This window comes from Sciurus vulgaris, assembly GCF_902686455.1.
Source record: "Sciurus vulgaris genome assembly, chromosome: 11".
In the NCBI taxonomy this organism is placed as follows: domain Eukaryota; kingdom Metazoa; phylum Chordata; class Mammalia; order Rodentia; family Sciuridae; genus Sciurus; species Sciurus vulgaris.
In genome coordinates, this window is record NC_136472.1 from 83043562 (window position 1) to 83151887 (window position 108326).

At 37.5% G+C, this 108326-nt stretch overlaps 1 protein-coding gene across 1 annotated transcript; it reads left to right on the forward strand.

The window, feature by feature from the left end:
* Nucleotides 1–39223: 39223 nt before the first annotated feature.
* CCDC83 (coiled-coil domain containing 83) lies at nucleotides 39224–100297 on the forward strand (the record flags this gene model as incomplete). The annotated part of the gene is made up of 10 exons (XM_079105616.1): nucleotides 39224–39318; nucleotides 45251–45335; nucleotides 70957–71119; nucleotides 74335–74502; nucleotides 79092–79183; nucleotides 81785–81853; nucleotides 90099–90220; nucleotides 94179–94258; nucleotides 94823–95022; nucleotides 97471–100297. The coding sequence occupies 10 exons, from the start codon at nucleotides 39224–39226 to the stop codon at nucleotides 97630–97632; spliced, it is 1236 nt and encodes a 411-aa protein (XP_078961742.1). The 3' UTR covers nucleotides 97633–100297.
* Nucleotides 100298–108326: the final 8029 nt, after the last annotated feature.

Genomic DNA, 108326 nt, shown 5'->3' on the forward strand with positions numbered 1-108326 from the left:
AAGCATCAAACTGCCTAGACATACAGAGCCCTGCCTAGTGTGAGCACCTGACTTGGAAGATAGTTAATACCCAAGGAAAGACCCCAGGCCCACCCCACTGGAGCAGCATCAGCATTACCTGGGAACTTGTTATAAAAGCATTTATAAGCTCTACCACAGATGTCCTAAAGGAGAAAATCTGGGATGAGGCCTATCAGGGCTTCTCTAAAGCTTCCAGGTAATTCACATACATACTAGAGTTTGAGAACCATTGAACTAGAGAAGACATTAGTGAGTTGACAGGTATACAGGAGTAGCTGAGCCAGGTTGGAAAAAGAAGAATTTTAGAAAGAGGAAGAACAGGGTCAACTGGAGGTTAGGTCACTGACAGGGGAAGGAACAAGCTCTGACTGAGAGACACAGGTTTGTGTGGGACAGAGAAGGAGGGTGTTAGGAAGCAAAAGAATCTGAATGACTAAATGTGTTGAAATCAGATTATAAAATGTCTGCAAAGTTGAGCAATGGTACAGGTAAAAACAAGTCCCAGCCTCCACTTGCTGGCCACCCTAATTCATTCACATACTCAGTTAACAAGCATTTGACCCTCCACTAAAACATAAGCTTCATTTAAGCAAAAATATTGTCTTTTCCTCATTTTAAGGCTTAAAAGTCAGATAAATTTCTGGCACATAGTACACACTGTGTATTTAGTAGATGTAATGAATAACTAATGAAAATTTGGGAGAAGCCTTGAGTCCTAGCATATGTTCTGAGTTGTGACAACCTTAAGGAAAGTATCAAACACATATTGCCTGCCAATATTCAACAATAAAATTAGAGATTTGAGTAGGTTAGCTGCTATTAGCTTGTATAGTCTTCAAACACTTCCTACATTAAGATAATTAAAAATTTTCCAAGATAAGAAGTAGTATGTGAACTTGAGAGAAGGTAAAATTAAACTTTATTTTTTAGAACATCAAAAATGTACTCATTTTTTGATTTTTTTTGTTCTTTTTAGATATATGTGACAGTAGAGTCTATTTTGACATATTATACATACATGGAGTATAACTTATTCTAATTAGGACCCTATTCTTGTGGTTGTAGATGATGTGGGGTTACACTGGTGGTGTATTCATTCCCTTGGGTATTAACTGTCTTCCAAGTCAGGTGCTCACACTAGGCAGGGCTCTGTATGTCTAGGCAGTTTGATGCTTATGTACTTCTCAGAATCATGTTTCTAAGGATAGGAAAGTTATATTAATTAATTCTACTATCTTTCTTTCTTTTTTTTTTTGGTGGTGCTGGGGATTTGAACCCAGGGCCTTATGCTTGCAAGACAAGCACGCTACCAACTGAGCTATACCCCCAGCCCTCTAGTATCTTTCTTATTCCCATTCCCGTCTCACTTTCCTTTCCTTTGTCTAATCCAATGAGCTTCTATTGTTCTCCTCCCTATCCTACTTTTTTGTGGTTTAGTATCCACATATCAGAGAGAATATCTGGCCTTTGTTTTGGGGACTGGCTTATTTTACTTAGCATAATATTGCCCAGTTCTATCCATTTACCAGCAAATGCCATAATTTCATTCTTCTTTGTGGCTGAGTAATATCTCATTATGTATATATGCCACATTTTCTTTTATCCATTCATCTGTTGAAGGGCATCTAGGCTAGTTCCATAGATGGGCTATTGTGAGTTGAGCTGCTATGAACATTGATATGACTACATTACTATAGTACGCTGATTTTAAGTCCTTTGGGTATAGACAGAGGAATGGAATAACTGGATCAAATGGTGGTTCTATTCCAAGTTTTCTAAGGAATCTCCATACTGCTTTCCAGAGTGGTTGTACCAATTTGTAATCCCACCATCAATGTATGAGTGAACCTTTTTCCCCACATTCTCGCCAACATTTATTGTTACTTGTATTCTTGATAATTGCCACTCTGACTAGAGTGAGAGGGAATCTCAGTGTAGTTTTAACTTACATTTCTCTAATTGCTAAAGATGTTGAACCAAAAATGTATTTTTTTCTTTTTTGTTTCCTTAATTTTAGTTAAATTTTTTATATTTTTATTTTCAATTTTTTTAAACTATGGTCAATATTGCAATGCTATTAAATTGCCACTGGATTAAAAAATTACAACAAAAAAATGCCTGGAAATTCCCAAAATTGTAGAGTCAACCTGTTAGGTAAAAATTAGAGCTTGACCACAAAATGTTGTAGACTGGAGTGGAGTTCCAGAAAGAAAATATTGATGAAAGCTTTGAGATTTTACATTGGGTTACTTTTCAGGACACTAATTCAAATAACACTCAAAAGCTTTCAAGATGCATGTAAACTCTAAGTAAGCCCCAAATCATCTAGGATGGTGTGGTTCATCAGGATGAAGTTCCATCAGCCACCTTCATGTTCAGAGTAAACAAACAACAGTTCTGAGACTTGCAGAGAAACCATGAGAAACCCTGAGGGGGCCTCTAACTTTGAATTAAAGGAAACCACATGCCACCACACTGCTAACCAAGAACATGTTTATATTTTGTTTGAGCGGGGGTCCGTGCAGAAGGAGTCTTACATAGCTATTGCTTATGATGTGGCTAAAACAACCTAATAGTGTCATTCCTCCAGTGGCCTCTGAGGAGGATATACTGGTAATTAGTAATGCAGATGGAGGTGGGAAAGAGGATTGGAGAGAATGGATCAGAGTACCCAGCTGACACTCAGCTAGAAGGTCTGAAGATTCATGGCAAACTTGGGCTTGTGTTGAGCAGACATTACTATCTGTTGAGTATGTGGAAGAGAGAAAGACACTCAAGTAGCAGGTGTCACTCAAAGTGAATGACAAACATAGGGGATTGCCTAAAGTCTGATTTATGGTTATCTTCCTTAAGACATCAGACTGTGAGAGAAAATGTCAGTTGAGCATGGGGAATGATTTACAGAATTCAACTGAAGATTTCCCACCTGAAGTCATATTGTTGCAGGGAGTACTAAGAGAAGTCAAAGCCATGTCTCCATGCCCACAGACAGAGCGGTTGTGATCTATGAACATTCTCCAGTACAGATGACTCCTTGAGAATTTATTCCACCTTTTCTGCTCACACAAGAGCCCTGGCAGAGACTGGCACAGCTAAGTTGAAGTCTGGGACAAGTAGCATCAGGAGCTCTACTAGTGGCCACATCCAACCCTAGGATGATACCTGGACCATTAGCATTACTGCCCTGGATTAAGAGACTGGAGAACAAATGCCGCATAAATTAACGATACTTCCTTCTTCATTCACTATACCTAATACATGACTTGCTAACTTTTTATGAACTCAGACTTATGCTGAGTATGCAACCTCAAAGAACCATGAGGATAAGTTTCAGAGGAAAGAGAACCTTCATCTGACTAGTTCCTAGAAGCTATTTTGCAACATGGAGCAATGTTTTCTGTTTTCAGGCAATTGGACCCCAACTAGGGCAGGGGTAGGTGGGGAGGGACTTGAAAGAGGTAGGTCCTTGACCTGCAGCAAAGTTGGCGAGGTTTGCATCAGGGCTCAGCCTATGACAGAAACCAGAGTGTTAAGCAAGGAAACTGAGGTAGAAACCCAGCTGTATGGATTTTGGCAACACAAAAAGATCCAGGAAAATGTGTATAGTATATCCTAGAAAGCATGAAGGCCCAGAGCCAGAGAGATGTGAATTGCATTCCAGGCTGTCATTTCCTATTAGCATAATCTTGGGCAAATGTCTTAACTATTTCCCCATGTATGAAATGGAAATAACAATAATCCTATAAGTAAGAATTAAGCAATGTAAAGTATAGACACTATTTGTTCTATTAACTTGTAAGCTCCTTAAAAACAAATAGTGGATCTTAGCAACAGAGCAATTGCCAGAGAGTGTGTTTAACGAATATTTACTAATAAATGAAAAGCAATTTATTCCAGACCCTACCCCCAGGTGAGTTTGAGGTTTCTAGTCTTTACACATTCTTTTTCTTATTCCTCAAAGTACAGTTCATCAACATCCCCTGAGAACTTCTTAGAAATGCAGGATCTGAGGCCTCACCTTATTCACTTTAGCCATATTTCCAGGTGATCCATTTCAAGTCAAACTGTGAGAAGCACTACTTATATCAGGATTGACAAGAGGAAATGAAGGCCTGAGTCTCCTGCTAAAGGGCAGCTAATGGCTTCAGCAGGGACAGATGGGGAAGTCAGGAGATGTCAAGTAGCATCCAACCTGATTCCTTAAACTATGGCCACTATCTGTGGGAACTGAGACAGATGGTCAGGCTGCTCTGTTGTATGAGGGGAGCTATAACCTCAGTCTGCCTGGACAGGACCAGTGCGCAGATTCCATGCATGAGTGAGCAAGGTTGAGTTTCAGAGCAGCAGCCTGGGCTTAAGGCACTGTCCAGAGGTTGAAGAGGCAAGAAGTCAAGTGCGAGGGGGTAGGTGAGAGAGAAGCTAAAACAGGTTGTGCCAGTCTAGAGAATCAGAGCCTACAGAACAAGAGGTAGAGGGCAGCTGAGGAAGGGAGGAGTTGCTGATAGTTCTCCCAGGATTTACTGAGCCTCTTCTGGGAAAGAGTGAGTTCTTACTTCCTGAGTGCTTACTCCTCTTGCCCACTCCTTTCAGTGTGAAAGTGGATGTGTTTTCTAGCCATGTGTCCATGATTGAGAAAGCCTCAGCATTGTGCACATGCGCTCCTCATGAAGGCAGGTATGAGGCTTACTGGAAGGCTCCTCTCTCCTGCTGACATGAAAAGACAATAGTGAAAGTGGGAAAGTGGCCAGTATTTTTTAAGTTCTGTGAGAAACAGGACAGAAAATACTAGGAACTTGACTCACATCTTCACCATGAATGTTTTCCATCAGGAATGGGCTGCTCCTCAGGAGACAGTAAGCCCAGGGCCTCAGTAACCCAGAGAGCACTGCCTCAGGAGAGCAGTATGGAATCCTATAATCCAAGGATGGCAGAGTTGGAGGGACCTGTGGCTTTCATTTTTTAATGTTTTAATGTTTTAAATCCATAAAACCCTGTCTTCCAATACCATCTTGCTCAGATCTCTAACGCTAGAAATGGACAAAGTTTGTCTTACTAAGGCAGAGGTTGAAGCCCAGAGCCATTTCCTTCCGTTTCCTATTCCCCAAGACCCTCTGGGATCCCTTGATAGAGCCCCCAGCTTCCATGGAGCAGTTTGAGGAGCCCTGCTCTGCACTGGTCCCATCTTTATACATAAGTCAAAGGAGGAAATGCTGACAAGGTCTTCCAAACCTGTTCCCCCCACCCCCACCTGATTACTCGTGACTCACACTATGCTACTGGGGACCTTCTTCAATTATCAGAACATGCCACACGCTGTCTTCTGGGCCATTCTATCACTCTGCTCGAAACACTCTGCTCCTCTCCATGTCTCTTTGTCTTTCCACCCCAACTCCATGCCTCTTTGTCTTTCCAACTCCCGCCTGCCTGACTCCTCCATGTCCTGTGGATCTCAGCAGAGGCCTGCTTTGTCCACTGTGCTCTACACAGGGCTGGGTAAATAGTAAGTTCTGTGTGTCTATCTCATTTTTGAATGAGTAGAGCATGCTTCTAGAAAGCTTTCTCCACAGCTGCCTAACCAATTCCAAGGTTCAGGATCATTGATAGCCCCTCCACTCAAATATGGGGTGGTCATGAGCAAATCTTTGTCAAGTCTGTGATGATTTCTCCTTGGAAAGTTCTAACTGAAACACACTGTGTTGGACTGAAGAGCCAGGGAATGGTAAGAAAGTATTTAGGAAATGCAAAGTGACATTCACATAGGAAGTGTTGTAGGTCTAGGTAATGGCTGCCTTCAAAGTGGCCACTGAGCGTTATTGGCAGATACCTGTTTCTTAGGATGAAAGTGTTCAAACGTTGCCCTGGCCTTCTGGATCCTGAGAGTTTGGAAATAAATAGGTCTTAAATTTGACTACTTCTAACTCCAATAACCACACTGGACATTCCCAGTAGATAGTCTTCTGAAAGTTCCATAAGAATTACTCATGACTTCCCTGATGACAAATGCAGACATAAAATATGTTGTTTGGTATTTCTCAGGTACCTCTGTGATGGATGAATGAATTTCTTCCAAAAGCCCCATCTGACAGGAAAAGTTAAGTAAATATGAAATAATGTTAAACTACTATTTTTCTGAATATGCAACCAATTAAAAAGGCTAAATCAACATATTCCAAAATTGGCTCTCCATATTTGTATGTGGGCAGTAAATTGTTTTTAAAAAACTAATTATATCTTTAGATAGTATTACCCAAACATTTTTATAAGCTTTATAGAATGATTCAACCAGTTCACTTAAGTCTCTGCTTAAGTATCATTTTATTTAGAGTGACTCATCTTAGTAAGCAAGTTTTTAATTGAAAAGGAAAATTATATTTGCATCAATCTAAGATAAGAGAGAGACTACAGACCATTTAACTATCTACCTTCTCTATCTCTCCCTATCTTTGGCACCAACTACAAAGGAAAACTACCTGGAAGGATAATTTCTCCCACAATAATACCTTTCAATTAAAAGGAGCCATTTATGAAGTATGTTCACATACATGATTTCATTCAATCCTCTCAACAGTCCTTTAAGATGGGTATGACATGAATCAGAGTCAATGTGATTTTATAAATGAGGTTGCTGTGGCCATGGAGGCCACAGGATTTGTTTATGATTGCCTTGCTAGTAGGGATACAGCTAAGGTTTGTGGTCCCAGGTCTACTTTAGCATCACATCATCATCAAGTAAACCATGGGTAAGTCTGCCAGATGTCTTAGAGCATATTGCAGAGGAACCGTGGTCTTCTAGTGTCATACTTCTTAAGATCCTTAAGATCCACGGTGGTACGTGGGAAGTCACTACAGAGAAGGTAAAAAGACAGAGTATTAGGCTACGATCTCCAACTAAGAGCTCTATTTTTATATGTTTCACATGTCTGCTGGTTTTCAAGTAGAATTTCTTTGAAAGAAAGCATTCCACTGCTTTAAAAAAAAATGTCTGAAACACCAGTATATTAGTCCAAACTTCTCATTTTATAGATCAGGCTGGGGTAAGGCCCAAGAATTTTCTTTCCGAACTAATTTCAGGTGATGCTGATGTTTCTAGACTGGAAGCCACACTTTCAAAACCAGTTGTCTACAGGATACCAAACAACTACAATGAATTGACCAGCCAATTGTATATTTCATCAGTTTAGTTCATTCCTGGATAATAATGGTGAAGGGAAATCCCTTCTTCAGAATTTATAAACCCCATTGTTTGGTCCACATCACTACACATTCATCACCCAGCACTGACATTCAATCACATCAAAGATCCTAAACTCTCCATGTAGCATGTGATGCTGATGACCTGGACATGTCCTCCTCCAACCTTTGAGTTTATCTGTGGCTGCAGTGAGCAGTTCCCACAGAAACTGCTAGCTTTCCCTTCAATGACTGGCATCTCTTGTGTTTCTGTCTGGGACTTTCTTTAGCCCACAAAAGCTTTCTCAGGCCACAGTGTTAAGGGGCAAAAGTAACACCCCCATTTCTCAAGGGCATCTTTCAAACCATAAAGATAGGAAACTAAGGATAAATATTCTAGTACCCTTACCCACAGTCTACAGTGGAGCAAGTTTGAGGTTTATTCCAATGACCCCTCAGAGTGTCCCTAGTGAGACGAACCCATTTCCCACAGCAGTAACGTACTCATCAACACACCTTTTATTGGCATTTCTCCTTTACCGTCCACTTCCTTCACTTCCTCCACTTCCTCATTTGTGCTTCCTGGGATCACTTCCTAAATAAATGACCTGTATTCCAAGTTCTTATCTCAGGTCAGTTTTTAGAAAAACAAACAAAAATTAGGACACCTATCTGAATCCCCAAACTCAGGGAAGCAGCGCTTGCTCAACTTACAGTTCTATTCCCTTGAGTTTTATTCACAGATCTTGAACTGGCTAACCCAAGTTAGGTGTACCTGTTGGTACATACAGATTGTTGCTTCCTCAGCAGTAGCAGAAATACAGTCTGTTGAATCATGCAAGGTTTATGATTCATCCATTGTATACTTCAGCAGTCACACTTCAGAAAGAGGCCCAGATTCACCAGTAAAAAGATCTACAAAGGATACCAGCTTAAAAAACGAAAATCTGTCGTTCTGCATATTATTCAGGGCACCACTATAAAAAGCATATATCAGTTTTGAAATACAGATAAGTTCCTTTTTTACTGTCAAAGCAAGATTAACCTTCAGCAAATATTTACATTTGAGGAGTGGAGTTTCAGCAGTGAGGGCATCAACCTTTGTCAAACTGCAAGGCAAATCTCCAAGAAAAAGGAAATGAGAAACCAATAGTCCCCAAACAGAAGCCAAGTAATGGAAATAGAATCTTTCATTTTAAAAATTATTAAATGAATAAAATGCTATCCAAAATACCAGAATTAAGTTATATATTCCATCACACTCATTGTTGGTGGCTGTTTTTTTTTTTTTTTAAACAGTTTAAAAAATAACAAAATTTGAAGAGTTGGAGAGTATGTTCAACACCCTGGTTGTGGTAATGGTATAACAAGTGTGTGCATACGTTCAAATCCCCAAAGATGTACACATCAAAAGTTTGCGATTTTTTAATGAATTACACATCATAAAAAAAAAAGGGGGGGGGGACTTCTGTAATAAACCCCATATGTTTAAAGCATGGTTCCAGTACCACTTTAAGTCCTGTGTCCTTCTACAGACTCTAGAGAGCAACTTTCTCTATTCAAATCATCTCTCTACTCTAATTTTCTACCTTTCAAATTTTTTTTCTGAAATTTCCAATTTGCTGATGTCTCCTTTCCAATTCTCTGTCTTTGTGAATTTACACTCCATCCCCAAAACACACATATATATTTTTTGAGGTTTCAGCAGGGAGAAGAGATAAACTTTGCCGTGTTCAACTGCAAGTCTCATAGTGCTATATTTGTATGTATATATGGCACTATGGGGTATATAAAATTGTAATGATGATAACAATATCATGGGAATTATGGTAGATATTCCTAAATGTATTCTTCTACGATTTCTCCCAAGGTCCTCAGGGATCCTATTATAAATAGGCCTCTTACATCCCCAAGTTCTCAAGGTAGATATGCACTGTGGTCGTTGACAATACAAGAAAGAGATTAGTTGTATGAGAAGTAAAAGAAAAATAATTAGTAATTTTAAAAAAGAAAACATTTCTGGCTAATAGCTATGAGCTTAAATTATATATTATATTTAATATAAACTTAGTTATACATAGTATATCTTATGCCTCCAAAGTGATAAAGCAACTTTAGATCTTTCTGGAAGTATGCATGTGTATTATGTACACATATACATATATATATGTATATATATACACACACATATGAACATAAACATGCATATATATGTACACATATATACATATATTTAGATGATATAGACACATAGACATACATTCTTTTTTTTTTTTTTTTTTTTTGCGGTGCTGGTGATTGAACCCAGGGCCTTGTGCTTAATTAGGCAAGCACTCTACCAACTGAGCTATATCCCCAGCCCCAACATACATTCTTCCTAGCATTTTTTTTTTTAACTCTTAGAAGTGACTCCTTCTCCACCCATTCCATGGTTTCACCATTACAAAAACTGCTTATATGTTTGGTGCCAACATTTTGTTCCTTTCTGTAATCATCCCCAAATATGGCTAGGAAATTCAAAATTTCCTCATGTAGTCACTATGCATTTTTTTTTCTAACTTTCCATGTATAGAATCAGGCTCCAAATTCAGTCATCATTATATCCCATATTTATTTGCAATGCTCCTGTTACAGACAAAATTGTACCGCCCCCCCCAAATTCATATGTTGGAACTCTAACCCCCAAAGTGACTATATTTGAAGATAGGGCCTTTTGGGCATCCCTCTCTCCCTGTGTAAATAGAAGAAAGGTCATGTGAGGACACAATGAGAAGGCAGTCGTCTGGAAGCCAGGAAGAGGGCCCTCACCTAGCACCAACCCTGACAGGACCCTGAACTGTAACTCCCAGCTACAGAACTGTGAAGAAAAGCTTCTGTTGTTTAAGTCACCAAATTTGTGGGTGTTTTGTTGTGGCAAACTAATTAGTTTCCCCATTTTCCTTACTACATTCTCTTTAAGTCAAAATGGTGAAGCAGGGAAACCATATGGACGACTTATTCCTGATCATTGCTGAAAACAAAATTAAACCCTCATTACTGCAGGGCAAGGGCCTCTGGCTAGAGAGGTGATGGTTCCATGCCTAATGTCTACTGTGGAGGAATACACATTATAATGACTAGACCTCCCTCAGAAGGAAGCCTCTCACCACTGAAAAGAGCAGATAAAGAATGGGCAAATGATGATGGAACATATTTGCTTTACTTTCTGTTAGTCCATAATAGTTGCCCTTCTGAAACTGGTCTTTTCTAAACCAGGGTTTTTCTATCTAAGCAATATTGAAATTTAGATCAGAGGTTGCACGGTGGGAAATTTAGCAGCATCCCTTGCTTTATCTGTCAAATACTAGTAGTACCTGCCTCTTCCCAGTTTAAAATGTCTCCAGACATTGCTAAATGAGCCCAGGGGAACAAAGGTACCCAGGTCGAGAGCCACTGTTTTAAAACTTTAGAGGTTCTGGACTATGGTTACTGAAACTTGTCAATCTACAAAAACTGTCTGTGGCAAAAATAAATAAGGATGAAAAGTGATGTATTTTCCCCTCAACTACAGAATTGGGACAGGTTTGTGAAAAGTGGAAAATCTGGTAATGCCAGGAGAAAGATATTATTGTAGGGGAGATAGAATGTATCCATATTTTGCATTACACAAAGCTATTTTCTCTGGAGAGATATAGATTAGATAGATATAAAGATATCTCCACACATATAATAATCATGAGTTTTGACATAGGTATATTCCCATGAAACCAACACCACAAGGAAGATACAGAACACATGAAAGAAAACTTTCTTAACTTATAGTTTTAAGGGAAGCAGGTTTATTCGTTTCAAAGAAGGCCATGTGATATATACAGAGTACATTCATACATTATCCCATGAACATACAAAAAAAATGCTTTAAACAACTGTGTGATTTCTTGATTATTTTCAGGGGGACCTCTAAGATTGCTTAATACTTTTCTTACAAACACCTCATTAATGTTTAAGGATAACCTCAAAGATAGATAAGAAAGCGCTTGTAAGGGGGTTAAAAACCTAAAGTACGTTTGCATATTTTACTATGATTAACTCACTGAGGTGACTCCTCTGTCCCTAACTAGTATAGTGACACACTGTCTAATGTGTCACATAGTTACAAAGTTTGTCAACCACATTGTCTCAGGCCTCCTCCCTCCCACCTTACATCCCAGTCTCAAGTCTCTCTCCAATCCATTACTGCTTCATTAATTTTTCTGAAGTCCTGCTTTAGCACGATGGGAATCCTTCCACAGCTCTTCATTGCCCACAGGATAAAGTCTAAGCTGTGTGTCACCACTCTTGTGTGTTCCACCTGTTCCCTTCATGCAGATAAGCAGAGAGGAGCCATCTCTAGAGATTCTCGAGTGACCTGTTTGTTGTCACGTGGGACGGGATAGGCATGTTTCATTCTCTCTAACCCAGGCACCATGTGTGAAGTGGTCCAGGTCTAGGGGGAAAAAGGTATTAGGAATGTTTTTACTGCAAAGGGATAAAATTTTAATACTAAGCCTTATTTAGAAAGCCTAGCAAGATCCTTAATTGGCTATTAAGAAATGTCAGTAATTTATGTGACATCAGATGTCACAATATCTTAGAGATTTTATTATACATGGTTAATTCATTTGTTAGATACACAGCATGACATGACGGGGTTATTTTCTTGAAAGGACAGTCATTTATTCATATATACAAATATTCCCTAAATAATTCTTCAGCACCTTTTACATGTTAGGCCCTGTGCTAGGCACAGGTGGTATAATGGTGAAGCAGAGAGACCCTGTCTATACCTTACAGAGCTAACAGAATACCTGAAAAGTGATAATGAATGAGTCCTTTCAAGGAAAAGTAGAGCTAAAAAAGTGAGGTAAAATGATTTCTGAGAGCTGTAGTGACTCCCTAAGGCCGGAGTTCCTTCTCAAATCTCCTCAGCATTCAGAAGGGAAACAAAGGGCTTCTACCAATATCTCTAGATGACAGTTCTGGGGGAGGACTTCACTGGCTCACAGTGGGCAGAGGCATGGTCTTTTCCTGCAAGCTCTAAGTTGTAGGTAATCAATGCTCTTAGAAGCAGTCCTCAACCAATGACAAATGAGGCCTAACAACAAGCCTCCTCACCCTCTGTGGGACAATTCTGAGGGTGCTCCTTGCTATTAAGTCCCAGGTGCCCATCTCTCAGTAACTTGTTTATTAACACATCCTGATGTGACTTTTTTCTTTCTCATTTTCCAATTTTCCTCAGGGCTTTCTGAAACCACCTTCCAAATAAACTACTTGCGCTCAAACCCCAATCTCAGGGTATGCTTTTGGGAGACCCAATCAACACATAACTGACCTAGACCTGTGGGGGGGCCTGGATCTTTTTTTTTTTTTTTTTTTTTTTTGAGAAAAAGGAAAAAGTTTTATTGCTTTGCTAGCAAAGGAGAAACAAGGGACTTCTGTCGCACAGTCTGTGATTCTGCCCATCGGCAGGAATAGGCGGCTTTTAAAGAGGTAATTCAGAGAAATAAGATTAGGGAGGAAAAGATCAGTGGGGAGAAGGTTAGGGAAAAGAAGATCAGGTTGGAGAAGGTCAGAGAGGAGAAGGTCAGAGAAAAGGAGTTCAGGGAGGAGAAGGTCAGGGAGGAGAAGGTTGGGAAAAAGAAAAAAAACATGTAAGTTTTAAGGCAACAAGGGATACAGTCAAAGCCCCCTGTTACGTTTCCCCTCTGTCAATTTCTAGCTTCCATTACTATGGAGAGTGGGCTACGACATCTCCAAGCTACTTCCTGTTGGAAAGGGGCAATGAAGCGGATCTTTAGAATGGTAGTTTTTTACTTGTTGTTGCCATTCTCTCTTCTGGGTTTTTGTTGCATAGTTGCAAAGGGTAGAACAGCAACAGAGTCAGTAAACGGAAAGACACACACAAGGGCAGTGATGAACAGGGTAGTCAGAATGAGGTGGAGAAGACCTAGTAAAAGAGACCTAATTTCTCTTGGTATCCAAGAGAAGAGGCTAGAGAACCAGTCAGTTAGGCCTATTCCCATCCCATCCAAAAGGGATGTGTGGTGGTCAAGGGTCTGTTGTAGCCAGGTTGCTTGTTGCCTGATCTTTTCAATACTGGTCTCTACCTGTGAGGAGGTGTTAATATGAAGAAGATGTATTAGCTATTGCACAAACTCCCGCTTGCTCAGCTAACAGATAGTCTAATTCTATGCAGTTATCTAGGGCTACCTTGGCCAAGGAGTCCAGAGAAGTCTCTAAATTTGAGAAGGACAAGGCTGTCTCATTGGCCAAAGTGATCAAAGTTTTTGATAGATTTCGGAGGACCCATAGTACACCCCAATTCCCCACAAGAGTAATAAAGTGTAACCAAAAAAGTATTCATTGCCATCAAGAATTCCTCCAAGAGGTCTTGGGCCATTCAAGTAAAAAGCTTTAGGGCGCTTGCCCAGTGAGCTGATTTCTTTAAGAAATTAATTGAAAATGGTGTCACTAAATTTCCTAAAAAACACTGGGTGGGAGTTGTGAAGTTTTTGGGGCATTCGGCAGCTCAAGGATAGTTATTAATTTTGTAGACAAACACATGTCCTGCAGGGGCACAGAAAACCACTGTTTCTTTAAAGAAATGCAGTAGGTCCTCAGTGAGGAAATAATCCCCAACTTTAAATCCTGTGCATTCCGTCCAAGAATGGCCTGGGAGAGAGTAATCAGTTACTGCTGTAATTTTCTCTGTGGGAAATTGTACAATATTTTGTACACACCAAGGTAGTAGTTTTTGTTCCAGAGGGCATCTCATTTTGAGATATTCTGGAATTTGTATTCCTCTATAGACCAGAAAAGTGGTGTTAGATGCAACAAAAGGAAGAGCGAGACAGGGAACATTGAAGACCGTCTCAGCTGGATAATGCATTACTTGAACACCATACATAATGGTGCAGACTCTGAGGTCCCATGTTGATGTCCAGTCTCCATCCGAGATCTGAGTGAAATTTGTAATTGGACGCACAAAGAAGTCACCATGGTCCATAGAAGATTGGGCTCTTAGAAGGCAGATCCAGCAATCAACTGAGTCAAGGTAGCCAAGATCTCGGCTTTCTAACCAAACTCTCCTTCCAGCCTATTTTCCTGTGACCATAACATATCCAGCTACTCGCTGGCCATTGTCCATGAAGTTGCTTCCATTTGTGAAAAGGTCCAAGTCCAGCTCTGTAATAGGCTGATCAGACAAGTCTAATCTGTTTTCCCATTATCACCAATCGGATGGGTTTGGGTCCTTTTTCTGGTTAGGAAGCAAAAGCTGGAGCTGAAGTGCATTTTCAGGAGTTACTTGCAGATGAAGCTGTTGCTTTTTGTGTGTGAATGTTATCTGTGCATTTAATTTACATAACAAATCTCATCCCAGGGGAGGGATTGGGTAATCTGGCATAAACTGTGCCTTAATTTTTTTTTTCTCTCAGTTTACATTCAAGAGGCTGGAGCAATAGATGATGCTCAGCATAGCCTGTCCCTCCAACTACTGCCAGCATGTTAGTGCGTAAGGAGGTCAATTTAGAATTTACAATAGAATAACTGGCACCAGTGCTCACCAGGAAGTCAATCAGTTGGGTTCCCACTTCAATTTTACCCAGGGCTCCTCTGGGGCTATGGGTATAGAAGCCTCCAGCAAGGAGGCCTGGAGCCCTGGGTTTGGACTTGGCATCTGAGCCTTGGATTCAGAAACCATTTCTTTTTCAGGGGAGTTGTCTGGTCCTAGGAACCTTTGCTTCCCTGGACAGTCCTTTTTTCAGTGTCCTTCCTCCTTACAGTCAGCAAGCTGGTTTTGCTTTAAAGGATAGTGCTAATTCCTGTCCCTTCCTTTGGATTTTCTTAAGGCTCCCTTTACAGGGGTTACCAGTAAAACACGTGCTGATTTTTGTTTTTGTTCCCCTCAGGAATTGTATACCTTAAAGACAATATCAACCAGCTTTGAGGGGTTCATACCAATTGCCCCTTTTACCTGCTAAAGTTTCCCCCTTATGTCTGGGGCACTTTGCCCATTTAAGGTTTCAGGGGCTTCTGTATCTGCATCTGTGATTTTCCTATATGCCTGATAAATTCCCACTAAAAATTCCAACAGGTCCTCATTGATCTTTTGCTGTAATTCCTAAATCTTATTTAAACTTTTCTGTTTGGGTCCCACCAAAAGACATTTCTGATAATGATTAATCATTGTGCTGTCTGCTGCCACATTTGGGTCCCATTTGGGATCCCTCATAGGGATTGCTTCTGCTGGTGCAGGGATGTGATTAGGGTCCTCAGCAGGGAGATTCTGGAACTTCTTCCCTTGCCCTATCACTAGTCGGTGCTCATCAGCCATGCATAACACGTTAAGCAGAGTCTGTATGTCTGCCCAGGTGGGGTGGTGAGTGGCAAAAAGAGTAGTAAATAACTCAGCCATTTTTCTGTGAGTCTTCTTGATAGATTGGGTTTGAATTTTTCCAGTTTATCAAGTCAGACATTGATAAGGGACTGTAAATCCAGTAATTTCTCACTGGTTGGTGCTCCTGTGCATTTATGTTGATGGGGTATTATTGCCTTAGGGTACTCCCCGGCCAAAAGGAGTGCCCTGTCAGGCTTTAGATGGGGAGGCTATCCCTGACCCCAAGTCATAGCCCTGTGATGCCAACAGCAAGAACCCCTCTTTGTCCATCTTCCCTTCATGTGGATGGTTCCCTATGGGATTAAGAGAGAGAGTGGGAGCCAGAGGTGGTGCCAGACCAGCTGGTTGGTCAGGCACCAGGTTAGAATGAGGATTGAAGGGGTTTGTTATATTTAAGTTTATCAAATCCTCCTCAGCTTTCTCTACCAACTCTGCTATCCTCACACACTAGAGGTTGTGCCTTTTTTCTACACCATCAGCTCAGTCCCTGGATGTTCAGACTCCTTATTATGTAGCAACATAAAAACTTGCCCATATGTGCTTTCTTCCCATTTTCCTGACCTCTGGCAGAACAGCTCCAACTGCAAGATCGTATGGTAATTCAGAGTACCAGACAGTGGCCATCTTTCTTCCCTTCCAGAACACATATCAGCTGGCCAGACTTTGTAAAACACCATCTTTTTCTTAGTCATAGGTTTATAGCTATACATGGCCCAGTCAGCCAGGATCTTTCCCAAGGGACCATTGGTTAAAATTGACACAGTGTTGCCCAAGTCTTAAAGAGACCAGTAACAGATACAAACAACAACACAGACAGAGAGAATTCCCAAACCCAAGGCCAACAAAGAGACAAAAACCTAGAACAGATCAAAAGGGAGTAAATATCCTAGGTTCTCGAGTCCTGCCTAACCGTGACTCCTACACCACTGGTGCCACAGATGTCCCCAGAAAGAGGGACCAGATGTTCCCACAAAGAGGAACTAGATGTGTGGAATCAAGGGTCTCGGGGTGCATACCAAGGGACTTAACAAATGACCAAGGATGGCACAACTTTCCTGAATTCAGTTTTCTTTTTCTGAAAATAAAGCAACTGATGGAGAAACTTGTGCAGTTCAGGGAGAGAAGATGAGAACTCCCTGAAGCAAAAAAAAAAAAAAAAAAAAAAAAAATCTTCAGCAGCTGCTGGGATGGTCCCTCGGCCCCTCCCTTTACTCACAGGAACAGCTCCCCCAGTTTGGTCTGAGGCAAACTCACAGTGTCTCCCAATTTCTCCAGCAGTTGGTTTTCAACAAACTCACCAGCTACCTTGTATCCTCAGCATAGAAGTGGGGGTCACTTGGAGAGCCACATCTGCAGCTGGAACAGGGGCTGCTCTCAGGTCCCTTCATGGTTGCCAAATTTGTTGCCGAAAGCTCAGTCCTCATCCTTGACGCCGATCCAATAACAAAGACAAAGTTTTGAGAAAAAGGAGAAAGTTTTATTGCTTTGCTAGCAAAGGAGAAATACAGGGGACTCCTGTCCCAGAGCCTGTGATTCTGGGGCCTGGATCTTGAAGGCCACTATTGGCCATACCAGGATGGGTTAGAAGCCATGTGAGATCTTAAGCAAGGGAGTGAGTCTCTGGCAATATAGACAGTCAAACTCATAGTAGCTACTCAACAAAAATGTCTGGCTAAAAAATAATGAATGGGTTTAACATACAAAATCTTTAGGTAGACTGACAAAATTTGAAGATTGATGAGATCTGTAGGTTAGTTTAGAATGACTCTAAAACTTCAGGCTTAAATATCTAAATGAATGTTGGTGCCATTTACTATCAAACACAGTCTTGAGGAGGAAAGAAAAATTGGAGCGGGTAGGAGATAATGAGTTTGGGGCATGATGTGCCTGTGAGACATCTAATCGATACTGTTAGTCAGCTAGCTTTTTGATGCTGTGACCAAATGCCTGAGAAAATAAACTCAAGGAAGGGAAGATTTATTTTGGTTCATAGTTTCAGAGGTTTCAGTCCATGGTTGGCTGGCTCTATTACTTTGGGCCTGGCGTAAGGCAGAACATTTTGGCAGAAGGGCACAGGGGAGGAAAGCTGCTCATCTCACAGCAGCAGGGAAGCAGAAAAAGAGAGGGAGGGAGGGACCCAGGAAAAGGTATACTACTTCAGGGCATACCTCCCAAACTTACCTCCTCTCACTGGCCTCACCTACCTTCTACAGTTTCTATCATCTGCCAATGATGCCATCAAAATATTGATGCATCAATAGATTAATTCACTGATGAGGCCACAACCCTAATTATCCAATCACTTCCCCAAGAGTTCCACCTCTGAACACACCTTCAAGGCATATGAACCTTTGAGGAACATTCCAGATCCAGACTATAACATCGATGCTGAATAGGAAGCTAGATGTGCAAGTTTGAACCTGGGTCAGAGGTATATATTTGAGTTCCACCAAATATGGATGCTAACAGGGTAGAACAAGCCCTCTCAAGGCACTTTGGTAATATGACTGTGGAGAGATCCACATTCTTCTACTCTCTGGGATTCTCATATAATAATTTAGAAGAGGTTCCAGAGAAATCTAACATTTTTTGAAAGTCTACTCTGTGCCAGCTCTGACAGGTGTGCAATGTTAAGTCATTTTACAGAGGAGAAAATTGAGGTACAGAAAGGCAAAGTAACTTGTCCAAGGTCACACAACTAGGAGGCAGCTTCAGAAAAATCCACACAGACCGCAAATTTCATGTTCTTTTTTTAAAAAGATGCATTAACAACATGTGGTTCTGTAAACACTCTTGGTCTTGCCAGATCCCACAATGGCAGTTCCCATACTGCGGTTCATACTACGGTTAGTAGAAGAATCTACAATTTCAGCGTCCAAAGATTGTTGTTTGCAATGCCCTGGTCAGCTGCTCCTTGCTTTACATGAACAGCTCTCCTGCCAAGTGGTCCCTCTACTGGTGACCTTACTGTGTATAGCCCTTGCTGAAGTCTCAGTTTGTCTCTGCAGACTTCCTTTTCCTGGACATTACATAAAATGAAAAAAATATAATGTGGCCTTCTGGCAGTTGTTTTCTTAACTAGTGTGACATGTAAAAGATAAAATATGTACTCGAAACCATGTGAAATGTGTAGGGAATAGTATCCAAACTCATTATTCCCCTAAAAATGCAGTGCACAGTCAAGTGCAGTGCTGCATGCTGTAATACCAGTTACTGGAGGCACTTAGGCAGAAGGAATGCAAGTTCAAGGCCATCCTGGGCACCTTAGTAAGACTCTTTTGGAAATCAAAATAGAAAGGGCTGGGGATGTGGTTCAGTGGTAGAGTACCTGCCTCACATATACAAAGCCCTGGTTTTAATCCCTAACACTGGAAAATAAATAGATCAAAATTAAAGTGCAGTGTACTACTTTGGGTTTGCTAATATTGGTGGATATTCCTGAACATGTCCCATGTCCTTTTGTTTCCTTCTGCAAAAACAAATGTAGTTCTTAAAAGATGGAAGTTAGAATTTATACTGCCTCATTTTCCATATGTGAGGTGGTATTTATTATTCCATACATTCTAATTCTTTTAATAGGTTTGTTGATGTTGTGGTGATGATAGGGTTTCATAGACTACATTTCAGTGTGGGGGTGGGTATCCTACCTGAGTCATAGAGGGAGCCAGAGATTAGGCAAGCTGACAACGTGACCCAGAGAGATGAGGTCATTCCTTTTGTTGGTCACTTTTATCTGAGACATGCTTCTTGGACCAGAAACTGGACCCAAGTGAGAGGCCCTTAGGCAAAAGAAAGATTGAAACTGTGGTCAGTGGAGTTCATCCTGGAACCTGACCCAGTCCTGACCCTTTCCACCCGCCTCCACAATAGCCAAAGTAAACTTCTGTCATAGTAATAAGCCTGTCATCCTTAGCATACCTCAGAGGACCCGATGTGACCTGTCCCTGCCTGCCTCTTCTACCCTGTTTTGTTCCTCTCCTATCTGAGGGCCCTATAACACAACCATGATAAATTTCCTTAGCTCCATTAGGACCTTATCATTTTCATTCTTACTTCTAGGCCTTCATAATATTCTAGGCCCTCTGTTCCATCCCCTCTTCACAACACCAAGGTGACTAATTTTTGCTCATCAAGTCTCAATTCAGACCTTGCTTTTCTGAGGCATTTCAAGTGGTAAGCAAAGTAAATATTGTATATATTATGTGATAAAGCACATTTTCAAAAGAGAGAGAGAAAGAAAGAAAAAGAAAAAAAAAGAAAAGAAAATTCAGACTTTGTTTTCTCTAAGAATTTTTCCTTGACCCTTAAGACTGCGTGAGGTTTTCTGTGGCATGCTACTTCATGCCCCCATTGGGAGTTCTCCATGTTGTCAATGGCTATTAATTTGATTGCTCCTGTTTCCACCTAGACTGAAAACTCCTTCAGGCATACATAGAATCGATCCAACATCTGACTCATGAGATACACCATGCTGGAACCCCCTGGTCAATCTGCTCCCAAATTCCTCATTGACAACAATGGTGAGTTAATAAATTATTGTGGTCTTAAATCACTAAATTTTGGAGTAATTTGTTATGCAGCAATAAGTAACAGATACACTACCAAAACTGTTTTAAACTAACACTTTGTTATATTTTATAGATCCCACAGATTAGTAACTGATGCTCTCTTGCTCCTCATGACATGAACCGAGATCAATTCAGCAACACTTAGCTGATGCCTGGGCTGGTGGGAAGATCCAATATGACTTCACTCATGTATCTGGCATTCTCTGGGCTAGAAGATGGACTCAGCTAGAACAGCTGACTACAGTGCCTATTTTTGACCTCTTCAGCATAGTTGCCCAATAGTAATTGGACTTTTTATATGGTAGCCCACTGCATCCAAAACAAGAATCCCAAAAGAGCCAGGAGGAGTTGGCATGACTTTTTATGATCTAGCCTCAGAAAGAACATGAGTCATTTCCACCATACTCTGTTAGTTGAAGCAGTCATAACACATTGCTGGTGGGAATGCAAATTGGTGCAACCATTATGGAAAGCAGTGTATACATTCCTCAGAAAAACTTGGAATGGAACCACCATTTGACCCAGTTATTCCACTCCTCGGTTTATACCCAAAGGGCTTAAAATCAGCATACTACAATGGCACAGCCACATCAATGTTTATAGGAGCTCAACTCACAATATCTAAACTATGGAACCAACCTAGGTGTCCATCAATGAGTAAAAAAAATGTGACATATGATGGAATATTGCTCAGCTTTAAAGAAGAATGAAATTACGGCATTTGCTGGTAAACAGATGGTGTTGGAGAATATCATGCTAAGTGAAATAAGCCAAACCCAAAAAACCAAAGGCTGAATGTTTTCTCTGATATGTGGATGCTAATTCACAATGTGGGGGAACTAGAGAAGAACAGAGTTACTTCATATTAGGTAGAGGGGAGTGAAGGGAGGGAAAGAGGTATGGGGGTAGGAAGGATAGTGGAGTGAAACAGACATTATTACCTCATGTACATATATGACTGCATGACCAATGTGATCCTACAACATGTATAATCAGAAAAATGAGAAATTATACTCCATTTATGTATGATTTATCAAAATGTATAAATGGATTCTACTGTCATGTACAACTAATTATAACAAATAAAATAATTAAAAAGTATATGATGGAGAAACAATAGCCTTTTAAGCAAATCAGAACAAATTTTAATTTTTTTTTTAAAAAAAGATCAACAGGATTCAAAAAGAGGGAGCAGTGACTCTATCTCTTAATGGGAGGGTATCAAAAAATGTGAAGCTATTTTGGAAAAATTAAAGTTATAGAGTTATAATAAAATGTTCCAATTTAAAATATACAGTTCAGTAAGTTTTAACAAATACAAACACTATAGTTATCACCATCACAAGCAAAATATAGAGCATTGCCTTTCTCCCCAAAAGTTCTCTCCTGCCCTCTTTCAGTCAATCCCCTCACCCACCTCTCTGAAGTAGGCAACCACTGATCTGCTTTTAGACTTTTCGGGAATTTCATGTGATGCAGCATGTAGTTTTTCACACTTGGCTTCTTCACGTAGCTCAATTCTTTTGATTCATTTGATTCATTTACATTATTACCAATATTAATAGTTTATTCCTTTTTATTGCTAATGGTATTCTTTTGTATTGATATTTGACATTTTGTTTATGCAGTTACCTGATGATAGATATGGGTTGTTTCCAGATTTAGATCATGAATAAAGCTTCTATAAACATTCATTTTCAATTCTCCTGAATGAATGAATACCTAGAAGTGAGGTTAAAGTAGGAAGAGACTACCAAATTATTTTCCAAAAGTTATATTATTTTACTCTTTCACCAGTGATATGTGAAAGTTCCAGTTATCCACATCCTTTGTCAATGTAGGATATTGTCAGTCAATTTAAGATCAGTCATCCTAATTGGTGTGTATGGGTATCTCATGGTTTCTATTTATATTTCCCTGATGACTAATAATGTTGAATATCTTTTCATATGCTAATTGGTCAAGGATATGTTTTCTTTTGTGACATATCTGTCCACATATCTAATGACATATTTTGGCATTAGTAGTAAGGATTATTATTATTATTGTTATTATTATTATAATTATTATTGAGCTTTAGGAGTTGTTTATAAATTCTAGATACTGATTTCTTGTCAGCTGCATGTATTGCAAGTATTTTTTTCCAGACTCTGGCTTTTTCATATTCTTTTTTTTTTTTTATTAAAATCTTTTTTATTTTTGCAGACCACATTTTGATTCATTGTACACAAATGGGGTACAACTTTTCATTTCTATGGTTATACACAATATAGATTCACACCACTCATGTAATCATAAATATATATAGGGTAATACTGTCTGTTTCATTCTACTATCTTTCTGTCCCCCACTCCCTCCCACCCATTTTTCTTTACACCATCCAAAGTTCCTTCATTCTTCTCTTCCCCCAGCCACCGCCCCTTGTTATATATCATCATGCACTTATCAGATAAAATATTCAGCCTTTGGTTTTTTTGGGCTTGGCCTATTTCACTTAGCATGATATTTTCCAGCTTCATCTATTTACCAGCAAATGTCATAATTTTATTCTTCTTTATGGCCAAGTAATATTCCATTGTGTATGTGTACCAGTTTCTTTATCCATTCATCAGTTGAAGGGCATCTAGGTTGGTTCCACAATCTAGCTATTGTGATTGAGCTGCTATGAACATTGATGTGACTGCATCACTGTAGTGTGCTGATTTAAGTCCTTTGGGTATAAACCGAGGAGTGGGATAGCTGGGTCAAGTGGTAGATCCATTCCAAGTTCTCTGAGGAATCTCCACACTGCTTTCCAGAGTGGCTGCACCAATTTGCAATCCCACCAGCAATATATGAGTGTGCCTTTTCCCCCACATCCATGCCAACATTTATTATTGCTTGTGTTCTTGATAATAACCATTCTAATTGGAGTTAGATGAAATCTTAGAGCGATTTCAATTTGCATTTTTCTAATTACTAGGAATGATGAGCACTTTTTCATATATTTGTTGATCACCTGTATATCTTCTTCTGTGAAGTGTCTGCCCATTTCCTAGCCCATTTATTGATTGGGTTCTTTGTATTTTGGGTGTAAAGTTTTTAAAGTTCTTTATAAACTTTGGAGATTAGTGCTTTGTCTGAAGTGTGTGTGGAAAAGATTTTCTTCCACTCTGTAGGCTCTCTTTTCACATTATTGGTTGTTTCCTGTGCTGAGAAAAAGCTCTTTAGTTTGAATTTATCCCATTAATTGATTCTTGCATTTATTTCTTGCGCTATGGGGGTCTTGTTAAGGAAGTCTGGTCCTAAGCCAATGTGATGGAGATTCGGGCCTACTTTTTCTTCTATATGGTGAAGGGTCTCAGGTCTAAGTCCTCGATCCTTGATCCATTTTGAGTTTTGTACAAGGTGAGAGATAGGGGGTTAATTTCATTTACTGAATATGGATTTCCAGTTTTCCCAGCACCATTTGTTGAACAGGCTATCTTTTCTCCATTGTATGTTTTTGGCACCTTTGTCTAGTATGAGATAAGTATACTTAGGTGGATATGTCTCCATGTCTTCTATCCTGTGCCATTGGTCTACCTGTCTATTCTGGTGCCAATACCATGCTATCTTTGTTACTATTGCTTTATAGTAGAGTTTAAGGTCTAGTATTGTGATACCTCCTGCATCACTTTTCCTGCTCAGGATTGCTTTGTTTATTCTGGGTCTTTTGTTCTTCTAGATGAATTTCATGATTGCTTTTTCTATTTCTATGAGAAATGTCATTGGGATTTTAATTGGAATTGCATTAAATCTGTATAACGCCTTTGGAAGTATGGCCATTTTGATATTAGTTCTGCCTATCCAAGAACATGGGAGAACTTTCCATCTTCTAAGGTCTTCTTAAATTTCTTTCTTTAATGTTCTATAGTTTTCATTATAGAGATCTTTCATCTCTTTGGTTAGATTGATTCCCAAGTGTTTTATTTTTTTTGAGCTATTGTGAATGGAGTTGTTTTCCTCACTTCCTTTTCAGATGTTTCATCGCTTATGTATAAAAATGCTTTAGATTTATGTGTGTCGATTTTACATCCTGCTATTTTGTTGAATTCACTTATGAGGTCTAGAGTTTTCTGGTGGAGTTTTTTGGATCCTCTAAATAGAGAATCATGTCATCAGCAAATAGTGACAGCTTGAGTTCCTCTTTTCCTATTCGTATCGCTTCCATTTCTTTAGTCTGTCTAATTGCTCTGGCTAGAGTTTCAAGGACGAGTTGAATAGAAGTGGTGAAAGAGGGCATCCCTGTCTTGTTCCAGTTTTTAAAGGAAATGCTTTCAGTTTTTCTCCATTAAGAATGATGTTGGCTGTGGGCTCAGCATAGCCTTTACAATGTTGAGTTATGTTCCTACTATCTATTTTTTCTAGTGTTTTGAACATGAAGGGGTGTTGTATTTTGTCGAACCCTTTCTCTGTGTCAATTGAAATAATCATATGATTCTTAACCTTAAATCTATTGATGTGATGAATTACATTTATTGATTTCTGGATGTTGAACCAACCTTGCATTCCCGGGATGAACCCCACTTGATCATGGTTCACTATCTTCTTAATATGTTTCTGTATGTGATTTGCCAGGATTTTTTGTAAGGATTTTTGCATCTATATTCATCAGATATATCAGTCTAAAATTTTCTTTCCTTGATGTGTCTTTGTCTGATTTGGGTATGTGGTTCATACTAGCTTCATAGAATGAGTTTGGAAGGGGTCCCTCCTTTTCTATTTCCTGGAATACTTTGAGAAGTATTGGAATGAGTTCTTCTTTGAAGGTCTTGTAGAACTCAGCTGAGAATCCATCTGGTCCTGGGTTTTTCTTGGTTGGTAGACTTTTGATGACTTCTTCTATTTCATTGCTTGAAATCAATCTGTTTAAATTGTGTATATCCTCCTGGTTGGGTTTGGGAGAATCATATGTCTCTAGAAATTTGTCAATGTCCTTGATATTTTCTATTTTGTTAGACTATAGATTTTCAAAGTAGCTTCTCATTATGTTATGTATTTCAATGGTGTCTGTTGTGATATTTCCTTTTTCATCATGAATTTTAGTAATTTAAGTTTTCTCTCTCCTCTTTGTTAGTGTGGCTAAGGGTTTGTCTATTTTGCTTACTTTTTCAAAGAACCAACTTTTTGTTTTGTCAATTTTTTGAATTGTTTCTTTTGTTTCAATTTCATTGATTTCTGATTTTAATTATTTCTTGTCTTCTACTACTTTTGATGTTGTTCTGGTCTTTTTCTAGGGCTTTGAGCTGTAATGTTAGGTCATTTAGTTGATGATTTAGTTTATTTTTTTTGCATTTACTAAGGGCTGCTTTGTGGCATAACATATGATCTGTTCTTGAGAAGGTACCATGTGCTGCTGAGGAGAAAGTGTATTTGCTTGTTGATGGATGGAATATTCTATATATGTCTGTTAAGTCTAAGTTATTGATTGTGTTATTGAGTTCTATGGTTTCTTTGTCTAGTTTTCATTTGGAAGATCTATCCAGTGGTGACAGCGGTGTGTTAAAGTCACCCAGAATTATTGTGTTGTGTTCTATTTGATTCCTGGAATTGAGAAGGATTTGTTTGATGTACATGGATGCACTGTTGTTTGGGGCATAAATAGTTACAATCATTATGTCTTTCTGATTCATGTTTCCCTTAAGCCATATGAAATGTCTTTCTTTACCCTTCTGACTAACTTTGCTTTGAAGTCCACTTTATCTGAAATAAGGATGGAAACCCTCCCTTTTTTACTGAGTCTGTGTGCGTAGTAGGTTTTTTCCCATCCTTTCACCTTTAGTCTGTGTATGTCTTTTTCTATGAGATGGGTATCTTGAGGGCAGCATATTGTTGGGTCTTTCTTTTTAATCCAATCTGCCAGTCTATGTTTTTTGATTGATGAGTTTAGACCATTAACTTTCAGGGTTATTATTGAGATATGATTTGTATTCCCAGTCATTTGGGCTTCTTTTTGGTTTTTAACTTGACTTGGTTTCTCCTTTGATTGGTTTTTCCTTTAAGGTAGTTCCTCCCTTTGCTGACCTACATTGTTGTTTTCCATTCCCTCCTCATGGAATATTTTGCTGAGAATATTCTGTAGTGCAGGCTTTCTAATTGTAAATTCTTTTAACTTTTGTTTACCATGGAAGGATTTTATTTCATCTTCAAATCCGAAGGTGAGTTTTGCTGGGCATAGGATTCTTGGTTGGCATCCATGTTCTTTCAGAGATTGAAATATGTTGTTCCAGGCCCTTCCTAGCTTTTAGGGTCTGGGCTGAGAAATCTGCTGATATCCATATTGGTTTCACCCTATATGTAATCTGATGCTTTTTTCTCGCAGCCTTCAAAATCCTATCTTTATTTTGAATGTTAGGCATTTTCATTATAATGTGCCTTAGTGTGGTTCTATTGTGATTTTGTGCAATTGGTGTTCTGTAAGCCTCTTGTATTTGATTTTCCATTTCATTCTTCAGGTTTGGGAAATTTTCTGATATTATCTCATTGAATAGGTTGCTCATTCCTTTGGTTTGTATCTCTGTGCCTTCCTCAATTCTGATAATTCCTAAATTTGGTCTTGTCATGATGTCCCATAGTTCTTGGAGGTTTTGTTCATGATTTCTTACCATCTTCTCTGTTTGGTCAACTTTGTTTTCAAAATTAAATATTTTGTCTTCATTGTCTGAGGTTCTGTCTTTCAAGTGGTCTAGTCTGTTGGTGATGCTTTCCATTGAGTTTTTTATTTGATTTGTTTCCTTCATTTCAAGGATTTCTTTCTTTTTTTTTTTTTTTTTTAAGAATCTCTATCTCTTTGTTGAAATGATCTTTTGCTTCCTGCAATTCCTCTTTCAACTGCTTATTAGAGTGATCATTCATTGCCTGCATTTGCTGTCTTATTTCATCCTTTGCTTCATGAATCATTTTAATTATGTATATTCTGAACTCCTACCATGCTTTCATTGGATTCTATTAATATAGAATCTTGGTTTGTTTGGAACACTTTCTTCCCTTGTTTTTTCATGTTGTTCATGTATCTTCCTCTCTAGCAGGGCAGATCTGGGGTATTGCAGTTTCCCCCCATAGGTTTATAGTGACCCTACAGGTTTCCAAAATCTCTTCTTTAAGGGGGAGATCAATATTAGCAGCACCCAGTACAGACAATATGCAGCCCTAAATCAAATAGCCCCTATGAAGATGTTAACAATATTGTCATAATAAACAGAATGAGTTCAATTATTATCTACAGTATAACATAGATTTGCAATAAGGTCTGCAGTTTCTAAAGGAAGACAAAGAGGATGGGGAGGGGTGTAGGATGTAACTGTTAATGGGATAAGAAAAGAGTATATAGAAGTTCTAGATCATAGAAAGAGTGAAAGTGTAGTCCACAAAAGAAGTTGGTTGTTAGCATGAGAAAAGGGAGAAAGAGACTGAGGAAACAGGTAAACAAAAGGAAAATAGAGCGAGAAAAGTAAGGAAATAAAACAAATACTTTCAAAAAGGAGGAAAAAAAAAGAAAAAAGAAATCTGCACTATAACAGTCATATAGTATTCAAACCTTCCAGTCTTCAGTAGCCTTATGTATGAGAGGTACCTGACAATGATCTTCCAGTCTTCAGCAGGCGTCTCACGATGGGATTTGCCCCACCTAACGATGGAAGCTATGGCTTCCAGGATAATCCAGGATGTCTGGCTTCCAAATGTGCAAATGGGGAGCTGCAGCTTGGAGTGTGCATGTGGTCGGCCAGTAGTCCTGGGGGTGGGTGCAGTTGGTTGGGCAGGGATCCTGGAGATGGGGTGTGGTTGGTCTGGTTGAGGAATCCTGGAGATGGGGCTCGGTTAGTCCAGCCAGGGGTCCTTCAGGTCCTGGCTGTTATCTCAAAATGGCGGCAGCCACATGTAACCAAACCTGCAGGTACTTCCTGCAGGCAACAGCAGGCAGCTGGTGATTGACTTGTGGTCTGCAGTCAGTCTGCTGGCTACCACCAGACAATCAGCAGGTGAACCTTGGATGGTAGGTGATGAGTAGGTAAAAGGCAGGCAGTGGGCAGGCAAGAGGCTGGCAAATGGCAGATGATAGGTGCCAGTCAGTGAGCAATCTGCCCTCAAAAAGTAGTCAATATGCTGGTAGACTGCAGGTGATCACAGTAGACAAATGGGATAAACAGCAGGGGATCCATAAGCAGCAAAAACTGCCTCACCAAGAAACAGATATCCTCTGTTTGAAACCTGAGTTATGGAGCGATAAGGAATGCAGCCTCCCTCTAGTCCGCCATCTTGGATCCTCCATATTCTTCAAAATAACTAAAGAGCAGAATTTTAAATTTGGATGAAGACCAAATTATTATTTTTTCCCCTTTGCTAAACAATGTGTTTGTGTCCTATATAAAAAGGAATCATTTCTGACCCAAGGTTGCAAGATTTTCTCCTGTTTTACTGTAGAAATTTTATAGTCTTAGCATGTGTGTTAAAGTCGATGATTCACTTGGAGTTGATTTTTTTGTGTGGACCCAGTGCAGTGGCACATACCTATAATCCCAGCTACTCAAGAGACTGAGGCAGAAAGATCACAATTTCAAGGCCAACTCTGGTAACTTAGAACCTGACTCAAAATAAAAAATAAGCTGGGATATAGCTCAGAGAGAGTGCCTCTGGGTTCAATCTCTAGTACCACACACACACCCACACACACAAAAGCATGTTTTTGGTCAGGATCAAGTTCATTTTCCAGATAGATATCCAATAGTTACAGTAGCATTTGTTGAAAACATTATCCTTTCCTCATTGAGTTACCTTGGCACTGTAGTCTGAACCAGTTGACTAAGTATGTATGTCTACTTTTGGACTTTGTATTATTTTCTACTGATGTATACTTTTATCCTTTTGTCATCACTTTTCTGGTCACGTTTTAAAACTGCTACAGGGAAACAGCAATTCATTGTTGTTGTTGAATGCTCTCGTGACATTATATGCTAAAGTTCTCAGGCACAATTCATTCCCTGGCCCAGGTTCCTGGGAACCCGAAACTCTAGCTTACCATCCTGTGCTCCTCTTTTCTCACAGAAAACAAAGAGATCAAGAAAATAATTTCAAAATTAGTTAGGAAGAGGAGGGAAGGGGTAAAATAAAGATGTGATATTTTTTGCCAGAGTTCTGGTGATTCAGGCTAAACTTGTATCAAAGAGATGAAGAAGTCGATTGAAGGGACATGGCTCCAGGCTTAAAGGGAAAAACTGTGACTCTTAACAAATGAAGTAGAAACTCCCATTTTATAATATTGCAACATAGCAATGGATCTTGAGCCACAACATTCTTTCTTTTTCTTCTTTTTTTTGCAAAGCACTGATTTGTTTCAAATTTGTCATGAACAAAGTTTTTGGATAAGAAAAGTAACTCTGCTGTCAGTAAAATATTGAAGCAGCTTGTAAAGTGAAAAGATTAATCTTTAGTTCGGGTCTCCAGAAATTATTGTGATTATTTAACACTAATATCTGGTTGACTGCCTTGTCTATTGGCAAAGGTAGTAATTTCTAATGAAAACAGATTTTTAAAAAGGCATAAACAAGTATGTTTTTAGTTTCTAAAAATCATATTGTCAAAAGAAAAAAGGCCCTGCAAATTTTAAAATTTTATTTTGCATTATAGGGCGTTGAACCTGGGACCTCACCCATGCTAGGCAAGCCTTCTATCACTGAGCTACATTCCAGTCCTTTTTTAAAAATTTGAGACAGTGTCTTGCTAAATTGCCCAGGATGGCCTTGAACTTGCAACTCTCCTGCCTCTGCCTCCGCCTCCCCAGTCATTGGGATAACACACATGCAGCACTGCCCACAGCAGATCCTGCAATTTTTTTAAACTATTAGATGTTTAGCAATTGTTCATACCAAACAGGTTCTTTGTGGTTTTGCCAAAAAAAAAAAAAAAAAAAAACCAAAAAACAAACAAACAAAAAAAAAAAAACAAAAAACAGAGTATTGGGCTTTTTATACCATAGATACTTTTCTACCTCTATTTGTTCATCATTCAACATGGCAAGACTAACAGAAAATCAAGGTCAAATGAGGAAACGCCACAAATGTTTTTTATCTGGTTTCACTGTTTGACCACCAACTGGCAATCACTGTAAGAAAAACTGAGCAGGAGATAAATGATAGGGTAAAAGTACATTTTTGAACATGGGCCCAGGGACTCATAAAAGAAGCAGGCCTAAGATTTATAGGAAATGATGTGGGAATGAACTCAGTGTGCTGAAAAAAAAATCAGTTTTTCCTTTTAAGTAAAAAAACTCTATGCTTTAAAACTTCTTGGTGGTAGCTCTTCTTCTCCTGCATTTGTGCTCTACTTAATATAATGAGTTTACAATCCCACCTGTTGTTATTTTAGGAAAGATCAGGTAACTAAAAAACCTTTAAGGTGCATAGATCACAAATTACTTATTAGACATATAATTTATATTTTTCGCAAAGGGAGGTTTAAATGAGGTAGAACAAATAAGTTTTTGGATGGCTTTTTACTGATGAGAAAAATTCCCTTAACTAAAAGCTTATACTTCTATTAACTTCTTCGATTCTCTTCATTTAAGAAGTTCTTGAAAGTGTTATTAATTTAACAGCATAAATTAACACACACACACACACACACACACACACACACACACACACAGGACAACCTACTTTTTAAAAAACGAATTCAAGAATGCCGAATAAATAACTTGGGAAGAAAGTAGAAGCCAGAAGGAGCTTCACCTCTGTCTTCCTGTGACAAAAGGATAAATGATGAGATGTAACTAGGGGAAGTAGGTGCTTCCTGGATCTAAGAGACTGTCTTCAGGCAGAGAATGCAAAAGAATGCCACAGAGCAAAGGGGAACTTTATAGAATGTCAGTGTGGGATTTTTCCACCCCCTCTCAGGACAGAGTTACAAAAAGTGGAAAAGAAGGGGGAAACGGAATCTTTCTTGTTTTTCTTGAAGTTTAGGAGTTTTCAGAGCTAAAAGTTATATTATTTAGTCCAGGTGTCTGCCATTCTATCTGAACTCCAGAAAGTTTAAGAGGGGCTGCCCTGGTGCAGAGAGACGAGCTGGGCAGAGGCGGGCAAAACCCCCACCACAAGCACACAGTCGCTACCCACCACTCCAGGCGTCTCATTTTACAGCAGAAAACAAGCACCCTGAAACGACCTGCACTCTGTCACGGTACAAAGCCGAGTCACGTCTGCACACTCACCACTCCCGGGTTCGCGACTAGATGCTCAGGAGCAGAGCGTGGGCGCCCAAAATTCCGCACAGAGGGAGTCGGCAGGGTGCCAAGGAGCTACCACGGCGGCGGCCCGCCCCTCGGCCCGCACTGCTCCCCGCTGGCCGCCAGGTGGCGCGCCCGAATCGCTGCCGGGCCGGGAGAGGCGCGGGTAGAGGGGGGAGGGGGGAGGATGCCTGTCGCCTTGGAAACCCAGGGCGCTGGGGCGGCTGCGGAGCTGCGGGGCCCGGTGCGCGGGCTGGACTGGCGTGCAGGCTACCCTGTCCCCGCCCCTGGAAGTGTTCAGGGGATGTGGGGAGACTGGTCTTGCTCGGCCCCTGACTCCTTCCAGTCTGACACTGATGACTTTATGGCATCTGCCCCCAGCCTGGGCTTGCTCTGCGGCGGGATGGGGCTGGGGTCGCGCGCTGAGCTTCCTGTGCGGGACACCGTTCCGGGGCGGTTGGGAGCTACTGGGGGCCGGCCGGGGGAGTCCTCCTGGGCCCACCCCTCTTCTCCACTCCGGAGACCAAGAGGAAAGCAGGCCTTTTGCGGTCTAATCAGAACTAACCTCCCTCTTCCTACGCCCTGAGTAGAATCCCTGGAGGCGTCGCACAGTGGCCCTCCTAGATCTGCTTCTGGAGGGCAGGATCTGGTTTTAAGGTTTGTGGCCTTCGGGGTGCCTTCTCACCGACCTAGCCGATGCTCAGTTCACTCATACCGTCAGTCCTCCTTAGGCGGTAAGTGCGGTTTCAGTTACCTGCTGATTGAAACTATTACATGGAAATTTCCAGAAATAAAATGTTGTCAGTTTAAAATAACTTTTATTACAGTATGTTGTTAGAATTTTAGTATTAGTTGTTATCTGTGTCTAATTTATGAACTAAATTTTATTATAGCTGTGCATATACAGGGAAAAAACAGTATATGAAGGTTTGGTACTAACCCCAGTTTCAGACATCCACTGGGTGTCTTTGGAACAACATATTCCCCACCATTTGGGGGTGGGGGGCTACTGTGATGCTTTCCATTTGTATGGGACTTTATAACTTGATTCCCAAAGTATTCAAGCCTTATAATCCTAACAGGAGATAGGAATGATGGAGGAAGAAACTGAGGGTCAGAGAGGTTCAGAAATGTCTGAGGTAATAAAACCCAATGGAGAAAATAAACAATGTTTTCTCTTAGTGCTTTGCTTACTGAATTCCCACTGTAGTGATTCCTTTTTGATTGGGGACTTCACACATCCCTGCAATCCTCAACTGCACAATGCACCTCTCCATGAAGGTATTTCCTATGTGCTCAGTTAGTTCATGACTTTTCACCCCCCACCCCCACCTCACACACACACTCTCAAACTACAGATTGGCTTTGATTCTTTCCTCGAATGCTACAATGAATGCCCTTCAAAAGAGAATTCTTGGTTCCTTTCTTTAAGGAATTTCTTAGATTTATTATACCTTTTTTGTTGTTTCCTCACTCCCCCCCCGCCCCCCGTAATTCTCTGATGGGCAGAGAGAGAGAGAGGGTTGAGGTGGCTAGGAGATGGGAAAAGATGCCACATCTAAAACCAAAAAGAAAAGGACTTAACTATGGAACCAACCTAGGTGCCCTTCGACAGATGAATGGATAAAGGAAGTGTGGTATATACACACACAATGGAATACTACTCAGCCTTAAAGAAGAATGAAACTATAGCATTTGCCAATAAGTGGATGGAGCTGGAGAATATCATGCTCAGTGAAATAAGTGAATTCTAAAGAACCAAAGGTCAAATGTTTTATCTGATATGTGGATGCTAATTCACAATAAGGTGGAGGAAGAATAGAGGTAATTTGGACTAGATAGAGGGGAGTGACGGGAGGGGAGGGGATCTGGGGGAGGAATGATAGTGAAATGAATCGGACGTTATTACCTTACGTGCATATATGATTTCATGACCAGTGTAACTCTACATCATGTCCAACAAGAATGAGAAGTTATATTCCATTTATTTATGTTGTGTCAAAATGCATTCTACTGTCATGCATAATTAATTAGAACAAAAGTTTTAAAAGAATAGGGAGGGGAGGGTCAGTGAAAGATTTATTTCTGAAAACTAAAAATCAGTGTATGTGCTCATGGATTTCCTGACATGCATCTACAAGACCTGGTCCTATTAGATCCTCTTTATATTTGCTACTGCTCTTTGAAGAAAGAGAGGAGCTTTTTGTTCTTCTCCATCATCAGAGTATATCATGTTTCTGTTATCCCCACAGTATTTTTTTCTTTTTTATGTTTCTTTTTTGACATTTTTAAAACTGGAGGACAGCAGGAATTGGAAAAAATGTAGTTCTGATTACTAGATAAGTTAATATACTGCATTTCAAACTATTTGTTATTAGCAATTCTGAATTAGAAGACAGGCCAATTTTTATGTTGTATTTTGTATTACTACAGATGAGTTGTACAGATTAATGGATTTCACCGTGACAGTTTCATACATGCATATATCACATATTGGTCATGTCTACCCTCCCTCCTCCACCCTGTCTCCAAGTGACATCAAAACATTACTTGTTTTGTTGTTGTTGTTATTAAGTTTTACGAGTTCCTTATATATTCTAGATATTAATCTTCTGTCAGATGAATGAATTACTGGCAAAGGTTTTCTCCCATTCTGAAGGTTATCTCTTCACTCTGTTTATTGTTTCTTTTGCTGTGTGGAAGATTTTTAATTTGATAAAATCGCATTTGTCAGTTCTTGGAGTTCTATCCAGGAAACTGTTGCTGTGCCAACATCTTCAAGTATTTCCTTATGTTTTCTCCCAGTAGTTTCAAATATTTAGGTCTTACATGATTTGACCCGACCCAATGTGAGTTGATTTTTATACATGATGAGAGATAAGGTTCTTATCTTAACCTTCTACTTGTGGATATCGTGTTTTCCCAGCACGGTTTGTTGAAGAGTCTGTCATTTCTCCAATGTATGTTGTGACATTTTGTTGAGAACAGTTGGCTAAAGATGTGTGCATTTATTTATGGGTCCTCTGTTCTATTCCACTGGTATACATGTCTATTTTTATGCTAATGCCATGGCATTTTGTTACTGTGGATCTGCAGTATGTTTTAAAATCAGGTATTGTGATGTTTCCAGCATTGCCCTTTTTGTTCAGTATTGCTTTGGCTATTGGGGGTCTTTTGTGCTTCCATATGAATGTTAGGATTTTTTTTCTAGTTCTGTGAAGAATGTACAGACCAGTTTTAAAGAAATCAGTATAATTTAGGAACTTGCAGCTCAAAACTGCCAGTGACGAAAGGATTTGCATAGGTAAAGAAAATAATGCTAATGTGATGTATATCATCAATCATCCAAGTAATTGTTGAAAATGTCATTCATCCATATTTTTAAATACCTGGAGTTGAATATATGGTTTTAACATTATTTCTCCAAAGTGGATGAATTTTACATTTTAACACCAACTATTTGAGGTTCTACACACATAATCTACATATATGGAGAACTGAAATTTAAAAAAATTAACCTTTAGGTGTTATTACTTCTTAAAGGGATTAAATAATTTTTTAAACATGTGCTAGAGAGCATTTCTAATTGTATTAAGAATGCATTCTGATGAGCCAAAATAAACCTTTTCTCCAAGTTAAAAATTGTTTCTGGTATAAGTGAAAATTTGAGTTTGAAAGCAGTTTTACTTACCAAATTTAGGGTAGATACATTATTATTAGCAAACAAATAAGACCATCGGTGAAGAAAGTGAGCTTGCATTATGTACAAGTCAGTCATTCAAATCAAATGTTTAATGAACACGTGGTTTGCGACCATGAGACATGCTGGCATATATGCCAACATCTATTTTTGAATTCCCAAAAATAGGGCTGGGGCTGGGGAGATAGCTCAGTTTGTAGAGTGCTTGCCTCATAAGCACAAAGCCCTGGGTTCAAATCCCCAGCACCACACACACACACACAAGAATGAGTTCCCAAAACTAAGGGTTTGTTGAAGTAGTATCATTTAGCATTAAATTATATTTTGTTGAAGATGAATACCTTGAATGTTTTTATTTGTTTGTTTGTTTGTTTTGGTACTGGGGATTAAAACCAAGAGTGCTTAACCACTGAGCCACATCCCCAGCCCTCATGAATGTTTTTGAATATGTATTTCCTTGCAATTACCACTATGGTGAGTTCTGTACCTTTTTAGTTACACTGCTCTTTAACAAGGTTTATAGAAGTACCTCATTATTATTATTACTACTGCCACTACCATTATCAGATTTACCTAAATTTATAGCTAGTCAATGGTTAAACCAGGACTGGGCTTTAAGACACCCACATGGAGATCTTTTAAATACCTCATATTCCCATCCTGATGGAATCTTACTCAGAACTTTTGTCATTACTAATACTCTTAGGTAAATACTTTTAATTTAAATACATATATATGAAACATTATTCACCAAACAGCAGGATCCATTTCATATGTCCAGCATGTTATTAGGCAAGAACTGTCATCTCTCACACCATCAACACTATTATGAAAGAAAGCATTCGGAGGCTTCCGTATATTTATGAAATTGTCAAAGTTATGAAATGAGTCATTAGGAGCTTTCTAGATATTGAGGCAGGCCCTTGAGACTGCAGGATGGGATGTGTTCTGTCTATGGGTAAATGTATAATCAAAGCATTATATATTGGCCAACTTCTATTACATTGTGTGCATGTATGAATATGCCATCATTATGTACAACTATAATGTACCAATAAAAAAAGATAAAAAGAAAGCATTATGAGGGGCTGAGGTTGTGCTCAGTGGTAGAGCACTTGCCTAGCCATGTGTGAGGCACTGGGTTCGGTTCTCAGTACCTCATATAAATAAATTAATAAAATAAAAGTCTATCGACATCTAAAAAATATTTTAAAAAAGCATTATGGGCTAACAGTACATTTGAAGAGAATGATGCATATCCATTTTTACTAAATAAGCTTCTTACTTTTCACTGAGAAGCTTTGGGGAATTTTTAAAAATATTTTCTGAAATAATGATTGTGGAGTAGACTCAGGAAAACTGAAGGCCTGAGTCTTTCCAACCCAGGCTGCTTACCTGCCCCCCGACTCCGTGGTGGGTTAGAGTGACCAGAGTTGGGAGAGGGAAAAACACAGGAGCACAAAAGAGAAGAGGTCGTGGTTTTGCTAAAGTCTTTTGAAATTGCTCCTTACTTTGTTTAAGTGTGGCTGCTTGTATGCTGCTTGCTTCCTAACGGTCTGAGCAGGGGTCTTACCTTTTCTGTGTATTATACAGCCAAGGACCAAAGTGCCATGCAGGCTCTGACTAGATGTTCACAGTTACTGACAAAAATATTAGGTTTCCATTTGCCAGAAATTATTCTAAGTGTAACCTTCCTGGAAGATAATAACATTTACTTTGTGAATATTTTTCTAGGATTCTCACCCCTTACTGAGATAAAACCTTTGGGTGGTTAGGAACTGTAATTGTTGATGAAAGTCTCCATTTATCAAATACAAAAATACGTTTTGAGGTAGTGTCATTAGCTCATTGCAAAAATGCAACAGTTAAACTGGCAATCCAATTGGCTTACCAATTTTCTTGAAAGTGTGTGGAACAATGAGCTGTAATATAGCTTATGGATAAATCGTTTGTGTTTTAATGGGACCCACATTTCACTCATATTTTATTAAAATCTTGCTGTGAGCTTCAGTTAGGTAACTGATTATACATTAGAGAGTTAAGAGCCTAAGAGCCAGGTAACTGAGGTAATTGAACAAGATGAGGTCATTTCTCCTCCAACGCCAGATGGGTACCACAGGTGGAAACCACAACACTTGATCTCTTCCATATTAATGTTGACATTTGCTTTAACTTTTAAATAAAATATTTTGTAATAAAACCCATCATTAAATAGTAAGTTATTGTTTTAAAATGAAACCTTTGTCAGCATGCTATCTTCTTGTGCAACAGTCAAGATAAAAATTTTAATTCTAAAATAGAAAATAATATAAAAATTCAACTCTGTATCTGGAATAAAAGAATAATTTTTTCTTAGCTGATAATTTGCTGTGAACCGTGTTGGTGTAATGATGATACATTTTGGTATGGAGCTTATTGAATTATTCTTGATACTTCCACAATTGAGAAGACACTGTTTTAATGCATTAAATCTTTTTTTGTATTAAATCTTTTTATGTGTTACCTGTGTACTTTTCACTTGGAAAATACTGTAGTATATTTGCATTCATGTATACACTTGACTAGAAAAATCTGACACCAAGATAACCTCATTAGAGGTCTGGGTGTATAAGCAATGTGCCTATAGAAAAAATTGTGTTTTCATTTCAGCAAGTTTTCCCACTGTGGGTCTGAATGGTCTTTGCAGATTTTCAATTGGTCGATTCAAATCAGTGAAGGCTGACAATGGCAAACTTCATGAATTAGTCTTTCTACATATCATTGTACTTGTCAGCAGGCAGATAGCCTCTAATTTACAGTTACCTGGAATTTGAAGGATGATCTATAGCTGTAATGGAAGAGAAAGGAAAGGGCATAATCCTTATTAAGTTATTTCTATAGGTGAAACATTATGCCAGGTGCTTTAAATACTAGCCTATTTAATCCTTACAATAGCTTTTAGAATAAGATGATTATCTCACTTTACAGATGATGAAACTGAAGTTCAAAAACATTAAGTAATCATCTCAAGGTCATATGGATAATGGGAGAGGGCCTACGGTTAAAATACCTCTGCCTGATTCATCTCTACATCCACTCATGCATTCATTTGACAAGGATGTAGTGTGTGTCTGTCGTGATTAGTGGAGAAATACAGTAATGCACAATTATCACATCATCCTCATGCTCATGAATTTACAACCATTTAAGCAAATAATTATGAAGGTTATGTGCTATCTACCACACCAAACTACTGAACAGTCGGGTCCTTAATCTTATGAGAATAATGGAAATTAAAATATAAAAATCTGTTAAGGAGAACTGTACTCTGTATTTTAGTACCTAAACCAAAGCCATAATGTATACGCACTTATAAAAACACCAATGAACATTGGGCATTGATTTTTCTTTTTTTAAAAATATTATTCTTGCTGATTTTTATTACAAAGTGTAAAAGCAATTAAAAGATTATGAGGTTATTTTTAATGATTCAACATTATTATTTTCATCTTTAAATCTCTTAACTACTTAAAACACACTTCAATGTTTGTTTTTACTTGCTTTTTGTAACAATCCTGTTCAATCTAGTTCTTTGGGATCCTAGTTCTAATTCTTCAGAGTCCTGGTTTCTTGGTGCTCATAGATCATTGTGGGTATTTTTTAATTTTTAAAAAATTAATAGACATTTATCGAGCTGTTGTTATGTGCAGTGCACTCTGCCAAATGCTGTGGAGAAATACAATTATTCTTTATAAATTCAGTTCTTTGCTTTTAAATGATTAAAAAATTCAGTCCTTTATAAATCATATGAAAGAGATCAATCTGCTGATAGGATAGCTATCAAGTCTCTTAGAGAGATTTGGATCAGAGTGGGTGGTAAGGTTGCTACACTGGCTACATATGAAACTACCCAGACTCAAGAATCCAGTTTATTCATGATGTTCCAGTCTTGTGTTTGATGTTAGATCTGGGGACAAGTAAGCAGTTAGGATGACAAAACCAGTTTAAAATGAAGTCCCAGCAGTGCCTTATCTAGCATAAACACAAGTGGAGGAAAAAAGATCAAATTTATTCACTTTTCCTATGTCTCTTTGCTAAACAGATATGTTCCTTAATGACTAAGCAGAACAATGGAAAGCACAGGGAAAGCAAATAAAAAGGACATACAAGATGGGCCACCAAAGGATGGCAAATTGCCCATCAGTGAAGCGCTTCTTGACTACCAGTAAGTTTGTATTCTGAAATTAAAGTGTTGCTTTATGTAAATATAATCATTGTTAAGACTTACATAACTCCAAATGGTAATGATGCACTAAACAAATGCCAACAAAATAGAGATGGATCAAAGGTTTAATTACACTGTTGTGCTATGCACACATTTTTAAAGGTTTTTAAAACTTTGAATATAACAGTTCAAATCCTATCTATGAAATAGCATTTGTTTGGTTTGGCTCCCTCCATTGCTTAAGTGGTCACTCTCTCCTAGACATGCCACAGCTGGTTTACCTCTTAAAATGCAAAATGGAAGGGTTAGGGGACATTTGTAGACCAATAGGAGAGGACAATTCCCTTTATTTAACACTCCATTTCTTAGACATTTCAATTTATATTATACCTAAGTGGCTACAGATCAAATCCAAATGATTTAGAATGATTTAATAAAGAGGACATTTCATAATGTCTCACTCCCAAGCACTGGAGATAAAACTAGAGGTGACATTTTTTGTTGATATTTTATTCCAATGAATAGGGAGAAACCCTTTCAGAGCTTGTGAACCTCAACATTTGGCACAGGGCAGTTGCTTCATGTGTTGTTAGGGAATTAATAAGTATCCGTCTTTTCTGAAATAAGACTGACATTCCTTCATTCATTTTCTCATTCAACAAGTACTCGAGTGCTTATCATGTGAAAGGCAAGTCCTGGTACTGGAGAAGGACAATGAATAGGACCGCCTGGTCCCGTTGATCTGATGCAGTATGGGAAACAAGTCTTTTACATATATGTAAATATGCTGCTGTAAGGAAGGTACTGTGAAAACAAAGTGTCAGGTGCTGCTCAATGTTGGAACTAAAGGACTCGACCTAGTCAGAGGGATCTGAAAAAGCTCATGTAAGAAAGCCATGTTTGGGTTGATCTCTGGAAAATGAATACGTGTTTTGGAGAAAGAGCAGTGGAGAGAATGCTATGGAAAGACAGTAGTGTGAAGAGACCTTACCATAGTCCAGGAACCGAGAAGAAAGAGTGAGGGGGAGAAAGCCAGGGCAGACACCTGTGGTTTAAGCAAGGGAGACTAAGGAGACATGGGATTTAGAAATGGGAAGTCATTTATTGGAGGGGTATTAGGTTGAAAGTGGGGAACTTGTGATGCTAGTGACTAGGTCTTTGTTTAAAAGAATTGTTTTTAACAACATTCAGGGAAAATTCATCTCGTCCTCCTTGAGAGACTCCAAGTGTATTCATATGTCTTTTTTATTTTTTATTTTTTTAACAAGGCAGTGAGTCAAAGAGTCAGAACTCTTAAGACAGAAACATCCACTGGAAGGGGTTTTTTAACAGTTTCCCTTTATTTTCTATCTGAGGTAACATTAAGTAATAACCAGTTATTATTAGTACTGAGTTTTCAACATACTGAAAACATCCTTTATCTCATTTTAGGAAAGGATACAAAATGTCAGACTCTGTGAACACAATCTGGTCTCTAATTTGCTCCCATGGTTTATAGGGAGGACTTCCAGTTACAGCTGTTTCTCTCTCTTTGGGGTCAACCAGAGGCCAGTCTTTCTCCTCTTTAGCACAGGTTTATAAAGAGACCAATATTGAAGAATTCTCATAATCTAGTGCAAGATAAGAACTGAATGTCTCATGCCTTTATTCTCTTTCGTTTGTTAAAACTTAGTAAATAATCTCATGGACTGAAACAGTCAAAGACTTGCTGTTCTATGCTCTGCTATTGACAGATTACTCATTCCATGCATTCCCATGTAAGAGAACTTTTGTCATGTGACAAGTAGCCAAGCCACCTCCTCTCACCCATCTAAGGAAGAATTGTCTAGGGATCCTCTGGCGGCATCTTTTATTTCTCATTCTATCTTATCTTCTAATGATGTAATAAGCACATAGCAGAAAGTTGATTAATGGTTTTTGAGCAATTGAAATTTTAGAAATAATCTGAATAATAATGGGTTATTTTCTCCTTTATATTTGTTTATCTACAATGAATATGGACATAGATATAGACATAGGTATGAATATAGTTGTGAGTAGAAAAAAATCGATTAAAATAGTGTTTTTCTTGAAAGTAAAGTTTATTTGGTTGTGTGATTTGGGAATTCTTGTTTTTATATTGAGCAAGCAGTTAGAATATTTGAGGTGAGGGGAAAATATGATAGGCAATTTCTGCTTGGCTCCTTCAACAAACTCTGAGTTCCTTAAAGACTGCATTTTATAATTCATTCTATCTCTAGTACCTAGCATAACTACTACATAGTCTAAGCTCAGAGCTTCTTTCTTGAGTAAATATTGTTGGAGCTTGAGAGCAAAATCATACTCACGAGAACAAAGAGAAGATATCATTTTTGCCTATCTGTATGGGGAAAAATTTAAAGTATTAATCCTCAGTGGTGAAATGCTTGCCACGAGATAGGCATGATCTTACTCACTTGTGAGTGTAAATTGTTCAAATATTCTGAAAACATTGGCAATAGTATCAATAACTATAAAGGAACCCTGCCTTTTGATAGGTAACTCCATGTACATAGGCACGCTCTCCCAAGAACATGAGGTTGTGAACCTCTGACTTTTTCCAAAAGGCTGATACTGTCAATGCTAAATCTGTAAAGTGGTCATCTCTGAGTAATGATGACTTTCACTTTCTCCTTTATAGTTATTTCCTCTCAGTTTTGTACAATGAAATTGGATGGATGTAGATATAGGAACAGATTTGTGTATAGGTATAGATTTAAAAATATATAAAATATAGATTTTTTTTTTGAAATTCAAATTCATTTGTTTTCCTTCCCCAAATTTCCAATGAAATTGCATGGAGGAGAAAAGTTTACACATAACTAACATTTTAATAACACAAGGAGGGAAGGGATAAGGTGACACATTTTATTACCAACAATTTATTATTGTGCTTCAGAATAGCACTATATCCTTTCCAAACCAATTTAATATATATTGGTTTATATATTCAGCAATTGGTTTATTGATTCAGCATTTATTGTGACATGTGGGATACTAGGGCACTGGTGGGGGAGATATGAAAAGGAAAAGTGAAGATCGAATTGCACAAGGTGGCTAAGAATATGGAGTTCTGAAGCTAAGCCTTGACGCTTCCTGGCAAATCCATCTCTTCACGGGAAAGTTGAAGTGGATTCCAGAGAGACTCAACTCAGTGAGTCCTACAATAATTACCATGAGCTCCACAAGGGGGCCAATGAAGCTGCCAAAACATTTAGGGCTCCTCAGAATTCCCAGAGGCCTGCTGATGCTGCTGCAACCGTCCTAATGATGCTCACCACTAAATGAACATTGAGACAAAGTCCTAGGCCATTTGCTTCTAGATGCTCTGAGGGTAGGGGTGGAAGTCTTAAGTGTCAGGTTGCTAGATGTAACAAATAAAATATATATATACCAGATTAAGTTGGAAATTCAGATAAGCAACAAATAACTTTTTTTTTTTTACCGTAAGTATATCCCATGCAATTCCTTGAGATTCATTTGCTTACCACACCCATACAGAGAAGTAGTATTACATTTATAATGGCAGAAATTATGTAAGTAATTTGCACAAGTTTCTACAGGCTCATTTCAGATAAATTTTATTATACAGCACTTTAATTTTTCTCCTGAAATGTGTGAGATAGAGGAATTTCTTCACAATTTTTGCACACCTAAGCTTTAAATAAGAAGTAAAGGATGGCTTTTACTTAAGGCATGTTTTTTACTGTTGTGTGGAACCTAGTACCATAGTAGTTCTTTCCATTTACTGTCCTTTTCATGTCCTGATATTTTCCCCATAGTATGTATCACAATATGTAAATAAAATATTTTTTATTAAAAATAAAAACAATATTTTTTATTGAGTAGTAAACTGTACTCCTTGAGATCAAGGATCAGGAAGGTCTTGTTAAAAACTATCTCTAATACCCAAAGCAATGCTGGGCAGTGGTGGCAGCTCACTGAATCTGTGATGCACATATGACTGCATGAAAGGGAACACTGGTCAATAAATTGTAGAATTTTGAAACTCAAAGGAACCACAGATTCTTTAAATCTTTAAAGATTAAAGAACCTTTAATCTTGTTTACAGAAGCGCAAGCCAAGGCCTAAATACATTGTTTCCTTTGGCAGTTATTGGAAAACCAGGACTAAAATCCAAGTTTTATGGTATTGAAATGCAGTTTTTTGCCACTAAAGGATTTGTTGTTTTGTTTTTACATTACATTTTCTAATCATTTGGAAGGAAGGAACCTTATTTTTCTACTAAGTATACAATGTCACAAATATAAATGATACTTAAGAGAGAAGACTGACAGGATATCAGATTTAGATTCAATAGGAATTTATAAGTATTTTATTCTAGAAACATTTACATATGATTTCTTATTTTAATCCTCACAATAATATGTAGAACTGGGTATTGCTGTCATTATTTAACAGTTTGGAAATTTAGGCCCAGAGAATGGACTTTCCTGTGATCAAGTATGTAAAATGTGGTAAGGACAAGATATAATACCAGAGCACCTCATTCTTTAATCACTTCTCTGTCCACTACATGAGAGGTGTAAGAACCCAGAAACCACTCCGGACACAGGAACTCACATAAGAGGGTTTATTAAGCAAACAGTGTCTCCCTGCAGGGTAAGAGAGAAAATCAGAGGAAAAAAAGACAGAGAGAGACAGAGAGAGAGAGAGAGAGAGAGAGAGAGAGAGAGAGAGAGAGAGAGAGAGAGAGAGAGAGAGAGAGAGAGCAAGAGAGAGAGTGAAAAGCGAGGAGAGAGAAAGTGAGGAGAGAGAAAGTGAGGAGAGAGAAAGCATGAATGTGAGAAGAGAGAGAAAGAAAATGGCAGGGAGCTATCCTTTAAGCAAATTCTGTGGGCTAACGGGGCTAATAATGGAGAAGGATACTTGCAAGCTGACTGAGGAACCAATAGCTAGCTAGGATGTTCACAGACTGACAAGACATTGGGAGGCAGGGAAATGACTGCAGCATAAAGGGTGGGGGAGCAGCTTTATATTACAAGAGGCACTCTGGTTTCACTTTTGTTTTGCTTTGATTGGAGGTGAGGAACTTAGGTGAAGCTATTTGTGTTGCCTTATTTTGGTCTGAGATTTAAAGTTAAGATTTACTAGAGAATGGTGATATAGAGATATACTAACACTTCAGACAGCCTGTACTAAAGTTTTCCTGCTCTTTTCCCCTTCTTTTTCATACCGAAGATATACTCAACAAACACTTATTGGGGTTTTAAAGAAATGTCTTTGTTCCAGGAAAGAAGCTTTTATTATTTGTAGATGAGATAGAGCACTAATGAACTTGATCCAATAGGCACGCCTAGATTATCTTAGTATTTCAAGATGTGCTTGCCCTGATGCATGTCTTATTATCTGAATGTTTTAGGGATTGTAGAAAGCATGTTTTCTTTAAACTGAATTATTTATAGATAATTAGAAAGTATAAAATTACATCCATGAAACATGAACAGTGATTAATTCTTTTTTTGAGAAACATCCTCGAGGTTAAAGAATTAAATAGATTCAAAATCCAGAATGGTTTAGGAAATGTTCTTATCCTGAAATGAGTTCTTTTTTTTTTTTTTTTTTAAATACCAGATATTGAACCCAGGGGTGCTTTACCACTGAGCTACATCCCAAACCCTTTTTATTTTTTATTTTGAGGCAGGGTTTTACTAAGTTACTTAGGTTGCTGAGTTGCTCAGTTGCTGAGACTGGCCTTGAGCCTGCAATTCTCTTACCTCAGCCTGGCAAGTCACTGGGATTACAGGCATGTGCCACTGCACCGGGCCCTAATTGGGCTTTTGTAATATATTTAATAATTTACTCAAATTCAAATAATTTAATTTTAAATTTTTTTCTCATTTTTCCCCAAAGATAAATAATTATAGCACATCTTATTTTTGTTTATTTTCAGTCGTCAAATAAAGGAAAGTGCAGTAGAACGATTCATGTTTCAAATAAAGAAGCTTAGGGAAAAGAACCAAAAGTATCATGAAAGGGTGAGTATAAAACTTAGAGCTAGCTTCATGTACTTACTAAACATGTGCATGTGGGCCATGAAAAATCGTGAATTATGACGAAATACATCCTAGGAAATTATCTTCTTCAAGGCTTGGGATTGATTGACTTATAATTCATGTAAGTTCTTTGTGTATGTGAGAGAAGAGGGTTCCTATTGTATTGATTATAATGTCAGCTTAATTATGTTTAAGGACAACAGTTTAAAATTTTAAAGCTTTCAAAGCACATTTACCTTTTGACTTCTTATTTAATCAAACTCTGAAACAGTGTTTCTCTATTTTCAATATCTGAACCTTTCAGATTTTCAGTGTGCCTATGTAAATACCTTTCAAAAAGTACAATCTTGGGGCTGGGGAGATAGCTCAGTTGATAGAAAAGTACGATCTTGATTGTTAAAATGACTAATTGAACATTTAAGGTGACATTATTTTTATACATTAGATTAAAATGAATATCAAAGGGGTTTCTAGATATGTCTATCAAGACTAAAGATCGGGGGCTGGGGGCATAGCTCAGTTGGTAGAGTGCCTGCCTCGCAAGCACAAGGCCCTGGGTTCAATCCCCAGCACCCCAAATGAAAGAGACTGAAAGACTAAAGATCAACAGAAATAAGGTTTGGAAGTAGCAAATGATAATTAGCACAACTTCTTCCTCAGGGTATCTCATGAATTAGGAATTACTAAGGGTAACATCATTTACACATTTATTTTTTAATAGAATGAAACTTCCACAGTTAACTGTTTGGCTTTTGTTTACAAAGGCTATTTCTTCAAATTTTAATGGAACCTGAATTCAGAGACATAGACCTGAGCTTACATTGTGACTGTACAACTTACTAGTGATACCTCAATTCCCTCTTGATGCCGTGAACCTCAATTTCCCTCTTGTGAAATAGGGATTCCTCTTTCTCCCACAGGGTTAATTTTATCATCCATTCAGCAAATGTTTATTGGACAATGGTGATAAAACTATGTCTCTGATACTGTCACAATTCTCTAGGATCAGTATCTTTTATTTATTTATTTATTTTTGCAGGGTGGGGGGAGTGCCAGGTATTGAACCCAGGGCTGCTTAACCACCAAGCCTCATCTCAACCCTTTTATTTTATTTTATTTTATATTATTATTATTATTATTATTATTATTTTTGCAGTGCTGGGGTTTGAACTCAGGGCCTTGTGCTTGTGAGGCAAACACTCTATCAACTGAGCTATATCCCCAGTCCCTTATTTTATTTTATTGAGACAGGGCCTCACTGAGTTAGAGCTTAGCACCTTGCTTTTGCTGAGGATAGCTTTGAATTTGTAATCCTCCTGCCTCATCCTCCCAAGCCACTGGAATTATAGGCATTCACCACCACATCTGGCAAGGATCAGTATTTCTAATAGGGACTAAAACAGAAATGGATCTATGGCTAAAGGTGGAGAGGAAAAATCTGACCTGGATACTTGGATACAGGTTCCACATACGAGATCCAGAGCTGCCATCGAGAGATAAATGCACATCCTCTAGTGGTCAGCACTGGGACCCCTAAGATAGGACTAGGTTATGAAAAGTACAACAGATCAGGGCCTAGTAATCTCTTTCCCCATTGGCCCATCATTTAGAAGGTTAAAGAGTTAAAGTTCTTGTTTCCAAGATTAGCTCACCAAAGTGTGCACATTAGAACACCCAGTAGTGAGGAGCATGGAGAGAGACTCTAACTCCAACTGTATGTATCTGAATGTCCTCATTTCTTTCCACTTATGTGGCTGGTATCCTAATTTAAGACACCATCATCTCTTGCCCATCCTTCCCCTTCGTGCATTTTCCACAGTGCAACCAGAATTACCCTTTGAATACTGTAAATCTGCCAGTGCTTAAAACCCTGAGTGACTTCCAATGGTACAGAAAATAAAATCTATCAACCTTACTAAAAGACTTCTTCAGGGCCCTGGAAAAACCCAACCCCTGCTCACCTCTCCAGCCTTATCTCCAGTTGATCCACCCTTTGCTCATGATTGCTTCTTTTAAATCTTGGAAAAGCAATCTCTTTTTCATTGTCTTATGCTGCCTCCTCTTCCTGGTATGCTTTTCTCTTGGCTAGCACCTCTTCATTTCCCTGAACTATTGTATAAAAATATACCTCCATTATTAAATTGAAAACTCTTTAAGCAGCAGCAATCAATAAAACAACATGAGTAGGCTTGCACATGTATTTGTTGAGTTGATGTATGTTAACAACAATGAAAGGAAAACTTTTTTGAGGTCACAGATATTTAAATTAAATATGGTGGATTAGCAAGATATATTTTTTATTTGCAGTTATGTCAAAATCAAAATGCCCTTCTGTTATGGTTTGGATAGGAGGTATCCCCCGAAAGGTCATATGTGTGAAACAGTGCAAGAATGTTCAGAGGTGAAACAATCAGATTATGAGAGCTATAACCTAAACAGTGGATTAACCCACTTGAATGGATTAACTGAATGCTAATTGTAGGCAGGTAGGTGTGACTGGAGGAAGTAGATCACTGGGTGTGACTTTGGGCTTTATATTTTGTCCCTGGTGAGCAGAGCTCTCTGTTTCCTAGCTGTCATGAACTGAGCATCTTTCCTCCTTCATGCCCTTCTGCCATGTTTTGCCTCATCTTAGGCCCAGAGCTATGTAGTCAGCTGACCACAGACTGAATCTCTGAACCTCTATTTGGTGAGCCAAATAAACTTTACTTCCTCTAAGTTGTGCTTTCAGGTATGTTGGTCCAGCAACACAAAGCTGACTAAGACACCTTTTCTCATCCTGTCATCTCTTCCTGTGTGTACTTAGTTTGGATTATTACCTTGTTTATTATCTTTTTTCCTTCCATTTGCATTCATTGCTACGCTCACTTTAAACATTTTATAGTTCTATGAACTGTGTCTACTTTTTTTTTTTGAATTATTTCTTTAGTTGTTGATGAACCTTTAGTATGAGTTTATGTGTCAAGTTTCACTTAGTCTGTGCAGTGTTATATTTGACCTTCATGTATAAAACACAAGACATTGGTCTTCCATATAAATAAATGAGTGAAAGGAACATAAAAGTCTGTTGTTTGTACCTACCTGCCTTTTGCACTCTATGGTGTGAATGTCAGGCAAGGTTTACATATCTACTGCTGTTTCTTTTCTTTTTTTTTTTAATGTATTTTTTTATTGTAAACAAATAGGATACATGTTGTTTCTCTGTTTGTACATGGCGTAAAGGCACACCATTTGTGTAATCATAAATTTACATACAGTAATGTTGTTTGATTCATTCTGTTATTTTTTCCCTTCCCCCTACCACTCCCACCCCTCTTTTCCCTCTATACAGTCCTTCCTTCCTCCATACTTGCCCCCCCCTCCCTAACCCTAACTCTAAACCTAACACTAACCCTTCCCTCCCCCCATTATGTGTCATCATCCACTTATTAGCGATATCATTCGTCCTTTGGCTTTTTGAGATTGGCTTATCTCACTTAGCATGATATTCTCCAATTTCATCCATTTGCCTGCAAATGCCATAATTTTATCATTCTTTATGGCTGAGTAATATTCCATTGTATATATATACCACAATTTCTTTATCCATTCATCAATTGAAGGACATCTAGGTTGGTTCCACAGTCTGGCTATTGTGAATTGAGCAGCTATGAACATTGATGTGGCTGTATCTCTGTAGTATGCTGATTTTAAGTCCTTTGGGTATAGGCCAAGGAGTGGGATAGCTGGGTCAAATGGAGGGTCCATTCCAAGTTTTCTAAGGAATCTCCACACTGCTTTCAAGAGTGGCTGCACTAATTTGCAGCCCCACCAGCAATGTATGAGTGTACCTTTCTCCCCACATCCTCGCCAACACCTGTTGTTGCTTGTATTCTTGATAATTGGCATTCTAATTGGGGTGAGATGGAATCTTAGGGTGGTTTTGATTTGCATTTCTCTTATTACTAGAGATGTTGAACATTTTTCCATATGATTGTTGATTGCTTGTAGATCTTCTTCTGTGAAGTGTCTATTCATTTCCTTAGCCCATTTGTCGACTGGATTATTTGTATTCCTGGAGTAGAGTTTTTTGAGTTCTTTATAGATTCTGAAAATTAGTACTCTATCTGAAGTGTGAGTGGCAAAGATTTTCTCCCACTCTGTAGGCTCTCTCTTCGCATTGCTGATAGTTTCCTTTGCTGAGAGAAAGCTTTTTAGTTTGAATCTGTCCCAGTTGTCGATTCTTGCTTTTATTTCTTGTGCTATGGGAGTCCTATTGCGGAAGTCTGGTCCTCAGCCTACATGTTGCAGATCTGGACCTACTTTTTCTTCTATATGATGCAGGGTCTCTGGTCTGATTCCGAGGTCCTTGATCCATTTTGAGTTGAGTTTTGTGCATGGTGAGAGATATGGGTATAGTTTCATTCTGTTGCATATGGATTTCCAATTCTCCCAGCACCATTTGTTGAAGAGGCTATCTTTTCTCCATTGCATATTTTTGACCCCTTTGTCCAGGACGAGAAAATTGTATTTATTTGGGTTTGTGTCCATGTCCTCTATTCTGTACCATTGATCTACCTTTCTATTTTGGTACCAATACCATGCTGTTTTTGTTACTATTGCTTTGTAGCAGAGTTGAAGATCTGGTATTGCAATACCCCCCGTTTCACTCTTCCTGCTAAGGATTGCTTTAGCTATTCTGGGTTTCTTATTCTTCCAGATGAATTTCATAATTGCTTGCTCTATTTCTGTAAGGTACGTCATTGGGATTTTAATTGGAATTGCATTGAATCTGTATAGCACTTTAGGTAGTATGGCCATTTTGACAATATTAATTCATCCTATCCAAGAACATGGAAGATCTTTCCATCTTCTAAGGTGTTCTTTAATTTCTTTCTTTAGTGTTGTGTAGTTCTCATTGTAGAGGTCTTTCACCTCTTTTGTGAGATCGATTCCCAAGTATTTTATTTTTTTCGAGGCTATTGTGAATGGGGTAGTTTTCTAATTTCTCTTTCTGAAGATTCATCACTTATGTATAAAAATGCATTGGATTTATGAGCATTGATCTTGTAACCTGCTACTTTACTGAATTCACTTATGAGTTCTAAGAGTTTTCTGGTGGAATTTCCAGGTTCCTCTAAATATATAATCATATCATCAGCAAACAGGGATAGTTTGAGTCCTTCTTTTCCAATTCGTATCCCTTTAATTTCTTTGGTTTGTCTAATTGCTCTGGCTAGAGTCTCAAGAACGATGTTGAATAGAAGTGGTGAAAGAGGGCATCCCTGCCTTGTTGCAGTTTTTAGGGGGAATGCTTTCAGTTTTTCACCATTTAGAATGATATTAGCCATGGGCTTAGCATAAATGGCCTTTACAATGTTAAGGAATGTTCCCACTATCCCTATTTTTTCTAGTGTTTTGAGCATGAAGGGGTGCTGTATTTTATCAGATGCTTTTTCTGCATCTATTAAAATAATCATGTGAATAACTTTTAGTTTGCTGATATGGTGAATTACATTTATTGATTTCCGGATGTTGAACCAACCTTGCATCCCTGGGATGAAACCCACTTGATCATGGTGCACTATCTTTTTAATATGTTTTTGTATGCGATTTGCTAAAATTTTGTTGAGAATTTTTGCGTCGATGTTCATTAAGGATATTGGTCTGAAATTTTCTTTCCTTGATGAGTCTCTGTCTGGTTTAGGTATCAGTGTGATATTGGCTTCATAGAATGAGTTTGGGAGGGTTCCCTCCTCTTCTATTTTATGGAATACTTTGAGAAGTATTGGAATGAGCTCTTCTTTAAAGGTTTTGTAGAACTCGGCTGAGAACCCATCTGGTCCCGGACTTTTCTTTGTTGGTAGGCTTTTGATGACTTCTTCTATTTCAGTACTTGAAATTGGTCTATTTAAATTGTGTATGTCCTCCTCGTTCAGTTTAGGCAATTCATATGTCTCTAGAAACCTGTTGATGTCTTTGAGGTTTTCTGTTTTGTTGGAGTATAGATTTTCAAAATAGCTTCTAATTATGTTTTGTATTTCACTCGTGTCTGTTGTGATGTTTCCTTGTTCATTCCGAATTTTAGTGATTTGGGTTTTCTCTCGTCTTCTCTTTGTTAGTGTGCTAAAGGTTTATCAATTTTGTTTATTTTTTCAAAGAACCAACTATTTATTTTGTCAATTTTTTGTATTGTTTCTTTTGTTTCAATTTCATTGATTTCAGCTCTGAGTTTAACTATTTCCTGTCTTCTACTACTTTTGGTGCTGTTCTGTTCTTCTTTTTCTAGGGCTTTGAGCTGTAGTGTTAGGTCGTTTATTTGTTGAGTTTTACTTCTTTTATTAAATGCACTCCATGAAATAAATTTCCCTCTAAGTACTGCTTTCATAGTGTCCCAGAGATTTTGATATGATGTTTCTTTGTTCTCATTTGCCTCTAAGAATTTTTTAATTTCCTTCCTAATATCTTCTGTTATCCATTCATCATATAATAGCATATTGTTTAATCTCTAGATGTTGGAATAGTTTCTGTGTTTTACTCTTTCATTTATTTCTAACTTCAATCCATTATGATCTGATAGAATACAAGGTAGTGTCTCTATCTTCTTGTATTTGCTAACATTAGCTTTGTGGCATAATATATGGTCTATTTTAGAGAAGGATCCATGTGCTGCTGAGAAGAAAGTGTATTCACTCTTGGTTGGATGGTATATTCTATAAATGTCCGTTAAGTCTAAATTATTGATTGTGTTATTGAGATCTATGGTTTCTTTGTTCAATTTTTGTCTGGAAGATCTGTCCAGTGGTGAGAGAGGCGTGTTAAAATCACCTAGTATTATTGTGTTATGGTCTATTTGGTTTCTGAAATTGAGAAGGATTTGTTTGACATACATGGATGAGCCATTGTTTGGGGCATAGATGTTTATGATTGTTATATCTTGCTGATTTATGCTTCCCTTAAGCAGTATGAAATAACCTTCTTTATCCCTTCTGACTAACTTTGGCTTGAAGTCCACATTATCTGAAATGAGGATGGATACTCCAACCTTTTTGCTGAGTCCATGTGCATGGTATGTTTTTCCCCATCCTTTCACCTTTAGTCTATGGGTATCTTTTTCTATGAGGTGAGTCTCTTGCAGGCAACATATTGTTGGATCCTTCTTTTTAATCCAATCTGCCAGTCTATGTCTTTTGATTGATGAATTCAGGCCATTAACATTCAGGGTTATTATAGAGATATGATTTGGTTTCCCGGTCATATGGTTCATTTTTAAAATTTTATTTATTTATTTATTTGACACTACATGGTTCCTCCTTTATTTGACAATTCCTTTAGGATAATTCCTCCCTTTGCTGATTTGCTTCTTTGTTTTTCATCTCTTCCTCATGGAATATTTTGCTGAGAATGTTTTGTAATGCCGGCTTTCTTTTTGTAAATTCTTTTAGCTTTTGTTTATCATGGAAGGATTTTATTTCATCGTCAAATTTGAAGGTAAGTTTTGCTGGGTATAAGATTCTTGGTTGGCATCCATTTTCTTTCAGGGCTTGAAAAATGTTGTTCCAGGCCCTTCTAGCTTTTAGGGTCTGGATTGAAAAATCTGCTGATATCCGTATTGGTTTCCCCCTGAATGTAATTTGGTTCTTTTCTCTCACAGCCTTTAAAATTCTGTCTTTATTTTGTATGTTCGGTATTTTCATTATAATGTGCCTTGGTGTGGGTCTGTTGTAATTTTGTGTATTTGGAGTCCTATAAGCCTCTTGAACTTGATTTTCCATTTCATTCTTCAATTTGGGAAATTTTCTGATATTATTTCATTGAATAGATTGTTCATTCCTTTGGTTTGTTTCTCTAGACCTTCCTCAATCCCAATAATTCTTAAATTTGGCCTTTTCATGATATCCCATAGTTCTTGTAGATTCTGTTCATGATTTCTTACCATCTTCTCTGTTTGTTCATCTTTATTTTCAAGGTTAAATATTTTGTCTTCAATGTCTGAGGTTCTGTCTTCCAGGTGTTCTATCCTACTGGATATGCTTTCTATGGAGTTCTTAATTTGGTTTATTGTTTCCTTCATTTCAAGAATTTCTGTTTGGTTTTTTTTCAATATCTCTAATTCTTTATTGAAATGATCTTTTGCTTCCTGTATTTGCTCTTTTAACTGTTGATTGGTGCGATCATTCAATGCCTGCATTTGCTCTTTTATCTCATCATTCAGTGTGTGCATTTGCTCTTTCATCTCATCATTTGCTTCCCTGATCATTTTAATTATGTACATTCTGAACTCCTTTTCTGTCATTTCTTCTGCCATGCTGTCACTGGGTTTTATTGATGTAACATCTAGATTTGTTTGCGGCATTTTTTTCCTTGTTTTCTCATATTGTTCAGGTATCAGTGGACCGCTGAGATATTGCAGATTTCCTCTATTGACTTACAATGTCCTTGAAGATTTCTATATATATCCCCTCTTAGCCTTCAGTAGGCTGAAGTCTTGGAGGAAGTTGATAATGCGGTGCTCCTAAAGGAAGCTGCCTCTCTAGGAGTGGTGGCCTTTAGGTGGGGTATATTCCCTGCTAGTGGGCAGAGGTTCCTCCACTTGTTGACCAATGGTCATCCTAAGGGGAACTAGGCTGCGGGCTGAGGCAAGGCCTGTTTGGGCCTGTGTCTCTGGTTTTACCGTCCTTTTGGGGAAACCTCCCCCAGCAGGGAAGACTCACCCGGTGGGGTGGTCTCGCTGGTCAGTTCCCCTCCTAGAGGTTCCCCTCAATTTACAGCTACCGCCTGGGCTGGGCTGCCTTCCTGTGCAAAGTTCCCAGGGGCCCGGCCCTACCTCCTGGGCCTGGGAGCCTCACCCTTCGCAGATGAATCTCCTTAGGCTGCCCCTCCTCAGAGAATCTGCCCGCAGTCCTGGAACCTTCGCTCTGCTCCTAAGCGTGTCTCTGTGCGGCTCTTCCACCAAGAAGCCTCCTAGATCCTGGGACCCTGCTCTGCACCTAATCACCTGGCTATGGGGCCCCTCCTCTGACCAGCCACCTGGGGCCCCGTACAATCTCTCTGAGTCCCAGAGACCCACCGCATGCCTCTTCCTTCCAACAGCCGCCCCGTATTCCGGTGCGGTCACTAGGAGTCCAAGCAACTCACTGTATGCCTCCTCCTCCCACCAACCGCCCATAGCCCTGGGCAATCACTCCGAGTCGAAGTGACCCGCCCCGTTCCTCCTCCTCCTCCAGGTAACCCCCCGGGTGTTCAGGAGCGGTCGCTCTGAGTGGCTCTGAATCCACATGACCTGCTGCACGCATCCTCTGGGCAGCCGCCCAGAGCTCTGGTGCAGCCACTGGAGACCAAGCGACCCACTGCGCTCCTCCTCCTCCTCCTCCTACTCCTCAGGACAGGCCCCGGTGTTCAGAAGTGGTCTGAGTCCAAACAGCTCACCACGCAGCTCCTCCTCTGGCAACCGCCCGTAGCTCTGGTATAGTAACTCGGAATCCAAGCGGCCGCACTCCTCCTCCTCCTCCTCCTCATCCGGGCAGGCCCCGGTGTTCTGAGTCCACACAGCTCTCTCGCTGCTCCTCCCCTGGGCAGCCACCGGAGCCCCAGTGGTTGCTCCGAGTCCCAGCGCTGTGCTGAGCGGCCTCCTCTAAGACACTCCCAGTTGTCCGAGTTCACTGCTCCAGCGGGGGGAGGGGTGTCTCGCTGGGCAGCTGTACTTCACAAAGTTCCCTGCGTTCCGGGACTACCGTCCCATCCAGGATGCCTCCCCAACGGGAGAGACTCACCCGGCTGCTTTGAGTTGGTCCCAAGTCTCTCAATATCTCCTCTTTTGAATCCTGAATCCTGGAGCAACATGAAATGCAGCCACCCTCTAGTCCGCCATCTTGAAACGCTCTGTGTCTACTTCTTTACCTTCCCAATTCATTCTTTCACTCCTACTATTCCACCACAACTGCTCGTAAAAGTTATTAATGTCCAATCAGCCAGATCCAATGAATGCATTCCTTCAGCAGTCACTCCATCTTAAAACTCTTTTCTTCTTGGAGTTCTGGGACCTGCCTCCCTGACCATTTCTTCTTGTTTTTTATTTGTTGCTCGCTCTTTTTCTTAACCCATTACTCAATCACAGTATTTACCAGGGTTCTGATCTCAACACTTTTCCTTCACTATATGCTCACCCTGGGTGATCTCACTTAATACCATGCTTCAAATACCATCTATTTAGTATTAATTTACATGTAATATATATAGCTTTATATATTTTTATACATATAAATAACTTCATAATACTATACACTAAAAAATTAAGTGAATATACAAAATTAAATGAATAAAGTCTCTAGTTCAGTTAATAACATATCAGTTTCCTGAGTTTTTTAAGATACTACAGCTATATAAGATGTTATCATTGGGGAAAGTTGGGCAAATAGTAGATTAGAATTCTGTACTATTTAGGTACTTTCTTTTGGGGAGATTATATCTATTTTAATTAGTTCTTTAGTGGTACACTGTAATTATACATAATAGTGGGATTCATTGTGACATATTTATACATGCACATAATGTAATTTGGTCAATATGCAACTTTACATGAAAACCAATCAATTCTTTTTTTTTTTTTCTTGGCAACTTATTTTTTTTTCCCATATTATAACATGATAATTATTTTATCTTAAAATTATTTGCTTTGCTTTGTAGAATAAACTTATTTTTAGCATGTTGGTATAGTATATCTAAATTTTGTTTTATATTGTTCAAAGTAATTTTTCAGACATTAAATTCTATAACATGTTGTCAGACACATTCTCCTTCCATTTGAAATTCATCTGGGATTTGAAAAGTTTAATATAAATGTTATTAAATTTATATGTAACAAAATATCTAATAAAATTTATGGAGCATTCAGTAACATTTTTCAAACATGTAATGCTCTTTCAATTTACAAATGAAAAAAGTCACAGGCTTGAAAACAATGGTCATTGTGTTAAATTTCAATTTAGGGGAACTGAATTCACTTTGAGAATATTTTGCCAAATATGGAAAATAAAAGGAAAATTTATTTGTACATATACATATTTTATGAATCTTAGATAGTGGTTTTTTTTTTTCTTCTTTCTCTTTCTCGATGCTGGAGATTGAACCCAGGGCCCTGCCCATGCTCAGCACTGCCCTGTCGCTGAGTTCTTCCCCCAACCCCTGTGCAGTGGTTTCTAAATAAGCACTGTCTTTGGAAAATGTTGGTGTATATATCATGGTAAATATTTTTTTAAGCTGGAATTGAATTTAGAGGCCATTGTTACTTTACTAAATTTAAGTAAAATCAGATATGTTTACTTAGTTTTCAAAACATACATGACAGGAATTTTCCACTTGTACAAAAGTAAGTGGAAAAGTCCATATTTGGAAAAGTATTAGCAGAGTAGTGTTTGGCAAGGGATATTTCCATTGCTCTCATTTAAGTTTCTACCAATATTTTATTTTAAAATAAACATGTCAACTCGACTCAAAGTAATTCAATTTAGTTATAAGTAAAAAACATGAATATTTCATTCAAGAAAATGGAGTATCTAAAAATTGGTTAAAGAGTAATACATTGTGTATTTTTCAGTTGTTAATGTGATTGACTCACTTTTAAAAATTAAACCTTTTGAGATAATTAAAAAGCATAGAGTTATAAAAAATACACAGAATGACCTTTGTATCCATTATCTAGTTTCCTGTAATACATTACAAAACTACAGTACAATATCACAACTAGAATATTGAATATTGATATTCTATTGATATTTATGTATATGTATATATATGTGTATGTATATACACATAAAATGAAGTTTATTTATCCATAAAGAAAAAATGAAATTGTCATTTACTGGAAAATGGATGGAACTTGAGACCAGTATGTTAAATGAAGTAAGTCACACTCAGAAAAGGTCCAGGGTCACATGTTTTCTTTCATATGCAGAAGTTAAAGAGGAAAAAGGAGAAGAAAGGTGGGGGCACAGCTCTTGGAAATCAAAGGAGATTTGTTACATTGTGCATTTAAGAATTTTTTTAGCAAAATGTTTTTTATCTATACTTTGATGTAAATTCTTTATTTATATATATTTTATTTGTTCTAATTAGTTATATGACAGAAAAATGCATTTTGACACATCATACATGAATGAAGTATAATATCTCACTTGTCTGATTGTATATGATGTAGAGTTGCATGTAAGAATATTTAACAACAAATTACATAATTATATACAATTATGCACAATATAAATGCACCGATAAAAAAATGTGGGGATAAAAACATTTCCATCTCCAGGAGTGTTCTCTGTGCTGCCCTTTTATAGCCATTCCCTTCTCTCTCAATTCTACTCCTTCATTAACCCTTGGCAACCATTAATCTAGTCTCAATTTTTATTATTTTTAATTTCAAGAATATTATATAAATGGAATCATAGAGTTAAGAAACCATTTGGGATTGGCTTTCTCATTCATCACAATTCTCTTGAGGTTAATCCAGATTGTTTTGTGTATCATGCTTGGTTCCTTTTGATTGCTGACTAGTCTTCCATAACATGCATGATTCACACTTTGCTTAACCACTCAACTGGAGGACATTGGAGCATTTCCAGATTGGCTATTACACATAAAGCTAATAAACACATTCAAGTGCAGATATTTATGTGAACATACATCCTCATTTCTTTGGACCAAATGCCCAGAATTTAAGTTACCAGTTAGTATGATAGTTACATGTTACTTTTTAAAGTACTGCTAAACTTTTTCATTTAGAATGATGTTGGCCTTGGGCTTAGCATAGATAACCCTTACCATGTTGAGGTATGTTCCTACTATTCCTACTTTTTCTAGTGTTTTGAATATGAAGGGGTACTGTATTTTGTCAAATGCTTTTTCTGAATCTATTGAGATGATCACATGATTCTTGTCTTTAAGTCTGTTGATGTGATGGATTACCTCTATTGATTTCTGTATGTTGAACCAATGTTGCATCCCTGGGATGAAACCCACCTGTTTGTGGTACACTGTCTTTTGCATGCGATTTTGTCAAAAATTTATTGAGAATTTTTGCATCTATGTTCATCAGGGATATTGGTCTAAAGTTTTCTTTCCTTGATATGACTTTGTCTGGTTTTGGTATCAGGGTGATACTAGCTTCATAGAAGGAGTTTGAAAGGGTTCCCTCCTTTTCTATTTCATAGAATAATTTGAGGCATATTCGTGTGAATTTTTCTTTGAAGACCTTTGTAGAACTTGGCTGAGAATCAGTCTGGTCCTGGCTTTTCTTAGTTGGTAGGCTTTTGATGGTGTTTTCAATTTCATTGCTTGAAATTGATCTGTTTTAATTGTGTATGACCTCCTGATTCAGTTTGGGTAGGTCATATGTCTCTAGAAATTTGTTGATGTCTTCAAGATTTTATATTTTACTTGAGTATAAATTTTCAAAATAGTTTCTGATTACCTTCAGTATTTCAGTAGTGTCCATCATATTAATTTTTTAATCACGACTTTTAGTAATTTGGATTTTCTCCCTCCTCTTCTTTAGTGTGGCTAAGGGTTTATCAATTTTAGTTTTTCAAAGAACCAACTTTTAGTTTTATCAATTTTTTGAATTGTTTCTTTTGTTTCAATTTCATTTATTTCAGCTCTTATTTTAATTATTCCCTGTGTTCTACTGCTTTTGGTGTTGATTTGTTCTTCTTTTTCTAGGGCTTTGAGTTATAATGTTATTTATTTGGCTTTTTTTTTTGCATTTTAAATATTTGTTCTAATTAGTTACACATAACAGTAGAATGCATTTTGACACATCATACATAAATGGAGTATAACTTCTCATTCTTCTGGTTGTACATGATGTAGAGTTACACTGGTTGTGTAATCATAAATGCACATAGGGTAATGTATTTTCTATTCTTTTAACAAAGGAACTCAATACAATGAACTGGCTCTTTGAACTGGCTTCATAATGTCTCAGAGATTTTGACATGTTGTGTCACTATTCTCATTTACCTCTAAATGTTTTTTCATTTCATCCTGGATTTCCTCTGCTATTCATTGGTCATTCAATAGCATATTATCTAGTCTCCGTGTGTTAGAGTAGCTTCTATTTTTAATTTCATCATTGATTTCTAACTTCATTCTATTATGATCTGATAGAATGCAAGGTATCTCTTATTTTTGGTATTTTCTATGAGTTGGTTTGTGGCAAAAGATATGGTCTGTTTTACAGAAGGATCTGTTGTGCTGCTAAGAAAAAAGTATATTCGATCATTGATGAATGAAATCCTCTATATATGACTGTTCAGACTAAATTATTGATTGTATTATTTAGTTCTATAGTTTTTTTGTTCAGTTTTTGTTTGGAGGATCTATCCAGTGGTGAGAGAGGTGTGTGAAAATCACCCAGTATTATTGTGTTGTGGTCTATTTGATTCTTGAAATTGAGAGGGGTTTGTTTGATATACATAGATGCTCCATTGTTTGGGGCATAAATATTTATAATTGTTATGTCTTGTTGATGTTTAATTCCTTTAAGCAGTATGAAATGTCCTCCTTGTTTTATTCTGATTAACTTGGCTTGAAGTCCACTTCATCTGATATGAGGATGGAAACCCCTGCTTATTTACACAACCCATGTGAGTGATATGTTTTTTTCCCAACCTTTCACCTTCAGTCTGTGGATGTCTTTGCCTATGAGATGAGTCTCTTGGAGACAGCATATTGTTGGGTCTTGTTTTTTAATCCAATCTGCCAGTCTATGTCCTTTTTTTTTTTTTTTTTTTTTTGCTGTACCGGGGATCGAACTCAGGGCCTTGCCCTTGCAAACGCTCTACGAACTGAGCCATCTCCCCAACCCAGTATATGTCTTTTGATTGATGAGTTTAGGCCATTTACATTCAAGGTTATTATTGAGATATGATTTGTATTCCCAGTCATTTTGGTTTATTTCTGGTTTTTAATTTGTATTAGTTTCTCCTTTAAAAAAATTTTTTTTTCTGCTGTTGTAGATGGACAGAATGCCTTTGTTTTTATTTTTATGTGGTGCTGAGGATTTAACCCAGTGCCTCATACTTGCTAAGCCAGTAAGCTACAGCGCCAACCCTTAGTTTCTCCTTTGACTATTCCTTTAGTGTAGTTCCTCCCTTTGCTAGTTTTCACTTTTTTAAAAATTTCATCTTCATGGACTATTTTGCTGAGAATATTCTGTAGTGCAGGCTTTCCAGTCGTGAATTCTTTTGTTTATCATGGAAGGATTTTTTTATCTTCAAATCTGAAGCTTAATTTTGCTGGATATAGGATTCTTGGTTGGCATCCATTTTCTTTCAGAGCTTGGAATATATTATTCCAAGATCTTCTAGCTTTGAGGGTCTGGGTTGAGAAATCAGCTGAGATCCGAATTGGTTTCCCCCTAAATGTAATCTGACATTTTTCTGTCAGCCTTTACATTTCTATCCTTATTCTGTATGCGAGACATTTTTCATAAGAATGTGTCTTGGTGTGGGTCTGTTGTAATTTTGTACATTTGGGGTCTGTAAACCTGTATTTGAGTTTCCATTTTATTCTTTAAGTTTGGGGAATTTCCTGATATTGTTTCATTGAAAAGATTATGTATTCCTTTGATTTGTATCCCTGTGCCTTCATCTATCCTGTTAAATCTTAAATTTGGTCTTTTCATGTTATCCCATATTTCGTGGAAGTTCTGTTCATGTTCTCTTAACATCTTTTCTCCATATTCAACTTTATTTTCAAGATTATATATTTTGTCTTCATTGCCTGAAGTTCTGTGTTCCAAGTGTCTAATCTGTTGGTGATACTTTCCATTGAATTTTTAATTTGGTTCATTGATGTCTTCATTTTGAGGATTTCTGCTTGATTTCTTTTCAGAATCTCTATCTCTGTATTGAAACAATCTTTCACCTCCTGAGTTTTATCTGATTTCACTCCTTCCATCATCCTTTGCCTAGCAGACCAGTTTAATGATGTACATTCTAAACTCCTCCTCTGACATTTCTTCCACTGTGATATCAATTTTTTTTTACTTTTTTTGTTATTTATTTTTTTAAATTAAAAATCATAAATTTACATAGGGCAATATTGTTTGATTCATTGTTATTTTTTCCCTTCCCCCCACCCTTCCCACCCCTCTTTTCCCTCTATACAGTCCTTCCTTCCTCCATTCTTAACACCCTCCTAATCCCTAACCCTAAACCTAACCGTAACCCTAACGCTAACCCTTCCTACCACCCATTATATGTCCTCATCCGTTTATCAGTGAGATCATTCGTCCTTTAGTTTTTTGAGATTGGCTTATCTCACATAGCATGATATTCTCCAATTTCATCTATTTGCCTGCAAAAGCCATAATTTTATCATTCTTCATGGCAGAGTAATATTCCATTGTATATATATGCCACAGTTTCTTTTCTTTTGTTTTTTTTTATTCAGATACGACGTTCTTTTTTTATTTTAATTAAAAATCATGAATTTACATAGGGCAATGTTGTTTGATTCATTCTGTTATTTTTTTCCCTTCCCACCCTCCCCTCCCACCCCTCTTTTCCCTCTATACATTCCTTTCTTCCGCCATTCTTACAACCCTCCTTATCCCTAACCCTAAACCTAACCCTAACCATAACACTAACCCCTCCTAACCCCCCGCCCCGTATGTCCTCACCCGCTTATCAGCGAGATCATTCGTCCTTTAGTTTTTTGAGATTGGCTTATCTCACTTAGCATGATATTCTACAATTTCATCCGTTTGCCTGCAAATGCCATAATTTTGTCATTCCTCATGGTGGAGTAATATTCCATTGTATATATATGCCATAGTTTCTTTATCCATTCATCAACTGAAGGGCATCTGGGTTGGTTCCACAATCTGGCTATAGTGAATTGAGCAGCTATGAACATTGATGTGGCTGTATCTCTGTAGTATGCTGATTTTAAGTCCTTTGGGTATAGGTCAAGGAGTGGGATAGCTGGGTCAAATGGTGGTTCCATTCCAAGCTTTCTGAGGAATCTCCATACTGCTTTCCAGAGTGGCTGCACTAATTTGCAACCCCACCAGCAATGTTATGAGTGTACCTTTTTCCCCACATCCTCGCCAACACCTATTGTTGCTTATGTTCTTGATAATCGCCATTCTAATTGGGGTGAGATGAAATCTGAGGGTAGTTTTGATTTGCATTTCTCTTATTACTAGAGATGTTGAACATTTTTTCATATATCTGTTGATTGCTTGTACATCTTCTGTGAAGTGTCTATTTATTTCCTTAGCCCATTTGTTGATTGGATTATTTGTATTCTTGGTGTAGAGTTTTTGGAGTTCTTTATAGATTCTGGAAATTAGTGCTCTATCTGAAGTATGAGTGGCAAAGATTTTCTCCCACTCTGTAGGCTCTCTCTTCACATTACTGATAGTTTGCTTTGCTCAGAGAAAGCTTTTTAATTTGAATCTATCCCAGTTGTTGATTCTTGCTTTTATTTCTTGTGCTATGGGGGTCCTGTTAAGGAAGTCTGATCCTAAGCCAACAAGTTGAAGGTTTGGACCTACTTTTTGTTCTATAAGATGCAGGGTCTCTGGTCTGATTTCAAGGTCCTTGATCCATTTTGAGTTGAGTTTTGTGCAGGGTGAGAGATAGGGGTTTAATTTCATTCTGTTGCATATGGTTTTCCAGTTTTCCCAGCACCATTTGTTGAAGAGGCCATCTTTTCTCCATTGCATATTTTTGACCCCTTTGTCCAGGATGAGAAAATTGTATTTATTTGGGTTTGTGTCTGTGTCCTCTATTCTGTACGATTGATCTACCTGTCTATTTTGGTACCAATACCATGCTGTTTTTGTTACTATCGCTTTGTAATAGAGTTGAAGATCTGGTATTGCAATACCCCCTGCTTCGCTCTTTCTACTGAGGATTGCTTTAGCTATTCTGGGTTTCTTATTCTTCCAGATGAATTTCATAATTGCTTGCTCTATTTCTGTAAGGTACATCATTGGGATTTTAATTGGAATTGCATTGAATCTGTATAACACTTTTGGTAGTATGGCCATTTTGACAATATTAATTCTTCCTATCCATGAACATGGGAGATCTTTCCATCTTCTAAGGTTTTCTTTAATTTCTTTCTTTAGTGTTGTATAGTTCTCATTGTAGAGGTCTTTCACCTCTTTTGTGAGATTGATTCCCAAGTATTTTATTTTTTTTATGCTATTGTGAGTGGGATAGTTTTCCTAATTTCTCTTTCTGAAGATTCATCACTTATGTATAAAAATGCATTGGATTTATGAGCATTGATCTTGTAACCTGCTACTTTACTGAAATCACTTATGAGTTCTAAGAGTTTTCTGGTGGACTTTTCAGGTTCCTCTAAATATATAATCATGTCATCAGTGAACAGGGATAGTTTGAGTCCTTCTTTTCCAATTCGTATCCCTTTAATTTCTTTGGTTTGTCTAATTGCTCTGGCTAGAGTCTCAAGAACGATGTTGAATAGAAGTGGTGAAAGAGGGCATCCCTGCCTTGTTCCAGTTTTTAGGGGGAATGCTTTCAGTTTTTCACCATTTAGAATGATATTGGCCGTGGGCTTAGCATAGATGGCCTTTACAGTGTCAAGGAATGTTCCCACTACCCCAATTTTTTCTAGTGTTTTGAGCATGAAGGGATGCTGTATTTTATCAAATGCTTTTTCTGCATCTATTGAAATAATCATGTGATTCTTAACTTTTAGTCTATTGATATGGTGAATGACATTTATTGACTTCCGGATGTTGAACCAACCTTACATCCCTGGGATAAAACCCACTTGATCATGGTGCACTATCTTTTTAATATATTTTTGTATGCGATTTGCTAAAATTTTGTTGAGAATTTTTGCGTTGATGTTCATTAGGATATTGATCTGAAATTTTCTTTCCTCGATGTATCTCTATCTGGTTTAGGTATCAGGGTGATATTGGCTTCATAGAAAGAGTTTGGGAGGGTTCCCTCCTCTTCTATTTTATGGAATACTTTGAGAAGTATTGGAATGAACTCTTCTTTAAAGGTTTTGTAGAACTCGGCTGAGAACCCATCTGGTCCTGGACTTTTCTTTGTTGGTAGGTTTTTGATGACCTCTTCTATTTCATTGCTTGAAATTGATTTATTTAAGTTGTGTATGTCCTCCTTGTTCAGTTTAGGCAATTCATATGTCTCTAGAAACTTGTTGATGTCTTCGAGGTTTTCTGTTTTGTTGGAGTATAGATTTTCAAAATAGCTTCTAATTATGTTTTGTATTTCACTCGTGTCTGTTGTGATATTTCCTTGTTCATTCTGAATTTTAGTAATTTGAATTTTCTCCCTCTTTCTCTTTGTTAGCGTGGCTAAGGGTTTATCAATTTTGTTTATTTTTTTCAAAGGACCAACTATTTATTTTGTTAATTTTTCTGATTGTTACTTTTGTTTCAGTTTCGTTGATTTCGGCTCTGATTTTATCTATTTCCTGTCTTCTACTACTTTTGGTGTTGGTCTGCTCTTCTTTTTCTCGGGCTTTGAGCTGTAGTGTTAAGTCATTTATTTGTTGATTTCTACTTCTTTTGTTGAATGTGCCCCATGAAATAAATCTTCCTCTAAGTACTGCTTTCATAGTGTCCCAGAGATTTTGATATGATGTGTCTTTGTTCTCATTTACTTCTAAGAATTTTTTAATTTCCCCCCTGATGTCTTCTGTTATCCATTCATCATATAATAGTGTATTATTTAATCTCCAAGTATTGGAGAAGTTTCTGTTTTTTATTCTGTCATTTATTTCTAATTTCAGTCCATTATGATCTGATAGAGTACAAGGTAGTATCTCTATCTTCTTGTATTTGCTAACAGTAGCTTTGTGGCATAAAACATGGTCTATTTTAGAGAAGGATCCATGTGCTGCTGAGAAGAAAGTGTATTTGTTCTTTGTTGGATAGTATATTCTATATAAGTCGGTTAAGTCTAAATTGTTGATTGTGTTATTGAGATCTATGGTTTCTTTATTCAATTTTTGTTTGGACGATCTATCCAGCAGTGAGAGAGGTGTGTTAAAATCACCTAGTATTATTGTGTTGTGGTCTATTTGATTTCTGGAATTGAGAAGGATTTGTTTGACGTACATGGATGAGCCAATGTTTGGGGCATAGATATTTACGATTGTTACGTCTTGCTGATTTATGCTTCCCTTAAGCAGTATGTAATGTCTTTCTTTATCCCTCTGACTAGTTTTGGCTTGAAGTCCACATTATCTGAAATGAGGATGGATACTCCAGCTTTTTTGCTGTGTCCCTGTGTATAGTATGTTTTTTCCCATCCTTTCATCTTTAGTCTATGGGTATCTCTTTCTATGAGCTGGGTCTCTTGCAGGCAGCATATTGTTGGATTTTTCTTTTTAATTCAATCTGCCAGTCTATGTCTTTTGATTGATGAGTTCAGGCCATTAACATTCACGGTTATTATTGTGATATGATTTGTATTCCTAGTCATTGGACTCATTTTTGTTTTTTGACATGATTTGGTTTCCCCTTTATTTGGCTATTCCTTTAGGCTAGTTCCTCCCGTTGCTGATTTACATCGTTGTTTTTCATCTCTTCCTTATGGAATATTTTGCTGAGAATGTTCTGTAATGCTGGCTTTCTTTTTGTAAATTCCTTTAGCTTTTGTTTATCATGGTGGATCTTATCTCATCATCAAATCTGAAAGTAAGTTTTGCTGGGTATAAAATTCTTTTTTGGCATCCTTTTTCTTTCGGGGCTTGGTAAATGTTGTTCCAGGCCCTTCTAGCTTTTAGGGTCTGGATTGAAAAATCTGCTGATATCCGTATTGGTTTCCCCCTGAATGTAATCTGATTCTTTTCTCTCGTGGTCTTTAAAATTCTGTCTTTATTTTGAATGTTAGGTATTTTCATAATAATGTGCCTTGGTGTAGGTCTGTTGTAATTTTGCATATTTGGAGTCCTATAAGGCTCTTGTACTTGGTTTTCCATTTCATTCTTCAGATTTGGGAAATTTTCTGATATTATTTCATTGAATAGATTGTTCATTCCTTTGGTTTGTTTCTCTAAACCTTCCTCAATCCCAATAATTCTTAAATTTGGCCCCTTCATGATATCCCATAATTCTTGTAGATTCTGTTCATGATTTCTTACCATCTTTTCTGTTTGGTCAACCTTGTTTTCAAGATTAAATATTTTGTCTTCAATATCTGAGGTTCTGTCTTCCAGGTGATCTATCCTATTGGTTATGCTTTCTATGACGTTTTTAACTTGGTTTATTGTTTCCTTCATTTCAAGGATTTCTGTTTGTTTTTCTTTTCAGTATCTCTAACTCTTTATTGAAATGTTCTTTTGCTTCCCTTATTTGCTCTTTTAACTGTTGATTGGTGCGATCGTTTAATGCCTGCATTTGTTCTTTCGTCTCCTCGTTTGCTTCCCTGATTGTTTTAATTATGTACATTCTGAACTCCCTTCGGACATTTCTTCTGCTGTGCTGACATTGGGTTTTATTGATATAGTATCTAGGTTCGTTTCGGACATTTTCTTCCCTTGTTTTCTCATATTGGTCAGATGTCTGTGGGACTCTGTGATATTGTAGATTTCCTCTATTGGCTTATAGTGTCCCTGTAGATTTCCAGTGTATCACCTACCAGTCTTCAGTAGCCAGAAGTCTTGGATTAATTTGATAATGCAGTGCTTCCAAAGAACGCTGCCCCTAGCCCGCTACTGGTTCCAGGGAGAGAGACCTGGAGAGGTCTCTTGCTGCCCAGCCCTGGTCCCAGAGGCTGGTTGCAGGTCGGAGGTCTCCAGTGGCTTGGGGACTTGTGGCTGGCCCTGTGTAGACAGGCTCTCACTGGGCGGTTTGCCCCGGGAAGCTAGCCTAGAGAGGCGCTCTCCGCCGAGGGGGCTGGGCTGCTTGGGGAAGTCCCTGGCGCCCTGTGCTGGTCACTGAAGCAACCTGCGGGCAGGCTGGAGCTGGAAGCAGGGCGGGCTGGAGCTGGCCAGGGCAGGCCAGAGTTGGCCGCGCTGCTTCTGTGCAGAAGGGCTCTCACTGGGGGGCCTGCTCCGCTAGGCTGGAGGATCTGTCCCTGTGGGAGGAGCCCACCGCCAGACTGCACAGAGCTGCCTGGGGGAGACTCTATCTGCCCTGTCCTACTCTAATAAGCCACTCAAATCTGGGCCTGCCACCCAGCTGAGCTTCGCTGGGTGGGGGAGACTCACCCCATGGTTCTATTTTAGTCTGAGTCTCTCAATGCCTCCCCTTCTTGAATCCTGGGTTCTGGAGCAACTGGAGATGCAGTCACCCTCTAGGCCGCCATCTTGGATCGCCACTGTGATATCAATTGATTCTATTATTGGTGCATCTTGGTTTATTTGGGACAATTTGTTCCCTTGCTTTGCCATGGTGTTTGTGTGCCTACCCAGCCATCTGTGTGGATCTGAAGGTTTCTATTACCTCACTTTTAAGGGGGAGACAGATAATAACAGCAGCCAATGCAAACAATATACAGCCTTAATTCAAATATCTCCTACTATGACATCTACAGTTTTGTTGCAATAAACAGAAATGGTGTGTTCAGTTATTGCCTATAATAAAAACAGTAAGTTTGCAAAAGGGTTAACAATTTCAAATGGTGGACAAAGAGAAAACAGAAGTAGTGTAAGATATGATGATTATGAGGCAGGAGAATATGGAAATAAAAAAGTTATAGGAAGAGTGAAAGAGGGAATAACAGAAGCTGGCTCTTAGCAGGAGAAAAGAGAGAAGGAGAATCAAGGGAAACAGATAAGTGAGAGAAAAATATATATAAAATAAATTTTTTTAAATTAAAATTAGGAAGAAAAAAGCATAAATAAAAGAATACAAGACTGAAATATACTAATCAGCTATCCCAATCATTAATAAACTGATGAATAAAAAATAATTGGTTTCAAAAATAATAAAATATGAGAGAAAAAATAAAAAGAAAAGAAAAAAGGATCATGATGAAAAATTGTTTCTGTTAGAGTTCAAAAGTTTCTCAGCTTCCCTTCTTAGCAGTTAGGTGGGGTTATCTGGAGTTTAAAGTTTGCTTCACTATCAGGGTGGGTGGGGTTGCTAGGGTGAGAGGGTTAATCCTGAATGTAAAACTCCTGGAGGTGGGATGTAGGCTAAGTATGCTCCAGCCCTTTGCTGAATGCCAACTTATCTGGAGATTTTAAGACAGTGCACCTCTAGGAGTTGCCAGTCCGTGCTGGAAGACTGCACCCCAGGAATCTTCTTTGGGTTCCACTCATGTGGTGTAGGAGCCTGTTCTTAGCCCACAATTCCTGGTCTCTGATTCAGTCTCTAAACTCAATCTCTCCAGCCCCCACCCTTTCAAATTCCGAGTTAGGAACTTCTCTCCCAGACAGTCCTGAGGGCTGGGCACCAGGACCTGCACATCAGTCATGAAGCTGTGTGCTGGACCTGGTGAGTCTGGAGGCTAAGCAGTGTGTGGGGCAAGTTGAGGCCCAGCTGTTTTCTGTCGGGTGGGATCCATGGTCTGGCTGAGAAGCTGTGAACAATGAACAATGGGCTAGGTTGAGGACCAGGGAGGGGTCGGGAGACTGGGGACTGGGGAGTTGGAAGGCCCTGTTGGGTGCCCAACTGATGCTGGACCTAGTAGGACCCAGGACTGGTGGATGCTGGCCTGGGGAAGGAGTTGGGGACTAGGTTGGTGCCAGAATCTGGTGAGTGCCAGCCCAAGTAGGTCCTGGGGACCTGGTGGGTGCCAGACCGGCTGACTGGGCGAGCTAAGAACAAAATGCCCTCATACCCATTTCTAAACTTCTGACTCTGACCCACCGCCCCATTAGTCCCTGCAAACCTCAGGACTCCAGAGCTGGGAAAGCCTGGCTTTCTCCAGCCTCTCTAACCTTTGTTCCCCTGGGCAAAATGCTCCCAGTTTCTGACTTTCCATGCTGACCTAGCTGCAAACTCAGGGATCTGGGTTGCCAGTTTCTTTAGGTTCTGCCATGCTACAGTCCCAAGATGGTTCCTGAACTGGCTTTCAGTGGATGACTCATAAACTCTGGTGGAGAGGTTTTTATTATATCTGATTAATGAGTCAAACAGTCTCTGATTGGGCTGGGATAGACTACCCCTCCAATCTCAGAAATTTTTACTCTAGGCTTCAGGGAGACGTGGTATTCTTGCTGTTTTGAGTTCTGGGTAGCCAAGCTAAGAGAAATGCTGCCTCATGCTAATCTGTCATCTTCTTGCTGTCTTTTGACAAAGGATAACCGTCACTCTATTTGTGGCCTACTCTAATCTAATATGACTTTCTCTTAGCTACTTATACTTGCCAAGACTATTTCTAATAGAGTCACATTCTGAAGTTTGGGTTGGCATGAATTTTGGGGGAGTCTATTAATACCTACATCAGCATATAAGTTTCCAATTGTTACATCTTCTTGATAGTTTCACTCTTTTATTTTTACATAATAGCCTTATGCTTCAGTAACCTATATTTTTTATAAAGTCTATTTTGTCTTGTTAGCATACTCTTTCCAGCTCTTTTTGGGTTACATGTTTGTATGGTACATTTTAAATCTATAAACTTTCAGTCTAGCCTGGCACAGTAGCATATACCTGTAATCCCAACAATTTGGAAGTCTGAGGCAGAAGGATCACAAATTTGAGGCTAACCTTGGCAACTTAGCAAGGTCTTAAGCAACTTAGTGAGAATATATCTCAAAATAAATAAAAAGGGCGAGGGATATAGCTCAGTGGTAAAGCACCCCTAGGTTCAATGTTTAGTACCAAACACAAAAACAAAAACAAAACAATAAATCAGATGGGAGGAGAATAACAAAAAATACATTCATTCTGTCTTTCATATTTGCCTATGTAGTTGCTTTTATTGCTGTTCTTATTTTTTTCTCATGGATTCAAATAACTGTCTAGTATCCTTCATAATGAAGTGAAAGACACACTTTAGAAATTATTGTAGGGTAGGTTTGCTTATGATTTTCTCAAGTTTTGTTTACTTGCATATACATAATAAGATAGCAAGGGTAAGAATAAACTAGGTTGATAAAATAAGCAACTTAGGAACATGGATGAGCTATCCACAAGGATCTGGTCCATATTTCAAGTATGAAATTTTTGAATGGTAAGCAAACTTCTCTCTAAATAAAAAAGGATTAGTATTATTCATGAGAAAAGCAAAGAATAATATAAATTCTACAATTTATATTTCAAATACTATTTTTATGTTTTATTCATTAATATAGTCCTAGTGCCCAGCATACCACCTGGCATGTGGTAGATGAATAAATGAACAAGGAATGCTAGAGAAGACCAGTGTTGCTGGAAAATTGAAACAAAAAATTGACCTCTGAAGTTTAGCTTTAATGTTCATGAATTCTCTGATAGGATGGTAGATTAATAGCACAATGTTTAAAATGTAATATTCTATCTAATGGTTACTGCATTGATAAGTTTGAATCTAATAAGACCCATAAATCTTTAGAGATATTGCATAATTTATTTGATTAAATGTTCTTGCTTTGCAAGTCTCAGTGTGTGCTTATATTTGGAGAAAATGATGTAAATAGTTCAGAAGATATTGTTAAATTCTGTAAATTTTCATGACAGAATAGGCGCTTAAAGGAGGAACAGAATTGGCACCTGAAGAACCTACTAAAGGAACTGAGTGAGGATAAGTCAGAAGGATTACCAGTTGTAACGAGAGAGGATGTTGAAGAAGCCATGAAGGAAAAATGGAAGTTTGAAAGAGACCAGGAAAAAAACTTGAGAGGTGATTTTAAGAACGTAGAGAATTATCATAGAAGTGTTAGTTATTTCTTGAATGTATTAATGCTTTTGTCTTGCAGTATGTTCAAAACTCTGTGAATGTATTTCACATGACATCGTAACCACCACAACCACAAACACAGAGGTGAATGAGCAGGAGAGGAAAATAAGTAGGCAGAGGAACTGAAGCCAAGCGAGGAGGAAGAATAAGGGCAGTGATCAAAAACAAAGATGGATGAACTCTGATTCTTTTTTTTTTTTTTTTTGTGCAGTGCTGGGGATCGAACACAGGGCCTTGGGCTTGCAAGGCAAGCACTCTACCAACTGAGCTATCTCCCCAGCCTTTGAACTCTGATTCTTAACACCAGACAGCATCTATCTGTTAGAGACCACTCTAAACTTCTTCTCACAGTGGGGATTTGTTCTTTCTTTTGTGACATTCTATTGTTTGGTGGGTTCACTAGCTTTAGATTTCATTTAGATTTGATAATGATAAAATGAATATGGAATACCCCCTCCAATTGTCTGTAATGGAGCTAAGCACCCCATTCAGATGGAAGATGGAGGCATTAGAGTTGGGAAAGGGGAAGTTTGGAGGACATGGATAGAAATGATGCTTGGAGTGGGGGATAAAGCACCTAAGACAAACTCTTGTTATTGACTTAGAAAACCATGTTCCTCAGGGCAAGTTGGACATGTATAGTTTTAACATATGCATTTTCTTTATTCCTATTACTTCATCCTAAACTTGTAGCTGGGATTTCTAAAATCACTTTTGCCAGAATCTCCATAAATATTATGTCTTCTAATAAGCTGAAAAATATGGAAAGAGACTTAAGCACTAACTATCAGAAAATACCTAAAGCTGGGAGGCACAACAAGGGACTAGATTTTCCTGAATTTCTCCAAGTTTTCCAGAACACCTACTTACCTAAGCATATTGCATAAAGCGGTCACACTGCTCTAGGTATTTGTTGTTTGGAGTGAAATAGCTTCCAAAACCAAACATGTAAGCTCTATTTTTAGAGGTCTAAAACTATTCCCATAAACCTCTTCCTACCCAAGTCTCTTTATGGGCAGTAGTGATGCTATGAGGTGGTAGATAGTGTATTTCGTAGGTCTCTTCTCCAAAAGCATTCTGCATATGTTTGAAAGTAATGCCTTAATATGTCCCTTGAGTTGGGATTGAGACCTCCCAAAGGATGCTCAGGTCTTCCTGGTGAACTGTCTTCTAAGGGGTGTGGGCCTGCTGAAGAGTGTCTGTTTATGGTTTGGACTGAGCTTAGGGATGTGTGTGTCATACAAGAGTGGGCCAAGTGGATAACTGAGTCCAGCACAGGGAGAGGGTGTGTGTGGTTTTCCAAGGAAGAAAGAAGCTCACAAAGGCCAAAGAAGAGAGAAAAAGTGGGAAAACAGATGCATCTGGAAAGAATTTCTGAGGCAATTAGTCCCTTACAACTCATTTTGGTTTGAAGCAGAAGCAGCAGCTCACCTGTGAGCTTCCTAGAATCATGGAATCTCAGGCCCCACACAGATCTAAATCAGTCTGCACTTTGACAAAATCTCAGGAGGTTCCTGCGTACAATAAAGTTTATAAATTATTGTTCAAATCTTTTCTCTCAAATTTTAGCTAGGATCTTTCAGGTACAAGGATAAAAATCCAACTCAAACTAGACTGAGCATAAAGGGAATTATTAATTTTTTCACATAACCAAACCACAGGAAGGGCAGGGTGCTGCTGATCTCTATGCAGGGCCTACATGCTATCAGATCTCAGATTTTAAAAAAAATTCTGAGTGTGTTTGTGTATGTGCTACTAAAAGGGAAGAGAAAGGGAAGGGAAGGGAAAGGGGTTTTAAGAAAGTAGAACAATACCCTACCTCCACCTCTTTCCAACACTTCAATGACAGCTACCAACCCTCCCCTCAGGGGCTGAATGCGACACAGGGCTCAGACAGTAGCAGTCTGCTCAAATGAGATGACAGCTGCTCTCTGGGTCATAGTAGTAGCATTAGTTTTTAAATGACAATAACAGGCACCACTTGTTAGGAGATTTAAAAATATATAATCTCATATATGTCGTTTGGGGAAAAAACATGTCTAAGGTCCTTTTAGACCACTGGACCCTAGACCATCTCTCTAGCCTAACTGGAATGCTTCAATAAACATTTATTGAGTACCAACTAATTGCAGCCTCTGTGCTAAGGGTTGTATTTACAGGGATGAATAAGATGTGTGTCTTACCCTTAAGGAACTCTCAAACAAGGTGGTGTGTGGTAATGATTCAAATAGCCATTAAGTTCATTGGACTGTGTGTTGTATAATGTTTCCTATTAAAGAAACATTCAGGGGAGAAATGGCGGCACAGGCCTTTCATCTCAGTTACTCAAGAGATTGAGGCAAGAGAATCACAAGTTCAAGGACAGCCTTGGCAACTTAGTGGGACTTTGTCTCAAAATAAAATTTAAAAAGAGCTAGGATGTAGGTCAGTGGTAAAGTTCCCCTGAGTTCAGTCCCCAGGACCCTACTCCCAAATACTCGGCAATATTGTATGCCTGTTTAAAGACTGAATAAAATATGTTTAGCAAGTGTACCAGGGTAAATTTTATATATTAAAAATAGCTCAATATTTATGCATATTTATTTGGGGAATTCATCTTTTACTCTGAACTTATCTTTCACTCTGAAGTCTGGAGTAGGAAAAGACATGTTATCATGACTTTCATATGCTATTGTTTCACACAGGGAAATCCAAATTAATGCACTTAGGTAACTGAATCAAAAAGTTACAAAATGACTGCCAAAGATCTGAAAAGGACATAAGTTGAAACCACTTTTTTCCAGAGGCATAATGGCCAGAAAAATGACAATCTACAAATAGAGAGTACCTATGATAGAATGCAGTGTACAACATAAGACCATGTTAAGACATCATAGGAATATTTAAACTTATGGGTTCAAATGCACATATTTTTTGACCACAGACCCAAACCACACATCTAGTCTATAATTGGAAACTTAATTTTACTTGGATTTAAAATCATGAAGGATAAATAATAGTTTAAATAGTTTATATTTCCTAAATTGTATACATAATAGAGTATTTGTAAGTTAACAGAATTTTAATACCAGACTTTAACTTCACAAAACCAGATTGTAACACATAATGATTGCAAGGATAATAGAAATGACTTGGTATCTTGATTTTCTTTCCAACAGATATGCGCAAACAAATAAGTAATGCTGAGAAACTATTTCTTGAGAAACTCAGTGAAAAGGAATATTGGGAAGAGTACAAGAATGTAGGGAGTGTACAACATGCTAAACTCATTACCTCCTTGCAAAATGACATCAATACAGTCAAAGAGAATGCAGAGAAAATGTCAGGTCAGTTCCAACAAAGCTAGATCAAATTCAGTAAAAGATCTTTAGGAGGTATATATTTGGAGAAAGAAAAAAATGGGTACTCCTGCATGAATGTCTGCTATGAGCACAACCAGCTGTATTATCCCTTGCATCAAGGGAACGAAGTGAATATTACTTGGAATGGGGAAGATGGTCCTCTGAGGAACCTATAAAAACATTCCCATGATAGAGGGAGTCAGCCTCTATCCAAATAGGACCAGGAAGTGGATATGAGTTTGAGATGGTGTCCGTCAAGTGAGAGTTCTCTTTCCCTTCATCATGTTCCTCTCTTCCCTTCAGCCCTGAAAGAAGAGGCTTGGGGGCTCAAGGCACAGGAAACACAGGAGTCTCCAGCTAGGAAGAGGAATAGTCATCATTATGAATGAACTTGACTGTTTTGTTTACTGCAGGACACTGAACATATTAAGTAGAACTTATTGGAGGACCTTTCATTACCACAAAGGAACCAAAAACTCATAGAAGTTACTTTTATTTTATTGCGAGGAAGTCACTAGCCTCGTAGTATGAATTTTAAAGGAAGAGAGGAAATAAAATTGCTTGACTTCCCATGGGTCATGCTTGTTGAATGTGACACTTTCAGTCAGGAATGGGAGGACTAAAGATAGAATCTGAAAGCCATCGATCAGTTCAGTGGTGGCTTTAGGAATGGCTCCTCCCTACCTTTATCTCTGATGATTTGTGATTGTTTCTCTCAAGGCACCTTTGCTTTGCTCTGGGCCAGTCCCCATTCTCTTCTTTTTTTTCCCATGGACTAATTCTTGCAGTGTTGTCCAGCTCAGCTTCTGAAGCTGGGTGTCTTTTGTTTACCTAACCAGAAACAACCAAAGACCTTTGTGTATGCCTCCTCATGGATTGCTGACCAGCCCAAGAACAAAGTGTCCTTTGGTCAACTGTCCAAAGCTGCTTTATTCAGTAGCCATCCCTGAGTTGTGACAGGGATGGAGGTGGGTTGGGAGGAGAAAGCACCCAAAACTACTTTCATGAACTTTAGTCAGAAGGAGGTAGGTGTCAGGAGATTGGGTATAGAAAACAGGCATTGATACATCTTGTGATATATAGGTCAAAATTAGTTCCCCCCCAAAAAAGGAAATAGAAACTTAGATAAGTCCTGGAATAAAGAAAAGTAAGGTTATTACAAGTAGATAAGTAATTACAGAGTATTTTTATTTTTGTCCTTCAATAGGGGCACGGGACAGGAATCCTTAAAACTTTTTCGTATACCAAGAGTGAGTTAAAAGACTTGGTTGGGTTCAAGTCCATTTATAAATACATAAATAGCATTACTTCTTTGAGTCTTAGTTTCCTCCTCTATAAAATGAGGGTCCCCAGGTGTTCCCCAAGATAACTCACCTTTCCAACATCTGCTTTTCCATGTCTTATATAATCCTTATAAGTTCCTCACGGTTAGATATAATTAGGCCCACTTTAAAGAAAACAGGCTGAGAGAAGTTAATTGACTTAACCAAATTTACATACTTATTAAGTAGTGGAACAGGTGCTTCAGACCCTAAAACCACATCCTTCAAATGGGCCTTCTAACTCCGTGATCCAGTGAGGCAGGGATGGCTCTCTAATACAAACTGTGCCTGCAGAGATGACTGCCTCTGTTCAGTTTCTCCAGAGGAGACTGAAAGGAGGCCCTTGCCCCAGGAGAGGATCAGCTCAATGAAGCTGTGTGACACGCAGAAGTGGTGAAGAGAGCACAAGAGTTCCAGAAGGCATGGAGGAGCGACCAAAGCAGAGCCAGACACCACAAGAAAGGCAGAACAAGCAGGGCAAGCTCCAGCCAGTGCAAATTGGGGGCAACTTCTGAGAAATGGCCACTGTAGACTGAGCATCTGAGCAGCCAGGAGTCTTGCAGCACGAAATCAGGATCTTCCACGGTCCCAATTGCAGTGTCTTGAACTTTTATGAGGAAACTTTTGCATACCCCTGCTACCTTCACAAATGAGTGGTTAGTAGCTGTCACTCTGCTACAGAAAGCATCATCCAAATGACAAAGGATAATAGACTTTCACACTCACCCTTGTGCTGGTAATATTGTTTTTAAGAAGAAAAACAGTCCATAGAATGTTAACCAGAGTTTGGAATGCTTATCGAATGTTAATACTGTTTCTTCAGTATTAATATGGCAACAGAGAGAGCTCTAGCTCTTGGTAGTTTATTTTTTGTAATTTACAGCAAATAGTTCATATTTAATGTCATAAAGGACCAGGTTTTATGGTTTCTTTCAGATGCTAAGGTTGTAAAATCTATTACAGCTAAACTCCTGATCCATTGCAACTTTTAGGTTGATGGTTGTGTTTTGTTGGACTTAAGTTTCAAATAAGTAACATTAACCTGATGAGCTTTGGGCTTAAATCAAAAAAAGAAATTCTAGGGCTGGGGTTGTGGCTCAGTGGTGGAGCTCTTGCCTCACATATGTGAGGCCCTGTGTTAGATCCTCAGCACTACAGGAAATAAATAAAATAAAGGTATTGTGTCCATCTACAACTTACAAAAAGTATTTTAAAAAAAGAAATTTATTCAAGTGATTATTTCAAATTGAAGTAAGAAAAATGGCAGGCTACATAGATGAGCAAGTGGAGGCTGGAATAATAAAGATTTCTATCTCTTATTTTCCAGATGACAAGTTAGATTAATTCTCCAAACCTCTTGAGCTCTCTTGTTTTGAACCACCGCCTCCATCAGACACTCCAGCTCTAAAAGAAGTCCTCTCTGCATCCCATTTTTCTGGCCACTCTACAACTTGGGCAAGCTCTCTTCTTTCTTTGCTTCCCCTTCCTCTCTCTACCAGTTGCCCCCTGAGGAACCATCCTTTGCTACACTGGTGCTGAAACCATAGATCACTGACCATCCAAGATTTATAGTTAGCCAAATTTAATTTTCTTCAAAAATGTTTTCCAATATCTACTCTGTCCAGGAACCCTGTCACAGAAAGGCATGGAAGTTTTTACTTTCTGCTAATGGGGAGAACTGAGTAACTTTTGCCCTGCTCCATAGTACCCTGGAAGCCACTTTAGTTTAGCTCCTGGTCTATTTTAAGACTGGACCTGCAGATCTGCTTCCCTATGGTGTAAGATCCCAAGAGTTCAGCTTTGGCAGCCTTGATCTGTGAAGAAAAATTTGCATTGAAACAACATCCTAAACGGTAGTTATGTTCGACAGCATTCTTAGTACAATATTTATGTTTAGTTAGAGAATAAGTTAAATAGTCCTCTGTGGGCCTTTCCAGAAATCTAGCAACCATAATTTTCAACATTGTTTATATGGAAAAATACATCCAAATAATTATCTTGGATATGTTATAAATAAAGCACAGTTAATGGGGACATATAACTTGGATGTTATAAAAAACACAATTTTGATTACTGTCACATTGACTCATCTGAAGTAGTATAGTTATAGTATAGTTATAGTAGTATAGTATATAGTATAGTAGTATAGTATAGTATAGTTCCCTTGTATTTCGTGTTGCTGACTGTATCACTTTATTGAAGAATCTGCTCAGATGTTAACTCCTCAAAAAAGTTTTCTCTGATCTCCCTATCTGAAAGAGATTTTTAGTTTTTCTTCATCACACACATCACCACCTTAATTATTTGTTTTATTATTGATGGTCTGCCTTTCCCATGAGAATGTACATGTCATAAGAGCAGGGGTTTTGTCCTTCTTAATCAGCAACATTCCCAATGTCTTTAATAGAGTCCGGCATGTAGAAAGAACTGATAATTGTTGGAAAAAAATGAACAAGTTGGACTTATTTTGTCCAGCATTATTTCTCTCCACACTCTAAAAGCAGTCTTAATGTCACTGTGCCTCAATTTCCTTAAAAATGTGTGTTTTTTTAATTATATGATCTCTAAGCATCTTTCTTTGCTTTCTCAATAATGACGTTTATGAGCATAAGAAAATTCATAAGAGAATCCTGCACTTTCTCTGTCCTTTCTTATGGTGAGCCCAATGTAGAATCAGGTCTTACTTCCTCTCATGCCCCTCTTGCTCCTCATGCTTCTCATTCTGTTTTCTCCTGCCCCAGGAAATGCATGCCAGGAATGTTGGAAATCTAGTTAGGTAGAATTAGATGTACAGGATGTACTCAAGCAGATAATACAATCGTCTTTGTATTTCTTTTGTGGAATACTTAAACGTTGTGTGATTCAAAGGATAGATTTCTACACGGGTATTAGAGTGTTTTAAATTCTCCCTTTGGAGAGACAATCCTTTAAAAATACGACATTCTTGGAGATCTTAGACTAACCCACATTAAAGTGTTAGCAAATTGTTGGGCACTTCTAAGTGGAGGAACTAGATGCTTTGGTAAAAACGTATGAGAAGCCAGGTGCGATGGTGCATGCCTGTAATCAATCTCAGCTATTTGGGAGGCTGAGATGAAAGGATAACCATAGCAAGACCCTGCCTCAAAAAAAAAAAAAAAAAAAAAAATTACTGTACAAAGGAGAGGTGTGGATTATGGAAGGTGACATTTACTAACATCATAGATTTACCTAAGAGCAGTCTTGTTAAGGCTTACAATTTTCTTTTTAAAGAACAGTATAAAATCACTCTGGAAGATACTAGGAAGAGAATAATCAGAGAAACTTTGGTGCAACTGGACCAAAAGAAGGAATGGGCTGCACAGGTATATTTCAATTTTCTTAAAACAAAACTTAACGCTTATTTTTTCTCATAGTATATCGTAGTGGTTAAGAACTTGGGTTCTAAAGTTAGGCAGTTTGAGTTTAAATAACAGTTCTACGATTTATTGGCTGTGTAACTAGGTTTGTTACTTCATTTTTATAAAGTAAGTGTTTCCTAATTAATAAAATAGGGACAATAATAATATTTGTCTTAAAGAGATAATGTGAGGAATGAATGAGATGATTTAAGTATCATAATGTCTCACAAGGAGCAAATAAATTACTATTCGGTTATTTTTAAAGTATAATAATGACTATAACAAAACATTACAATAAATCCTTTGGATAAAGAATAGAATGAAATATTATTTGTCTTAAAGGAACTTATTACATATCCAAACCTAAGAGAGACACTCTATGCCGCTGGCACTTTAAGTTTGGGATATAACATTTTTTGAGATATAATTTCCAATCATGTATGTTCTCTTATTTCTTTGTTTACACAAAATATCTAAGTTTGTTTTCTTCCATAGTCCTTCTCCAAACTATCTCCTAAATCAGTAAAGGAATGTTCAGTAAGGATCTTGGACATCCTTTCTTCAGAATCATAAACATTTGATCTTTTTAATAGTTCTTTCTCAATTTCAGTTGATTTTGTTTGTTGCATCTCTGTTGGTTCAGTTGTTCCTTCAGTGGTACTCTCCCCATTGCATGATTTTTACTGATTTACACAAATATAGACAATTATGGAGAAATGATCAAGGGTTTGTCTGCCTATGCAATTGAGTCATCTTGTAACTGAATCTGATCAAATGGTGAAATTGTCTATTAAGTTATCTGACTATAGTTCAGATGATTGAAAATGTATACGTAGATCAAACAAGCATACGGCTTCAAGCATATATCACAAGGACAGTTCCAAAGACTTCTCTAAGCATTTTACATTTAAGTCTCTCAGCAATACTAAAAGGCATAGGGACCTGCTGAGGAAGAGATTGAGGCATAGAGGAATAATGTGACTTGCCCAGAGCAAATAGGAAAATTCACATTCAATTCAGGAGCTCTTCTTCAGATCATTGGTGATCACTACACTATTTATTTGCTTTTTTCTACATACTGCTAAACACTCAACATGGTTGAATTACATTTTCCTTTTAGCTAGTTGTTTTAGCATGCAGTTCACCTTCCTGTAATACAACCTTAACTATTCATTGATGTGTCACAGGAGGAACTTTTTTAACCTAACTGGTGCCTGGGTCCCACTCATGGATGCTAATGTGATTGCCGTGGGATGTTGCCTGGGTTCGTGGATTTTTCAAAACATACAGGAAATTATAATGTATAGCCAAAGTGGAAACCATCACCTCATTGTTAGTGAATTAAGCCGTTAGCCATCTGACCTCAGGAGCTAGTTCCTGCTTTTGCTCAAATGAAATTTTACATTGGAGGAAACTAGAATTATTAGATATAACAGGAATATAAAAGTTCCTGGTTCCTAGGGTATATATGTCTTTAATAAGCATTATTTAAAGATTTTTTAAATTGAAAATTTTCCATCTGTAACGACAGCAGAAAAACCCTTCACATACCTTTAAATTATTTCTATCCATATTTAAGATCTAGACTATTTTTCTCTTTTTCTTTTCTTTCTTTTTTGTAGAATATTTTTCTTAATTTCTCTTCTTATCCCAGTGAGAGTTGAGAGGTTGAAATAGGATCACAAGCTTGGGGCCAGCCTGAGCAACTTAGTGGGGCTGTAAGTGAGACTGTCTCCAAAAAAGGGTGGTGGGGGCAGGGACTGGGGATGTGATTCAGTGGTAAAATGCCCTTCGGTTCAATCCCCAGTACCAAAAAAAAAAAAACAAAAAAAAAACTCTTCTTTTGCTTCTGTCCTTCAGTTACTGAATAGTGAATTTCTATCATGATCTTCATTTAATAGCATCTTACAAAGAAATAGTGTCATCTACTATAAAATTCTTCTGGGTGAAATTAAAATCCAAGTAATTGAAAAAAAATTTACATTTTATGTAATTTTATGTAATTTGTCATTTTATGTGATGAATTAAGATTTTTTCGGTTTCTTTACACAAAATCTTTCTCAGGAGACTAGCTAATAGCCAGTGTCCCTAAAACTACTTGCTATTAGGTTTGTAAATATGTATATTGTTATTACTCTTTTAGAAACTGTTCTAATTAAAAAGATAAAAGTGTGATCTACTTATGCTTTTGCTATATGTTGGATTATATCTGACTATGAACTAAAAGAGTGTTTGATCACTGCAAGTTAGCCATCTCAGTTGTGGATTTGATCACTTAATGACTGATTTTACCATGGCAGATTCAGTCACAATGAAAGCTAAATGAATGGACAGCCACACACTGTTTGTTCATTTCTCCAAATCACCTGTAGTAGACAGTGTAAATCAACAAAAAAATACAATAGGATAAGAACAAATAACTGAACCAAAAGTCTTCACATGTTCCTAAAATACTTGCAAAATGTAATTTAAAATGAATGATCAGATAGACTGATTGTGTAACACCATTGCTAAAACTATGAGTCACCACATGGCAACTCTTGATTAATACAAACTTTCTTTTAGAATGCTGTAAAGTTAATTGATAGGGGAAGTTATCGAGAGATCTGGGAGAATGACTGGCTAAAAAAAGAGGTGAGTAGAATACATCAAACAGTTTTTTTTTTTTTTTTTTTGAACTGGAGATGACATTTAATCATTAAATGAAGTCATGGGGAAAGCATGGAATTTGAGATAAAGTAAAATTCAAGTGAAGTTCTAATCTTTTAGAAGTTATTACTCAACAAATATCATAAATAATCTCAATAAAAACCAGAAATAATTTTGGGGCTTACAATTCACAGTGTACTCAAATCTGCACAGCTTCTTTATGTCTTCTCCTGGTTGCATTCTGACTTCTGATTTAAATTGCCTCTTTTGGATTGATGTAGTCTCCTTTAGACAAGTGTTCAGTTTTTTAGATTTCCTTTCTTCCCTCTGATCGTCTTCAGGAAGTCCCTGGATGTATAGAGAAGAAGACCATACATGACCTTTTGGGGTATGCTGCTGAAGAAAGTGCAGATCCATGGGATTTCCTTTGGATCCTTGCTCCCTGTCTGCGGGGAGGAAGTGCTCTGGTCCTCTTCCTACACTGGTGACTTCTGAAGTGGACAGTGCTGGCCTTTTGGCTATTGTATTGCAGGCAACACAAAACCCACAGTACAGCCATTTTTGTTCAAGATATCCCTGCTTAATGCAGCCTCTGTACCTCACCCAACCTGATCTGTAGAGCTGTTTGAATTTCTTAAGAGCATATAGAAACTGCTGAAACCAGGTGTGCTGTCTTAGACTCAGTCATCCACCTGTCTCCCTATACCATGCTACATGCATGACTGCTCTTTTTTGGATGCGATCATGTGATGATTTCTAGAACAGGGTCTCTCAGTCTCCACACTATTGACATTTCGAGATGAATAATTCTTTGTTATGGGGTACTGTCCTATTTTCCTTACATTGTACTTGCTGGTCCCTCTGCTCTTACCTCTATTACCTCCTTTCATCTGCCTGGAAAATTCTTAACTCTTCTTTTAGGGTCAGACTTTGATGACCAATTTCCTTGTGAATCATTTTTAACTCCCCGAGGAAATCTTGAGTGCTCCTTCCCCAATGTTCTTTTGTTTTACTGAATTCTTGTTAAATATATTGAAATCATCTGATTTTGCATCTTAATAAACAGAGCTGGCTCTGTCTTTTCAATTATATATCCATGGCACCTGATAAATAATTTGTGCCTATTAAGTAGCTATTGAATGAATGAATGTTAACAAATATAGACATATTTATTTTTAAATTTTTTTAGTTGTAGATGGACATGATATCTTTATTTATTTATATGTGGTGCTGAGAATCAAACCCAATGCCTCATAAGTGCTACATGAGTGGTCTATCACTGAGTCACAACCCCAGCCCCTAGACATATTTATTGAAGGATGAATCACATATATATAGCTGAGATCCTGGATGAAGGAAAAAGTTATGTTAAAATCTTTGTGAATTGTTTATGTTGTGGTTCAAGATAATATGGGGTAGAGTTGTAGCTCAGTGGTAAGAGCACTTACCTGGCATGTGTGAGGCACTGGATTCAATCTTCAGCATCACATTAATAATAATAATAATAATAATAATAATAATAATAATAATTAAATAAAAGAAAAAGGTATTGTGTCCATCTACAATTTTAAAAAGGTGACATACTGCATCCTATGTCTCCTAAGGTCCACTGAAATAAAATTATAGAAATATAAAAAGAATCCCTTCTACAAAGAGAGTGGGAGGAGTTAATTAGAAAGTGGGTTTCAATAATTTTCTGAAAGACAAAAAGCAGATATGAAAGCATGTTGAATAAAACTGGCAGATAACATTTGGTCCAGATGTTACAAGAGTGCTACAGAGAATGTGCAAAAACTCAGCCTGCTTTTGGAAAACTGAGGGGTTCTCTGCTTGGAGTCTGTGTGTACCATGAATGGAATGGAAGCTGTGTGTACAGGAATGGAAACTGAAGCAGAAAAGAAGAGTTACATGATGATCTCCATCAGCAGGCATCCACCAGGACCTGCTTCTGAAGGCTGTCCTCAGAGAACACTGAGAGAATTATCTGAAAAAAGCTAAGGTTTCTAATGTAGCCATTAGACATTTCTATGCAAAAAATTCTTCCTATCATGGCATTTAAGACTCTGCAATCTAGCTTTCAAATCTGACATTTGAGGTGGAACTGCCACTGAGATGCAGATTTTCGTAAAAACCCTCATAGGAAGACCATCACGTTCCAGGTTGAACCCCCCAGATACTATAGAAAATTAAGAACCAAGATCTAGGATAAAGAAGGAAGTCCTCCTGATCAGCAAAGACTGATCTTTTCTGGTAAGCAACTGGAAGATGAATGTACTTTGTCTGACTACAACATTCAGGAGTCCACCTTCCATCTTATGCTGAGTTTTTGTGGTGGTGCTAAGGCAAGGAAGAAGTCTTATACCATTCCCAAGAGGAATAAGCATAAGAGAAAGAAGGTTAAGTAGTTGGTTGTCCTGAAATACTGTAAGGGGGATGGACATGGCAAAATACGTCGCCTTCACCAGGGGTAAATGTGGGGCTGGAATTCTTATGGCCAGCCATTTTGACAGCCATTATTATGGCAAGTGTTGTCTGACTTACTTCAACAAACCAAAAGACAAGTAATGTGTATGAGTTAATAAAAGACATGAACTAACAACAACAACAAAAAAGTCCACAATCTAGTATCCTATTCTTGCCTCTCATCCTAGAATAAACTGTGTCAGTTCACCTGCCCTGATGTCCCATAAACTGAGTCCCTGAGTTCATGCTCCCAATCAGAGGAAAAATTTGTTATGAAAACAGACTACTTAACACAGTGGTAGAGAAAGTCCACTTCATTCTCCAGACCTTCCTTAAATATGAAGAGACAACCAAGGACCATCAAGCATATGAATACAACCAATACGAGAGAAGAGAAAAAACAAGTGAACTAACATTAACAAAGTAAAAGCCAAACAATAACAGAAACTGTCCCTGAGAAAGGTAGAAAATTCAAGGAATCAAAAAGATCTTTTATTAGTGTCAAGAAATCTGATAAGCTATTTTATTTAGAAAATGAGATACTTTAAGGTAAAAATAATCAAATAAAAAACAAAACAAAAAATAACAGAACAATCTCTCAGAATGGGAAAGACAAAACTGGGCACGACAAAACCGGGCACAGTGACACACACCTGTAGTCCCAACAACTTGGGAGGCTGAGGCAGGAGGATTGCAAGTTCAAGACCAGCACCAACAACTTATTGAGGCTCTAAGCAACTTAGCAAGACCCTGTCTCAAAAAACTAAAAAATGAAAGGGGGTTGAGAATGTGGCTCAGTGGTTAAGAGCCCCTGGGTTCAAACCACAGTACCAAAAAAATAATAATCAAAAATAAAAAAGTGGTGGTAGTGGATAAGACAGAGTACTAATGTAAGATGTACAATATCCAAGGGCTAATTCCAGAAATGAAAAGGAAAGGAAAGGAAATCATGAATGAAATAATAGAAAATTTCTGGTGCTAAAAAAGGACATGAGTTTTCAGAACATCAAGAACAAAGGGAAAATCCTAAACATTTCTGGCAGAAGCTTGTAGGGGTGGAGAGGAAATTAACTGCAAAGGAATAAGAACCAAATGGCATGCAGTTTTTCAATAGCAAAGTGCAGATGGAAAATTATTTCCAACTTGGTATTCTATGCTCAGTTAAGTTAGATTAAGGGCAAAATAAAGCTATTTTCAGAAAAGCAAGAGCTCAGAATATTCACTCCTCTATCTTTCTTAGGAATTTACTTAAATAATGCACTTCAGCAAAACAAGACAGTAAACGGAGCAAGAGAAAAACAGGAAACAATGTACTTCCCAGTATACCAGGGAAGAAATGTCTGAATGATAATTGTCTTGCAGGCCTAAAAAGCATCCAGATTGAAACTGTTCTCACTTCCTCTAGGCCCCAAACCCACATAATCCACAACCAGCTGTGCAAGTCCACCTAAATGCATCACAGACATCTCCAGCCCCTATACTGAATTCATCTTCCCCTTCCAACAAACACTCTCCTCATGCTATGTGTCCTAGTTAAGGATCCCACCATTATCCAGTTACCCAAGTCAGAAACTTGGGAGTGCCTTAGAAATGTCCTTTCACTTCCCATATCCAGAAGGCCTCTTCATTCTAGCAGGTCAGGTTTGTGACCACCTCTCCTTTATTTTTTTTTGCATTGCCCTCGTATACACCCACTGTCTTTTACACAGATCTTTCAATTGCATCTTACCCAGTTTTCCTTCCCCTGGATCAGACACTTCCCTTTTCTTCTTCACGTTACCCTAGATACCTTTCTAAAACATCTTAGTCTTCTGCTTAAAAACTTTCCATTACAGGTTTTCCAGTCAGTCCAGAGGTGCCAGGGAGCATGGAAGGGGGTCTCCAGGAGAAGTTAGTCTTTCCCCGAATTGCATGCAGACAGGTTTAGACTCTACCTTGTGGGTAACAGAATCAGTGAACTCTTTAACAGCCTGAGTGTTTCCGGATTCTGGGGACAGTGGTAACTTAGGCTTTAGTCGCTCTTTTGTTCCCCAAAGTTCCCTTTACATGACATACAAGGTAACCACCTAATTTGTTTTTAATTACTGTCTATGAAGTAAACATCACTACTTTTTGAGAGACTTCACTTCGAACTACATGCAGGTCGTAGTGAACCAATCTTTTCTGATTCTCCAATGTACATCTTCATAATTAACTTGTGTGTATGCTCAGCTCTGAACCCACGGTTTTATTTGCCTGCCAAATATTTCCAGACAGATATTCCAAAGGCACTTCAAATTCAACATATCCATGACTGGACTCACTAAATTCATCCTTAAATTTAGCTTCTCCTCTTTCCTTTTCCCTGTCCTCTATTTGAGTAGTGAGTGAGTCTAGGAAAAAAGGAATTAAAATAATTTATATGCTCTTTATGGTAGTGACAACTATCTTTAAATTTCCTTTGTAAAGTCATGGTGAGTCAGGTATGGTGGCACATGCCTAATCCTAGCTACTCAGGAAGCTGAGGCACGGGGATTGGATTTCAAGTTCAAGAACAGCCTGGGGAATATAGCAAGGCCCTGTTTCAAAATAAAAAATAAAAAGTACTAGGGATGTAGCCCAGTGGTAAAGTACCCAGGGTTCAATCCTAGTACCCAAGTAAATAAGTAAATAAATGAAATAAAGATAAAGTCATGGTGAATAGAGATTCATAATATCCCCCCCAAACCCATCAGGATACCTCTCCAATTTAAAGCAGGCATTAATAATTTTTTAAAAAATTCAAGGTAGGCTTAATAAAGAGTATTAGGGATTAATTTAGTTCTTATAATATTCTTAAATATAACAGCAACTATCCTATAATAAATTTTCAACTTTTAATAAGATGTTATAGATCTTAGGTTTAGGGGAAATTACTATGAAAGTTATATTTGATAAGAAAGGATTAGTGCCTTGGCTCTTCCTGCCAAAGGCACAAATTATGTTTTGCTTTGTTTTATTTTTTACTTTTCATAATTCAATGGAAATAAAAGACAGAAAAATATCAAATTTAGTTGAATCACTAGCAAAAAGAGGTTGGTAATAAAGGACAAATCATTTTAAGGAAATTCAATAGATTTAATTTCTCATTAGTTCAATAAATATTCATTTCAATATTATTAAATTTATTCATAAAATTAATGAGAACTATTTCCAGTTATAAATATTATCATAAGAATTAAAAACTGGAAACAGAACAATATATGTCAATTTCTTTGAGGAAGGTTTAGAATGAGTAACAAAGGATATTTAATAATGGAACTTCTGGAAATATTTCTCCATTGAACTATTTTTCAACAGTAACCAAAAACTTAGGTCGCCCCATGGGAAGGATACAGAGATGCCCTATTGCATGATTTTCATTATCTGGTTTTATTTAGCTTGCTTATGAGGAAAATGATAATTGGAATTTCCTAACAACTTAGACTAACTTAACAAATGAAAAGCTAGAGAAACTAGACAGAGAAATTCTGGGAAATTAGCAATCAGAATGTCAAGGCTAAGTAAATCTTTCAGAAGAAAATTTCAAGAATTTATGTTTTATTCAAGATCCTAGGTCCCTGACTTATATAATAATTTTAACTAAATTATCTTTCCCAATTTCTAATTTCTAAATACATTTCTTAAGTATTTGGGGACAATTAGTATTTCACTTTTTCCTCCTTTTCACTGTCTTATCCCAGAAATCTGAAGGTACTTATATGACTATGAAAAGGAACCAGTTTAAATTTTCCTAACATTTCAGAAGGCAGAGAGGGAGACAGAAATTGATGAGAACATTACTGAGAACTTTAAAGAGGAAGGTGATGTTGTGGATATCTTTAGCCTGAAAGACTGGATGTAACTCCCCCAAAAGGACCTCATTCCCAACTTTGGAAAGAGACCAAGAACTATGTGTGCTGCCTCCCAAACATGCAAAGCCCTTAGGTCAAACATTTCCAAATGTTCTATTATTTTTCTCTGCTTACAATCTTTAACTCTGTTTCTTATCCTTTGACATTTTAAAATCATAAACTTCTCCTTAATGCATTCAAGCTTGTAATCGAGTTAATTATCTCTCAACATATGAGATCCTTGAATATCAACCCCTGGCTTTGTTATTTAGTATTATGAACTTAAATGATTTTGCTAAATTGTTTGATGCAGGATATAACACATGCTTTTTTTTCTAACTCAAAGCCACCAACAGTGTTTGAGTCTTTTCTGACACTGGCATTACTTTATAACTATTTGTGATTTTGTTTATGGGATTATGAACTGTCTTGAGGGAAGGAGTCATGACTTACCTTTGTATCTTTCTACTTCTAGCTCAGATCCTTGTCTATAGAAGATTTCATATATTTAATAAATGACTTATGTGATAGAGCTATGCATGTGGAAATATGCCAAATGCTTCAAGATTCAATTAGATCTTCACTTAGATCCTAGTGACAAAGCAGACTGTGTTAGTCATTTTCTTCCAGGTACTCATCTCAGTTGTACTCTGCAAGTCTTGACAAAAAACTGTGTATCTAAACCCTTCACCTTCATTGTTTCATCTCTTTCCCTCAAAACTCACATTACTGCCTCCTACTTGTCTTCCTGCTATCCTCCTCAGCCAACCACTTTCTATTTATACTCTTAGTTCTAATTCTGATTCTTCCCCATGAACACCTCCTGGAATGGCATCTATATAGTTCATACCACTATCAAGCCTTCTTTAGTCAAAATATACCAAAATATACTTCTTAAGGACTGATGAAAATTCAATCAACAGAACTGCCAACTTTTGTTCATATTTTATTTCTTCAATAAACATTCTCTAAGCTTGTTGTGTCCAGCATTTACCTGCCATCACGTGGAGGATAAAAACTAGGCTCATTAACTTTATTTGACCCTATTTGTCTTCTTCCTCTCCTGCTTCTCCCTGTCACTTTGTACATATCCACATCAAAATAATTGTGCCTTTGCATATGGTTGTTCCTTCTTCCTAGAAAGCAACTTCTTTTGTCTGTCTGAGGGATCCCTACTTGGTTTCAAGATCTGGATTAGATGTTATCTCTGTGAATTCTCCCTGTCTGAACACCTGACAAATAGGATACATCTCTCTCCTCCCACAGCAGCAGGACAGCGTCCATTATGGTTTTATCACATTGATTTCTGTTTTTATCTCCATTTTCTCACTAGGCTAAGAGATCCTAGAAAGCTATTGTTATCTTGTTCCTTTGTTTCCAATGTATAATATTGTTTCTGGCACATAGGAGGCATATAATAAAATTGAATGAATGAACCAATAGTATTTCATCTATCTAACAGTTTCCAGAATTACCCCAGCACTTAGAACATAATTGTTTTATAGGGGCTGATAGAAAGGTCTGTGCTTCATTTTTTAAATACTATAATATAGCATTTTCCCCAGTATTATCAGTTTTCATTGTATTGTTTATAATTACCCTTAGATTCTTGTTTAGCCTTTTTATTAATCTCTGCCTCTAGCTTTTATATAAGTTCAGCAATATTTCTAAAGTTAGAAAAAGACAAATTCTGCTTCCTGTAATAGCTACCTAACCATGAAATAAGTTCTGATAATGACCTAGAAAAGAATCCTACCTATTCCTTCTTACAGAAGAAGGATAAAGCAAACCCATAAATAAATAATATATGATAGACCTTCCCCTCAAGCACATGCACTTTCAAGAATTGAATTTGCTATAGAAGTCCTTACAGAACTAAATAAGTATCAATAACAAGTTTCTTCTTCTGACAACAGATTGCAATTCACAGGAAGGAAGTTGAAGAATTAGAAAATATTATTCAAAAACTGGAAGAAGAAAATTTGGTGCTTATTGATCAACTATTCAACTGTAGACTTGTGGATCTCAAAATACCCAGGTGAAAGTCATTAACATATCTAGAAAGTGTTTGGTAAACATTTGTCATCTGTAAAAGGTTTTGGTTTTTTAAAGATAATTTAAATTTTCAGTGCTTCAGTCAGACTGCAATAGTCAAAAAGAACTTACAAAATGGCCACGATGAAGGTGTAAGATTATCGCTATTAACCATTGATTGGTACAGTGTAAACTTTGACTTATTTCTTCTACTAGTGCACTATAGTCACAACAAGAAACACAACCATGAACATCACAACTGTCAACCTTCAGAAGCCTACAGGCCCACAGAAAAGGCCAGAATTAAACGCATAGCACAGAAGCAGAAAATGTATGAGGTGTAAGTTTAGCACAGAAAGGCGTGTGGGGAAGATCAACTCTCTTGAAGCTTTTTGGAAGTATTCTGTCCTTCTGGGTACCTCAGAATTATTTCCTCTGACAAAATAGTCAAATTACTTTGGAAGTGAAGAAAACAGCCTGGCATTTCCAAGTCACATTTATTCTTGTACTGGAAACCAATATATACCAAATATATATATGTGTGTGTGTGTGTGTGTGTTATATATATATTATGACTTTGTGTTTGTTTTTAAGTTAGCTATTTTTCTTAACTGACCAATAAAAGGTGTGTGGGGGGGGGGTCCTGGAATATGGAATTAAAATTCAAAGTGACTTTCATTCTTTTATTATTTGGGTAGTGAGAAACAAGTTGTCTAAATTGTAGTATCTTTAGGAAGATACTACATGTGTGAGTATAGGAGATAAATGTTTAGATCTAGAAATTAGATATTAAGCTGAATATGATAGAAAAACCAAGAAAAAAATTTCTTCCAAGTATTTCCCTATGCTTGTGTGATTTGGAAAAAATATCATCTGATATATGATGAAGTGTTTGTTATTACGAACTTCCTATTTCATTCCAGGAAAGGTGGGTACAGGCAAGTTGTGGGTTCCTTATTTTGCAGGCTAAGTTATGGGGTGACAGGATATAAGATTAGAGAAATTGGGAGATAGTGTGATTCCTTTATAGGCTGCAAGCTGGATAGGGGAAGACAGAGAAGAGGCCACTGCCTCCCTTCCACAATTGTTTGCTTCTCCAGGAAAAGTAAATACCAAAGTAGATAATGTAGAAGGTGAGGCTGAATGAATCACTAGACATCTGTACTTCCAGTCTGAGCTATTGTCCTGTGCGCCCTTAAGGGGTAAGTAAGTGCCTTTGTTGTTCTCCAGTAGGCCATGTTTCTGTGATCAGGTCATCTGTTGCGAGTGTGTGTCTTCTAACCACTGTTATACCTGCTGATGACTATCCTGTTTTCTGAACTGGCCAAACCTTAGGAGGGAGCTACTATCTAAACTGCCAGCTCCACTTTTCTGCTTTAATAAATGCAGTCTGGTATATTTGATTTTTTGCCGACATGAACATAAAGTAGTAATAATCGTAACAGAGGGAATTCTTTCATTCACCAGAGAGGACTTGGCAAGGACAGAAAGGGATGTGTGATTTTTTTTTGCCAGTGCTGGCTCTCAAACCCAGGGCTTTCACTGCACATGCTAGACCAAGTGCTGTCACTGAGCCACGTTACCAGCTCAGATGTGAAACATTTAATGGGGATTTTCATTAATTTTTTGGGCCCTTGAGCCCTATTCTCTGTCTTCTCCATGAAAATCTTCAGTATAATCCATATTGTTCACCAATGTATTAGGGATTTGTTTTCTTTAGTGGGAAACATGGAATTCTTAGTCTTGCTTCCAAGTTGGAAGAGATCAGATCAATGTCTTTTGAAGGGAAAAGAAATATCTTAGATGATATTTATAAGAACTGGGCTAGGTGTCCCCAGTATGTGCTTCCATAGCACCTTGCACTTTTCCTTTTTTTTTGTGGTGCTGGGGATTGAAACCAGGGCCTTGTGCTTGTGAGGCAAGCACTCTACCAACTGAGCTGTGTCCCCAGCCTTGCACTTTTCCTTTGTGACCAGATTTGATCATTATTATTTAGTGTCTGCTTCCTTGCTGGATTGTAAACTCCCTGACGCAATGGTTCAGAACACTTCAGAAAGATCTACGTTAAAAAAACAGGGAATGTGGGCTAGGGATATAGTTCAGTTGGTAGAGTGCTTGCCTTGCAAGCACAATGCCTTGGGTTCAATCCCCAGCACCACACACACACACACACACACACACACACACACACAAAATGACAATAATAAAATAAAAATAAAAAGGACTCGGGATGTAACTCAGTAGTTAAGTGCTGGGTTCAATCCCCAGTATCCTCCCCAACACACACAAAACACAGGGAATGTGTAAAATTCTCCACTATCTGATAGACTTCTTAATCAAGGATTATCTGAGAGTATTCAGAAATCTTTACGATACCCCATTCCAAGTCAAAGAAACATATTTTATGATAAATGCCCTTTCCACCTCTTTTTTGGGAAGTTGTCCCCTATAATTCTAGTAGAGTGATTCTAAATAAACATGAACTGGGCTGGTAATGCAGCTCAGTGGCAGAGCACTTGCCTAGCATGTGCAAGCCCATGGGTTCAATCCCCAGCATGGCAAAAAAAGAAAAAAAAAATTTACATGACATGAACGGTCCCCAGAGGACACATAAAAAGTTCTATTTTCCTGTTTGGATAAGGAATGGGCTATTTTGCTTAATAGAGTCACTACATTTCTGATGCAGAGCTCCCCAAGTCTCTTTCCATCAGAACTCACATGGAACATCACAGTATTTGTTTGATACACTGGGTTAAACAGATGTGGCAAGTGTCAACCAGAGGTGACTGCCCTGGGACACCAGTACCAGAGGGCTGAGATTTAAGTGGGCCAATACCTAACAGTAACTTAATATAATAATATCTTTTAAAATATTTTCTGTATCATTAACTATCAAGTGTTGTTGCCCTATAGTGGTACACAAGTGACAATAAAATAATTGAGAGAAAGCTTTATTTATAAAGGTTATGACATTTAGTAAGATCTTAATTATTCAAAATGGTAAAGTCAGGAAAGAATTCTATAGCCTCAGACATATCTAGCTGCAGGTCAGAGCTATACATGAAACTAATCTACTAGACTGTCTTTAGAAGGTTTTACATATGTAATGTAATAACAGTATTCGCTAGAGCCATAAGTGTCTGGATGGCACTTTATTTATGTTCTTTAAATAACTGAAAGTCCCGAATTTAGGGGATTTACTTTGGTTGCTGTGATGCTAAGCATAAGTGGTCTGTACATCTGCAAAGGTCTCATTGCTTCATGCTGTTTTCAGGCAAACCCCATGGAAATGCCATACAGAGCTTTCAAGGCATCATATTTTCTTATTGAAAATTCAGTGGGCATTCTGAAAAGGAGAGCACAGAGTTAAATACATGCACAGAGAGGTGCAGCAGTATACACACCTCAATCCACTGGGCTTGTAGCCAAAACATGTAACTCAGTGAAAGCCAGGACCCAGATGGCATCTGGCTTCCTATGGTTTTCTTCAGCTCCATTCTATCCCATTCAGGCCACTGTCATTCCTTATCTGAATTCTTACAAGAGTAACCTAACTGGTGTTACGTTTATTCTTGTTTCTGGAACTTTAAATGTGTTATCCTCTTTTCTTACAATGCTCTTCCCTCACTCTCTGCTCTTCCCTGGTGAACTTCTGGCTCTTCAAGACTCAGCTCAGGTTTTATGTCCTATAGGAAAACTTCCCTCCCCACTAGGCTAACTCAGATGCTGCTTCTTTCTGCTGTGCAGCATTCTCACACTATGTCAATTACCCAGCTTGGTACAAACTATCTCTCTAAAATACTGTATGACTGCCTGTCACCCCACTGTGCCCTATGCCTAAGGTTAAAAACTATGTTTTATTTTCTGTGTGTCTCCAGCACCCAGGAGAAAAATTGACACTAGGGAGCACATAATACAATATTTACTGACTGAAAGTCTGTTTTTCTTATTTGTTCTTTTAGGCGACTGTATCTTACTCAAGCCGCTGGGCAGGAATTGCCACCTGAAGAAATGCCTTTGGAATTTGCAGAACTATCTACAGGTATTATTTTGTCACAATGGTGTTGACATGTGTTTTTCTTTCAATTTAAAAAACAGTTATTAAGTATGTATTATGGGCAGCAACCTACACACAAGAAAGCTATTCAGGGAATAGATACAGGCCAGCTCCTCTGGATTTCTCACTTCTTGTAATGTTTGAACTAATAGGTCTCCTTCTCTAATGGCATTTTCTAGTCAAATTCACCATATTTCACAATGATTTAAATAGATGCTAATGGAGAGTGAGGGGGTATTGCCTACACTGACACAGTGGGGTTGCCAATTTAGCCAACCAAAATGCCAACACACACACACACACACACACACACACACACACACACACACACACACACAGATTCCCAAGGGATTACTGTAACTTATTAGCTAACAGAAGGAAATACGATTTAAGAGTTCCTTAAAATGGCCTCCCCCTTACTTTAATCCATACATTTTCCATTTCTAATGCTCAAAGTTCTTTTAAATTAAAAATGTGACAAGGGATGTATTGCTTTTTATTTTTGTCAGTTCAAAATATATACTTAAGTAATATTTGCATTCATCCCAGAAGAGAAGACAAAATTGCAACCCACAGAAAGTACAGACATGTTCAGCTCATCATTTGGGAGCAGTCTTCTCCATCTCAGTCATGAAGATAGTACCAGTGATGCCCAGCATCTGAAGATCAGTGAAGAGGACACCTTATGCACAGAGTTTGGGGACTCTCATTTGAAATATTTACTATATGAAGATGAGCGGGATTTCAGGGTAAGTTTCAGGAGAATAAAAATTTGACTACTAGGAGAATGTTGTTTTATTAATGGAGAAAATTAAAGCATGTATAATGAATCCTACTTGCAATTCTTAGTAAAACGGGCCCATCATTCACATCTCTCATTGGATACTATTTTTACTCCTACTTTTGGCCAATTTGCTTACATATATTAATTTATAGACATTTGTTAATAGAATACATTGTAAGTTATCTAATGCCACATAACAAATTATCCTCATAGTGGTTTAGAACAATAATTATTCTCTTTCAGGGGTTCTGTTAGTTAGGAATTCAGGAAGTGTACCACTGGACAGTTCTCACTTAGGTCCTTGGGCAGTTGTACACATATGTTGGCTAGGGCTACAGTCAGCTGAAGGCTTGTTATGGAAGAATGATCCACTACCAAGGTGGATTACTTACATGGCTAAAAAGCTGATGCTGGCTAAACTAGGCCTCAGTTCCTCTGCATAAGGGCCTCTCCACAGGCTGCCTCGAATATCCCTTTGTTATGATGTTTCGTTTCTCCTACCCCAAGCAGTCACATAAGAAAAAAGCTGCAATGTTTTATATGACTTAGCCTTGGAAATCATATACTATCATTTCCATCATATTCTATTGTTGATGTATATTATTTCTATCAAGGGAAAGGAACATAGCTATTACATCTTAACGGAGGAGGGTCACCCGCATTTTAAGAACATCATGGGTGGGGGGGAGGACATATATTAGGCATCATTGTAAAGTATAAAATTTCACATATACCATTAGTTGAAGCCTGGAGTATCAAGGTTTTTAATTTGAAATTTTCTTTCTGGTTACCCCCATTGTCATTCCTTGCTATTTTCCTTCTTGGTTCCACCAAAAAGTTAAAAGATCTTCTGGAACTTTAAAGTCCATAGAGAAAGAAGGATGCATAAAAGCAAAAGAAATAAACCATTATTTTAATTTTAATTATAATTTAGTGCTGCTTCTATCAAGTGACCATTTGAAAACTAAAACTTAGGGACTGGGAATGTAGATTGGTGGTAAAACACTTGCCTCACATGCTTGAGGCTCTAGGTTTGATTCCCAGCACCACCAAAAAGATTGAAGTTTTAGCCTACCATTCAAATTCCTCCAGGTGGATCTTGGAATCATGATTTCTGGTATGTCATGATGATCTCTGGCAGCAGATAATTGTTTATAAAATCCCCGAATTGGGGCTTGTGGCTGGAGATATGGCTCAGTGGTAGAGTGCTTACCTAGTATGCACAAGGTCCTGAGCTCAGTCTCCCCTCCCGCACAGGGGGAAAATTCCAAAGGCATTCTTACTGTTCATGAGTTTGTTGTATGTCCAAATTATACCATCACTGTATGTAACATGGTAGACCTCCTATCTTACATTTATAGTAGCTCTATAATTATATATTTCAACACCTAAATGCAACCATACTCATTTTTGAGAGATAAATGCTGCTTCCTTTTTTCATTCAACCTAAATTCAAATAAATAATGAGAACCTCATTTCATGCTTTTGTTAGATGCCTGGGAATTTACAGGGCAAAACAAGTCTCAAAGATGCCTGTTTAGTAGGCCCAACCCCCAGATTGCTTACAGGTTCATAGAAAAACAAATAAGAACACCAATTACCATATAAGAGGAAATGTATCTCCTGTATCTGTCTCTCTGACCAGTCTATGTGCTTACTATTGCACTGCAGCGCTTGATACAGGGCCCGGCACATAAGGACACTCCGGAAAGGTTTGCTAAAGTGTTAAAGGAATTGAAAAGCAAGGGTTAAAGTTGGGAGGTTTCCAAAAGGAAAAGGATGTTGGGTAGTGCCTGAGCTGGTTCAACATCATTTTGGGTTAGCTATGGAATGTCATATAAACTAGTTTTCTAATTCTGCTTGTTGACATCTAAGATCAATTTGGCAAATGGCAAGTTCTATTTACATAATATTCAACTATCCTAGGAAAACAGTAAAGCACATGGAAGTTGTTCAATATTAGGATATTTAAAATGTTATTTCCAGAATCTTCCCCTTGGTTCTTGAATAATACAGAAAAGTTTGTTGTGGCTATATCCTAGTCAGTTGAGAGCTATGTATATGTGGCCAATACTCTTTCACCAATTAAAGTGTCTGCAGAGGATTTATCTCCCCTCTCTAGCCAGTACCCCACCCACCTCAATTCCCTGTGAGACAAGAATACCAGCCTTGTTGCTTGCTTTTCAGGAGATCTTGCCTACTATAACCTACCTGGTATATAAGCTTACAAAGTGTTTTTTTGTGAGTTTTCTTTTTTTCAATAATGGTTCTCATATTTCATGTGTTACATAGCATTCTGGTAATCAGGAGGGCAATGGAATCTTCCAGTTAAAGGCCAACTATAATAAAGAAAATCTAATCTTTCAGCATTAACTTGTCAGATAACCACTCTTCTTTTATCTCATCACCATAGGATTATGTAAACTTGGGTCCTCTGGCTGTGAAGCTCATGAGTGTGGAAAGCAAGAAAATGCCTATTCATTTTCAAGAAAAGGAGAGTCCAGTCAAATTCTATGAAGATGTTAGTTGCCCAGAAAGTCGCATCACTTATAAGATGATGAAGTCTTTTCTCTAAGATTGAAAGTTGAGAAGTAAAAACTTTTCCTTATAAATGCTTTTGGAATTGAAGTATACCAGTTGCCCATTTTATTTGGTTACACTTTGGTCCATTTTTAAACTTATTTCTAAAGATCATAATTGTATTTGAAATCAGTTTCAAGTATTCAGTTATTTATTTGCATGGTCTGAATGACAAAAATGAAAGTACACTTTGTATTTCTACATTGAAGTACTGAGAACTATGACTGAATTCAGGGTAGTCTCTGAAGTTCCTTTCCACTTAAAAATTCACTGATTAACCTATGACTCCAATATGAAATAGTTAAATTAGAAATGTTTCTAATAAAAATTTAGAGGTTTACATAGCATTGATATACATCTTTCCTTGTCAGGGTGCTGAGAAGCCAGTCTATAATTCAAGTCTAATCTTTAACCCTACTTAAAATAAATATTAAACATGTAGATACAAATAAATGAGGGTGTGAATTTATTTTGTAAAAATAATCCATTAATAAGGAGATCTCCCCGTCACCACCTATATAAAGTCCAAACTGCTGAGTCCCTACTTAATGCAATCACCACTTCCTTCTGTGGGTACCATAAGTCATAGGTAAAATGACGTCAGCACTCTTTGGATCATCAAAACTAGATACCAACACCAAGTGCCATGTTTCTGTAATCCTTAGTGATGTAAAAGACAAGCCCCTTCAGTCATCAATGGGGGAATGTTATAAAAAATATTGACTGGTTCAGTTTCCTAACACCCCTGGAGGGGGTGGGTACTACCAATACCAACTGAATACCATTAAGCATTTTATTCAATCCCCATTGTGTTCAGTGTTTCCTGTCCTTTCCTACTCTCTTCCAAGTAGCCCCCTAAAATAACAGTAAACAAATACCACTGTTGAAAGTTACCTTTATTCTGTGGTCTTGACTGGCACCTGACCTTGACTGATGCCTGGTTCTTCTCACCAAATCTCACTTCTGTAGCCCTCAAGTGGAAGGTATTTATTCTTGTATTCCTCCACATTTTGTAGTGTCCATATGATTTCACCAGCTCAATGCCTCCTCCAGACTATTCTGCAAATCTCACATGAAAACACTCCTTTTGAAGTTGTGTATACATGTAACCCTCTACCACTGAGACAGTAAAGGATAGGCAGTCGAGAGTAGGGAAGGGACAGTAAAGGCTGACAAGAGGGCAAGTGTAAGAAAAGTCATTTTAACATGCCCAGACATGTTATAAAATAGTTCCTGTTTCTCAAAAGGCATGTTTCCATCTCAGGAGAGCAACTTGTAATTTGGCCCCTGCACCTGCTATGGTATAATTGAAATATCAAGAACCAATCAAGGGAAGATAACTATGGTATAAAAAGTGAAATCAAAAAGAAAATACAGGAAGTGAAAGATCACTTCAATAGAGTCTTGACAGAAAATCAAGCAGCAATCCTCGAAATGAAGGAATCAATACAGCAAATTATAAATTCAATGGAAAGCATCACCAACAGACATTTGGAAGACAGAACTTTAGGAAATGAAGACAAAATATTTCATAATGAAAATAAAGTTGACCATGCAGAGAAGATGGTAAGAATCCATGAACAGAACTTCCAAGAAATATGGGATAACATGAAAAGACCAAATTTAAGAATTATTGGGATAGATAAAGAAGCAGAGATACAAATCAAAGGAATGCACAATCTTTTCAATGACATAATATCAGAAAATCTCCCAAATCTAAAGAATGAAATGGAAAATCAAATATAGGAGGCTTACGGGACCCCAAATGTATAAAATTACAGCAGACCCACAGCAAGATACATTATAATGAGAATGACTAAAATACAGAATAAGGATAAACTCAAAGGCCATGAGAGAAAAAAAAGCAAATTATGTATACGGGAAAACCAATTCAGATCTCAACTGATTTCTCAACCCAGACCCCTCAAAGCTAGGAGGTCATGGAACAACATATTTCAAGCTCTGAAAGAAAATGGATGCCAACCAAGAATTTTATATCCAGCAAGTTCAGATTTGAAAATGAAATAAAAACCCTCCATGATAAACAAAAGTCAAACACTTAGAAAGCCTGCACTGTAGAACATTCTCAATAAAATATTCCATGAAGATGAAGTGAAAAAACAAAACAAAACAAAACAAAACAAAACAAAAACAAAGTGGAAACCCAAAAAAGGGAGGAACTTCAGTAAAGGAATAGTCAAAGGAGAAACTAAATCAAATTAAAAGCCAGAAATAAACCAAAATGACCAGGAACACAAGTAATAACGTTGAATATTAATGGTCTAAACTCATCAATCAAAAGACACAGACTTGCAGATTGGATTAAAAATAACAAGGCCAACAATATGCCATTCCCATGAGACTCACCTCATAGGCAGACACCCACAGACTGAAGGTGAAAGGTGGGAAAAAAACATATCACTCATATGGATCGTGTAAACAAGCAGGACTTTCCATCCTCATATCAGATGAAGTGGACTGCAAGCCAAGTTAATCAGAAGGGACAAAGGTCATTTCATTCTACTGAAGGGAATGACACATCAACAAGACATAACAATTGTAAATATTTATGCCCAAACAATGGAGCATCGACGTACATAAAACTCTTCTCAATTTCAAGAATCAAATAGAACACAATAATACTGGGTGACTTTCACACACCTCTCTCACCACTGGATAGATCCTCCAAACAAGAACTAAAAAAGTATAGAATAATTTAGACTTAACAGACATATGTAGAATATTTCATCAATGAGCAAATACACTTTTTTATTGGCAGCAGGTGGATCCTTCTCCAAAATAGACCATATCTTAGGTCACAAAGCAACTCTTAGTAAATAGAGAAAAATGGAGATAATACACTGCATTCTATCAGATCATAAAGGACTGAAATTAGAAATCAACAATAAAATAAAAAATAGAAGCCACCCTAACACATGGAGACTAAATAATACACTACTGCATGATGAATGGACAGTAGAAGAAATCGAGGATGAAATGAAAAAATACTTAGAGGCAAATGAGAATACTGATACAACATACCAAAATCTCTGGGACACTATGAAGGCAGTTCTAAGAGGAAAGTTCATTGCATTGAGCTCATTTATTAAAAGAATAAAAAGTCAACAAATAACCTAACATTACATCTCAAAGTCCTAGAAAAAGAAAAACAAATCAACACCAAAAACAGAAAACAGGAAATAATTAAAAGCAGAGCTGAAATCAATGAAATTGAAACAAAAGAAACAATTCAAAAAATTGACAAAAAGTTGGTTCTTTGAAAAAAAAAAACCAACAAAATTGATATACCCCTAGTTACATTAACAAAGAGAAAAAGAAAAAAAAAACCCAAATTACTAAAATTTGTGATAAAAAAGGAAATACCACAATGAACACAACTGAAATACAGAAGATAATTAGGAATTATTTTGAAAAGTTATAGTCCAACAAAATAGAAAATATTGAAGACATCAACAAATTTCTAGAGACATATGACCTACCCTAAACTGAATCAGGAGGTCATAAGCGATTTAAACAGAACAATTTTAAGTAATAAAATAGAAAACAGCATCAAAAGTCTACCAATTAATAAAAGTTCAGGGCCAGATGGAGTCTCAGCCAAGTTCTATGAGGTCTTCAAAGAAGAATTAACATCAATACTCCTCGAATTATTCCATGAATTAGAATTCTATGAAGCAAATATCACCCTGATACCAAAACCATATAAAGACACATCAAGGAAAGAAAACTTCAGACCAATAGCCCAGATGAATGTAGATGCAAAAATTCTCAATAAAATCCTGACAAATCGCATACAAAAACATATTAAAGAGATAGTGCACCATGATCAGGTGGGTTTCATTCCCAGGAATGCAGGGTTGGTTCAACATATGGAAATCAATAAACATAATTTGTCATATCAATAGGCTTAAAAACAAGAATCATATGATCATCTCAATAGATACAGAAAAAGCACTTGACAAAATACAGCACCTTCATGTTCAAAATACTAGAAAAACTAGGGATAGTAGGAACATACTTCAACATTGTAAAAGCCATATATGCTAAACCTAAGGCCAACAACTTAGTTCTAAATGGAGAAAAATTGAAAGCATTCCCTGTAAAAACTGGAACAAGACAAGGTTGCCCTCTTTCACCACTTTTATTCAACACTGTCATTGAAACTCTAGCCAGAGTAATTAGGAAGAAGGAAGAAATTAAAGGTATACAAGTAGGTAAAGAAGAACTCAAATTATTACTATTTGCCAATGACATGATCCTATATTTAGAAGATTCAAAAAATTCAACCAAAAAACTTCTAAAACTAATAAATGCATTCAGTAGAGTAACGATATAAAATCAATACTCATAAATCAAATGTATTCCTATACATCAGTAATAAATCCACTGAAAGAGAAATAAAGCAAACCACCCCATTCATAGTAACCTCAAAAAAAACAAAACAAAACAAAAAAAAAAACAAAAAACCTTGAGAATCAATCTAACAAAAGAGGTGAAAGACCTCTACAATGAAAACTACAGAACACTAAAGACATTAAAGAAAACCTTAGAAGATGGAAGGATCTCCCATGCCCTTGGATAGGCAGAATTAATATTGTCAAAATGGCCATACTATCAAAAATGTTATATAAATTTAATGCAATTCCTGTTAAAATCCTAATGACATTTTTTTATAGAAGTAGAAAAGGCAAACATAAAATTCATTTGGAAAAATAAGAGACCCAGAATAGCCAAAGCAATCCTTAGCAAGAAAGTGAAGCAGGAGGCATCACAACACCAGACCTCAAACTATACTACAGAAGAGCTATAGAAGTAAAAACAGCATGGTATTGGCACCAAAACAGACATGGAGACCAATGGTACAGAATAGAAGACACAGAGACAAACCCACATAAATACAGTCACCTCATACTAGACAAAAGTACCAAGAATATTCACTGAAGAAAACATAACCTCTTCAACAAATGCTTCTGGGAAAAATGGAAAGCCACATTTAACAAAATAAAATTAAATCTTTATCCCTCATTGTGCATGAATCTCAATTCAAAGACTTAGGGACTAGAACAGAGGCCCTGGGCCTAATAGAAGAAAGAGCAGGCCCAAATCTTCACTATGTTGGTCTCGGATCTGACCTCCTTAACGAGACCCCTAAAGCACAAGAAGTTAAATAAAAAATCAATAAATGGGATGGATTCAAACTATTTTTTGTTCTTCTCAACAAAAGAAACAATAATGTGAAGAGAGAGCCTACAGATTGGGAGAAAATCTTTACCACATGTACCTCAGATAAAGCATTAATTAGGATACATAAAGAACTCAAAAACTAAACACCCAAAAAAACGAATAACCCAATCAATAAATGAGCTAAGGAACTGAACAGACACTTCACAGAAGATATACAATTGATCAACAAATATATGAAAAAAAGTTCAACATCTCTAGCAATTAAAGAAATGCAAATCAAAATTAAGATTTCATCTCACTCCAATCAGAATGACAACTATCAAAAATACAAGCAACAATAAATGTTCCTGAGGATGTGGGGAAAAAAGTGTACTCCTACATTGTTGGTGGGATTGCAAAATAGTGCAACCATTAGGGAAAGCAGTATGGAGATTCCTCTGAAAACTTGGAATGGAACCACCATGTGACCCAGTTATCCCATTCCTCGATTTATTCCCAAAGGACTTAAAATCAGCATACTACAGTGACACAGTCACATCAATGTTTAAAGCAGCTCAACTCACAATAGATGAACTATGGAACCAACCTAGATGCCCTTCAACAGATGAATGGATAAAGAAAATGTGATAAATACACACACACACACACACACACACACACACACATATATATACACACACAATGGAATATTACTAAGCTTTAAAGAAGAATAAAATTATGGCATTTGCTGGTAAATGGATGGAATTGGAGAATATCATAAGTGAAATAAGCCAATCCCCCAAAAACCAAAGGCCGAATGTTTTCTCTGATATGTGGATGCTAATTCACCATGGGGGTGGGGAGGGCTAGGGAAGAATAGAGTTACTTTTAGATTAGGTAGAGGGGAGTGAAGGGGTATGGGGGTAGGTAGGATAGTAGAGTGAATCAGACATTACTACCTCATGTACATATATGACTGCATGACCACTGTGATCCTACAATATGTATAATCAGAAAAATGAGAAATTATACTCCATTTATGTATGATCTATCAAAATATATAAATGCATTCTACTGTCATGTACAACTAATTAGAACAAATGAAAAAATTAAAAAAAAAAAGAACCAATCAAGATGACTTTATCAACTTCTCCTTATGTGACTTTAAAATAAGTAATGCTGTAAGACTAACACAGCACTCTTGCCCCTACCAGGCATGCTGCCTTTGGAGGTCTGATTCTTTTTCTCACCTTCCTTTTTAACACAATTTCTGCTCCCTTGCTTACCTTGGCCCTCATGCTATTCATCCTTGAACTCCATGAAATACACACCTGATTCTGATTCCTGCTGGTAATACCACTGTCATTTTGCTTAATTTGCTAACCCTTGTCATTTTTCTCCATGATCTTGAATTTAGCACCTGGTTCACTGGGTTCCTTTCCACTCCATTTCATGCCCTACTATTAAAATGACTATTAGCCATCCACAAGTAGAAAACTGTTGATGTGAGTGCTTTTATTTGACCATACCAGACCAACTCTTACCCTTTTGAGTCCCAAAGCATGGACTTTAAAGACTACATCAATGATCACTCTTGACTTCTAAGTTCCAAATGGGTTTTTTCAATGGGAAGGGTTCTGGTAGGAGATCAGAGAGAGGAAGAAGGATAAGATTTATTCCTCCAGCTTCTTCTCTACCAAGTTATATAGGTTAGCGGGGTCTCTCTACCAAAGGATACAACTTAACCTAATAAAGCTACTCTTTGGTTTTTGGTCCTGGGGATTAAACTCAGGGGTGCTTTACCACCGAGCCATATCTCCAGGCCTTTTTTATTTTATTTTGAAACAGGGTCTTACTTATTTGCAGACGATCAAATTTGCTATTCTCCTGCCTAAGTCACTGGGATTATAGGTGTACACCACAGTACTCAGCTCAATACAACTACTGTTTAAGTCTAGTAACTACTCCTTCCCTTTGCCCATTTTCCACACGTTGCTATCCCAAGGGAGTTTCACCCTATCTTTTAGTTTCCCTTAATCCTGCCCACACCTTTGTATATATTTCCTTCATTAAACTTTCCTTAAGTCAACTGTTGGAATGTGTCTTTTGTGCCCTGCTGGAAGAGGTGAAGGTTAGAAACACAGATCTGGGAATCAACAGCAAAAGATTAAAATTAAGGCCATCAAAACCTGGATGGCATTACCTAAGGAGCTAAGAGTCCAAAGAGAAGAGAGCCAAGGATGTACCTGGGATGCTGCATCCTGCAGAGGTGGGACTTGAAACAAAGGTATCATCCTCAACAGATCTGAAAACAGATAGACTGAGTTTAAGTAAAATTGCAAACAAGGCATTAAATTCCTGATTGTTTTGGGGGTGGTTTGCTCCTTACTCAATATAACTACAGAAGATATAAATTCTTTTCCTCTGGTTAAAAAAAAAAAAACAAAAAAACTCCATTTTAGAACTGCAGATATAGCTTAGTGGTAGAGTGCTTGTGTAGCATCTGCAAAGCCTTTAGTTCAATTCCCAGAACTGGGACAAAAAACAAACAAACAAACAAACAACAACAACAACAAAAAAAAAACACAAAAAGCACTAAATCAACAGATGATCCCAGATATTCAAGGCAGTAGCTTAGAACTTTAAGAATGTTATTATAAATATGTTAAAGAAAATAAAAGGAAAATGTAGAGAATTTCAACAGAAAATTAGACTCTATAAAACATTATAAAGTGGAAATTTATAAAATATAAAATAGATAAAAAGTTGTATGGGTTTAATGGCAGATTGGGAACAGAAGAAGCCAGGATTAGTGAGATTTGGGAAAAGTAAATACCTGATAAAAGTCAAACTCAAACACAATTTTAGAGAATAAAATATAGAAAAACAACAGAGTGGTAATGAGCATCTGGGATTAAACACTACAACATACATAGAATTACCTAGTGAAAATAAAAGATGAATAGTTGAAGACATAATACTTGATAGTTTTTCAACTATCAACTGTCTTGGTTAAAGGTATTAACCTATAGATTCAAGATATTCAACAAACCCCAATCAGAATTAATATCAAAACAAAATAGCAACAAGCTCACATAAGGACACAATAATTAGACTGCTGAATCCTAAAGTTAAAGGTGATCTATAAGGCAGCCCAAGAAAAGAACCAATAAGACTTTAAAAGGCAAGACTTTCTATTGAAACTATGGGAGACAGAAGACAAAGGGAGAATAGCATTAAAGTGCTAAAGTGGGAGTGGGTGGAAGATTTCTAAACACAGAAAAAAACTAAATCAAAATTAAAGATCAAATATATTTCCAAACGAATAATAGCTGAAACAATTTGTCAATGATACACTTGCACTGGAAAAAATACTGTATGAAGTTCGTTAGGCTGCAGAAAAAGGATCTGAGATTGAAATATAAATCTGCAGCAAGGAATAAAAAGTAGAAAATTATTTTAGTAATTCTAGCATCCAGGGCAGGGTGAATGTGGTTAAAATGTTATAAGCGTCTTACAATGTTTGGAAAGTAGTGGAAATACTAGTTTGTGGTACACAGTAATTTGAGGATGCAAAATGCAATTTTAAGGGTAATCAATTAAAGAAAAATAGTAGTATGTAAAAAGATAAAAGAGACAAGGTAATGAGGTTAAATGGAATAATAAAAAGTACTTAGTTTATTTAAAAAAAGGAAAGTCAAATGGACAAAGAATAGAAAACTTGAATAGAAAACAAATAGCAAGAAGGTATATTTAAATCCAGTATCATCAATTACAATATATGTAATGGAATAAATACTCCAATTAAAAGACAAAAATTTCTGAGAACATTCAAAAAATAACTATAAATCACTCACATAGATTGTGAGTGATAAAAGGTCTCACATAGATTAAAAGAAGTTAAAGGTTACAAAAGATATACCAGGCAAAAACTTAAGTTTTATGGTAAAATGCATTGAGAGAAATAGAAAATGAAGAAAAATGTTTCATAATGATGGGTCAATTCATCAGGATGATTTAACAGTCCTAGATTTGAATGCACATAATGAACATAGTCCCAAAATATCTAAAGAAAAATTCACCAAACTAAAAAGATAGTAAATTTTATACTATGCACATCTTAGGTTCGGGTGGCTGAGGCAGGAGAATATCAAGTTCAAAGCCAGCCTCAGCAATTTAGCAAGGCCCTAAGCAACTCACTGAGACTCTGTCTCAAAATAAAATACAAAAATGGGTTGGAAATGTGGCTCAGTGGTTAAGTACCCCTGAGTTCAATCCCCTGTACTACCAAAAAAAAAAAAAAATATATATATATATATATATATATAAAATCTAACTTGAAGATCTTACCACACTTCTCTAAATAAACAGTAAACCAATTAGACAACAACAAAAATCATTAATGATATAAAAGTGGAACAATTGCAGAATACACACTCTTTTCATATGTATATTAAATATTTACAAAAATAGACCATATGTGGGTGCTAATGAAAGTCACAATGAACAGTCAAAAAACTGAAATCACATGAAATGTGTTTTCTTTTTTCTTTTCTTTTGTACCAGGGATTGAACCCAGAGGTGCTTAACCACTGAGCCAAATCCCCAGCCCTTTTAAAATATTTTATTTAGAAACAGGGTCTCATTAAGTTGCTAAGGGCCTCACTAAGTTGCTGAGGATGGCTTTGAACTTGTGACCCTCCTGCCTCAGCCTCTCAAGCTGTTGGGATTACTGGCTGTGCCACTGTGCCAGGCTTAGAATGTGTTTTGACTATAGTGGAATGAAACTAAACCTCCAAATAATCTGAAAGTAGGCAAGATACTTTGAAATAACCATGGAAAAATATTTGAAAATATCACATATTGAGATGTCTGGAGTCCAAAGTAGTGTTTAAAGAAAAATGTATAGCCTAAAATTTACAAATTAAAAAAAGAAAGTCTAAAAAAACAACAATCTATGTTTTTATCTTTAGGGTCTAGAAAGTATAAAATAAAAACAAAGAAAGAAGGAAATAAAGATATGAACAGAAAACAATTAAGTACAAAGCAGATGTATAAGAAAAAAAATCCACAAGTCAAAAGTTGATTCTTTGAAAGGTTAGAATTCATAATCCCTAGCAAGACTAATCATAAAGAGAGAATGAAAACATGTGAATAATGTTAGACATTATTAAAAACATTTGAGAAAAACTTTAAAAATTTATTAGAAATTAAATTATCATTATTAAAAATAAATTTAACAACAGATGAAAACAAAACATTTCTTTAAAGTCATTTCTAAAAAATAGGAGGAAATAAAGATTTTGAAAACTCCTAATCTTTTAAAGAAATCAAGTCAATTATTATTAAAAAATTTTGCACAAGAAAAATTTCAAACCCAGATACCTTTACTAGTGAATTTTTCTAAGCATTTCAGAAAGAAGTTTTAATTTCATGAAATAGAAAAGAGAGAATACTTCCAAATACAATCCATGAAGCCAATATAACCTAGATACTAAAACCAAA